Source organism: Pongo pygmaeus, chromosome 7, assembly GCF_028885625.2.
Source record: "Pongo pygmaeus isolate AG05252 chromosome 7, NHGRI_mPonPyg2-v2.0_pri, whole genome shotgun sequence".
Taxonomy (NCBI): domain Eukaryota; kingdom Metazoa; phylum Chordata; class Mammalia; order Primates; family Hominidae; genus Pongo; species Pongo pygmaeus.
Window position 1 is genome coordinate 55351036 of NC_072380.2, and position 144179 is coordinate 55495214.

Sequence of the window (144179 nt, forward strand, 5' to 3'; positions counted from 1 at the left end):
GGAGAGATGGGTTTTCACCATGTTGGCCAGGCTGGTCTCGAACTCCAAAAATTCTACTTCAACTATTTATTGGATACAAATATTTATGTGTGAGAAACAAGATTTTCAAGAGTGAAAGATTTAAAAACGACTTAATTGTACATCAGTAAGAGGCTGGCTAACTAAATCAGAGTACGTTCATCCTTACAGGAGAATACTATGCAGCTAGAACAAAACCAAATGGAGGAAACTCTTCCAAATGGTAACTTGGAATGATGTTCAAGACTTATTGTAAAATAAGTTTACAGTAAGGTGTAAGGTACCTTATGGCAAAATTCTCTCAGAAATGTGTGTGTGGATTTCAAGTCATCCCAGTCCTAGAACATTGTGCTCTTTAGAGATGCCATACCTGTCTTTCCCTTTGTAATATCAAAGCAGTAATATCTTCTCTGGAGGCTTGTTGGGTGAATTGAATGGAAGAAAGTTAAGGAGGTAGCAGAACCATTGCTGTTTCCCCTCCATAGCCCTGCCACCCACTAAAGAAAGTTGGATGAGATTACTTAATGATTTCCCATTAAGTTGTATTTCCAAATATCATGATTACCATTTGAATGTAGTTGGTATGGAGCTTCGTGAGTGTGTGCTTCGTTTATTATGCATCACGTTCAGCTCCTTGTTATTTGCCTCCTAGTTATCATAGTAAAACTCTACTCCTCTACTCCGAGGAGCCCCTACCATCCGTATCGTCACTTTCCGGCCCAGCACTCTTCATGCTCGTTCGTTTAAAGTATTCTACATTGGGCAAATGAATCTTGGAAGGCAAAAGCTACTGAATTTAGCGAGTTTGTGGAGGCGTTCCCACCGATCAGCAAGGTGGAGTTCCACACACCCGATGACTGCACAACTCCTATAAGGCAGCAATATGCTGCAAACCCAGACGGCCACTCTTCTCACCCCTCGTCCCTTTGCTGTTCTGGATAATGAGGTCAATAGTCACCTAGGCAACTTGCAAAACTAACTGAAATGGAGAAAGGCCTTCCGGCTGGTGACTAGCCGAGGTCCACCTGGCCCCAATAAGCTGCTGAACAAGAAGGGCTGCCAGAAATTTCCCCCTAGGGAATTTGGTGGAGACGAAGACCTGCTCACTGGACAACGGTTCCTCCCAGGATACCCCCAAGCTGAAGAAGCGGGCTCTGAGCCACCCCCTTTCACCCTCCTTTTCCCCACCCTGGCCTGCTGAAGGTGCGCGTCAGGATGTGGACTACTGAGCCCTAAAGAAACAAGTCCTTCCACTTTGACCCCACGGAGGATTGCCTGTGCGGATCTTCAACGAGTCTACCAGTGTCTAGACACGGGAGCAGTTCTGTCTGGCACAGCAGCTCCCTCAAGGAAGACAAGAGTGAGGAGAAAGGAAACTCAAGTCTGACCATTCTGTCCTGGGAGACAAGAGGAGGATCTCATCTCTCATCTTTCCAAGCAAGGCAACGAGACTTTCTCTCATCTTTCCAAGCAAGGCAAGGAGACTTTTTCTCATGAGGAAACAAAAAGAAGTTGGAAGGAACGAAACCAGCCTGGAAGGTGAACTCCTAAGGATTGCCCATTGAAACTGACAAAATGGCCCTTGTTTGACGAGAGGAATGAGCAGAGCATTGATGTGGTCAAAAAGGACTCGAGTGAGACTTTCCCAGCATGTTTCTACCAAAGCTTTGTCTAAGTTTCGCAAAACACTCTCCTAATAAGCAGATGTTTGGCTCTTCAGAAAGTCAACATGCAAAATGCCTTGAGCGTCCCATAACACTGATGCCATGATGTTGCCTTTGGTCTGCCCTCCTTTTCCTTTGACTGGACCACTGCCATCTCTTGGTAGCCATCGCTTTGATGACGCTTTGTCTTCAGGATCATATTGGCAAAGCCATGTTCCAAATTCCGGTTACAATTTGTCAAAGAGGTGCCCCAGGATCGTGATCCCTCCTGTTGAAAATTTCCACTGATAGCTCTCGTCGTCACTGCAGCTGATCTGGGCACAATGGTTTTCACAGCCACTGCAGGATTCATCTTCCACATCTTCTCATCTCTTCTTGAAACAAGCCATACCTCCGTAAAGAGTTGATTTCTTTGGGCTAGTGTCCTTAGAAGCTTTTCTTCAAACATCAATGATTTCTTCATTCTTCCACCCAAGCTTCACCGTCAGTTGGATGTTTCCTCTTGCTGCAATTTTAGCGGAATTCAAGTTGCACTGATAGGAGGCCTTTTCAGTGGATGTCTCATCCTTCTTAGTGCCTCCAATGAGATCCAGTTCAGAAAGGTTGTAAGAAGTTAGTACATGTTTATTTTAGTGAAAACGAATTGAAATCCATGCATAGATTTCTCACCATGTACATTTTCTATGAACTTTCGGAAGACCCCCTGTACTGAATATTGCCCAAATCCTGGGAGAGAAGTGGATGCGGTCCACTTCCTGTCTTCAGTTTGCCCACAGTGGAGGAGTGCACAGAGCAGGGAAAGGCAGCCCCAGAGAGAGGCATGCCCTCCAGCATGCAGCAGACTGCTGGCCCAGTCCTGGCTCCATGGGTTGCTGTGTGGGCCCAGCAAGCTGACCAACCTCCCTGAACCTTAATTTAATCCTAGGTAGCCCAATTCCACTCGCTATTATAGGACTGCTGTGCAGGGACAGTCAATTAACTTAAGAAAAGGAACCTAGCTCCAAGGTTGGCAACCGGGAATTCCAGTTGATTCCATGGGCGGACCCCCTGAGGAATTCCCAAGCTGAAGTCTCGTGGAAGATGAGGTTCAGTGTGACTAGACTGAAGCACCAATCCAATGAAGGGGAAGTCCCACCCACTCTGCCCTGTGCCTGTATAAAGGTGAGGCGGGGCGGCCGCGCCACTCATTGAAGCCGCCAGTTGGGAGAGGAGCAGAGCCAGGCCGGTGCTCCCGAAGGCAGCAAGATGTTGCGAGCCACAGCTCCCTGCTGGTTCCCACCTGCATACCCAGAAGCTAAGAAGGTGGCCGAGGAGGCGGCCCACGAGGCAAGCCGCCATTTGGGAGAGGAGCAGAGCCAGGTCGGTGTTCCCGAAGGCAGCAAGATGTTGCGAGCCACAGCTCCCTGCTGGTTCCCACCTGCATGCCCAGAAGCCAAGAAGGTGGCCGAGGAGGCGGCCCTCGAGGCAAGCCGCCAGTTGGGAGAGGAGCAGAGCCAGGCCGGTGCTCCCGAAGGCAGCAAGATGTTGCGAGCCACAGCTCCCTGCTGGTTCCCACCTGCATACCCATAAGCTAAGAAGGTGGCCGAGGAGGCGCCCCACGAGGCAAGCCGCCATTTGGGAGTGGAGCAGAGCCAGGTCGGTGTTCCCGAAGGCAGCAAGATGTTGCGAGCCACAGCTCCCTGCTGGTTCCCTCCTGCATACCCAGAAGCCAAGAAGGTGGCCGAGGAGGCGGCCCTCGAGGCTCCAGAATTCCCACTGCCCTCTCATCAGCCTGCCCAGAGCTTCGGGCTCTGCGTGCCCCAGATGCACAACCAGGCCTCAGCACTCGTGGACATCCGGGCGGAGCCCCAGAATAGGGGTCCGGCGGTGCCCCCAGCGTGGCCCAAGATGGCGACGGAGGCGTGGTACTTCCCCGCGCAGAGGGGGTCGGCCTGCTGCTTGCCAGCTGCCCCAAGGCTGACAGAGAGGCCCTGTGGAGTCCGCATCTCAGCCCCCAGGGAGAGGAAGAGGATCGCCCACTTTCCCAGCCCCTGCTTGGTCGCAGGTCGCACCGATGCCAAGAGAACCCGGGTGGCCGGCAGCAGCCAACGCTCCAATGGCTCCAGGGTCGGCACACAGCCACGGAAGACTGGTCGCAACAGACGGGGGAGGGCATGCAAGACCTCCACCACACTCAGCTCTAAGCGAATCGTCCGTCGTCCATCCTTACCGACTTGGAAGAAACCCATTATCCTCCGAAGGTCTCGCTGCCAAGTCCCCACCGTCATCCGCCGAGGCTATCTCCAACTCTTCACCAAAGAGTGTCTCAAGTTCTGCGCCTCCAAGCAGGAGGCCGGGGAGAAGGCGCTGAACGAGGAGAAGGTGGCCTACGACTGCAGCCCCAACAAGAACATGTACCTGAATGTGGTACTGAACACCCTCAAGAGACTGAAGGGCCTGACCCCCAGCTCCATGCCGGGCCTCAGCAGGGCCGCCCTGTACAGCCGCCTCCAGGAGTTCCTGCTCACCCAGGACCAGCTCAAGGAGAACGGCTACCCCTTCCCGCACCCCGAGCGGCCCGGAGGCGCCGTCCTCTTCACTGGCCAGGGGAAGGGGCCCGGCGACTCCTCCTGCAGGGTCTGCTGCCGTTGTGGCACCGACTACCTGGTGTCCTCCTCGGGCCGCTGTCTACGCGACCAGTTTTGTTATTATCACTGGGGGCGGGTCCGCTCCAGCCAAGTGGCTGGAGGCCGGGTTAGCCAGTACACCTGCTGTGCAGCTGCTCCTGGCTCAGTGGGCTGCCAGGTGGCGAAGCAGCACGTGCGGGACGGCCGCAAGGAGAGCCTCCATGGCTTCGTGAAGACCTTCAAGAAAGAGTTTTCCACAGACGCTTATCCAGGAATCTACGCCTTGGACTGTGAGATGTGCTACACCACGCATGGCCTGGAGCTGACCCGCGTCACCGTGGTGGACGCCGACATGCAAGTGGTGTACGACACCTTCGTCAAGCCCGACAACGAGATCGTGGACTACAACACCAGGTTTTCCGGAGTGACCGAGGCCGACGTCGCCAAGACGAGCGTCACGTTGCCCGAAGTCCAAGCCATCCTGCTGAGCTTTTTCAGCGCCCAAACCATCCTCATCGGGCACAGCCTGGAGAGCGATCTGCTGGCCCTCAAGCTGATCCACAGCACCGTGGTGGACACGGCCGTGCTCTTCCCGCACTACCTGGGTTTCCCCTACAAGCGTTCCCTCAGGAATCTCGCGGCCGACTACCTGGGACAGATCATCCAGGACAGCCAGGACGGCCACAACTCCAGCGAGGACGCAAACGCCTGCCTGCAGCTGGCGATGTGGAAGGTTCGACAGCGCGCCCAGATCCAGCCACGCCACCGGTCCGCCTCTCCCGCCGCCCTGGCCTGTCCTGAGCCCCAGGCCTCTTCCCAAACTGCCATCGATCCCGAGAGCTAGCCCTGTCCACCTCGCCGCAAAGCGAAAGAAACTGGAGCAGCCGGCGGCAGGAGAGGGCCAAAAGCCAAGACTAACCCCGACCCCGGACTCCCAGTCCCCCGCAGTCCCTGCCGCGGGCCGTCGTCCCTGTCCCCATCCCTCTGCCCCTCCCAGACCTCTGTCCTTCCACCAATGGGCTCCCCGAGGCCCCAGCCGCCACTCCCAGTCCCCGGAGACCCTGCCGCCGCCTCTGGCGCCTGTGCCCATCCCTCTGCCCCTCCCAGACTTCTGGCCTTCCACCACTAGCCTCCCCCAGCCCACCTGGACTTCCCCGGCCTCTGACAACAAGGCCAGCCCCCAGGCCCACCAGCCTCCTGATCGTCTTCGTTCTTGGGCCTCTTCCCCTTCTGTGGGGCTGTCTGAACCTCCCCTACCCCACCCGATTTTTCCCCCGCCCCCGGGGCAGGCGCAGAATAAATGTCTGTATGAAGTTAAAAATTAAAAATAAAAAAAAGCTAAAAACAACTGAAAGTCCTTTGCTTTTGAATGTGCGCTTACCTGGTTTTCTCTAGAGGCACCACTGTGAGGTGGCTCAAGCCCTTAGGCTCTGGAGTTAGACATCTGGGTTCCCATTCCAATTCCACCACTTACTAGCTTTGTCATATTGGACGCATAACTTTTTTGCGCTTCTACTTCTTGATCTTTCAAGTGTCATCAGAAGATAATTAGACACCCACACAATAGCAATGGGAGATTTTAACACCCCACCGTCAACATGAAACAGATCAACGAGACAGAAAGTTGAAAAGGATATCCAGGAACTGAACTTAGCTCTGCACCAAGCAGACCGAATAGACATCTACATTAACTCTCCACCCCAAATCAACAGAATATACATTCTTCTCAGCACCACATCACACTTATTCCAAAACTGACCACATAGTTGGAAGGAAAGCACTCCTCCGCAAATGCAAAAGAACAGAAATTACAACCAACTGTCTGTCAGACCACAGGGCAGTCAAACTGGACCTCAGGATGAAGAAACTCACTCAAAACCGCTCAACTACACGGAAACGGAGCAATCTGCTCCTGAGTGACTACTGGGTACATAGCGAAATGAAGACAGAATAAAGATGTTCTTTGAAACCAATGAGAACAAAGACACAACATACCAGAATCTCTGGGATACATTGAAAGCAGTGTGTAGAGGGAAACGTAGCATTAAATGCCCACAAGAGAAAGCAGGAAAGATCTAAAATGGACACCCTCACGTCCCAATTCAAAGAATCAGGGAAGCAAGAGCAAACACCATGCCTGAATCAGTCAGTCAACTTCCAACAGGGCTCCAAGAGAGAATGAACCACCATGCCTCTTTAAATCCACGTTTCTATTTGGAATCTTCAATGAGAGATGAGACACTAAGCAGCTAGTTTTGGTGGAATGGCTGATTTTGTCAATGTTTTCGGTGTGTGAGTGTGTGTGTGTGTGTATGTATAGATAACTAAATTAAACTGATAATCTGGATGCTTACATTTCCATTCATTTAATTTGTGTATGTGAGCCCACGCACACGTATATACACACACACTAACACTTCCAGAACACTGACTTAGTGAAGAACTGGATTTCCAGTGTGTCAGACAAATTTCAGAAAGCGCTGAAGAAGGGCATTTCTGATGGATTTCACCGTTCCTGGAATTTTACTTTCCTTTATAACTTAGAGTTCTTCTCTGGAGATTTAATAGATAAAAGTCTTTTGCAGTGTACGTTATTTCATTTTATTTTTATAATTTATTTAAATTGTCATTTTAAATTGACAAATAAAAATGATATATATTTATGGTGTACAACATGATGTTTCATATATGTATACATTGTGGAATGACACAAAAATCAAGCTAATTAACACATTCGTTTCCTCACATACTGATTTTATGGTGATGAGAACATGTTTCAAATCTACTCTGATAGCACATTTCAAGTATACAGTACATAGTTACCCACTGTCGTTGCCGTGCTGTTCAACATATCTCTAGAACTATTCGTATCTGAAATTTTGTATCATTAGACTAACATCTCCCAATCCCTCCCCGGCCCCTGCCTCGGGTAAGCAGCGTTCTGCTCTCTACGACTCTGAGTTCCACTTTTTTACATTGCACATAGAAGTGAGATCGTGCAGTATTTGTATTTCTGTGTTTGCTTTTTAAAACTTTATGATGTATTGATGTATTTTTTCAGACAGTGTCGGAGTCTGTCACCAAGGCTGGAGTACAGTGACACAAACACGGCTCACCACGGCCTCCACCTCCCGGGGTCAAGAGATCCTCCCACTTCAGCCTCCTGAGTAGCTAGGACTACAGGCGTCCAACACCACACCTGGCTAATTTTTGTATTTTTTGTAGAGATGGTTGATCTCCAACTCCGGGGCTCAACTCTTCCTCCTCCCTTCTCCTCCCAAAGTCCTGGGATTACAGGCCTGAGCCACTGTGTCTGGCCTTTGCTTTATTTCACACAGTAGAACATCCTCTAAGCTCATTCATGTTGCTAATGATAAGATTTCTTTCTTTTTCAAGGCTGAATAGGATTCTATTGGATATATGTACCTATATAGATAGATAGATAGATAGATATACATTTATTATTATTGTTTTGGGGGGGATATGGTTTCGCTCGTGTTCCCCAGGCTGGAGTGCAGTGGCATGATTTCGGCTCACTACAACCTCTGCCTCCCAGGCTGAAGTGATTCTCCTGCCTCAGCTGAGATTAAAGGCATGTCCCATCATGTGCGGCCAATTTTGTGTTTCTAGGAGAGATGGGTTTTCACCATGTTGGCCAGGCTGGTCTCGAACTCCAAAAATTCTACTTCAACTATTTATTGGATACAAATATTTATGTGTGAGAAACAAGATTTTCAAGAGTGAAAGATTTAAAAACGACTTAATTGTACATCAGTAAGAGGCTGGCTAACTAAATCAGAGTACGTTCATCCTTACAGGAGAATACTATGCAGCTAGAACAAAACCAAATGGAGGAAACTCTTCCAAATGGTAACTTGGAATGATGTTCAAGACTTATTGTAAAATAAGTTTACAGTAAGGTGTAAGGTACCTTATGGCAAAATTCTCTCAGAAATGTGTGTGTGGATTTCAAGTCATCCCAGTCCTAGAACATTGTGCTCTTTAGAGATGCCATACCTGTCTTTCCCTTTGTAATATCAAAGCAGTAATATCTTCTCTGGAGGCTTGTTGGGTGAATTGAATGGAAGAAAGTTAAGGAGGTAGCAGAACCATTGCTGTTTCCCCTCCATAGCCCTGCCACCCACTAAAGAAAGTTGGATGAGATTACTTAATGATTTCCCATTAAGTTGTATTTCCAAATATCATGATTACCATTTGAATGTAGTTGGTATGGAGCTTCGTGAGTGTGTGCTTCGTTTATTATGCATCACGTTCAGCTCCTTGTTATTTGCCTCCTAGTTATCATAGTAAAACTCTACTCCTCTACTCCGAGGAGCCCCTACCATCCGTATCGTCACTTTCCGGCCCAGCACTCTTCATGCTCGTTCGTTTAAAGTATTCTACATTGGGCAAATGAATCTTGGAAGGCAAAAGCTACTGAATTTAGCGAGTTTGTGGAGGCGTTCCCACCGATCAGCAAGGTGGAGTTCCACACACCCGATGACTGCACAACTCCTATAAGGCAGCAATATGCTGCAAACCCAGACGGCCACTCTTCTCACCCCTCGTCCCTTTGCTGTTCTGGATAATGAGGTCAATAGTCACCTAGGCAACTTGCAAAACTAACTGAAATGGAGAAAGGCCTTCCGGCTGGTGACTAGCCGAGGTCCACCTGGCCCCAATAAGCTGCTGAACAAGAAGGGCTGCCAGAAATTTCCCCCTAGGGAATTTGGTGGAGACGAAGACCTGCTCACTGGACAACGGTTCCTCCCAGGATACCCCCAAGCTGAAGAAGCGGGCTCTGAGCCACCCCCTTTCACCCTCCTTTTCCCCACCCTGGCCTGCTGAAGGTGCGCGTCAGGATGTGGACTACTGAGCCCTAAAGAAACAAGTCCTTCCACTTTGACCCCACGGAGGATTGCCTGTGCGGATCTTCAACGAGTCTACCAGTGTCTAGACACGGGAGCAGTTCTGTCTGGCACAGCAGCTCCCTCAAGGAAGACAAGAGTGAGGAGAAAGGAAACTCAAGTCTGACCATTCTGTCCTGGGAGACAAGAGGAGGATCTCATCTCTCATCTTTCCAAGCAAGGCAACGAGACTTTCTCTCATCTTTCCAAGCAAGGCAAGGAGACTTTTTCTCATGAGGAAACAAAAAGAAGTTGGAAGGAACGAAACCAGCCTGGAAGGTGAATTCCTAAGGATTGCCCATTGAAACTGACAAAATGGCCCTTGTTTGACGAGAGGAATGAGCAGAGCATTGATGTGGTCAAAAAGGACTCGAGTGAGACTTTCCCAGCACGTTTCTACCAAAGCTTTGTCTAAGTTTCGCAAAACACTCTCCTAATAAGCAGATGTTTGGCTCTTCAGAAAGTCAACATGCAAAATGCCTTGAGCGTCCCATAACACTGATGCCATGATGTTGCCTTTGGTCTGCCCTCCTTTTCCTTTGACTGGACCACTGCCATCTCTTGGTAGCCATCGCTTTGATGACGCTTTGTCTTCAGGATCATATTGGCAAAGCCATGTTCCAAATTCCGGTTACAATTTGTCAAAGAGGTGCCCCAGGATCGTGATCCCTCCTGTTGAAAATTTCCACTGATAGCTCTCGTCGTCACTGCAGCTGATCTGGGCACAATGGTTTTCACAGCCACTGCAGGATTCATCTTCCACATCTTCTCATCTCTTCTTGAAACAAGCCATACCTCCGTAAAGAGTTGATTTCTTTGGGCTAGTGTCCTTAGAAGCTTTTCTTCAAACATCAATGATTTCTTCATTCTTCCACCCAAGCTTCACCGTCAGTTGGATGTTTCCTCTTGCTGCAATTTTAGCGGAATTCAAGTTGCACTGATAGGAGGCCTTTTCAGTGGATGTCTCATCCTTCTTAGTGCCTCCAATGAGATCCAGTTCAGAAAGGTTGTAAGAAGTTAGTACATGTTTATTTTAGTGAAAACGAATTGAAATCCATGCATAGATTTCTCACCATGTACATTTTCTATGAACTTTCGGAAGACCCCCTGTACTGAATATTGCCCAAATCCTGGGAGAGAAGTGGATGCGGTCCACTTCCTGTCTTCAGTTTGCCCACAGTGGAGGAGTGCACAGAGCAGGGAAAGGCAGCCCCAGAGAGAGGCATGCCCTCCAGCATGCAGCAGACTGCTGGCCCAGTCCTGGCTCCATGGGTTGCTGTGTGGGCCCAGCAAGCTGACCAACCTCCCTGAACCTTAATTTAATCCTAGGTAGCCCAATTCCACTCGCTATTATAGGACTGCTGTGCAGGGACAGTCAATTAACTTAAGAAAAGGAACCTAGCTCCAAGGTTGGCAACCGGGAATTCCAGTTGATTCCATGGGCGGACCCCCTGAGGAATTCCCAAGCTGAAGTCTCGTGGAAGATGAGGTTCAGTGTGACTAGACTGAAGCACCAATCCAATGAAGGGGAAGTCCCACCCACTCTGCCCTGTGCCTGTATAAAGGTGAGGCGGGGCGGCCGCGCCACTCATTGAAGCCGCCAGTTGGGAGAGGAGCAGAGCCAGGCCGGTGCTCCCGAAGGCAGCAAGATGTTGCGAGCCACAGCTCCCTGCTGGTTCCCACCTGCATACCCAGAAGCTAAGAAGGTGGCCGAGGAGGCGGCCCACGAGGCAAGCCGCCATTTGGGAGAGGAGCAGAGCCAGGTCGGTGTTCCCGAAGGCAGCAAGATGTTGCGAGCCACAGCTCCCTGCTGGTTCCCACCTGCATGCCCAGAAGCCAAGAAGGTGGCCGAGGAGGCGGCCCTCGAGGCAAGCCGCCAGTTGGGAGAGGAGCAGAGCCAGGCCGGTGCTCCCGAAGGCAGCAAGATGTTGCGAGCCACAGCTCCCTGCTGGTTCCCACCTGCATACCCATAAGCTAAGAAGGTGGCCGAGGAGGCGCCCCACGAGGCAAGCCGCCATTTGGGAGTGGAGCAGAGCCAGGTCGGTGTTCCCGAAGGCAGCAAGATGTTGCGAGCCACAGCTCCCTGCTGGTTCCCTCCTGCATACCCAGAAGCCAAGAAGGTGGCCGAGGAGGCGGCCCTCGAGGCTCCAGAATTCCCACTGCCCTCTCATCAGCCTGCCCAGAGCTTCGGGCTCTGCGTGCCCCAGATGCACAACCAGGCCTCAGCACTCGTGGACATCCGGGCGGAGCCCCAGAATAGGGGTCCGGCGGTGCCCCCAGCGTGGCCCAAGATGGCGACGGAGGCGTGGTACTTCCCCGCGCAGAGGGGGTCGGCCTGCTGCTTGCCAGCTGCCCCAAGGCTGACAGAGAGGCCCTGTGGAGTCCGCATCTCAGCCCCCAGGGAGAGGAAGAGGATCGCCCACTTTCCCAGCCCCTGCTTGGTCGCAGGTCGCACCGATGCCAAGAGAACCCGGGTGGCCGGCAGCAGCCAACGCTCCAATGGCTCCAGGGTCGGCACACAGCCACGGAAGACTGGTCGCAACAGACGGGGGAGGGCATGCAAGACCTCCACCACACTCAGCTCTAAGCGAATCGTCCGTCGTCCATCCTTACCGACTTGGAAGAAACCCATTATCCTCCGAAGGTCTCGCTGCCAAGTCCCCACCGTCATCCGCCGAGGCTATCTCCAACTCTTCACCAAAGAGTGTCTCAAGTTCTGCGCCTCCAAGCAGGAGGCCGGGGAGAAGGCGCTGAACGAGGAGAAGGTGGCCTACGACTGCAGCCCCAACAAGAACATGTACCTGAATGTGGTACTGAACACCCTCAAGAGACTGAAGGGCCTGACCCCCAGCTCCATGCCGGGCCTCAGCAGGGCCGCCCTGTACAGCCGCCTCCAGGAGTTCCTGCTCACCCAGGACCAGCTCAAGGAGAACGGCTACCCCTTCCCGCACCCCGAGCGGCCCGGAGGCGCCGTCCTCTTCACTGGCCAGGGGAAGGGGCCCGGCGACTCCTCCTGCAGGGTCTGCTGCCGTTGTGGCACCGACTACCTGGTGTCCTCCTCGGGCCGCTGTCTACGCGACCAGTTTTGTTATTATCACTGGGGGCGGGTCCGCTCCAGCCAAGTGGCTGGAGGCCGGGTTAGCCAGTACACCTGCTGTGCAGCTGCTCCTGGCTCAGTGGGCTGCCAGGTGGCGAAGCAGCACGTGCGGGACGGCCGCAAGGAGAGCCTCCATGGCTTCGTGAAGACCTTCAAGAAAGAGTTTTCCACAGACGCTTATCCAGGAATCTACGCCTTGGACTGTGAGATGTGCTACACCACGCATGGCCTGGAGCTGACCCGCGTCACCGTGGTGGACGCCGACATGCAAGTGGTGTACGACACCTTCGTCAAGCCCGACAACGAGATCGTGGACTACAACACCAGGTTTTCCGGAGTGACCGAGGCCGACGTCGCCAAGACGAGCGTCACGTTGCCCGAAGTCCAAGCCATCCTGCTGAGCTTTTTCAGCGCCCAAACCATCCTCATCGGGCACAGCCTGGAGAGCGATCTGCTGGCCCTCAAGCTGATCCACAGCACCGTGGTGGACACGGCCGTGCTCTTCCCGCACTACCTGGGTTTCCCCTACAAGCGTTCCCTCAGGAATCTCGCGGCCGACTACCTGGGACAGATCATCCAGGACAGCCAGGACGGCCACAACTCCAGCGAGGACGCAAACGCCTGCCTGCAGCTGGCGATGTGGAAGGTTCAACAGCGCGCCCAGATCCAGCCACGCCACCGGTCCGCCTCTCCCGCCGCCCTGGCCTGTCCTGAGCCCCAGGCCTCTTCCCAAACTGCCATCGATCCCGAGAGCTAGCCCTGTCCACCTCGCCGCAAAGCGAAAGAAACTGGAGCAGCCGGCGGCAGGAGAGGGCCAAAAGCCAAGACTAACCCCGACCCCGGACTCCCAGTCCCCCGGAGTCCCTGCCGCGGGCCGTCGTCCCTGTCCCCATCCCTCTGCCCCTCCCAGACCTCTGTCCTTCCACCAATGGGCTCCCCGAGGCCCCAGCCGCCACTCCCAGTCCCCGGAGACCCTGCCGCCGCCTCTGGCGCCTGTGCCCATCCCTCTGCCCCTCCCAGACTTCTGGCCTTCCACCACTAGCCTCCCCCAGCCCACCTGGACTTCCCCGGCCTCTGACAACAAGGCCAGCCCCCAGGCCCACCAGCCTCCTGATCGTCTTCGTTCTTGGGCCTCTTCCCCTTCTGTGGGGCTGTCTGAACCTCCCCTACCCCACCCGATTTTTCCCCCGCCCCCGGGGCAGGTGCAGAATAAATGTCTGTATGAAGTTAAAAATTAAAAATAAAAAAAAGCTAAAAACAACTGAAAGTCCTTTGCTTTTGAATGTGCGCTTACCTGGTTTTCTCTAGAGGCACCACTGTGAGGTGGCTCAAGCCCTTAGGCTCTGGAGTTAGACATCTGGGTTCCCATTCCAATTCCACCACTTACTAGCTTTGTCATATTGGACGCATAACTTTTTTGCGCTTCTACTTCTTGATCTTTCAAGTGTCATCAGAAGATAATTAGACACCCACACAATAGCAATGGGAGATTTTAACACCCCACCGTCAACATGAAACAGATCAACGAGACAGAAAGTTGAAAAGGATATCCAGGAACTGAACTTAGCTCTGCACCAAGCAGACCGAATAGACATCTACATTAACTCTCCACCCCAAATCAACAGAATATACATTCTTCTCAGCACCACATCACACTTATTCCAAAACTGACCACATAGTTGGAAGGAAAGCACTCCTCCGCAAATGCAAAAGAACAGAAATTACAACCAACTGTCTGTCAGACCACAGGGCAGTCAAACTGGACCTCAGGATGAAGAAACTCACTCAAAACCGCTCAACTACACGGAAACGGAGCAATCTGCTCCTGAGTGACTACTGGGTACATAGCGAAATGAAGACAGAATAAAGATGTTCTTTGAAACCAATGAGAACAAAGACACAACATACCAGAATCTCTGGGATACATTGAAAGCAGTGTGTAGAGGGAAACGTAGCATTAAATGCCCACAAGAGAAAGCAGGAAAGATCTAAAATGGACACCCTCACGTCCCAATTCAAAGAATCAGGGAAGCAAGAGCAAACACCATGCCTGAATCAGTCAGTCAACTTCCAACAGGGCTCCAAGAGAGAATGAACCACCATGCCTCTTTAAATCCACGTTTCTATTTGGAATCTTCAATGAGAGATGAGACACTAAGCAGCTAGTTTTGGTGGAATGGCTGATTTTGTCAATGTTTTCGGTGTGTGAGTGTGTGTGTGTGTGTATGTATAGATAACTAAATTAAACTGATAATCTGGATGCTTACATTTCCATTCATTTAATTTGTGTATGTGAGCCCACGCACACGTATATACACACACACTAACACTTCCAGAACACTGACTTAGTGAAGAACTGGATTTCCAGTGTGTCAGACAAATTTCAGAAAGCGCTGAAGAAGGGCATTTCTGATGGATTTCACCGTTCCTGGAATTTTACTTTCCTTTATAACTTAGAGTTCTTCTCTGGAGATTTAATAGATAAAAGTCTTTTGCAGTGTACGTTATTTCATTTTATTTTTATAATTTATTTAAATTGTCATTTTAAATTGACAAATAAAAATGATATATATTTATGGTGTACAACATGATGTTTCATATATGTATACATTGTGGAATGACACAAAAATCAAGCTAATTAACACATTCGTTTCCTCACATACTGATTTTATGGTGATGAGAACATGTTTCAAATCTACTCTGATAGCACATTTCAAGTATACAGTACATAGTTACCCACTGTCGTTGCCGTGCTGTTCAACATATCTCTAGAACTATTCGTATCTGAAATTTTGTATCATTAGACTAACATCTCCCAATCCCTCCCCGGCCCCTGCCTCGGGTAAGCAGCGTTCTGCTCTCTACGACTCTGAGTTCCACTTTTTTACATTGCACATAGAAGTGAGATCGTGCAGTATTTGTATTTCTGTGTTTGCTTTTTAAAACTTTATGATGTATTGATGTATTTTTTCAGACAGTGTCGGAGTCTGTCACCAAGGCTGGAGTACAGTGACACAAACACGGCTCACCACGGCCTCCACCTCCCGGGGTCAAGAGATCCTCCCACTTCAGCCTCCTGAGTAGCTAGGACTACAGGCGTCCAACACCACACCTGGCTAATTTTTGTATTTTTTGTAGAGATGGTTGATCTCCAACTCCGGGGCTCAACTCTTCCTCCTCCCTTCTCCTCCCAAAGTCCTGGGATTACAGGCCTGAGCCACTGTGTCTGGCCTTTGCTTTATTTCACACAGTAGAACATCCTCTAAGCTCATTCATGTTGCTAATGATAAGATTTCTTTCTTTTTCAAGGCTGAATAGGATTCTATTGGATATATGTACCTATATAGATAGATAGATAGATAGATATACATTTATTATTATTGTTTTGGGGGGGATATGGTTTCGCTCGTGTTCCCCAGGCTGGAGTGCAGTGGCATGATTTCGGCTCACTACAACCTCTGCCTCCCAGGCTGAAGTGATTCTCCTGCCTCAGCTGAGATTAAAGGCATGTCCCATCATGTGCGGCCAATTTTGTGTTTCTAGGAGAGATGGGTTTTCACCATGTTGGCCAGGCTGGTCTCGAACTCCAAAAATTCTACTTCAACTATTTATTGGATACAAATATTTATGTGTGAGAAACAAGATTTTCAAGAGTGAAAGATTTAAAAACGACTTAATTGTACATCAGTAAGAGGCTGGCTAACTAAATCAGAGTACGTTCATCCTTACAGGAGAATACTATGCAGCTAGAACAAAACCAAATGGAGGAAACTCTTCCAAATGGTAACTTGGAATGATGTTCAAGACTTATTGTAAAATAAGTTTACAGTAAGGTGTAAGGTACCTTATGGCAAAATTCTCTCAGAAATGTGTGTGTGGATTTCAAGTCATCCCAGTCCTAGAACATTGTGCTCTTTAGAGATGCCATACCTGTCTTTCCCTTTGTAATATCAAAGCAGTAATATCTTCTCTGGAGGCTTGTTGGGTGAATTGAATGGAAGAAAGTTAAGGAGGTAGCAGAACCATTGCTGTTTCCCCTCCATAGCCCTGCCACCCACTAAAGAAAGTTGGATGAGATTACTTAATGATTTCCCATTAAGTTGTATTTCCAAATATCATGATTACCATTTGAATGTAGTTGGTATGGAGCTTCGTGAGTGTGTGCTTCGTTTATTATGCATCACGTTCAGCTCCTTGTTATTTGCCTCCTAGTTATCATAGTAAAACTCTACTCCTCTACTCCGAGGAGCCCCTACCATCCGTATCGTCACTTTCCGGCCCAGCACTCTTCATGCTCGTTCGTTTAAAGTATTCTACATTGGGCAAATGAATCTTGGAAGGCAAAAGCTACTGAATTTAGCGAGTTTGTGGAGGCGTTCCCACCGATCAGCAAGGTGGAGTTCCACACACCCGATGACTGCACAACTCCTATAAGGCAGCAATATGCTGCAAACCCAGACGGCCACTCTTCTCACCCCTCGTCCCTTTGCTGTTCTGGATAATGAGGTCAATAGTCACCTAGGCAACTTGCAAAACTAACTGAAATGGAGAAAGGCCTTCCGGCTGGTGACTAGCCGAGGTCCACCTGGCCCCAATAAGCTGCTGAACAAGAAGGGCTGCCAGAAATTTCCCCCTAGGGAATTTGGTGGAGACGAAGACCTGCTCACTGGACAACGGTTCCTCCCAGGATACCCCCAAGCTGAAGAAGCGGGCTCTGAGCCACCCCCTTTCACCCTCCTTTTCCCCACCCTGGCCTGCTGAAGGTGCGCGTCAGGATGTGGACTACTGAGCCCTAAAGAAACAAGTCCTTCCACTTTGACCCCACGGAGGATTGCCTGTGCGGATCTTCAACGAGTCTACCAGTGTCTAGACACGGGAGCAGTTCTGTCTGGCACAGCAGCTCCCTCAAGGAAGACAAGAGTGAGGAGAAAGGAAACTCAAGTCTGACCATTCTGTCCTGGGAGACAAGAGGAGGATCTCATCTCTCATCTTTCCAAGCAAGGCAACGAGACTTTCTCTCATCTTTCCAAGCAAGGCAAGGAGACTTTTTCTCATGAGGAAACAAAAAGAAGTTGGAAGGAACGAAACCAGCCTGGAAGGTGAATTCCTAAGGATTGCCCATTGAAACTGACAAAATGGCCCTTGTTTGACGAGAGGAATGAGCAGAGCATTGATGTGGTCAAAAAGGACTCGAGTGAGACTTTCCCAGCACGTTTCTACCAAAGCTTTGTCTAAGTTTCGCAAAACACTCTCCTAATAAGCAGATGTTTGGCTCTTCAGAAAGTCAACATGCAAAATGCCTTGAGCGTCCCATAACACTGATGCCATGATGTTGCCTTTGGTCTGCCCTCCTTTTCCTTTGACTGGACCACTGCCATCTCTTGGTAGCCATCGCTTTGATGACGCTTTGTCTTCAGGATCATATTGGCAAAGCCATGTTCCAAATTCCGGTTACAATTTGTCAAACAGGTGCCCCAGGATCGTGATCCCTCCTGTTGAAAATTTCCACTGATAGCTCTCGTCGTCACTGCAGCTGATCTGGGCACAATGGTTTTCACAGCCACTGCAGGATTCATCTTCCACATCTTCTCATCTCTTCTTGAAACAAGCCATACCTCCGTAAAGAGTTGATTTCTTTGGGCTAGTGTCCTTAGAAGCTTTTCTTCAAACATTAATGATTTCTTCATTCTTCCACCCAAGCTTCACCGTCTATTGGATGTTTGCTCTTGCTGCAATTTTAGCGGAATTCAAGTTGCACTGATAGGAGGCCTTTTCAGTGGATGTCTCATCCTTCTTAGTGCCTCCAATGAGATCCAGTTCAGAAAGGTTGTAAGAAGTTAGTACATGTTTATTTTAGTGAAAACGAATTGAAATCCATGCATAGATTTCTCACCATGTACATTTTCTATGAACTTTCGGAAGACCCCCTGTACTGAATATTGCCCAAATCCTGGGAGAGAAGTGGATGCGGTCCACTTCCTGTCTTCAGTTTGCCCACAGTGGAGGAGTGCACAGAGCAGGGAAAGGCAGCCCCAGAGAGAGGCATGCCCTCCAGCATGCAGCAGACTGCTGGCCCAGTCCTGGCTCCATGGGTTGCTGTGTGGGCCCAGCAAGCTGACCAACCTCCCTGAACCTTAATTTAATCCTAGGTAGCCCAATTCCACTCGCTATTATAGGACTGCTGTGCAGGGACAGTCAATTAACTTAAGAAAAGGAACCTAGCTCCAAGGTTGGCAACCGGGAATTCCAGTTGATTCCATGGGCGGACCCCCTGAGGAATTCCCAAGCTGAAGTCTCGTGGAAGATGAGGTTCAGTGTGACTAGACTGAAGCACCAATCCAATGAAGGGGAAGTCCCACCCACTCTGCCCTGTGCCTGTATAAAGGTGAGGCGGGGCGGCCGCGCCACTCATTGAAGCCGCCAGTTGGGAGAGGAGCAGAGCCAGGCCGGTGCTCCCGAAGGCAGCAAGATGTTGCGAGCCACAGCTCCCTGCTGGTTCCCACCTGCATACCCAGAAGCTAAGAAGGTGGCCGATGAGGCGCCCCACGAGGCAAGCCGCCATTTGGGAGTGGAGCAGAGCCAGGTCGGTGTTCCCGAAGGCAGCAATATGCTGCGAGCCACAGCTCCCTGCTGGTTCCCTCCTGCATACCCAGAAGCCAAGAAGGTTGCCGAGGAGGCGGCCCTCGAGGCTCCAGAATTCCCACTGCCCTCTCATCTGCCTGCCCAGAGCTTCGGGCTCTGCGTGCCCCAGATGCACAACCAGGCCTCAGCACTCGTGGACATCCGGGCGGAGCCCCAGAATAGGGGTCCGGCGGTGCCCCCAGCGTGGCCCAAGATGGCGACGGAGGCGTGGTACTTCCCCGCGCAGAGGGGGTCGGCCTGCTGCTTGCCAGCCGCCCCAAGGCTGACAGAGAGGCCCTGTGGAGTCCGCATCTCAGCCCCCAGGGAGAGGAAGAGGATCGCCCACTTTCCCAGCCCCTGCTTGGTCGCAGGTCGCACCGATGCCAAGAGAACCCGGGTGGCCGGCAGCAGCCAACGCTCCAATGGCTCCAGGGTCGGCACACAGCCACGAAGACTGGTCGCAACAGACGGGGGAGGGCATGCAAGACCTCCACTACACTCAGCTCTAAGCGAATCGTCCGTGGTCCATCCTTACCGACTTGGAAGAAACCCATTATCCTCCGAAGGTCTCGCTGCCAAGTCCCCACCGTCATCCGCCAAGGCTATCTCCAACTGTTCACCAAAGAGTGTCTCAAGTTCTGCGCCTCCAAGCAGGAGGCCGGGGAGAAGGCGCTGAACGAGGAGAAGGTGGCCTACGACTGCAGCGCCAACAAGAACATGTACCTGAATGTGGTCCTGAACACCCTCAAGAGACTGAAGGGCCTGACCCCCAGCTCCATGCCGGGCCTCAGCAGGGCCGCCCTGTACAGCCGCCTCCAGGAGTTCCTGCTCACCCAGGACCAGCTCAAGGAGAACGGCTACACCTTCCCGCACCCCGAGCGGCCCGGAGGCGCCGTCCTCTTCACTGGCCAGGGGAAGGGGCCCGGCGACTCCTCCTGCAGGGTCTGCTGCCGTTGTGGCACCGACTACCTGGTGTCCTCCTCGGGCCGCTGTCTACGCGACCAGTTGTGTTATTATCACTGGGGGCGGGTCCGCTCCAGCCAAGTGGCTGGAGGCCGGGTTAGCCAGTACACCTGCTGTGCAGCTGCTCCTGGCTCGGTGGGCTGCCAGGTGGCAAAGCAGCACGTGCGGGACGGCCGCAAGGAGAGCCTCCATGGCTTCGTGAAGACCTTCAAGAAAGAGTTTTCCACAGACGCTTATCCAGGAATCTACGCCTTGGACTGTGAGATGTGCTACACCACGCATGGCCTGGAGCTGACCCGCGTCACCGTGGTGGACGCCGACATGCAAGTGGTGTACGACACCTTCGTCAAGCCCGACAACGAGATCGTGGACTACAACACCAGGTTTTCCGGAGTGACCGAGGCCGACGTCGCCAAGACGAGCGTCACGTTGCCCGAAGTCCAAGCCATCCTGCTGAGCTTTTTCAGCGCCCAAACCATCCTCATCGGGCACAGCCTGGAGAGCGATCTGCTGGCCCTCAAGCTGATCCACAGCACCGTGGTGGACACGGCCGTGCTCTTCCCGCACTACCTGGGTTTCCCCTACAAGCGTTCCCTCAGGAATCTCGCGGCCGACTACCTGGGACAGATCATCCAGGACAGCCAGGACGGCCACAACTCCAGCGAGGACGCAAACGCCTGCTTGCAGCTGGCGATGTGGAAGGTTCGACAGCGCGCCCAGATCCAGCCACGCCACCGGTCCGCCTCTCCCGCCGCCCTGGCCTGTCCTGAGCCCCAGGCCTCTTCCCAAACTGCCATCGATCCCGAGAGCTAGCCCTGTCCAGCTCGCCGCAAAGCGAAAGAAACTGGAGCAGCCGGCGGCAGGAGAGGGCCAAAAGCCAAGACTAACCCCGACCCCGGACTCCCAGTCCCCCGGAGTCCCTGCCGCGGGCCGTCGTCCCTGTCCCCATCCCTCTGCCCCTCCCAGACCTCTGTCCTTCCACCAATGGGCTCCCCGAGGCCCCAGCCGCCACTCCCAGTCCCCGGAGACCCTGCCGCCGCCCCTGGCGCCTGTGCCCATCCCTCTGCCCCTCCCAGACCTCTGGCCTTCCACCACTAGCCTCCCCCAGCCAACCTGAACTTCCCCGGCCTCTGACAACAAGGCCAGCCCCCAGGCCCACCAGCCTCCTGATCGTCTTCGTTCTTGGGCCTCTTCCCCTTCTGTGGGGCTGTCTGTACCTCCCTTCCCCCACCCGATTTTTCCCCTGCCCCCGGGGCAGGCGCAGAATAAATGTCTGTATGAAGTTAAAAATTAAAAATAAAAAAAAAGCTAAAAACAACTGAAAGTCCTTTGCTTTTGAATGTGCGCTTACCTGGTTTTCTCTAGAGGCACCACTGTGAGGTGGCTCAAGCGCTTAGGCTCTGGAGTTAGACATCTGGGTTCCCATTCCAATTCCACCACTTACTAGCTTTGTCATATTGGACGCATAACTTTTTTGCGCTTCTACTTCTTGATCTTTCAAGTGTCATCAGAAGATAATTAGACACCCACACAATAGCAATGGGAGATTTTAACACCCCACCGTCAACATGAAACAGATCAACGAGACAGAAAGTTGAAAAGGATATCCAGGAACTGAACTTAGCTCTGCACCAAGCAGACCGAATAGACATCTACATTAACTCTCCACCCCAAATCAACAGAATATACATTCTTCTCAGCACCACATCACACTTATTCCAAAACTGACCACACAGTTGGAAGGAAAGCACTCCTCCGCAAATGCAAAAGAACAGAAATTACAACCAACTGTCTCTCAGACCACAGGGCAGTCAAACTGGACCTCAGGATGAAGAAACTCACTCAAAACCGCTCAACTACACGGAAACGGAGCAATCTGCTCCTGAGTGACTACTGGGTACATAGCGAAATGAAGACAGAATAAAGATGTTCTTTGAAACCAATGAGAACAAAGACACAACATACCAGAATCTCTGGGATACATTGAAAGCAGTGTGTAGAGGGAAACGTAGCATTAAATGCCCACAAGAGAAAGCAGGAAAGATCTAAAATGGACACCCTCACGTCCCAATTCAAAGAATCAGGGAAGCAAGAGCAAACACCATGCCTGAATCAGTCAGTCAACTTCCAACAGGGCTCCAAGAGAGAATGAACCACCATGCCTCTTTAAATCCACGTTTCTATTTGGAATCTTCAATGAGAGATGAGACACTAAGCAGCTAGTTTTGGTGGAATGGCTGATTTTGTCAATGTTTTCGGTGTGTGAGTGTGTGTGTGTGTGTATGTATAGATAACTAAATTAAACTGATAATCTGGATGCTTACATTTCCATTCATTTAATTTGTGTATGTGAGCCCACGCACATGTATATACACACACACTAACACTTCCAGAACACTGACTTAGTGAAGAACTGGATTTCCAGTGTGTCAGACAAATTTCAGAAAGCGCTGAAGAAGGGCATTTCTGATGGATTTCACCGTTCCTGGAATTTTACTTTCCTTTATAACTTAGAGTTCTTCTCTGGAGATTTAATAGATAAAAGTCTTTTGCAGTGTACGTTATTTCATTTTATTTTTATAATTTATTTAAATTGTCATTTTAAATTGACAAATAAAAATGATATATATTTATGGTGTACAACATGATGTTTTATATATGTATACATTGTGGAATGACACAAAAATCAAGCTAATTAACACATTCGTTTCCTCACATACTGATTTTATGGTGATGAGAACATGTTTCAAATCTACTCTGATAGCACATTTCAAGTATACAGTACATAGTTACCCACTGTCGTTGCCGTGCTGTTCAACATATCTCTAGAACTATTCGTATCTGAAATTTTGTATCATTAGACTAACATCTCCCAATCCCTCCCCGGCCCCTGCCTCGGGTAAGCAGCGTTCTGCTCTCTACGACTCTGAGTTCCACTTTTTTACATTGCACATAGAAGTGAGATCGTGCAGTATTTGTATTTCTGTGTTTGCTTTTTAAAACTTTATGATGTATTGATGTATTTTTTCAGACAGTGTCGGAGTCTGTCACCAAGGCTGGAGTACAGTGACACAAACACGGCTCACCACGGCCTCCACCTCCCGGGGTCAAGAGATCCCCCCACTTCAGCCTCCTGAGTAGCTAGGACTACAGGCGTCCAACACCACACCTGGCTAATTTTTGTATTTTTTGTAGAGATGGTTGATCTCCAACTCCTGGGCTCAACTCTTCCTCCTCCCTTCTCCTCCCAAAGTCCTGGGATTACAGGCCTGAGCCACTGTGTCTGGCCTTTGCTTTATTTCACACAGTAGAACATCCTCTAAGCTCATTCATGTTGCTAATGATAAGATTTCTTTCTTTTTCAAGGCTGAATAGGATTCTATTGGATATATGTACCTATATAGATAGATAGATAGATAGATATACATTTATTATTATTGTTTTGGGGGGGATATGGTTTCGCTCGTGTTCCCCAGGCTGGAGTGCAGTGGCATGATTTCGGCTCACTACAACCTCTGCCTCCCAGGCTGAAGTGATTCTCCTGCCTCAGCTGAGATTAAAGGCATGTCCCATCATGTGCGGCCAATTTTGTGTTTCTAGGAGAGATGGGTTTTCACCATGTTGGCCAGGCTGGTCTCGAACTCCAACAATTCTACTTCAACTATTTATTGGATACAAATATTTATGTGTGAGAAACAAGATTTTCAAGAGTGAAAGATTTAAAAACGACTTAATTGTACATCAGTAAGAGGCTGGCTAACTAAATCAGAGTACGTTCATCCTTACAGAAGAATACTATGCAGCTAGAACAAAACCAAATGGAGGAAACTCTTCCAAATGGTAACTTGGAATGATGTTCAAGACTTATTGTAAAATAAGTTTACAGTAAGGTGTAAGGTACCTTATGGCAAAATTCTCTCAGAAATGTGTGTGTGGATTTCAAGTCATCCCAGTCCTAGAACATTGTGCTCTTTAGAGATGCCATACCTGTCTTTCCCTTTGTAATATCAAAGCAGTAATATCTTCTCTGGAGGCTTGTTGGGTGAATTGAATGGAAGAAAGTTAAGGAGGTAGCAGAACCATTGCTGTTTCCCCTCCATAGCCCTGCCACCCACTAAAGAAAGTTGGATGAGATTACTTAATGATTTCCCATTAAGTTGTATTTCCAAATATCATGATTACCATTTGAATGTAGTTGGTATGGAGCTTCGTGAGTGTGTGCTTCGTTTATTATGCATCACGTTCAGCTCCTTGTTATTTGCCTCCTAGTTATCATAGTAAAACTCTACTCCTCTACTCCGAGGAGCCCCTACCATCCGTATCGTCACTTTCCGGCCCAGCACTCTTCATGCTCGTTCGTTTAAAGTATTCTACATTGGGGAAATGAATCTTGGAAGGCAAAAGCTACTGAATTTAGCGAGTTTGTGGAGGCGTTCCCACCGATCAGCAAGGTGGAGTTCCACACACCCGATGACTGCACAACTCCTCTAAGGCAGCAATATGCTGCAAACCCAGACGGCCACTCTTCTCACCCCTCGTCCCTTTGCTGTTCTGGATAATGAGGTCAATAGTCACCTAGGCAACTTGCAAAACTAACTGAAATGGAGAAAGGCCTTCCGGCTGGTGACTAGCCGAGGTCCACCTGGCCCCAATAAGCTGCTGAACAAGAAGGGCTGCCAGAAATTTCCCCCTAGGGAATTTGGTGGAGACGAAGACCTGCTCACTGGACAACGGTTCCTCCCAGGATACCCCCAAGCTGAAGAAGCGGGCTCTGAGCCACCCCCTTTCACCCTCCTTTTCCCCACCCTGGCCTGCTGAAGGTGCGCGTCAGGATGTGGACTACTGAGCCCTAAAGAAACAAGTCCTTCCACTTTGACCCCACGGAGGATTGCCTGTGTGGATCTTCAACGAGTCTACCAGTGTCTAGACACGGGAGCAGTTCTGTCTGGCACAGCAGCTCCCTCAAGGAAGACAAGAGTGAGGAGAAAGGAAACTCAAGTCTGACCATTCTGTCCTGGGAGACAAGAGGAGGATCTCATCTCTCATCTTTCCAAGCAAGGCAACGAGACTTTCTCTCATCTTTCCAAGCAAGGCAAGGAGACTTTTTCTCATGAGGAAACAAAAAGAAGTTGGAAGGAACGAAACCAGCCTGGAAGGTGAACTCCTAAGGATTGCCCATTGAAACTGACAAAATGGCCCTTGTTTGACGAGAGGAATGAGCAGAGCATTGATGTGGTCAAAAAGGACTCGAGTGAGACTTTCCCAGCATGTTTCTACCAAAGCTTTGTCTAAGTTTCGCAAAACACTCTCCTAATAAGCAGATGTTTGGCTCTTCAGAAAGTCAACATGCAAAATGCCTTGAGCGTCCCATAACACTGATGCCATGATGTTGCCTTTGGTCTGCCCTCCTTTTCCTTTGACTGGACCACTGCCATCTCTTGGTAGCCATCGCTTTGATGACGCTTTGTCTTCAGGATCATATTGGCAAAGCCATGTTCCAAATTCCGGTTACAATTTGTCAAAGAGGTGCCCCAGGATCGTGATCCCTCCTGTTGAAAATTTCCACTGATAGCTCTCGTCGTCACTGCAGCTGATCTGGGCACAATGGTTTTCACAGCCACTGCAGGATTCATCTTCCACATCTTCTCATCTCTTCTTGAAACAAGCCATACCTCCGTAAAGAGTTGATTTCTTTGGGCTAGTGTCCTTAGAAGCTTTTCTTCAAACATCAATGATTTCTTCATTCTTCCACCCAAGCTTCACCGTCAGTTGGATGTTTCCTCTTGCTGCAATTTTAGCGGAATTCAAGTTGCACTGATAGGAGGCCTTTTCAGTGGATGTCTCATCCTTCTTAGTGCCTCCAATGAGATCCAGTTCAGAAAGGTTGTAAGAAGTTAGTACATGTTTATTTTAGTGAAAACGAATTGAAATCCATGCATAGATTTCTCACCATGTACATTTTCTATGAACTTTCGGAAGACCCCCTGTACTGAATATTGCCCAAATCCTGGGAGAGAAGTGGATGCGGTCCACTTCCTGTCTTCAGTTTGCCCACAGTGGAGGAGTGCACAGAGCAGGGAAAGGCAGCCCCAGAGAGAGGCATGCCCTCCAGCATGCAGCAGACTGCTGGCCCAGTCCTGGCTCCATGGGTTGCTGTGTGGGCCCAGCAAGCTGACCAACCTCCCTGAACCTTAATTTAATTCTAGGTAGCCCAATTCCACTCGCTATTATAGGACTGCTGTGCAGGGACAGTCAATTAACTTAAGTAAAGGAACCTAGCTCCAAGGTTGGCAACCGGGAATTCCAGTTGATTCCATGGGCGGACCCCCTGAGGAATTCCCAAGCTGAAGTCTCGTGGAAGATGAGGTTCAGTGTGACTAGACTGAAGCACCAATCCAATGAAGGGGAAGTCCCACCCACTCTGCCCTGTGCCTGTATAAAGGTGAGGCGGGGCGGCCGCGCCACTCATTGAAGCCGCCAGTTGGGAGAGGAGCAGAGCCAGGCCGGTGCTCCCGAAGGCAGCAAGATGTTGCGAGCCACAGCTCCCTGCTGGTTCCCACCTGCATACCCAGAAGCTAAGAAGGTGGCCGAGGAGGCGGCCCACGAGGCAAGCCACCATTTGGGAGAGGAGCAGAGCCAGGTCGGTGTTCCCGAAGGCAGCAAGATGTTGCGAGCCACAGCTCCCTGCTGGTTCCCACCTGCATGCCCAGAAGCCAAGAAGGTGGCCGAGGAGGCGGCCCTCGAGGCAAGCCGCCAGTTGGGAGAGGAGCAGAGCCAGGCCGGTGCTCCCGAAGGCAGCAAGATGTTGCGAGCCACAGCTCCCTGCTGGTTCCCACCTGCATACCCAGAAGCTAAGAAGGTGGCCGAGGAGGCGCCCCACGAGGCAAGCCGCCATTTGGGGGTGGAGCAGAGCCAGGTCGGTGTTCCCGAAGGCAGCAATATGCTGCGAGCCACAGCTCCCTGCTGGTTCCCTCCTGCATACCCAGAAGCCAAGAAGGTGGCCGAGGAGGCGGCCCTCGAGGCTCCAGAATTCCCACTGCCCTCTCATCAGCCTGCCCAGAGCTTCGGGCTCTGCGTGCCCCAGATGCACAACCAGGCCTCAGCACTCGTGGACATCCGGGCGGAGCCCCAGAATAGGGGTCCGGCGGTGCCCCCAGCGTGGCCCAAGATGGCGACGGAGGCGTGGTACTTCCCCGCGCAGAGGGGGTCGGCCTGCTGCTTGCCAGCCGCCCCAAGGCTGACAGAGAGGCCCTGTGGAGTCCGCATCTCAGCTCCCAGGGAGAGGAAGAGGATCGCCCACTTTCCCAGCCCCTGCTTGGTCGCAGGTCGCACCGATGCCAAGAGAACCCGGGTGGCCGGCAGCAGCCAACGCTCCAATGGCTCCAGGGTCGGCACACAGCCACGGAAGACTGGTCGCAACAGACGGGGGAGGGCATGCAAGACCTCCACTACACTCAGCTCTAAGCGAATCGTCCGTGGTCCATCCTTACCGACTTGGAAGAAACCCATTATCCTCCGAAGGTCTCGCTGCCAAGTCCCCACCGTCATCCGCCGAGGCTATCTCCAACTGTTCACCAAAGAGTGTCTCAAGTTCTGCGCCTCCAAGCAGGAGGCCGGGGAGAAGGCGCTGAACGAGGAGAAGGTGGCCTACGACTGCAGCCCCAACAAGAACATGTACCTGAATGTGGTCCTGAACACCCTCAAGAGACTGAAGGGCCTGACCCCCAGCTCCATGCCGGGCCTCAGCAGGGCCGCCCTGTACAGCCGCCTCCAGGAGTTCCTGCTCACCCAGGACCAGCTCAAGGAGAACGGCTACCCCTTCCCGCACCCCGAGCGGCCCGGAGGCGCCGTCCTCTTCACTGGCCAGGGGAAGGGGCCCGGCGACTCCTCCTGCAGGGTCTGCTGCCGTTGTGGCACCGACTACCTGGTGTCCTCCTCGGGCCGCTGTCTACGCGACCAGTTGTGTTATTATCACTGGGGGCGGGTCCGCTCCAGCCAAGTGGCTGCAGGCCGGGTTAGCCAGTACACCTGCTGTGCAGCTGCTCCTGGCTCAGTGGGCTGCCAGGTGGCAAAGCAGCACGTGCGGGACGGCCGCAAGGAGAGCCTCCATGGCTTCGTGAAGACCTTCAAGAAAGAGTTTTCCACAGACGCTTATCCAGGAATCTACGCCTTGGACTGTGAGATGTGCTACACCACGCATGGCCTGGAGCTGACCCGCGTCACCGTGGTGGACGCCGACATGCAAGTGGTGTACGACACCTTCGTCAAGCCCGACAACGAGATCGTGGACTACAACACCAGGTTTTCCGGAGTGACCGAGGCCGACGTCGCCAAGACGAGCGTCACGTTGCCCGAAGTCCAAGCCATCCTGCTGACCTTTTTCAGCGCCCAAACCATCCTCATCGGGCACAGCCTGGAGAGCGATCTGCTGGCCCTCAAGCTGATCCACAGCACCGTGGTGGACACGGCCGTGCTCTTCCCGCACTACCTGGGTTTCCCCTACAAGCGTTCCCTCAGGAATCTCGCGGCCGACTACCTGGGACAGATCATCCAGGACAGCCAGGACGGCCACAACTCCAGCGAGGACGCAAACGCCTGCCTGCAGCTGGCGATGTGGAAGGTTCGACAGCGCGCCCAGATCCAGCCACGCCACCGGTCCGCCTCTCCCGCCGCCCTGGCCTGTCCTGAGCCCCAGGCCTCTTCCCAAACTGCCATCGATCCCGAGAGCTAGCCCTGTCCACCTCGCCGCAAAGCGAAAGAAACTGGAGCAGCCGGCGGCAGGAGAGGGCCAAAAGCCAAGACTAACCCCGACCCCGGACTCCCAGTCCCCCAGAGTCCCTGCCGCGGGCCGTCGTCCCTGTCCCCATCCCTCTGCCCCTCCCAGACCTCTGTCCTTCCACCAATGGGCTCCCCGAGGCCCCAGCCGCCACTCCCAGTCCCCGGAGACCCTGCCGCCGCCCCTGGCGCCTGTGCCCATCCCTCTGCCCCTCCCAGACCTCTGGCCTTCCACCACTAGCCTCCCCCAGCCCACCTGAACTTCCCCGGCCTCTGACAACAAGGCCAGCCCCCAGGCCCACCAGCCTCCTGATCGTCTTCGTTCTTGGGCCTCTTCCCCTTCTGTGGGGCTGTCTGAACCTCCCTTCCCCCACCCGATTTTTCCCCTGCCCCCGGGGCAGGCGCAGAATAAATGTCTGTATGAAGTTAAAAATTAAAAATAAAAAAAAAGCTAAAAACAACTGAAAGTCCTTTGCTTTTGAATGTGCGCTTACCTGGTTTTCTCTAGAGGCACCACTGTGAGGTGGCTCAAGCGCTTAGGCTCTGGAGTTAGACATCTGGGTTCCCATTCCAATTCCACCACTTACTAGCTTTGTCATATTGGACGCATAACTTTTTTGCGCTTCTACTTCTTGATCTTTCAAGTGTCATCAGAAGATAATTAGACACCCACACAATAGCAATGGGAGATTTTAACACCCCACCGTCAACATGAAACAGATCAACGAGACAGAAAGTTGAAAAGGATATCCAGGAACTGAACTTAGCTCTGCACCAAGCAGACCGAATAGACATCTACATTAACTCTCCACCCCAAATCAACAGAATATACATTCTTCTCAGCACCACATCACACTTATTCCAAAACTGACCACATAGTTGGAAGGAAAGCACTCCTCCGCAAATGCAAAAGAACAGAAATTACAACCAACTGTCTCTCAGACCACAGGGCAGTCAAACTGGACCTCAGGATGAAGAAACTCACTCAAAACCGCTCAACTACACGGAAACGGAGCAATCTGCTCCTGAGTGACTACTGGGTACATAGCGAAATGAAGACAGAATAAAGATGTTCTTTGAAACCAATGAGAACAAAGACACAACATACCAGAATCTCTGGGATACATTGAAAGCAGTGTGTAGAGGGAAACGTAGCATTAAATGCCCACAAGAGAAAGCAGGAAAGATCTAAAATGGACACCCTCACGTCCCAATTCAAAGAATCAGGGAAGCAAGAGCAAACACCATGCCTGAATCAGTCAGTCAACTTCCAACAGGGCTCCAAGAGAGAATGAACCACCATGCCTCTTTAAATCCACGTTTCTATTTGGAATCTTCAATGAGAGATGAGACACTAAGCAGCTAGTTTTGGTGGAATGGCTGATTTTGTCAATGTTTTCGGTGTGTGAGTGTGTGTGTGTGTGTATGTATAGATAACTAAATTAAACAGATAATCTGGATGCTTACATTTCCATTCATTTAATTTGTGTATGTGAGCCCACGCACACGTATATACACACACACTAACACTTCCAGAACACTGACTTAGTGAAGAACTGGATTTCCAGTGTGTCAGACAAATTTCAGAAAGCGCTGAAGAAGGGCATTTCTGATGGATTTCACCGTTCCTGGAATTTTACTTTCCTTTATAACTTAGAGTTCTTCTCTGGAGATTTAATAGATAAAAGTCTTTTGCAGTGTACGTTATTTCATTGTATTTTTATAATTTATTTCAATTGTCATTTTAAATTGACAAATAAAAATGATATATATTTATGGTGTACAACATGATGTTTCATATATGTATACATTGTGGAATGACACAAAAATCAAGCTAATTAACACATTCGTTTCCTCACATACTGATTTTATGGTGATGAGAACATGTTTCAAATCTACTCTGATAGCACATTTCAAGTATACAGTACATAGTTACCCACTGTCGTTGCCGTGCTGTTCAACATATCTCTAGAACTATTCGTATCTGAAATTTTGTATCATTAGACTAACATCTCCCAATCCCTCCCCGGCCCCTGCCTCGGGTAAGCAGCATTCTGCTCTCTACGACTCTGAGTTCCACTTTTTTACATTGCACATAGAAGTGAGATCGTGCAGTATTTGTATTTCTGTGTTTGCTTTTTAAAACTTTATGATGTATTGATGTATTTTTTCAGACAGTGTCGGAGTCTGTCACCAAGGCTGGAGTACAGTGACACAAACACGGCTCACCACGGCCTCCACCTCCCGGGGTCAAGAGATCCTCCCACTTCAGCCTCCTGAGTAGCTAGGACTACAGGCGTCCAACACCACACCTGGCTAATTTTTGTATTTTTTGTAGAGATGGTTGATCTCCAACTCCTGGGCTCAACTCTTCCTCCTCCCTTCTCCTCCCAAAGTCCTGGGATTACAGGCCTGAGCCACTGTGTCTGGCCTTTGCTTTATTTCACACAGTAGAACATCCTCTAAGCTCATTCATGTTGCTAATGATAAGATTTCTTTCTTTTTCAAGGCTGAATAGGATTCTATTGGATATATGTACCTATATAGATAGATAGATAGATAGATATACATTTATTATTATTGTTTTGGGGGGGATATGGTTTCGCTCGTGTTCCCCAGGCTGGAGTACAGTGGCATGATTTCGGCTCACTACAACCTCTGCCTCCCAGGCTGAAGTGATTCTCCTGCCTCAGCTGAGATTAAAGGCATGTCCCATCATGTGCGGCCAATTTTGTGTTTCTAGGAGAGATGGGTTTTCACCATGTTGGCCAGGCTGGTCTCGAACTCCAACAATTCTACTTCAACTATTTATTGGATACAAATATTTATGTGTGAGAAACAAGATTTTCAAGAGTGAAAGATTTAAAAACGACTTAATTGTACATCAGTAAGAGGCTGGCTAACTAAATCAGAGTACGTTCATCCTTACAGAAGAATACTATGCAGCTAGAACAAAACCAAATGGAGGAAACTCTTCCAAATGGTAACTTGGAATGATGTTCAAGACTTATTGTAAAATAAGTTTACAGTAAGGTGTAAGGTCCCTTATGGCAAAATTCTCTCAGAAATGTGTGTGTGGATTTCAAGTCATCCCAGTCCTAGAACATTGTGCTCTTTAGAGATGCCATACCTGTCTTTCCCTTTGTAATATCAAAGCAGTAATATCTTCTCTGGAGGCTTGTTGGGTGAATTGAATGGAAGAAAGTTAAGGAGGTAGCAGAACCATTGCTGTTTCCCCTCCATAGCCCTGCCACCCACTAAAGAAAGTTGGATGAGATTACTTAATGATTTCCCATTAAGTTGTATTTCCAAATATCATGATTACCATTTGAATGTAGTTGGTATGGAGCTTCGTGAGTGTGTGCTTCGTTTATTATGCATCACGTTCAGCTCCTTGTTATTTGCCTCCTAGTTATCATAGTAAAACTCTACTCCTCTACTCCGAGGAGCCCCTACCATCCGTATCGTCACTTTCCGGCCCAGCACTCTTCATGCTCGTTCGTTTAAAGTATTCTACATTGGGCAAATGAATCTTGGAAGGCAAAAGCTACTGAATTTAGCGAGTTTGTGGAGGCGTTCCCACCGATCAGCAAGGTGGAGTTCCACACACCCGATGACTGCACAACTCCTATAAGGCAGCAATATGCTGCAAACCCAGACGGCCACTCTTCTCACCCCTCGTCCCTTTGCTGTTCTGGATAATGAGGTCAATAGTCACCTAGGCAACTTGCAAAACTAACTGAAATGGAGAAAGGCCTTCCGGCTGGTGACTAGCCGAGGTCCACCTGGCCCCAATAAGCTGCTGAACAAGAAGGGCTGCCAGAAATTTCCCCCTAGGGAATTTGGTGGAGACGAAGACCTGCTCACTGGACAACGGTTCCTCCCAGGATACCCCCAAGCTGAAGAAGCGGGCTCTGAGCCACCCCCTTTCACCCTCCTTTTCCCCACCCTGGCCTGGTGAAGGTGCGCGTCAGGATGTGGACTACTGAGCCCTAAAGAAACAAGTCCTTCCACTTTGACCCCACGGAGGATTGCCTGTGCGGATCTTCAACGAGTCTACCAGTGTCTGGACACGGGAGCAGTTCTGTCTGGCACAGCAGCTCCCTCAAGGAAGACAAGAGTGAGGAGAAAGGAAACTCAAGTCTGACCATTCTGTCCTGGGAGACAAGAGGAGGATCTCATCTCTCATCTTTCCAAACAAGGCAACGAGACTTTCTCTCATCTTTCCAAGCAAGGCAAGGAGACTTTTTCTCATGAGGAAACAAAAAGAAGTTGGAAGGAACGAAACCAGCCTGGAAGGTGAATTCCTAAGGATTGCCCATTGAAACTGACAAAATGGCCCTTGTTTGACGAGAGGAATGAGCAGAGTATTGATGTGGTCAAAAAGGACTCGAGTGAGACTTTCCCAGCACGTTTCTACCAAAGCTTTGTCTAAGTTTCGCAAAACACTCTCCTAATAAGCAGATGTTTGGCTCTTCAGAAAGTCAACATGCAAAATGCCTTGAGCGTCCCATAACACTGATGCCATGATGTTGCCTTTGGTCTGCCCTCCTTTTCCTTTGACTGGACCACTGCCATCTCTTGGTAGCCATCGCTTTGATGACGCTTTGTCTTCAGGATCATATTGGCAAAGCCATGTTCCAAATTCCGGTTACAATTTGTCAAAGAGGTGCCCCAGGATCGTGATCCCTCCTGTTGAAAATTTCCACTGATAGCTCTCGTCGTCACTGCAGCTGATCTGGGCACAATGGTTTTCACAGCCACTGCAGGATTCATCTTCCACATCTTCTCATCTCTTCTTGAAACAAGCCATACCTCCGTAAAGAGTTGATTTCTTTGGGCTAGTGTCCTTAGAAGCTTTTCTTCAAACATCAATGATTTCTTCATTCTTCCACCCAAGCTTCACCGTCAATTGGATGTTTGCTCTTGCTGCAATTTTAGCGGAATTCAAGTTGCACTGATAGGAGGCCTTTTCAGTGGATGTCTCATCCTTCTTAGTGCCTCCAATGAGATCCAGTTCAGAAAGGTTGTAAGAAGTTAGTACATGTTTATTTTAGTGAAAACGAATTGAAATCCATGCATAGATTTCTCACCATGTACATTTTCTATGAACTTTCGGAAGACCCCCTGTACTGAATATTGCCCAAATCCTGGGAGAGAAGTGGATGCGGTCCACTTCCTGTCTTCAGTTTGCCCACAGTGGAGGAGTGCACAGAGCAGGGAAAGGCAGCCCCAGAGAGAGGCATGCCCTCCAGCATGCAGCAGACTGCTGGCCCAGTCCTGGCTCCATGGGTTGCTGTGTGGGCCCAGCAAGCTGACCAACCTCCCTGAACCTTAATTTAATCCTAGGTAGCCCAATTCCACTCGCTATTATAGGACTGCTGTGCAGGGACAGTCAATTAACTTAAGAAAAGGAACCTAGCTCCAAGGTTGGCAACCGGGAATTCCAGTTGATTCCATGGGCGGACCCCCTGAGGAATTCCCAAGCTGAAGTCTCGTGGAAGATGAGGTTCAGTGTGACTAGACTGAAGCACCAATCCAATGAAGGGGAAGTCCCACCCACTCTGCCCTGTGCCTGTATAAAGGTGAGGCGGGGCGGCCGCGCCACTCATTGAAGCCGCCAGTTGGGAGAGGAGCAGAGCCAGGTCGGTGCTCCCGAAGGCAGCAAGATGTTGCGAGCCACAGCTCCCTGCTGGTTCCCACCTGCATACCCAGAAGCTAAGAAGGTGGCCGAGGAGGCGCCCCACGAGGCAAGCCGCCATTTGGGGGTGGAGCAGAGCCAGGTCGGTGTTCCCGAAGGCAGCAAGATGCTGCGAGCCACAGCTCCCTGCTGGTTCCCTCCTGCATACCCAGAAGCCAAGAAGGTGGCCGAGGAGGCGGCCCTCGAGGCTCCAGAATTCCCACTGCCCTCTCATCAGCCTGCCCAGAGCTTCGGGCTCTGCGTGCCCCAGATGCACAACCAGGCCTCAGCACTCGTGGACATCCGGGCGGAGCCCCAGAATAGGGGTCCGGCGGTGCCCCCAGCGTGGCCCAAGATGGCGACGGAGGCGTGGTACTTCCCCGCGCAGAGGGGGTCGGCCTGCTGCTTGCCAGCCGCCCCAAGGCTGACAGAGAGGCCCTGTGGAGTCCGCATCTCAGCCCCCAGGGAGAGGAAGAGGATCGCCCACTTTCCCAGCCCCTGCTTGGTCGCAGGTCGCACCGATGCCAAGAGAACCCGGGTGGCCGGCAGCAGCCAACGCTCCAATGGCTCCAGGGTCGGCACACAGCCACGGAAGACTGGTCGCAACAGACGGGGGAGGGCATGCAAGACCTCCACCACACTCAGCTCTAAGCGAATCGTCCGTCGTCCATCCTTACCGACTTGGAAGAAACCCATTATCCTCCGAAGGTCTCGCTGCCAAGTCCCCACCGTCATCCGCCGAGGCTATCTCCAACTGTTCACCAAAGAGTGTCTCAAGTTCTGCGCCTCCAAGCAGGAGGCCGAGGAGAAGGCGCTGAACGAGGAGAAGGTGGCCTACGACTGCAGCCCCAACAAGAACATGTACCTGAATGTGGTCCTGAACACCCTCAAGAGACTGAAGGGCCTGACCCCCAGCTCCATGCCGGGCCTCAGCAGGGCCGCCCTGTACAGCCGCCTCCAGGAATTCCTGCTCACCCAGGACCAGCTCAAGGAGAACGGCTACCCCTTCCCGCACCCCGAGCGGCCCGGGGGCGCCGTCCTCTTCACTGGCCAGGGGAAGGGGCCCGGCGACTCCTCCTGCAGGGTCTGCTGCCGTTGTGGCACCGACTACCTGGTGTCCTCCTCGGGCCGCTGTCTACGCGACCAGTTGTGTTATTATCACTGGGGGCGGGTCCGCTCCAGCCAAGTGGCTGGAGGCCGGGTTAGCCAGTACACCTGCTGTGCAGCTGCTCCTGGCTCAGTGGGCTGCCAGGTGGCAAAGCAGCACGTGCGGGACGGCCGCAAGGGGAGCCTCCATGGCTTCGTGAAGACCTTCAAGAAAGAGTTTTCCACAGACGCTTATCCAGGAATCTACGCCTTGGACTGTGAGATGTGCTACACCACGCATGGCCTGGAGCTGACCCGCGTCACCGTGGTGGACGCCGACATGCAAGTGGTGTACGACACCTTCGTCAAGCCCGACAACGAGATCGTGGACTACAACACCAGGTTTTCCGGAGTGACCGAGGCCGACGTCGCCAAGACGAGCGTCACGTTGCCCGAAGTCCAAGCCATCCTGCTGAGCTTTTTCAGTGCCCAAACCATGCTCATCGGGCACAGCCTGGAGAGCGATCTGCTGGCCCTCAAGCTGATCCACAGCACCGTGGTGGACACGGCCGTGCTCTTCCCGCACTACCTGGGTTTCCCCTACAAGCGTTCCCTCAGGAATCTCGCGGCCGACTACCTGGGACAGATCATCCAGGACAGCCAGGACGGCCACAACTCCAGCGAGGACGCAAACGCCTGCCTGCAGCTGGCGATGTGGAAGGTTCGACAGCGCGCCCAGATCCAGCCACGCCACCGGTCCGCCTCTCCCGCCGCCCTGGCCTGTCCTGAGCCCCAGGCCTCTTCCCAAACTGCCATCGATCCCGAGAGCTAGCCCTGTCCACCTCGCCGCAAAGCGAAAGAAACTGGAGCAGCCGGCGGCAGGAGAGGGCCAAAAGCCAAGACTAACCCCGACCCCGGACTCCCAGTCCCCCGGAGTCCCTGCCGCGGGCCGTCGTCCCTGTCCCCATCCCTCTGCCCCTCCCAGACCTCTGTCCTTCCACCAATGGGCTCCCCGAGGCCCCAGCCGCCACTCCCAGTCCCCGGAGACCCTGCCGCCGCCCCTGGCGCCTGTGCCCATCCCTCTGCCCCTCCCAGACCTCTGGCCTTCCACCACTAGCCTCCCCCAGCCCACCTGGACTTCCCCGGCCTCTGACAACAAGGCCAGCCCCCAGGCCCACCAGCCTCCTGATCGTCTTCGTTCTTGGGCCTCTTCCCCTTCTGTGGGGCTGTCTGAACCTCCCCTACCACACCGGATTTTTCCCCCGCCCCCGGGGCAGGCGCAGAATAAATGTCTGTATGAAGTTAAAAATTAAAAATAAAAAAAAAGCTAAAAACAACTCAAAGTCCTTTGCTTTTGAATGTGCGCTTACCTGGTTTTCTCTAGAGGCACCACTGTGAGGTGGCTCAAGCGCTTAGGCTCTGGAGTTAGACATCTGGGTTCCCATTCCAATTCCACCACTTACTAGCTTTGTCATATTGGACGCATAACTTTTTTGCGCTTCTACTTCTTGATCTTTCAAGTGTCATCAGAAGATAATTAGACACCCACACAATAGCAATGGGAGATTTTAACACCCCACCGTCAACATGAAACAGATCAACGAGACAGAAAGTTGAAAAGGATATCCAGGAACTGAACTTAGCTCTGCACCAAGCAGACCGAATAGACATCTACATTAACTCTCCACCCCAAATCAACAGAATATACATTCTTCTCAGCACCACATCACACTTATTCCAAAACTGACCACATAGTTGGAAGGAAAGCACTCCTCCGCAAATGCAAAAGAACAGAAATTACAACCAACTGTCTCTCAGACCACAGGGCAGCCAAACTGGACCTCAGGATGAAGAAACTCACTCAAAACCGCTCAACTACACGGAAACGGAGCAATCTGCTCCTGAGTGACTACTGGGTACATAGCGAAATGAAGACAGAATAAAGATGTTCTTTGAAACCAATGAGAACAAAGACACAACATACCAGAATCTCTGGGATACATTGAAAGCAGTGTGTAGAGGGAAACGTAGCATTAAATGCCCACAAGAGAAAGCAGGAAAGATCTAAAATGGACACCCTCACGTCCCAATTCAAAGAACCAGGGAAGCAAGAGCAAACACCATGCCTGAATCAGTCAGTCAACTTCCAACAGGGCTCCAAGAGAGAATGAACCACCATGCCTCTTTAAATCCACGTTTCTATTTGGAATCTTCAATGAGAGATGAGACACTAAGCAGCTAGTTTTGGTGGAATGGCTGATTTTGTCAATGTTTTCGGTGTGTGAGTGTGTGTGTGTGTGTATGTATAGATAACTAAATTAAACTGATAATCTGGATGCTTACATTTCCATTCATTTAATTTGTGTATGTGAGCCCACGCACACGTATATACACACACACTAACACTTCCAGAACACTGACTTAGTGAAGAACTGGATTTCCAGTGTGTCAGACAAATTTCAGAAAGCGCTGAAGAAGGGCATTTCTGATGGATTTCACCGTTCCTGGAATTTTACTTTCCTTTATAACTTAGAGTTCTTCTCTGGAGATTTAATAGATAAAAGTCTTTTGCAGTGTACGTTATTTCATTTTATTTTTATAATTTATTTCAATTGTCATTTTAAATTGACAAATAAAAATGATATATATTTATGGTGTACAACATGATGTTTCATATATGTATACATTGTGGAATGACACAAAAATCAAGCTAATTAACACATTCGTTTCCTCACATACTGATTTTATGGTGATGAGAACATGTTTCAAATCTACTCTGATAGCACATTTCAAGTATACAGTACATAGTTACCCACTGTCGTTGCCGTGCTGTTCAACATATCTCTAGAACTATTCGTATCTGAAATTTTGTATCATTAGACTAACATCTCCCAATCCCTCCCTGGCCCCTGCCTCGGGTAAGCAGCGTTCTGCTCTCTACGACTCTGAGTTCCACTTTTTTACATTGCACATAGAAGTGAGATCGTGCAGTATTTGTATTTCTGTGTTTGCTTTTTAAAACTTTATGATGTATTGATGTATTTTTTCAGACAGTGTCGGAGTCTGTCACCAAGGCTGGAGTACAGTGACACAAACACGGCTCACGATGGCCTCCACCTACCGGGGTCAAGAGATCCTCCCACTTCAGCCTCCTGAGTAGCTAGGACTACAGGCGTCCAACACCACACCTGGCTAATTTTTGTATTTTTTGTAGAGATGGTTGATCTCCAACTCCTGGGCTCAACTCTTCCTCCTCCCTTCTCCTCCCAAAGTCCTGGGATTACAGGCCTGAGCCACTGTGTCTGGCCTTTGCTTTATTTCACACAGTAGAACATCCTCTAGGCTCATTCATGTTGCTAATGATAAGATTTCTTTCTTTTTCAAGGCTGAATAGGATTCTATTGGATATATGTACCTATATAGATAGATAGATGGATAGATATACTTTTATTATTATTGTTTTGGGGGGGATATGGTTTCGCTCGTGTTCCCCAGGCTGGAGTGCAGTGGCATGATTTCTGCTCACTACAACCTCTGCCTCCCAGGCTGAAGTGATTCTCCTGCCTCAGCTGAGATTAAAGGCATGTCCCATCATGTGCGGCCAATTTTGTGTTTCTAGGAGAGATGGGTTTTCACCATGTTGGCCAGGCTGGTCTCGAACTCCAACAATTCTACTTCAACTATTTGTTGGATACAAATATTTATGTGTGAGAAACAAGATTTTCAAGAGTGAAAGATTTAAAAACGACTTAATTGTACATCAGTAAGAGGCTGGCTAACTAAATCAGAGTACGTTCATCCTTACAGAAGAATACTATGCAGCTAGAACAAAACCAAATGGAGGAAACTCTTCCAAATGGTAACTTGGAATGATGTTCAAGACTTATTGTAAAATAAGTTTACAGTAAGGTGTAAGGTACCTTATGGCAAAATTCTCTCAGAAATGTGTGTGTGGATTTCAAGTCATCCCAGTCCTAGAACATTGTGCTCTTTAGAGATGCCATACCTGTCTTTCCCTTTGTAATATCAAAGCAGTAATATCTTCTCTGGAGGCTTGTTGGGTGAATTGAATGGAAGAAAGTTAAGGAGGTAGCAGAACCATTGCTGTTTCCCCTCCATAGCCCTGCCACCCACTAAAGAAAGTTGGATGAGATTACTTAATGATTTCCCATTAAGTTGTATTTCCAAATATCATGATTACCATTTGAATGTAGTTGGTATGGAGCTTCGTGAGTGTGTGCTTCGTTTATTATGCATCACGTTCAGCTCCTTGTTATTTGCCTCCTAGTTATCATAGTAAAACTCTACTCCTCTACTCCGAGGAGCCCCTACCATCCGTATCGTCACTTTCCGGCCCAGCACTCTTCATGCTCGTTCGTTTAAAGTATTCTACATTGGGCAAATGAATCTTGGAAGGCAAAAGCTACTGAATTTAGCGAGTTTGTGGAGGCGTTCCCACCGATCAGCAAGGTGGAGTTCCACACACCCGATGACTGCACAACTCCTATAAGGCACCAATATGCTGCAAACCCAGACGGCCACTCTTCTCACCCCTTGTCCCGTTGCTGTTCTGGATAATGAGGTCAATAGTCACCAAGGCAACTTGCAAAACTAACTGAAATGGAGAAAGGCCTTCCGGCTGGTGACTAGCCGAGGTCCACCTGGCCCCAATAAGCTGCTGAACAAGAAGGGCTGCCAGAAATTTCCCCCTAGGGAATTTGGTGGAGACGAAGACCTGCTCACTGGACAACGGTTCCTCCCAGGATACCGCCAAGCTGAAGAAGCGGGCTCTGAGCCACCCCCTTTCACCCTCCTTTTCCCCACCCTGGCCTGGTGAAGGTGCGCGTCAGGATGTGGACTACTGAGCCCTAAAGAAACAAGTCCTTCCACTTTGACCCCACGGAGGATTGCCTGTGCGGATCTTCAACGAGTCTACCAGTGTCTAGACACGGGAGCAGTTCTGTCTGGCACAGCAGCTCCCTCAAGGAAGACAAGAGTGAGGAGAAAGGAAACTCAAGTCTGACCATTCTGTCCTGGGAGACAAGAGGAGGATCTCATCTCTCATCTTTCCAAGCAAGGCAACGAGACTTTCTCTCATCTTTCCAAGCAAGGCAAGGAGACTTTTTCTCATGAGGAAACAAAAAGAAGTTGGAAGGAACGAAACCAGCCTGGAAGGTGAATTCCTAAGGATTGCCCATTGAAACTGACAAAATGGCCCTTGTTTGACGAGAGGAATGAGCAGAGCATTGATGTGGTCAAAAAGGACTCGAGTGAGACTTTCCCAGCACGTTTCTACCAAAGCTTTGTCTAAGTTTCGCAAAACACTCTCCTAATAAGCAGATGTTTGGCTCTTCAGAAAGTCAACATGCAAAATGCCTTGAGCGTCCCATAACACTGATGCCATGATGTTGCCTTTGGTCTGCCCTCCTTTTCCTTTGACTGGACCACTGCCATCTCTTGGTAGCCATCGCTTTGATGACGCTTTGTCTTCAGGATCATATTGGCAAAGCCATGTTCCAAATTCCGGTTACAATTTGTCAAAGAGGTGCCCCAGGATCGTGATCCCTCCTGTTGAAAATTTCCACTGATAGCTCTCGTCGTCACTGCAGCTGATCTGGGCACAATAGTTTTCACAGCCACTGCAGGATTCATCTTCCACATCTTCTCATCTCTTCTTGAAACAAGCCATACCTCCGTAAAGAGTTGATTTCTTTGGGCTAGTGTCCTTAGAAGCTTTTCTTCAAACATCAATGATTTCTTCATTCTTCCACCCAAGCTTCACCGTCAATTGGATGTTTGCTCTTGCTGCAATTTTAGCGGAATTCAAGTTGCACTGATAGGAGGCCTTTTCAGTGGATGTCTCATCCTTCTTAGTGCCTCCAATGAGATCCAGTTCAGAAAGGTTGTAAGAAGTTAGTACATGTTTATTTTAGTGAAAACGAATTGAAATCCATGCATAGATTTCTCACCATGTACATTTTCTATGAACTTTCGGAAGACCCCCTGTACTGAATATTGCCCAAATCCTGGGAGAGAAGTGGATGCGGTCCACTTCCTGTCTTCAGTTTGCCCACAGTGGAGGAGTGCACAGAGCAGGGAAAGGCAGCCCCAGAGAGAGGCATGCCCTCCAGCATGCAGCAGACTGCTGGCCCAGTCCTGGCTCCATGGGTTGCTGTGTGGGCCCAGCAAGCTGACCAACTTCCCCGAACCTTAATTTAATCCTAGGTAGCCCAATTCCACTCGCTATTATAGGACTGCTGTGCAGGGACAGTCAATTAACTTGAGAAAAGGAACCTAGCTCCAAGGTTGGCAACCGGGAATCCCAGTTGATTCCATGGGCGGACCCCCTGAGGAATTCCCAAGCTGAAGTCTCGTGGAAGATGAGGTTCAGTGTGACTAGACTGAAGCACCAATCCAATGAAGGGGAAGTCCCACCCACTCTGCCCTGTGCCTGTATAAAGGTGAGGCGGGGCGGCCGCGCCACTCATTGAAGCCGCCAGTTGGGAGAGGAGCAGAGCCAGGCCGGTGCTCCCGAAGGCAGCAAGATGTTGCGAGCCACAGCTCCCTGCTGGTTCCCACCTGCATACCCAGAAGCTAAGAAGGTGGCCGAGGAGGCGGCCCACGAGGCAAGCCGCCATTTGGGAGAGGAGCAGAGCCAGGTCGGTGTTCCCGAAGGCAGCAAGATGTTGCGAGCCACAGCTCCCTGCTGGTTCCCACCTGCATGCCCAGAAGCCAAGAAGGTGGCCGAGGAGGCGGCCCTCGAGGCAAGCCGCCAGTTGGGAGAGGAGCAGAGCCAGGCCGGTGCTCCCGAAGGCAGCAAGATGTTGCGAGCCACAGCTCCCTGCTGGTTCCCACCTGCATACCCAGAAGCTAAGAAGGTGGCCGAGGAGGCGCCCCACGAGGCAAGCCGCCATTTGGGGGTGGAGCAGAGCCAGGTCGGTGTTCCCGAAGGCAGCAAGATGCTGCGAGCCACAGCTCCCTGCTGGTTCCCTCCTGCATACCCAGAAGCCAAGAAGGTGGCCGAGGAGGCGGCCCTCGAGGCTCCAGAATTCCCACTGCCCTCTCATCAGCCTGCCCAGAGCTTCGGGCTCTGCGTGCCCCAGATGCACAACCAGGCCTCAGCACTCGTGGACATCCGGGCGGAGCCCCAGAATAGGGGTCCGGCGGTGCCCCCAGCGTGGCCCAAGATGGCGACGGAGGCGTGGTACTTCCCCGCGCAGAGGGGGTCGGCCTGCTGCTTGCCAGCCGCCCCAAGGCTGACAGAGAGGCCCTGTGGAGTCCGCATCTCAGCCCCCAGGGAGAGGAAGAGGATCGCCCACTTTCCCAGCCCCTGCTTGGTCGCAGGTCGCACCGATGCCAAGAGAACCCGGGTGGCCGGCAGCAGCCAACGCTCCAATGGCTCCAGGGTCGGCACACAGCCACGGAAGACTGGTCGCAACAGACGGGGGAGGGCATGCAAGACCTCCACCACACTCAGCTCTAAGCGAATCGTCCGTCGTCCATCCTTACCGACTTGGAAGAAACCCATTATCCTCCGAAGGTCTCGCTGCCAAGTCCCCACCGTCATCCGCCGAGGCTATCTCCAACTGTTCACCAAAGAGTGTCTCAAGTTCTGCGCCTCCAAGCAGGAGGCCGAGGAGAAGGCGCTGAACGAGGAGAAGGTGGCCTACGACTGCAGCCCCAACAAGAACATGTACCTGAATGTGGTCCTGAACACCCTCAAGAGACTGAAGGGCCTGACCCCCAGCTCCATGCCGGGCCTCAGCAGGGCCGCCCTGTACAGCCGCCTCCAGGAGTTCCTGCTCACCCAGGACCAGCTCAAGGAGAACGGCTACCCCTTCCCGCACCCCGAGCGGCCCGGAGGCGCCGTCCTCTTCACTGGCCAGGGGAAGGGGCCCGGCGACTCCTCCTGCAGGGTCTGCTGCCGTTGTGGCACCGACTACCTGGTGTCCTCCTCGGGCCGCTGTCTACGCGACCAGTTGTGTTATTATCACTGGGGGCGGGTCCGCTCCAGCCAAGTGGCTGGAGGCCGGGTTAGCCAGTACACCTGCTGTGCAGCTGCTCCTGGCTCAGTGGGCTGCCAGGTGGCAAAGCAGCACGTGCGGGACGGCCGCAAGGAGAGCCTCCATGGCTTCGTGAAGACCTTCAAGAAAGAGTTTTCCACAGACGCTTATCCAGGAATCTACGCCTTGGACTGTGAGATGTGCTACACCACGCATGGCCTGGAGCTGACCCGCGTCACCGTGGTGGACGCCGACATGCAAGTGGTGTACGACACCTTCGTCAAGCCCGACAACGAGATCGTGGACTACAACACCAGGTTTTCCGGAGTGACCGAGGCCGACGTCGCCAAGACGAGCGTCACGTTGCCCGAAGTCCAAGCCATCCTGCTGAGCTTTTTCAGCGCCCAAACCATCCTCATCGGGCACAGCCTGGAGAGCGATCTGCTGGCCCTCAAGCTGATCCACAGCACCGTGGTGGACACGGCCGTGCTCTTCCCGCACTACCTGGGTTTCCCCTACAAGCGTTCCCTCAGGAATCTCGCGGCCGACTACCTGGGACAGATCATCCAGGACAGCCAGGACGGCCACAACTCCAGCGAGGACGCAAACGCCTGCCTGCAGCTGGCGATGTGGAAGGTTCGACAGCGCGCCCAGATCCAGCCACGCCACCGGTCCGCCTCTCCCGCCGCCCTGGCCTGTCCTGAGCCCCAGGCCTCTTCCCAAACTGACATCGATCCCGAGAGCTAGCCCTGTCCACCTCGCCGCAAAGCGAAAGAAACTGGAGCAGCCGGCGGCAGGAGAGGGCCAAAAGCCAAGACTAACCCCGACCCCGGACTCCCAGTCCCCCGGAGTCCCTGCCGCGGGCCGTCGTCCCTGTCCCCATCCCTCTGCCCCTCCCAGACCTCTGTCCTTCCACCAATGGGCTCCCCGAGGCCCCAGCCGCCACTCCCAGTCCCCGGAGACCCTGCCGCCGCCCCTGGCGCCTGTGCCCATCCCTCTGCCCCTCCCAGACCTCTGGCCTTCCACCACTAGCCTCCCCCAGCCCACCTGGACTTCCCCGGCCTCTGACAACAAGGCCAGCCCCCAGGCCCACCAGCCTCCTGATCGTCTTCGTTCTTGGGCCTCTTCCCCTTCTGTGGGGCTGTCTGAACCTCCCCTACCACACCGGATTTTTCCCCCGCCCCCGGGGCAGGCGCAGAATAAATGTCTGTATGAAGTTAAAAATTAAAAATAAAAAAAAAGCTAAAAACAACTGAAAGTCCTTTGCTTTTGAATGTGCGCTTACCTGGTTTTCTCTAGAGGCACCACTGTGAGGTGGCTCAAGCGCTTAGGCTCTGGAGTTAGACATCTGGGTTCCCATTCCAATTCCACCACTTACTAGCTTTGTCATATTGGACGCATAACTTTTTTGCGCTTCTACTTCTTGATCTTTCAAGTGTCATCAGAAGATAATTAGACACCCACACAATAGCAATGGGAGATTTTAACACCCCACCGTCAACATGAAACAGATCAATGAGACAGAAAGTTGAAAAGGATATCCAGGAACTGAACTTAGCTCTGCACCAAGCAGACCGAATAGACATCTACATTAACTCTCCACCCCAAATCAACAGAATATACATTCTTCTCAGCACCACATCACACTTATTCCAAAACTGACCACATAGTTGGAAGGAAAGCACTCCTCCGCAAATGCAAAAGAACAGAAATTACAACCAACTGTCTCTCAGACCACAGGGCAGTCAAACTGGACCTCAGGATGAAGAAACTCACTCAAAACCGCTCAACTACACGGAAACGGAGCAATCTGCTCCTGAGTGACTACTGGGTACATAGCGAAATGAAGACAGAATAAAGATGTTCTTTGAAACCAATGAGAACAAAGACACAACATACCAGAATCTCTGGGATACATTGAAAGCAGTGTGTAGAGGGAAACGTAGCATTAAATGCCCACAAGAGAAAGCAGGAAAGATCTAAAATGGACACCCTCACGTCCCAATTCAAAGAACCAGGGAAGCAAGAGCAAACACCATGCCTGAATCAGTCAGTCAACTTCCAACAGGGCTCCAAGAGAGAATGAACCACCATGCCTCTTTAAATCCACGTTTCTATTTGGAATCTTCAATGAGAGATGAGACACTAAGCAGCTAGTTTTGGTGGAATGGCTGATTTTGTCAATGTTTTCGGTGTGTGAGTGTGTGTGTGTGTGTATGTATAGATAACTAAATTAAACTGATAATCTGGATGCTTACATTTCCATTTATTTAATTTGTGTATGTGAGCCCACGCATACGTATATACACACACACTAACACTTCCAGAACACTCACTTAGTGAAGAACTGGATTTCCAGTGTGTCAGACAAATTTCAGAAAGCGCTGAAGAAGGGCATTTCTGATGGATTTCACCGTTCCTGGAATTTTACTTTCCTTTATAACTTACAGTTCTTCTCTGGAGATTTAATAGATAAAAGTCTTTTGCAGTGTACGTTATTTCATTGTATTTTTATAATTTATTTCAATTGTCATTTTAAATTGACAAATAAAAATGATATATATTTATGGTGTACAACATGATGTTTCATATATGTATACATTGTGGAATGACACAAAAATCAAGCTAATTAACACATTCGTTTCCTCACATACTGATTTTATGGTGATGAGAACATGTTTCAAATCTACTCTGATAGCACATTTCAAGTATACAGTACATAGTTACCCACTGTCGTTGCCGTGCTGTTCAACATATCTCTAGAACTATTCGTATCTGAAATTTTGTATCATTAGACTAACATCTCCCAATCCCTCCCCGGCCCCTGCCTCGGGTAAGCAGCGTTCTGCTCTCTACGACTCTGAGTTCCACTTTTTTACATTGCACATAGAAGTGAGATCGTGCAGTATTTGTATTTCTGTGTTTGCTTTTTAAAACTTTATGATGTATTGATGTATTTTTTCAGACAGTGTCGGAGTCTGTCACCAAGGCTGGAGTACAGTGACACAAACACGGCTCACGATGGCCTCCACCTACCGGGGTCAAGAGATCCTCCCACTTCAGCCTCCTGAGTAGCTAGGACTACAGGCGTCCAACACCACACCTGGCTAATTTTTGTATTTTTTGTAGAGATGGTTGATCTCCAACTCCTGGGCTCAACTCTTCCTCCTCCCTTCTCCTCCCAAAGTCCTGGGATTACAGGCCTGAGCCACTGTGTCTGGCCTTTGCTTTATTTCACACAGTAGAACATCCTCTAGGCTCATTCATGTTGCTAATGATAAGATTTCTTACTTTTTCAAGGCTGAATAGGATTCTATTGGATATATGTACCTATATAGATAGATAGATGGATAGATATACTTTTATTATTATTGTTTTGGGGGGGATATGGTTTCGCTCGTGTTCCCCAGGCTGGAGTGCAGTGGCATGATTTCGGCTCACTACAACCTCTGCCTCCCAGGCTGAAGTGATTCTCCTGCCTCAGCTGAGATTAAAGGCATGTCCCATCATGTGCGGCCAATTTTGTGTTTCTAGGAGAGATGGGTTTTCACCATGTTGGCCAGGCTGGTCTCGAACTCCAACAATTCTACTTCAACTATTTATTGGATACAAATATTTATGTGTGAGAAACAAGATTTTCAAGAGTGAAAGATTTAAAAACGACTTAATTGTACATCAGTAAGAGGCTGGCTAACTAAATCAGAGTACGTTCATCCTTACAGAAGAATACTATGCAGCTAGAACAAAACCAAATGGAGGAAACTCTTCCAAATGGTAACTTGGAATGATGTTCAAGACTTATTGTAAAATAAGTTTACAGTAAGGTGTAAGGTACCTTATGGCAAAATTCTCTCAGAAATGTGTGTGTGGATTTCAAGTCATCCCAGTCCTAGAACATTGTGCTCTTTAGAGATGCCATACCTGTCTTTCCCTTTGTAATATCAAAGCAGTAATATCTTCTCTGGAGGCTTGTTGGGTGAATTTAATGGAAGAAAGTTAAGGAGGTAGCAGAACCATTGCTGTTTCCCCTCCATAGCCCTGCCACCCACTAAAGAAAGTTGGATGAGATTACTTAATGATTTCCCATTAAGTTGTATTTCCAAATATCATGATTACCATTTGAATGTAGTTGGTATGGAGCTTCGTGAGTGTGTGCTTCGTTTATTATGCATCACGTTCAGCTCCTTGTTATTTGCCTCCTAGTTATCATAGTAAAACTCTACTCCTCTACTCCGAGGAGCCCCTACCATCCATATCGTCACTTTCCGGCCCAGCACTCTTCATGCTCCTTCGTTTAAAGTATTCTACATTGGGCAAATGAATCTTGGAAGGCAAAAGCTACTGAATTTAGCGAGTTTGTGGAGGCGTTCCCACCGATCAGCAAGGTGGAGTTCCACACACCCGATGACTGCACAACTCCTATAAGGCAGCAATATGCTGCAAACCCAGACGGCCACTCTTCTCACCCCTCGTCCCTTTGCTGTTCTGGATAATGAGGTCAATAGTCACCTAGGCAACTTGCAAAACTAACTGAAATGGAGAAAGGCCTTCCGGCTGGTGACTAGCCGAGGTCCACCTGGCCCCAATAAGCTGCTGAACAAGAAGGGCTGCCAGAAATTTCCCCCTAGGGAATTTGGTGGAGACGAAGACCTGCTCACTGGACAACGGTTCCTCCCAGGATACCCCCAAGCTGAAGAAGCGGGCTCTGAGCCACCCCCTTTCACCCTCCTTTTCCCCACCCTGGCCTGGTGAAGGTGCGCGTCAGGATGTGGACTACTGAGCCCTAAAGAAACAAGTCCTTCCACTTTGACCCCACGGAGGATTGCCTGTGCGGATCTTCAACGAGTCTACCAGTGTCTAGACACGGGAGCAGTTCTGTCTGGCACAGCAGCTCCCTCAAGGAAGACAAGAGTGAGGAGAAAGGAAACTCAAGTCTGACCATTCTGTCCTGGGAGACAAGAGGAGGATCTCATCTCTCATCTTTCCAAGCAAGGCAACGAGACTTTCTCTCATCTTTCCAAGCAAGGCAAGGAGACTTTTTCTCATGAGGAAACAAAAAGAAGTTGGAAGGAACGAAACCAGCCTGGAAGGTGAATTCCTAAGGATTGCCCATTGAAACTGACAAAATGGCCCTTGTTTGACGAGAGGAATGAGCAGAGCATTGATGTGGTCAAAAAGGACTCGAGTGAGACTTTCCCAGCATGTTTCTACCAAAGCTTTGTCTAAGTTTCGCAAAACACTCTCCTAATAAGCAGATGTTTGGCTCTTCAGAAAGTCAACATGCAAAATGCCTTGAGCGTCCCATAACACTGATGCCATGATGTTGCCTTTGGTCTGCCCTCCTTTTCCTTTGACTGGACCACTGCCATCTCTTGGTAGCCATCGCTTTGATGACGCTTTGTCTTCAGGATCATATTGGCAAAGCCATGTTCCAAATTCCGGTTACAATTTGTCAAAGAGGTGCCCCAGGATCGTGATCCCTCCTGTTGAAAATTTCCACTGATAGCTCTCGTCGTCACTGCAGCTGATCTGGGCACAATGGTTTTCACAGCCACTGCAGGATTCATCTTCCACATCTTCTCATCTCTTCTTGAAACAAGCCATACCTCCGTAAAGAGTTGATTTCTTTGGGCTAGTGTCCTTAGAAGCTTTTCTTCAAACATCAATGATTTCTTCATTCTTCCACCCAAGCTTCACCGTCAATTGGATGTTTGCTCTTGCTGCAATTTTAGCGGAATTCAAGTTGCACTGATAGGAGGCCTTTTCAGTGGATGTCTCATCCTTCTTAGTGCCTCCAATGAGATCCAGTTCAGAAAGGTTGTAAGAAGTTAGTACATGTTTATTTTAGTGAAAACGAATTGAAATCCATGCATAGATTTCTCACCATGTACATTTTCTATGAACTTTCGGAAGACCCCCTGTACTGAATATTGCCCAAATCCTGGGAGAGAAGTGGATGCGGTCCACTTCCTGTCTTCAGTTTGCCCACAGTGGAGGAGTGCACAGAGCAGGGAAAGGCAGCCCCAGAGAGAGGCATGCCCTCCAGCATGCAGCAGACTGCTGGCCCAGTCCTGGCTCCATGGGTTGCTGTGTGGGCCCAGCAAGCTGACCAACCTCCCTGAACCTTAATTTAATCCTAGGTAGCCCAATTCCACTCGCTATTATAGGACTGCTGTGCAGGGACAGTCAATTAACTTAAGAAAAGGAACCTAGCTCCAAGGTTGGCAACCGGGAATTCCAGTTGATTCCATGGGCGGACCCCCTGAGGAATTCCCAAGCTGAAGTCTCGTGGAAGATGAGGTTCAGTGTGACTAGACTGAAGCACCAATCCAATGAAGGGGAAGTCCCACCCACTCTGCCCTGTGCCTGTATAAAGGTGAGGCGGGGTGGCCGCGCCACTCATTGAAGCCGCCAGTTGGGAGAAGAGCAGAGCCAGGCCGGTGCTCCCGAAGGCAGCAAGATGTTGCGAGCCACAGCTCCCTGCTGGTTCCCACCTGCATACCCAGAAGCTAAGAAGGTGGCCGAGGAGGCGGCCCACGAGGCAAGCCGCCATTTGGGAGAGGAGCAGAGCCAGGTCGGTGTTCCCGAAGGCAGCAAGATGTTGCGAGCCACAGCTCCCTGCTGGTTCCCACCTGCTTGCCCAGAAGCCAAGAAGGTGGCCGAGGAGGCGGCCCTCGAGGCAAGCCGCCAGTTGGGAGAGGAGCAGAGCCAGGCCGGTGCTCCCGAAGGCAGCAAGATGTTGCGAGCCACAGCTCCCTGCTGGTTCCCACCTGCATACCCAGAAGCTAAGAAGGTGGCCGAGGAGGCGCCCCACGAGGCAAGCCGCCATTTGGGAGTGGAGCAGAGCCAGGTCGGTGTTCCCGAAGGCAGCAAGATGCTGCGAGCCACAGCTCCCTGCTGGTTCCCTCCTGCATACCCTGAAGCCAAGAAGGCGGCCGAGGAGGCGGCCCTCGAGGCTCCAGAATTCCCACTGCCCTCTCATCAGCCTGCCCAGAGCTTCGGGCTCTGCGTGCCCCAGATGCACAACCAGGCCTCAGCACTCGTGGACATCCGGGCGGAGCCCCAGAATAGGGGTCCGGCGGTGCCCCCAGCGTGGCCCAAGATGGCGACGGAGTCGTGGTACTTCCCCGCGCAGAGGGGGTCGGCCTGCTGCTTGCCAGCCGCCCCATGGCTGACAGAGAGGCCCTGTGGAGTCCGCATCTCAGCCCCCAGGGAGAGGAAGAGGATCGCCCACTTTCCCAGCCCCTGCTTGGTCGCAGGTCGCACCGATGCCAAGAGAACCCGGGTGGCCGGCAGCAGCCAACGCTCCAATGGCTCCAGGGTCGGCACACAGCCACGGAAGACTGGTCGCAACAGACGGGGGAGGGCATGCAAGACCTCCACCACACTCAGCTCTAAGCGAATCGTCCGTCGTCCATCCTTACCGACTTGGAAGAAACCCATTATCCTCCGAAGGTCTCGCTGCCAAGTCCCCACCGTCATCCGCCGAGGCTATCTCCAACTGTTCACCAAAGAGTGTCTCAAGTTCTGCGCCTCCCAGCAGGAGGCCGGGGAGAAGGCGCTGAACGAGGAGAAGGTGGCCTACGACTGCAGCCCCAACAAGAACATGTACCTGCATGTGGTCCTGAACACCCTCAAGAGACTGAAGGGCCTGACCCCCAGCTCCATGCCGGGCCTCAGCAGGGCCGCCCTGTACAGCCGCCTCCAGGAGTTCCTGCTCACCCAGGACCAGCTCAAGGAGAACGGCTACCCCTTCCCGCACCCCGAGCGGCCCGGAGGCGCCGTCCTCTTCACTGGCCAGGGGAAGGGGCCCGGCGACTCCTCCTGCAGGGTCTGCTGCCGTTGTGGCACCGACTACCTGGTGTCCTCCTCGGGCCGCTGTCTACGCGACCAGTTGTGTTATTATCACTGGGGGCGGGTCCGCTCCAGCCAAGTGGCTGGAGGCCGGGTTAGCCAGTACACCTGCTGTGCAGCTGCTCCTGGCTCAGTGGGCTGCCAGGTGGCAAAGCAGCACGTGCGGGACGGCCGCAAGGAGAGCCTCCATGGCTTCGTGAAGACCTTCAAGAAAGAGTTTTCCACAGACGCTTATCCAGGAATCTACGCCTTGGACTGTGAGATGTGCTACACAACGCATGGCCTGGAGCTGACCCGCGTCACCGTGGTGGACGCCGACATGCAAGTGGTGTACGACACCTTCGTCAAGCCCGACAACGAGATCGTGGACTACAACACCAGGTTTTCCGGAGTGACCGAGGCCGACGTCGCCAAGACGAGCGTCACGTTGCCCGAAGTCCAAGCCATCCTGCTGAGCTTTTTCAGCGCCCAAACCATCCTCATCGGGCACAGCCTGGAGAGCGATCTGCTGGCCCTCAAGCTGATCCACAGCACCGTGGTGGACACGGCCGTGCTCTTCCCGCACTACCTGGGTTTCCCCTACAAGCGTTCCCTCAGGAATCTCGCGGCCGACTACCTGGGACAGATCATCCAGGACAGCCAGGACGGCCACAACTCCAGCGAGGACGCAAACGCCTGCCTGCAGCTGGCGATGTGGAAGGTTCGACAGCGCGCCCAGATCCAGCCACGCCACCGGTCCGCCTCTCCCGCCGCCCTGGCCTGTCCTGAGCCCCAGGCCTCTTCCCAAACTGCCATCGATCCCGAGAGCTAGCCCTGTCCACCTCGCCACAAAGCGAAAGAAACTGGAGCAGCCGGCGGCAGGAGAGGGCCAAAAGCCAAGACTAACCCCGACCCCGGACTCCCAGTCCCCCGGAGTCCCTGCCGCGGGCCGTCGTCCCTGTCCCCATCCCTCTGCCCCTCCCAGACCTCTGTCCTTCCACCAATGGGCTCCCCGAGGCCCCAGCCGCCACTCCCAGTCCCCGGAGACCCTGCCGCCGCCCCTGGCGCCTGTGCCCATCCCTCTGCCCCTCCCAGACCTCTGGCCTTCCACCACTAGCCTCCCCCAGCCCACCTGGACTTCCCCGGCCTCTGACAACAAGGCCAGCCCCCAGGCCCACCAGCCTCCTGATCGTCTTCGTTCTTGGGCCTCTTCCCCTTCTGTGGGGCTGTCTGAACCTCCCCTCCCCCACCCGATTTTTCCCCCGCCCCCGGGGCAGGCGCAGAATAAATGTCTGTATGAAGTTAAAAATTAAAAATAAAAAAAAAGCTAAAAACAACTCAAAGTCCTTTGCTTTTGAATGTGCGCTTACCTGGTTTTCTCTAGAGGCACCACTGTGAGGTGGCTCAAGCCCTTAGGCTCTGGAGTTAGACATCTGGGTTCCCATTCCAATTCCACCACTTACTAGCTTTGTCATATTGGACGCATAACTTTTTTGCGCTTCTACTTCTTGATCTTTCAAGTGTCATCAGAAGATAATTAGACACCCACACAATAGCAATGGGAGATTTTAACACCCCACCGTCAACATGAAACAGATCAACGAGACAGAAAGTTGAAAAGGATATCCAGGAACTGAACTTAGCTCTGCACCAAGCAGACCGAATAGACATCTACATTAACTCTCCACCCCAAATCAACAGAATATACATTCTTCTCAGCACCACATCACACTTATTCCAAAACTGACCACATAGTTGGAAGGAAAGCACTCCTCCGCAAATGCAAAAGAACAGAAATTACAACCAACTGTCTCTCAGACCACAGGGCAGTCAAACTGGACCTCAGGATGAAGAAACTCACTCAAAACCGCTCAACTACACGGAAACGGAGCAATCTGCTCCTGAGTGACTACTGGGTACATAGCGAAATGAAGACAGAATAAAGATGTTCTTTGAAACCAATGAGAACAAAGACACAACATACCAGAATCTCTGGGATACATTGAAAGCAGTGTGTAGAGGGAAACGTAGCATTAAATGCCCACAAGAGAAAGCAGGAAAGATCTAAAATGGACACCCTCACGTCCCAATTCAAAGAATCAGGGAAGCAAGAGCAAACACCATGCCTGAATCAGTCAGTCAACTTCCAACAGGGCTCCAAGAGAGAATGAACCACCATGCCTCTTTAAATCCACGTTACTATTTGGAATCTTCAATGAGAGATGAGACACTAAGCAGCTAGTTTTGGTGGAATGGCTGATTTTGTCAATGTTTTCGGTGTGTGAGTGTGTGTGTGTGTGTATGTATAGATAACTAAATTAAACTGATAATCTGGATGCTTACATTTCCATTCATTTAATTTGTGTATGTGAGCCCATGCACACGTATATACACACACACTAACACTTCCAGAACACTCACTTAGTGAAGAACTGGATTTCCAGTGTGTCAGACAAATTTCAGAAAGCGCTGAAGAAGGGCATTTCTGATGGATTTCACCGTTCCTGGAATTTTACTTTCCTTTATAACTTACAGTTCTTCTCTGGAGATTTAATAGATAAAAGTCTTTTGCAGTGTACGTTATTTCATTGTATTTTTATAATTTATTTCAATTGTCATTTTAAATTGACAAATAAAAATGATATATATTTATGGTGTACAACATGATGTTTCATATATGTATACATTGTGGAATGACACAAAAATCAAGCTAATTAACACATTCGTTTCCTCACATACTGATTTTATGGTGATGAGAACATGTTTCAAATCTACTCTGATAACACATTTCAAGTATACAGTACATAGTTACCCACTGTCGTTGCCGTGCTGTTCAACATATCTCTAGAACTATTCGTATCTGAAATTTTGTATCATTAGACTAACATCTCCCAATCCCTCCCCGGCCCCTGCCTCGGGTAAGCAGCGTTCTGCTCTCTACGACTCTGAGTTCCACTTTTTTACATTGCACATAGAAGTGAGATCGTGCAGTATTTGTATTTCTGTGTTTGCTTTTTAAAACTTTATGATGTATTGATGTATTTTTTCAGACAGTGTCGGAGTCTGTCACCAAGGCTGGAGTACAGTGACACAAACACGGCTCACCACGGCCTCCACCTCCCGGGGTCAAGAGATCCTCCCACTTCAGCCTCCTGAGTAGCTAGGACTACAGGCGTCCAACACCACACCTGGCTAATTTTTGTATTTTTTGTAGAGATGGTTGATCTCCAACTCCTGGGCTCAACTCTTCCTCCTCCCTTCTCCTCCCAAAGTCCTGGGATTACAGGCCTGAGCCACTGTGTCTGGCCTTTGCTTTATTTCACACAGTAGAACATCCTCTAGGCTCATTCATGTTGCTAATGATAAGATTTCTTTCTTTTTCAAGGCTGAATAGGATTCTATTGGATATATGTACCTATATAGATAGATAGATAGATAGATATACATTTATTATTATTGTTTTGGGGGGGATATGGTTTCGCTCGTGTTCCCCAGGCTGGAGTGCAGTGGCATGATTTCGGCTCACTACAACCTCTGCCTCCCAGGCTGAAGTGATTCTCCTGCCTCAGCTGAGATTAAAGGCATGTCCCATCATGTGCGGCCAATTTTGTGTTTCTAGGAGAGATGGGTTTTCACCATGTTGGCCAGGCTGGTCTCGAACTCCAACAATTCTACTTCAACTATTTATTGGATACAAATATTTATGTGTGAGAAACAAGATTTTCAAGAGTGAAAGATTTAAAAACGACTTAATTGTACATCAGTAAGAGGCTGGCTAACTAAATCAGAGTACGTTCATCCTTACAGAAGAATACTATGCAGCTAGAACAAAACCAAATGGAGGAAACTCTTCCAAATGGTAACTTGGAATGATGTTCAAGACTTATTGTAAAATAAGTTTACAGTAAGGTGTAAGGTACCTTATGGCAAAATTCTCTCAGAAATGTGTGTGTGGATTTCAAGTCATCCCAGTCCTAGAACATTGTGCTCTTTAGAGATGCCATACCTGTCTTTCCCTTTGTAATATCAAAGCAGTAATATCTTCTCTGGAGGCTTGTTGGGTGAATTTAATGGAAGAAAGTTAAGGAGGTAGCAGAACCATTGCTGTTTCCCCTCCATAGCCCTGCCACCCACTAAAGAAAGTTGGATGAGATTACTTAATGATTTCCCATTAAGTTGTATTTCCAAATATCATGATTACCATTTGAATGTAGTTGGTATGGAGCTTCGTGAGTGTGTGCTTCGTTTATTATGCATCACGTTCAGCTCCTTGTTATTTGCCTCCTAGTTATCATAGTAAAACTCTACTCCTCTACTCCGAGGAGCCCCTACCATCCGTATCGTCACTTTCCGGCCCAGCACTCTTCATGCTCGTTCGTTTAAAGTATTCTACATTGGGCAAATGAATCTTGGAAGGCAAAAGCTACTGAATTTAGCGAGTTTGTGGAGGCGTTCCCACCGATCAGCAAGGTGGAGTTCCACACACCCGATGACTGCACAACTCCTATAAGGCAGCAATATGCTGCAAACCCAGACGGCCACTCTTCTCACCCCTCGTCCCTTTGCTGTTCTGGATAATGAGGTCAATAGTCACCTAGGCAACTTGCAAAACTAACTGAAATGGAGAAAGGCCTTCCGGCTGGTGACTAGCCGAGGTCCACCTGGCCCCAATAAGCTGCTGAACAAGAAGGGCTGCCAGAAATTTCCCCCTAGGGAATTTGGTGGAGACGAAGACCTGCTCACTGGACAACGGTTCCTCCCAGGATACCGCCAAGCTGAAGAAGCGGGCTCTGAGCCACCCCCTTTCACCCTCCTTTTCCCCACCCTGGCCTGGTGAAGGTGCGCGTCAGGATGTGGACTACTGAGCCCTAAAGAAACAAGTCCTTCCACTTTGACCCCACGGAGGATTGCCTGTGCGGATCTTCAACGAGTCTACCAGTGTCTAGACACGGGAGCAGTTCTGTCTGGCACAGCAGCTCCCTCAAGGAAGACAAGAGTGAGGAGAAAGGAAACTCAAGTCTGACCATTCTGTCCTGGGAGACAAGAGGAGGATCTCATCTCTCATCTTTCCAAGCAAGGCAACGAGACTTTCTCTCATCTTTCCAAGCAAGGCAAGGAGACTTTTTCTCATGAGGAAACAAAAAGAAGTTGGAAGGAACGAAACCAGCCTGGAAGGTGAATTCCTAAGGATTGCCCATTGAAACTGACAAAATGGCCCTTGTTTGACGAGAGGAATCAGCAGAGCATTGATGTGGTCAAAAAGGACTCGAGTGAGACTTTCCCAGCACGTTTCTACCAAAGCTTTGTCTAAGTTTCGCAAAACACTCTCCTAATAAGCAGATGTTTGGCTCTTCAGAAAGTCAACATGCAAAATGCCTTGAGCGTCCCATAACACTGATGCCATGATGTTGCCTTTGGTCTGCCCTCCTTTTCCTTTGACTGGACCACTGCCATCTCTTGGTAGCCATCGCTTTGATGACGCTTTGTCTTCAGGATCATATTGGCAAAGCCATGTTCCAAATTCCGGTTACAATTTGTCAAAGAGGTGCCCCAGGATCGTGATCCCTCCTGTTGAAAATTTCCACTGATAGCTCTCGTCGTCACTGCAGCTGATCTGGGCACAATGGTTTTCACAGCCACTGCAGGATTCATCTTCCACATCTTCTCATCTCTTCTTGAAACAAGCCATACCTCCATAAAGAGTTGATTTCTTTGGGCTAGTGTCCTTAGAAGCTTTTCTTCAAACATCAATGATTTCTTCATTCTTCCACCCAAGCTTCACCGTCAATTGGATGTTTGCTCTTGCTGCAATTTTAGCGGAATTCAAGTTGCACTGATAGGAGGCCTTTTCAGTGGATGTCTCATCCTTCTTAGTGCCTCCAATGAGATCCAGTTCAGAAAGGTTGTAAGAAGTTAGTACATGTTTATTTTAGTGAAAACGAATTGAAATCCATGCATAGATTTCTCACCATGTACATTTTCTATGAACTTTCGGAAGACCCCCTGTACTGAATATTGCCCAAATCCTGGGAGAGAAGTGGATGCGGTCCACTTCCTGTCTTCAGTTTGCCCACAGCGGAGGAGTGCACAGAGCAGGGAAAGGCAGCCCCAGAGAGAGGCATGCCCTCCAGCATGCAGCAGACTGCTGGCCCAGTCCTGGCTCCATGGGTTGCTGTGTGGGCCCAGCAAGCTGACCAACCTCCCTGAACCTTAATTTAATCCTAGGTAGCCCAATTCCACTCGCTATTATAGGACTGCTGTGCAGGGACAGTCAATTAACTTAAGAAAAGGAACCTAGCTCCAAGGTTGGCAACCGGGAATTCCAGTTGATTCCATGGGCGGACCCCCTGAGGAATTCCCAAGCTGAAGTCTCGTGGAAGATGAGGTTCAGTGTGACTAGACTGAAGCACCAATCCAATGAAGGGGAAGTCCCACCCACTCTGCCCTGTGCCTGTATAAAGGTGAGGCGGGGCGGCCGCGCCACTCATTGAAGCCGCCAGTTGGGAGAAGAGCAGAGCCAGGCCGGTGCTCCCGAAGGCAGCAAGATGTTGCGAGCCACAGCTCCCTGCTGGTTCCCACCTGCATACCCAGAAGCTAAGAAGGTGGCCGAGGAGGCGGCCCACGAGGCAAGCCGCCATTTGGGAGAGGAGCAGAGCCAGGTCGGTGTTCCCGAAGGCAGCAAGATGTTGCGAGCCACAGCTCCCTGCTGGTTCCCACCTGCTTGCCCAGAAGCCAAGAAGGTGGCCGAGGAGGCGGCCCTCGAGGCAAGCCGCCAGTTGGGAGAGGAGCAGAGCCAGGCCGGTGCTCCCGAAGGCAGCAAGATGTTGCGAGCCACAGCTCCCTGCTGGTTCCCACCTGCATACCCAGAAGCTAAGAAGGTGGCCGAGGAGGCGCCCCACGAGGCAAGCCGCCATTTGGGAGTGGAGCAGAGCCAGGTCGGTGTTCCCGAAGGCAGCAAGATGCTGCGAGCCACAGCTCCCTGCTGGTTCCCTCCTGCATACCCTGAAGCCAAGAAGGCGGCCGAGGAGGCGGCCCTCGAGGCTCCAGAATTCCCACTGCCCTCTCATCAGCCTGCCCAGAGCTTCGGGCTCTGCGTGCCCCAGATGCACAACCAGGCCTCAGCACTCGTGGACATCCGGGCGGAGCCCCAGAATAGGGGTCCGGCGGTGCCCCCAGCGTGGCCCAAGATGGCGACGGAGTCGTGGTACTTCCCCGCGCAGAGGGGGTCGGCCTGCTGCTTGCCAGCCGCCCCATGGCTGACAGAGAGGCCCTGTGGAGTCCGCATCTCAGCCCCCAGGGAGAGGAAGAGGATCGCCCACTTTCCCAGCCCCTGCTTGGTCGCAGGTCGCACCGATGCCAAGAGAACCCGGGTGGCCGGCAGCGGCCAACGCTCCAATGGCTCCAGGGTCGGCACACAGCCACGGAAGACTGGTCGCAACAGACGGGGGAGGGCATGCAAGACCTCCACCACACTCAGCTCTAAGCGAATCGTCCGTCGTCCATCCTTACCGACTTGGAAGAAACCCATTATCCTCCGAAGGTCTCGCTGCCAAGTCCCCACCGTCATCCGCCGAGGCTATCTCCAACTGTTCACCAAAGAGTGTCTCAAGTTCTGCGCCTCCCAGCAGGAGGCCGGGGAGAAGGCGCTGAACGAGGAGAAGGTGGCCTACGACTGCAGCCCCAACAAGAACATGTACCTCCATGTGGTCCTGAACACCCTCAAGAGACTGAAGGGCCTGACCCCCAGCTCCATGCCGGGCCTCAGCAGGGCCGCCCTGTACAGCCGCCTCCAGGAGTTCCTGCTCACCCAGGACCAGCTCAAGGAGAACGGCTACCCCTTCCCGCACCCCGAGCGGCCCGGAGGCGCCGTCCTCTTCACTGGCCAGGGGAAGGGGCCCGGCGACTCCTCCTGCAGGGTCTGCTGCCGTTGTGGCACCGACTACCTGGTGTCCTCCTCGGGCCGCTGTCTACGCGACCAGTTGTGTTATTATCACTGGGGGCGGGTCCGCTCCAGCCAAGTGGCTGGAGGCCGGGTTAGCCAGTACACCTGCTGTGCAGCTGCTCCTGGCTCAGTGGGCTGCCAGGTGGCAAAGCAGCACGTGCGGGACGGCCGCAAGGAGAGCCTCCATGGCTTCGTGAAGACCTTCAAGAAAGAGTTTTCCACAGACGCTTATCCAGGAATCTACGCCTTGGACTGTGAGATGTGCTACACAACGCATGGCCTGGAGTTGACCCGCGTCACCGTGGTGGACGCCGACATGCAAGTGGTGTACGACACCTTCGTCAAGCCCGACAACGAGATCGTGGACTACAACACCAGGTTTTCCGGAGTGACCGAGGCCGACGTCGCCAAGACGAGCGTCACGTTGCCCGAAGTCCAAGCCATCCTGCTGAGCTTTTTCAGCGCCCAAACCATCCTCATCGGGCACAGCCTGGAGAGCGATCTGCTGGCCCTCAAGCTGATCCACAGCACCGTGGTGGACACGGCCGTGCTCTTCCCGCACTACCTGGGTTTCCCCTACAAGCGTTCCCTCAGGAATCTCGCGGCCGACTACCTGGGACAGATCATCCAGGACAGCCAGGACGGCCACAACTCCAGCGAGGACGCAAACGCCTGCCTGCAGCTGGCGATGTGGAAGGTTCGACAGCGCGCCCAGATCCAGCCACGCCACCGGTCCGCCTCTCCCGCCGCCCTGGCCTGTCCTGAGCCCCAGGCCTCTTCCCAAACTGCCATCGATCCCGAGAGCTAGCCCTGTCCACCTCGCCACAAAGCGAAAGAAACTGGAGCAGCCGGCGGCAGGAGAGGGCCAAAAGCCAAGACTAACCCCGACCCCGGACTCCCAGTCCCCCGGAGTCCCTGCCGCGGGCCGTCGTCCCTGTCCCCATCCCTCTGCCCCTCCCAGACCTCTGTCCTTCCACCAATGGGCTCCCCGAGGCCCCAGCCGCCACTCCCAGTCCCCGGAGACCCTGCCGCCGCCCCTGGCGCCTGTGCCCATCCCTCTGCCCCTCCCAGACCTCTGGCCTTCCACCACTAGCCTCCCCCAGCCCACCTGGACTTCCCCGGCCTCTGACAACAAGGCCAGCCCCCAGGCCCACCAGCCTCCTGATCGTCTTCGTTCTTGGGCCTCTTCCCCTTCTGTGGGGCTGTCTGAACCTCCCCTCCCCCACCCGATTTTTCCCCCGCCCCCGGGGCAGGCGCAGAATAAATGTCTGTATGAAGTTAAAAATTAAAAATAAAAAAAAAGCTAAAAACAACTCAAAGTCCTTTGCTTTTGAATGTGCGCTTACCTGGTTTTCTCTAGAGGCACCACTGTGAGGTGGCTCAAGCCCTTAGGCTCTGGAGTTAGACATCTGGGTTCCCATTCCAATTCCACCACTTACTAGCTTTGTCATATTGGACGCATAACTTTTTTGCGCTTCTACTTCTTGATCTTTCAAGTGTCATCAGAAGATAATTAGACACCCACACAATAGCAATGGGAGATTTTAACACCCCACCGTCAACATGAAACAGATCAACGAGACAGAAAGTTGAAAAGGATATCCAGGAACTGAACTTAGCTCTGCACCAAGCAGACCGAATAGACATCTACATTAACTCTCCACCCCAAATCAACAGAATATACATTCTTCTCAGCACCACATCACACTTATTCCAAAACTGACCACATAGTTGGAAGGAAAGCACTCCTCCGCAAATGCAAAAGAACAGAAATTACAACCAACTGTCTCTCAGACCACAGGGCAGTCAAACTGGACCTCAGGATGAAGAAACTCACTCAAAACCGCTCAACTACACGGAAACGGAGCAATCTGCTCCTGAGTGACTACTGGGTACATAGCGAAATGAAGACAGAATAAAGATGTTCTTTGAAACCAATGAGAACAAAGACACAACATACCAGAATCTCTGGGATACATTGAAAGCAGTGTGTAGAGGGAAACGTAGCATTAAATGCCCACAAGAGAAAGCAGGAAAGATCTAAAATGGACACCCTCACGTCCCAATTCAAAGAATCAGGGAAGCAAGAGCAAACACCATGCCTGAATCAGTCAGTCAACTTCCAACAGGGCTCCAAGAGAGAATGAACCACCATGCCTCTTTAAATCCACGTTTCTATTTGGAATCTTCAATGAGAGATGAGACACTAAGCAGCTAGTTTTGGTGGAATGGCTGATTTTGTCAATGTTTTCGGTGTGTGAGTGTGTGTGTGTGTGTATGTATAGATAACTAAATTAAACTGATAATCTGGATGCTTACATTTCCATTCATTTAATTTGTGTATGTGAGCCCATGCACACGTATATACACACACACTAACACTTCCAGAACACTCACTTAGTGAAGAACTGGATTTCCAGTGTGTCAGACAAATTTCAGAAAGCGCTGAAGAAGGGCATTTCTGATGGATTTCACCGTTCCTGGAATTTTACTTTCCTTTATAACTTACAGTTCTTCTCTGGAGATTTAATAGATAAAAGTCTTTTGCAGTGTACGTTATTTCATTGTATTTTTATAATTTATTTCAATTGTCATTTTAAATTGACAAATAAAAATGATATATATTTATGGTGTACAACATGATGTTTCATATATGTATACATTGTGGAATGACACAAAAATCAAGCTAATTAACACATTCGTTTCCTCACATACTGATTTTATGGTGATGAGAACATGTTTCAAATCTACTCTGATAACACATTTCAAGTATACAGTACATAGTTACCCACTGTCGTTGCCGTGCTGTTCAACATATCTCTAGAACTATTCGTATCTGAAATTTTGTATCATTAGACTAACATCTCCCAATCCCTCCCCGGCCCCTGCCTCGGGTAAGCAGCGTTCTGCTCTCTACGACTCTGAGTTCCACTTTTTTACATTGCACATAGAAGTGAGATCGTGCAGTATTTGTATTTCTGTGTTTGCTTTTTAAAACTTTATGATGTATTGATGTATTTTTTCAGACAGTGTCGGAGTCTGTCACCAAGGCTGGAGTACAGTGACACAAACACGGCTCACCACGGCCTCCACCTCCCGGGGTCAAGAGATCCTCCCACTTCAGCCTCCTGAGTAGCTAGGACTACAGGCGTCCAACACCACACCTGGCTAATTTTTGTATTTTTTGTAGAGATGGTTGATCTCCAACTCCTGGGCTCAACTCTTCCTCCTCCCTTCTCCTCCCAAAGTCCTGGGATTACAGGCCTGAGCCACTGTGTCTGGCCTTTGCTTTATTTCACACAGTAGAACATCCTCTAGGCTCATTCATGTTGCTAATGATAAGATTTCTTTCTTTTTCAAGGCTGAATAGGATTCTATTGGATATATGTACCTATATAGATAGATAGATAGATAGATATACATTTATTATTATTGTTTTGGGGGGGATATGGTTTCGCTCGTGTTCCCCAGGCTGGAGTGCAGTGGCATGATTTCGGCTCACTACAACCTCTGCCTCCCAGGCTGAAGTGATTCTCCTGCCTCAGCTGAGATTAAAGGCATGTCCCATCATGTGCGGCCAATTTTGTGTTTCTAGGAGAGATGGGTTTTCACCATGTTGGCCAGGCTGGTCTCGAACTCCAACAATTCTACTTCAACTATTTATTGGATACAAATATTTATGTGTGAGAAACAAGATTTTCAAGAGTGAAAGATTTAAAAACGACTTAATTGTACATCAGTAAGAGGCTGGCTAACTAAATCAGAGTACGTTCATCCTTACAGAAGAATACTATGCAGCTAGAACAAAACCAAATGGAGGAAACTCTTCCAAATGGTAACTTGGAATGATGTTCAAGACTTATTGTAAAATAAGTTTACAGTAAGGTGTAAGGTACCTTATGGCAAAATTCTCTCAGAAATGTGTGTGTGGATTTCAAGTCATCCCAGTCCTAGAACATTGTGCTCTTTAGAGATGCCATACCTGTCTTTCCCTTTGTAATATCAAAGCAGTAATATCTTCTCTGGAGGCTTGTTGGGTGAATTTAATGGAAGAAAGTTAAGGAGGTAGCAGAACCATTGCTGTTTCCCCTCCATAGCCCTGCCACCCACTAAAGAAAGTTGGATGAGATTACTTAATGATTTCCCATTAAGTTGTATTTCCAAATATCATGATTACCATTTGAATGTAGTTGGTATGGAGCTTCGTGAGTGTGTGCTTCGTTTATTATGCATCACGTTCAGCTCCTTGTTATTTGCCTCCTAGTTATCATAGTAAAACTCTACTCCTCTACTCCGAGGAGCCCCTACCATCCGTATCGTCACTTTCCGGCCCAGCACTCTTCATGCTCGTTCGTTTAAAGTATTCTACATTGGGCAAATGAATCTTGGAAGGCAAAAGCTACTGAATTTAGCGAGTTTGTGGAGGCGTTCCCACCGATCAGCAAGGTGGAGTTCCACACACCCGATGACTGCACAACTCCTATAAGGCAGCAATATGCTGCAAACCCAGACGGCCACTCTTCTCACCCCTCGTCCCTTTGCTGTTCTGGATAATGAGGTCAATAGTCACCTAGGCAACTTGCAAAACTAACTGAAATGGAGAAAGGCCTTCCGGCTGGTGACTAGCCGAGGTCCACCTGGCCCCAATAAGCTGCTGAACAAGAAGGGCTGCCAGAAATTTCCCCCTAGGGAATTTGGTGGAGACGAAGACCTGCTCACTGGACAACGGTTCCTCCCAGGATACCGCCAAGCTGAAGAAGCGGGCTCTGAGCCACCCCCTTTCACCCTCCTTTTCCCCACCCTGGCCTGGTGAAGGTGCGCGTCAGGATGTGGACTACTGAGCCCTAAAGAAACAAGTCCTTCCACTTTGACCCCACGGAGGATTGCCTGTGCGGATCTTCAACGAGTCTACCAGTGTCTAGACACGGGAGCAGTTCTGTCTGGCACAGCAGCTCCCTCAAGGAAGACAAGAGTGAGGAGAAAGGAAACTCAAGTCTGACCATTCTGTCCTGGGAGACAAGAGGAGGATCTCATCTCTCATCTTTCCAAGCAAGGCAACGAGACTTTCTCTCATCTTTCCAAGCAAGGCAAGGAGACTTTTTCTCATGAGGAAACAAAAAGAAGTTGGAAGGAACGAAACCAGCCTGGAAGGTGAATTCCTAAGGATTGCCCATTGAAACTGACAAAATGGCCCTTGTTTGACGAGAGGAATCAGCAGAGCATTGATGTGGTCAAAAAGGACTCGAGTGAGACTTTCCCAGCACGTTTCTACCAAAGCTTTGTCTAAGTTTCGCAAAACACTCTCCTAATAAGCAGATGTTTGGCTCTTCAGAAAGTCAACATGCAAAATGCCTTGAGCGTCCCATAACACTGATGCCATGATGTTGCCTTTGGTCTGCCCTCCTTTTCCTTTGACTGGACCACTGCCATCTCTTGGTAGCCATCGCTTTGATGACGCTTTGTCTTCAGGATCATATTGGCAAAGCCATGTTCCAAATTCCGGTTACAATTTGTCAAAGAGGTGCCCCAGGATCGTGATCCCTCCTGTTGAAAATTTCCACTGATAGCTCTCGTCGTCACTGCAGCTGATCTGGGCACAATGGTTTTCACAGCCACTGCAGGATTCATCTTCCACATCTTCTCATCTCTTCTTGAAACAAGCCATACCTCCATAAAGAGTTGATTTCTTTGGGCTAGTGTCCTTAGAAGCTTTTCTTCAAACATCAATGATTTCTTCATTCTTCCACCCAAGCTTCACCGTCAATTGGATGTTTGCTCTTGCTGCAATTTTAGCGGAATTCAAGTTGCACTGATAGGAGGCCTTTTCAGTGGATGTCTCATCCTTCTTAGTGCCTCCAATGAGATCCAGTTCAGAAAGGTTGTAAGAAGTTAGTACATGTTTATTTTAGTGAAAACGAATTGAAATCCATGCATAGATTTCTCACCATGTACATTTTCTATGAACTTTCGGAAGACCCCCTGTACTGAATATTGCCCAAATCCTGGGAGAGAAGTGGATGCGGTCCACTTCCTGTCTTCAGTTTGCCCACAGCGGAGGAGTGCACAGAGCAGGGAAAGGCAGCCCCAGAGAGAGGCATGCCCTCCAGCATGCAGCAGACTGCTGGCCCAGTCCTGGCTCCATGGGTTGCTGTGTGGGCCCAGCAAGCTGACCAACCTCCCTGAACCTTAATTTAATCCTAGGTAGCCCAATTCCACTCGCTATTATAGGACTGCTGTGCAGGGACAGTCAATTAACTTAAGAAAAGGAACCTAGCTCCAAGGTTGGCAACCGGGAATTCCAGTTGATTCCATGGGCGGACCCCCTGAGGAATTCCCAAGCTGAAGTCTCGTGGAAGATGAGGTTCAGTGTGACTAGACTGAAGCACCAATCCAATGAAGGGGAAGTCCCACCCACTCTGCCCTGTGCCTGTATAAAGGTGAGGCGGGGCGGCCGCGCCACTCATTGAAGCCGCCAGTTGGGAGAAGAGCAGAGCCAGGCCGGTGCTCCCGAAGGCAGCAAGATGTTGCGAGCCACAGCTCCCTGCTGGTTCCCACCTGCATACCCAGAAGCTAAGAAGGTGGCCGAGGAGGCGGCCCACGAGGCAAGCCGCCATTTGGGAGAGGAGCAGAGCCAGGTCGGTGTTCCCGAAGGCAGCAAGATGTTGCGAGCCACAGCTCCCTGCTGGTTCCCACCTGCTTGCCCAGAAGCCAAGAAGGTGGCCGAGGAGGCGGCCCTCGAGGCAAGCCGCCAGTTGGGAGAGGAGCAGAGCCAGGCCGGTGCTCCCGAAGGCAGCAAGATGTTGCGAGCCACAGCTCCCTGCTGGTTCCCACCTGCATACCCAGAAGCTAAGAAGGTGGCCGAGGAGGCGCCCCACGAGGCAAGCCGCCATTTGGGAGTGGAGCAGAGCCAGGTCGGTGTTCCCGAAGGCAGCAAGATGCTGCGAGCCACAGCTCCCTGCTGGTTCCCTCCTGCATACCCTGAAGCCAAGAAGGCGGCCGAGGAGGCGGCCCTCGAGGCTCCAGAATTCCCACTGCCCTCTCATCAGCCTGCCCAGAGCTTCGGGCTCTGCGTGCCCCAGATGCACAACCAGGCCTCAGCACTCGTGGACATCCGGGCGGAGCCCCAGAATAGGGGTCCGGCGGTGCCCCCAGCGTGGCCCAAGATGGCGACGGAGTCGTGGTACTTCCCCGCGCAGAGGGGGTCGGCCTGCTGCTTGCCAGCCGCCCCATGGCTGACAGAGAGGCCCTGTGGAGTCCGCATCTCAGCCCCCAGGGAGAGGAAGAGGATCGCCCACTTTCCCAGCCCCTGCTTGGTCGCAGGTCGCACCGATGCCAAGAGAACCCGGGTGGCCGGCAGCGGCCAACGCTCCAATGGCTCCAGGGTCGGCACACAGCCACGGAAGACTGGTCGCAACAGACGGGGGAGGGCATGCAAGACCTCCACCACACTCAGCTCTAAGCGAATCGTCCGTCGTCCATCCTTACCGACTTGGAAGAAACCCATTATCCTCCGAAGGTCTCGCTGCCAAGTCCCCACCGTCATCCGCCGAGGCTATCTCCAACTGTTCACCAAAGAGTGTCTCAAGTTCTGCGCCTCCCAGCAGGAGGCCGGGGAGAAGGCGCTGAACGAGGAGAAGGTGGCCTACGACTGCAGCCCCAAGAAGAACATGTACCTCCATGTGGTCCTGAACACCCTCAAGAGACTGAAGGGCCTGACCCCCAGCTCCATGCCGGGCCTCAGCAGGGCCGCCCTGTACAGCCGCCTCCAGGAGTTCCTGCTCACCCAGGACCAGCTCAAGGAGAACGGCTACCCCTTCCCGCACCCCGAGCGGCCCGGAGGCGCCGTCCTCTTCACTGGCCAGGGGAAGGGGCCCGGCGACTCCTCCTGCAGGGTCTGCTGCCGTTGTGGCACCGACTACCTGGTGTCCTCCTCGGGCCGCTGTCTACGCGACCAGTTGTGTTATTATCACTGGGGGCGGGTCCGCTCCAGCCAAGTGGCTGGAGGCCGGGTTAGCCAGTACACCTGCTGTGCAGCTGCTCCTGGCTCAGTGGGCTGCCAGGTGGCAAAGCAGCACGTGCGGGACGGCCGCAAGGAGAGCCTCCATGGCTTCGTGAAGACCTTCAAGAAAGAGTTTTCCACAGACGCTTATCCAGGAATCTACGCCTTGGACTGTGAGATGTGCTACACAACGCATGGCCTGGAGTTGACCCGCGTCACCGTGGTGGACGCCGACATGCAAGTGGTGTACGACACCTTCGTCAAGCCCGACAACGAGATCGTGGACTACAACACCAGGTTTTCCGGAGTGACCGAGGCCGACGTCGCCAAGACGAGCGTCACGTTGCCCGAAGTCCAAGCCATCCTGCTGAGCTTTTTCAGCGCCCAAACCATCCTCATCGGGCACAGCCTGGAGAGCGATCTGCTGGCCCTCAAGCTGATCCACAGCACCGTGGTGGACACGGCCGTGCTCTTCCCGCACTACCTGGGTTTCCCCTACAAGCGTTCCCTCAGGAATCTCGCGGCCGACTACCTGGGACAGATCATCCAGGACAGCCAGGACGGCCACAACTCCAGCGAGGACGCAAACGCCTGCCTGCAGCTGGCGATGTGGAAGGTTCGACAGCGCGCCCAGATCCAGCCACGCCACCGGTCCGCCTCTCCCGCCGCCCTGGCCTGTCCTGAGCCCCAGGCCTCTTCCCAAACTGCCATCGATCCCGAGAGCTAGCCCTGTCCACCTCGCCACAAAGCGAAAGAAACTGGAGCAGCCGGCGGCAGGAGAGGGCCAAAAGCCAAGACTAACCCCGACCCCGGACTCCCAGTCCCCCGGAGTCCCTGCCGCGGGCCGTCGTCCCTGTCCCCATCCCTCTGCCCCTCCCAGACCTCTGTCCTTCCACCAATGGGCTCCCCGAGGCCCCAGCCGCCACTCCCAGTCCCCGGAGACCCTGCCGCCGCCCCTGGCGCCTGTGCCCATCCCTCTGCCCCTCCCAGACCTCTGGCCTTCCACCACTAGCCTCCCCCAGCCCACCTGGACTTCCCCGGCCTCTGACAACAAGGCCAGCCCCCAGGCCCACCAGCCTCCTGATCGTCTTCGTTCTTGGGCCTCTTCCCCTTCTGTGGGGCTGTCTGAACCTCCCCTCCCCCACCCGATTTTTCCCCCGCCCCCGGGGCAGGCGCAGAATAAATGTCTGTATGAAGTTAAAAATTAAAAATAAAAAAAAAGCTAAAAACAACTCAAAGTCCTTTGCTTTTGAATGTGCGCTTACCTGGTTTTCTCTAGAGGCACCACTGTGAGGTGGCTCAAGCCCTTAGGCTCTGGAGTTAGACATCTGGGTTCCCATTCCAATTCCACCACTTACTAGCTTTGTCATATTGGACGCATAACTTTTTTGCGCTTCTACTTCTTGATCTTTCAAGTGTCATCAGAAGATAATTAGACACCCACACAATAGCAATGGGAGATTTTAACACCCCACCGTCAACATGAAACAGATCAACGAGACAGAAAGTTGAAAAGGATATCCAGGAACTGAACTTAGCTCTGCACCAAGCAGACCGAATAGACATCTACATTAACTCTCCACCCCAAATCAACAGAATATACATTCTTCTCAGCACCACATCACACTTATTCCAAAACTGACCACATAGTTGGAAGGAAAGCACTCCTCCGCAAATGCAAAAGAACAGAAATTACAACCAACTGTCTCTCAGACCACAGGGCAGTCAAACTGGACCTCAGGATGAAGAAACTCACTCAAAACCGCTCAACTACACGGAAACGGAGCAATCTGCTCCTGAGTGACTACTGGGTACATAGCGAAATGAAGACAGAATAAAGATGTTCTTTGAAACCAATGAGAACAAAGACACAACATACCAGAATCTCTGGGATACATTGAAAGCAGTGTGTAGAGGGAAACGTAGCATTAAATGCCCACAAGAGAAAGCAGGAAAGATCTAAAATGGACACCCTCACGTCCCAATTCAAAGAATCAGGGAAGCAAGAGCAAACACCATGCCTGAATCAGTCAGTCAACTTCCAACAGGGCTCCAAGAGAGAATGAACCACCATGCCTCTTTAAATCCACGTTTCTATTTGGAATCTTCAATGAGAGATGAGACACTAAGCAGCTAGTTTTGGTGGAATGGCTGATTTTGTCAATGTTTTCGGTGTGTGAGTGTGTGTGTGTGTGTATGTATAGATAACTAAATTAAACTGATAATCTGGATGCTTACATTTCCATTCATTTAATTTGTGTATGTGAGCCCACGCACACGTATATACACACACACTAACACTTCCAGAACACTGACTTAGTGAAGAACTGGATTTCCAGTGTGTCAGACAAATTTCAGAAAGCGCTGAAGAAGGGCATTTCTGATGGATTTCACCGTTCCTGGAATTTTACTTTCCTTTATAACTTACAGTTCTTCTCTGGAGATTTAATAGATAAAAGTCTTTTGCAGTGTACGTTATTTCATTTTATTTTTATAATTTATTTCAATTGTCATTTTAAATTGACAAATAAAAATGATATATATTTATGGTGTACAACATGATGTTTCATATATGTATACATTGTGGAATGACACAAAAATCAAGCTAATTAACACATTCGTTTCCTCACATACTGATTTTATGGTGATGAGAACATGTTTCAAATCTACTCTGATAACACATTTCAAGTATACAGTACATAGTTACCCACTGTCGTTGCCGTGCTGTTCAACATATCTCTAGAACTATTCGTATCTGAAATTTTGTATCATTAGACTAACATCTCCCAATCCCTCCCCGGCCCCTGCCTCGGGTAAGCAGCGTTCTGCTCTCTACGACTCTGAGTTCCACTTTTTTACATTGCACATAGAAGTGAGATCGTGCAGTATTTGTATTTCTGTGTTTGCTTTTTAAAACTTTATGATGTATTGATGTATTTTTTCAGACAGTGTCGGAGTCTGTCACCAAGGCTGGAGTACAGTGACACAAACACGGCTCACCACGGCCTCCACCTCCCGGGGTCAAGAGATCCTCCCACTTCAGCCTCCTGAGTAGCTAGGACTACAGGCGTCCAACACCACACCTGGCTAATTTTTGTATTTTTTGTAGAGATGGTTGATCTCCAACTCCTGGGCTCAACTCTTCCTCCTCCCTTCTCCTCCCAAAGTCCTGGGATTACAGGCCTGAGCCACTGTGTCTGGCCTTTGCTTTATTTCACACAGTAGAACATCCTCTAGGCTCATTCATGTTGCTAATGATAAGATTTCTTTCTTTTTCAAGGCTGAATAGGATTCTATTGGATATATGTACCTATATAGATAGATAGATAGATAGATATACATTTATTATTATTGTTTTGGGGGGGATATGGTTTCGCTCGTGTTCCCCAGGCTGGAGTGCAGTGGCATGATTTCGGCTCACTACAACCTCTGCCTCCCAGGCTGAAGTGATTCTCCTGCCTCAGCTGAGATTAAAGGCATGTCCCATCATGTGCGGCCAATTTTGTGTTTCTAATAGAGATGGGTTTTCACCATGTTGGCCAGGCTGGTCTCGAACTCCAACAATTCTACTTCAACTATTTATTGGATACAAATATTTATGTGTGAGAAACAAGATTTTCAAGAGTGAAAGATTTAAAAACGACTTAATTGTACATCAGTAAGAGGCTGGCTAACTAAATCAGAGTACGTTCATCCTTACAGAAGAATACTATGCAGCTAGAACAAAACCAAATGGAGGAAACTCTTCCAAATGGTAACTTGGAATGATGTTCAAGACTTATTGTAAAATAAGTTTACAGTAAGGTGTAAGGTACCTTATGGCAAAATTCTCTCAGAAATGTGTGTGTGGATTTCAAGTCATCCCAGTCCTAGAACATTGTGCTCTTTAGAGATGCCATACCTGTCTTTCCGTTTGTAATATCAAAGCAGTAATATCTTCTCTGGAGGCTTGTTGGGTGAATTGAATGGAAGAAAGTTAAGGAGGTAGCAGAACCATTGCTGTTTCCCCTCCATAGCCCTGCCACCCACTAAAGAAAGTTGGATGAGATTACTTAATGATTTCCCATTAAGTTGTATTTCCAAATATCATGATTACCATTTGAATGTAGTTGGTATGGAGCTTCGTGAGTGTGTGCTTCGTTTATTATGCATCACGTTCAGCTCCTTGTTATTTGCCTCCTAGTTATCATAGTAAAACTCTACTCCTCTACTCCGAGGAGCCCCTACCATCCGTATCGTCACTTTCCGGCCCAGCACTCTTCATGCTCGTTCGTTTAAAGTATTCTACATTGGGCAAATGAATCTTGGAATGCAAAAGCTACTGAATTTAGCGAGTTTGTGGAGGCGTTCCCACCGATCAGCAAGGTGGAGTTCCACACACCCGATGACTGCACAACTCCTATAAGGCAGCAATATGCTGCAAACCCAGACGGCCACTCTTCTCACCCCTCGTCCCTTTGCTGTTCTGGATAATGAGGTCAATAGTCACCTAGGCAACTTGCAAAACTAACTGAAATGGAGAAAGGCCTTCCGGCTGGTGACTAGCCGAGGTCCACCTGGCCCCAATAAGCTGCTGAACAAGAAGGGCTGCCAGAAATTTCCCCCTAGGGAATTTGGTGGAGACGAAGACCTGCTCACTGGACAACGGTTCCTCCCAGGATACCGCCAAGCTGAAGAAGCGGGCTCTGAGCCACCCCCTTTCACCCTCCTTTTCCCCACCCTGGCCTGGTGAAGGTGCGCGTCAGGATGTGGACTACTGAGCCCTAAAGAAACAAGTCCTTCCACTTTGACCCCACGGAGGATTGCCTGTGCGGATCTTCAACGAGTCTACCAGTGTCTAGACACGGGAGCAGTTCTGTCTGGCACAGCAGCTCCCTCAAGGAAGACAAGAGTGAGGAGAAAGGAAACTCAAGTCTGACCATTCTGTCCTGGGAGACAAGAGGAGGATCTCATCTCTCATCTTTCCAAGCAAGGCAACGAGACTTTCTCTCATCTTTCCAAGCAAGGCAAGGAGACTTTTTCTCATGAGGAAACAAAAAGAAGTTGGAAGGAACGAAACCAGCCTGGAAGGTGAATTCCTAAGGATTGCCCATTGAAACTGACAAAATGGCCCTTGTTTGACGAGAGGAATCAGCAGAGCATTGATGTGGTCAAAAAGGACTCGAGTGAGACTTTCCCAGCACGTTTCTACCAAAGCTTTGTCTAAGTTTCGCAAAACACTCTCCTAATAAGCAGATGTTTGGCTCTTCAGAAAGTCAACATGCAAAATGCCTTGAGCGTCCCATAACACTGATGCCATGATGTTGCCTTTGGTCTGCCCTCCTTTTCCTTTGACTGGACCACTGCCATCTCTTGGTAGCCATCGCTTTGATGACGCTTTGTCTTCAGGATCATATTGGCAAAGCCATGTTCCAAATTCCGGTTACAATTTGTCAAAGAGGTGCCCCAGGATCGTGATCCCTCCTGTTGAAAATTTCCACTGATAGCTCTCGTCGTCACTGCAGCTGATCTGGGCACAATGGTTTTCACAGCCACTGCAGGATTCATCTTCCACATCTTCTCATCTCTTCTTGAAACAAGCCATACCTCCGTAAAGAGTTGATTTCTTTGGGCTAGTGTCCTTAGAAGCTTTTCTTCAAACATCAATGATTTCTTCATTCTTCCACCCAAGCTTCACCGTCAGTTGGATGTTTCCTCTTGCTGCAATTTTAGCGGAATTCAAGTTGCACTGATAGGAGGCCTTTTCAGTGGATGTCTCATCCTTCTTAGTGCCTCCAATGAGATCCAGTTCAGAAAGGTTGTAAGAAGTTAGTACATGTTTATTTTAGTGAAAACGAATTGAAATCCATGCATAGATTTCTCACCATGTACATTTTCTATGAACTTTCGGAAGACCCCCTGTACTGAATATTGCCCAAATCCTGGGAGAGAAGTGGATGCGGTCCACTTCCTGTCTTCAGTTTGCCCACAGTGGAGGAGTGCACAGAGCAGGGAAAGGCAGCCCCAGAGAGAGGCATGCCCTCCAGCATGCAGCAGACTGCTGGCCCAGTCCTGGCTCCATGGGCTGCTGTGTGGGCCCAGCAAGCTGACCAACCTCCCTGAACCTTAATTTAATCCTAGGTAGCCCAATTCCACTCGCTATTATAGGACTGCTGTGCAGGGACAGTCAATTAACTTAAGAAAAGGAACCTAGCTCCAAGGTTGGCAACCGGGAATTCCAGTTGATTCCATGGGCGGACCCCCTGAGGAATTCCCAAGCTGAAGTCTCGTGGAAGATGAGGTTCAGTGTGACTAGACTGAAGCACCAATCCAATGAAGGGGAAGTCCCACCCACTCTGCCCTGTGCCTGTATAAAGGTGAGGCGGGGCGGCCGCGCCACTCATTGAAGCCGCCAGTTGGGAGAGGAGCAGAGCCAGGCCGGTGCTCCCGAAGGCAGCAAGATGTTGCGAGCCACAGCTCCCTGCTGGTTCCCACCTGCATACCCAGAAGCTAAGAAGGTGGCCGAGGAGGCGGCCCACGAGGCAAGCCGCCATTTGGGAGAGGAGCAGAGCCAGGTCGGTGTTCCCGAAGGCAGCAAGATGTTGCGAGCCACAGCTCCCTGCTGGTTCCCACTTGCATGCCCAGAAGCCAAGAAGGTGGCCGAGGAGGCGGCCCACGAGGCAAGCCGCCATTTGGGAGAGGAGCAGAGCCAGGTCGGTGTTCCCGAACGCAGCAAGATGTTGCGAGCCACAGCTCCCTGCTGGTTCCCACCTGCATGCCCAGAAGCCAAGAAGGTGGCCGAGGAGGCGGCCCTCGAGGCAAGCCGCCAGTTGGGAGAGGAGCAGAGCCAGGCCGATGCTCCCGAAGGCAGCAAGATGTTGCGAGCCACAGCTCCCTGCTGGTTCCCACCTGCATACCCAGAAGCTAAGAAGGTGGCCGAGGAGGCGCCCCACGAGGCAAGCCGCCATTTGGGGGTGGAGCAGAGCCAGGTCGGTGTTCCCGAAGGCAGCAAGATGCTGCGAGCCACAGCTCCCTGCTGGTTCCCTCCTGCATACCCAGAAGCCAAGAAGGTGGCCGAGGAGGCGGCCCTTGAGGCTCCAGAATTCCCACTGCCCTCTCATCAGCCTGCCCAGAGCTTCGGGCTCTGCGTGCCCCAGATGCACAACCAGGCCTCAGCACTCGTGGACATCCGGGCGGAGCCCCAGAATAGGGGTCCGGCGGTGCCCCCAGCGTGGCCCAAGATGGCGACGGAGGCGTGGTACTTCCCCGCGCAGAGGGGGTCGGCCTGCTGCTTGCCAGCCGCCCCAAGGCTGACAGAGAGGCCCTGTGGAGTCCGCATCTCAGCCCCCAGGGAGAGGAAGAGGATCGCCCACTTTCCCAGCCCCTGCTTGGTCGCAGGTCGCACCGATGCCAAGAGAACCCGGGTGGCCGGCAGCAGCCAACGCTCCAATGGCTCCAGGGTCGGCACACAGCCACGGAAGACTGGTCGCAACAGACGGGGGAGGGCATGCGAGACCTCCACCACACTCAGCTCTAAGCGAATCGTCCGTCGTCCATCCTTACCGACTTGGAAGAAACCCATTATCCTCCGAAGGTCTCGCTGCCAAGTCCCCACCGTCATCCGCCGAGGCTATCTCCAACTGTTCACCAAAGAGTGTCTCAAGTTCTGCGCCTCCCAGCAGGAGGCCGAGGAGAAGGCGCTGAACGAGGAGAAGGTGGCCTACGACTGCAGCCCCAACAAGAACATGTACCTGAATGTGGTCCTGAACACCCTCAAGAGACTGAAGGGCCTGACCCCCAGCTCCATGCCGGGCCTCAGCAGGGCCGCCCTGTACAGCCGCCTCCAGGAGTTCCTGCTCACCCAGGACCAGCTCAAGGAGAACGGCTACCCCTTCCCGCACCCCGAGCGGCCCGGAGGCGCCGTCCTCTTCACTGGCCAGGGGAAGGGGCCCGGCGACTCCTCCTGCAGGGTCTGCTGCCGTTGTGGCACCGACTACCTGGTGTCCTCCTCGGGCCGCTGTCTACGCGACCAGTTGTGTTATTATCACTGGGGGCGGGTCCGCTCCAGCCAAGTGGCTGGAGGCCGGGTTAGCCAGTACACCTGCTGTGCAGCTGCTCCTGGCTCAGTGGGCTGCCAGGTGGCAAAGCAGCACGTGCGGGACGGCCGCAAGGAGAGCCTCCATGGCTTCGTGAAGACCTTCAAGAAAGAGTTTTCCACAGACGCTTATCCAGGAATCTACGCCTTGGACTGTGAGATGTGCTACACCACGCATGGCCTGGAGCTGACCCGCGTCACCGTGGTGGACGCCGACATGCAAGTGGTGTACGACACCTTCGTCAAGCCCGACAACGAGATCGTGGACTACAACACCAGGTTTTCCGGAGTGACCGAGGCCGACGTCGCCAAGACGAGCGTCACGTTGCCCGAAGTCCAAGCCATCCTGCTGAGCTTTTTCAGCGCCCAAACCATCCTCATCGGGCACAGCCTGGAGAGCGATCTGCTGGCCCTCAAGCTGATCCACAGCACCGTGGTGGACACGGCCGTGCTCTTCCCGCACTACCTGGGTTTCCCCTACAAGCGTTCCCTCAGGAATCTCGCGGCCGACTACCTGGGACAGATCATCCAGGACAGCCAGGACGGCCACAACTCCAGCGAGGACGCAAACGCCTGCCTGCAGCTGGCGATGTGGAAGGTTCGACAGCGCGCCCAGATCCAGCCACGCCACCGGTCCGCCTCTCCCGCCGCCCTGGCCTGTCCTGAGCCCCAGGCCTCTTCCCAAACTGCCATCGATCCCGAGAGCTAGCCCTGTCCACCTCGCCACAAAGCGAAAGAAACTGGAGCAGCCGGCGGCAGGAGAGGGCCAAAAGCCAAGACTAACCCCGACCCCGGACTCCCAGTCCCCCGGAGTCCCTGCCGCGGGCCGTCGTCCCTGTCCCCATCCCTCTGCCCCTCCCAGACCTCTGTCCTTCCACCAATGGGCTCCCCGAGGCCCCAGCCGCCACTCCCAGTCCCCGGAGACCCTGCCGCCGCCCCTGGCGCCTGTGCCCATCCCTCTGCCCCTCCCAGACCTCTGGCCTTCCACCACTAGCCTCCCCCAGCCCACCTGGACTTCCCCGGCCTCTGACAACAAGGCCAGCCCCCAGGCCCACCAGCCTCCTGATCGTCTTCGTTCTTGGGCCTCTTCCCCTTCTGTGGGGCTGTCTGAACCTCCCTTCCCCCACCCGATTTTTCCCCCGCCCCCGGGGCAGGCGCAGAATAAATGTCTGTATGAAGTTAAAAATTAAAAATAAAAAAAAAGCTAAAAACCACTGAAAGTCCTTTGCTTTTGAATGTGCGCTTACCTGGTTTTCTCTAGAGGCACCACTGTGAGGTGGCTCAAGCGCTTAGGCTCTGGAGTTAGACATCTGGGTTCCCATTCCAATTCCACCACTTACTAGCTTTGTCATATTGGACGCATAACTTTTTTGCGCTTCTACTTCTTGATCTTTCAAGTGTCATCAGAAGATAATTAGACACCCACACAATAGCAATGGGAGATTTTAACACCCCACCGTCAACATGAAACAGATCAACGAGACAGAAAGTTGAAAAGGATATCCAGGAACTGAACTTAGCTCTGCACCAAGCAGACCGAATAGACATCTACATTAACTCTCCACCCCAAATCAACAGAATATACATTCTTCTCAGCACCACATCACACTTATTCCAAAACTGACCACATAGTTGGAAGGAAAGCACTCCTCCGCAAATGCAAAAGAACAGAAATTACAACCAACTGTCTCTCAGACCACAGGGCAGTCAAACTGGACCTCAGGATGAAGAAACTCACTCAAAACCGCTCAACTACACGGAAACGGAGCAATCTGCTCCTGAGTGACTACTGGGTACATAGCGAAATGAAGACAGAATAAAGATGTTCTTTGAAACCAATGAGAACAAAGACACAACATACCAGAATCTCTGGGATACATTGAAAGCAGTGTGTAGAGGGAAACGTAGCATTAAATGCCCACAAGAGAAAGCAGGAAAGATCTAAAATGGACACCCTCACGTCCCAATTCAAAGAATCAGGGAAGCAAGAGCAAACACCATGCCTGAATCAGTCAGTCAACTTCCAACAGGGCTCCAAGAGAGAATGAACCACCATGCCTCTTTAAATCCACGTTTCTATTTGGAATCTTCAATGAGAGATGAGACACTAAGCAGCTAGTTTTGGTGGAATGGCTGATTTTGTCAATGTTTTCGGTGTGTGAGTGTGTGTGTGTGTGTGTATGTATAGATAACTAAATTAAACTGATAATCTGGATGCTTACATTTCCATTCATTTAATTTGTGTATGTGAGCCCACGCACACGTATATACACACACACTAACACTTCCAGAACACTGACTTAGTGAAGAACTGGATTTCCAGTGTGTCAGACAAATTTCAGAAAGCGCTGAAGAAGGGCATTTCTGATGGATTTCACCGTTCCTGGAATTTTACTTTCCTTTATAACTTACAGTTCTTCTCTGGAGATTTAATAGATAAAAGTCTTTTGCAGTGTACGTTATTTCATTTTATTTTTATAATTTATTTAAATTGTCATTTTAAATTGACAAATAAAAATGATATATATTTATGGTGTACAACATGATGTTTCATATATGTATACATTGTGGAATGACACAAAAATCAAGCTAATTAACACATTCGTTTCCTCACATACTGATTTTATGGTGATGAGAACATGTTTCAAATCTACTCTGATAGCACATTTCAAGTATACAGTACATAGTTACCCACTGTCGTTGCCGTGCTGTTCAACATATCTCTAGAACTATTCGTATCTGAAATTTTGTATCATTAGACTAACATCTCCCAATCCCTCCCCGGCCCCTGCCTCGGGTAAGCAGCGTTCTGCTCTCTACGACTCTGAGTTCCACTTTTTTACATTGCACATAGAAGTGAGATCGTGCAGTATTTGTATTTCTGTGTTTGCTTTTTAAAACTTTATGATGTATTGATGTATTTTTTCAGACAGTGTCGGAGTCTGTCACCAAGGCTGGAGTACAGTGACACAAACACGGCTCACCACGGCCTCCACCTCCCGGGGTCAAGAGATCCTCCCACTTCAGCCTCCTGAGTAGCTAGGACTACAGGCGTCCAACACCACACCTGGCTAATTTTTGTATATTTTGTAGAGATGGTTGATCTCCAACTCCTGGGCTCAACTCTTCCTCCTCCCTTCTCCTCCCAAAGTCCTGGGATTACAGGCCTGAGCCACTGTGTCTGGCCTTTGCTTTATTTCACACAGTAGAACATCCTCTAGGCTCATTCATGTTGCTAATGATAAGATTTCTTTCTTTTTCAAGGCTGAATAGGATTCTATTGGATATATGTACCTATATAGATAGATAGATAGATAGATATACATTTATTATTATTGTTTTGGGGGGGATATGGTTTCGCTCGTGTTCCCCAGGCTGGAGTGCAGTGGCATGATTTCTGCTCACTACAACCTCTGCCTCCCAGGCTGAAGTGATTCTCCTGCCTCAGCTGAGATTAAAGGCATGTCCCATCATGTGCGGCCAATTTTGTGTTTCTAGGAGAGATGGGTTTTCACCATGTTGGCCAGGCTGGTCTCGAACTCCAACAATTCTACTTCAACTATTTATTGGATACAAATATTTATGTGTGAGAAACAAGATTTTCAAGAGTGAAAGATTTAAAAACGACTTAATTGTACATCAGTAAGAGGCTGGCTAACTAAATCAGAGTACGTTCATCCTTACAGAAGAATACTATGCAGCTAGAACAAAACCAAATGGAGGAAACTCTTCCAAATGGTAACTTGGAATGATGTTCAAGACTTATTGTAAAATAAGTTTACAGTAAGGTGTAAGGTACCTTATGGCAAAATTCTCTCAGAAATGTGTGTGTGGATTTCAAGTCATCCCAGTCCTAGAACATTGTGCTCTTTAGAGATGCCATACCTGTCTTTCCCTTTGTAATATCAAAGCAGTAATATCTTCTCTGGAGGCTTGTTGGGTGAATTTAATGGAAGAAAGTTAAGGAGGTAGCAGAACCATTGCTGTTTCCCCTCCATAGCCCTGCCACCCACTAAAGAAAGTTGGATGAGATTACTTAATGATTTCCCATTAAGTTGTATTTCCAAATATCATGATTACCATTTGAATGTAGTTGGTATGGAGCTTCGTGAGTGTGTGCTTCGTTTATTATGCATCACGTTCAGCTCCTTGTTATTTGCCTCCTAGTTATCATAGTAAAACTCTACTCCTCTACTCCGAGGAGCCCCTACCATCCGTATCGTCACTTTCCGGCCCAGCACTCTTCATGCTCGTTCGTTTAAAGTATTCTACATTGGGCAAATGAATCTTGGAAGGCAAAAGCTACTGAATTTAGCGAGTTTGTGGAGGCGTTCCCACCGATCAGCAAGGTGGAGTTCCACACACCCGATGACTGCACAACTCCTATAAGGCAGCAATATGCTGCAAACCCAGACGGCCACTCTTCTCACCCCTCGTCCCTTTGCTGTTCTGGATAATGAGGTCAATAGTCACCTAGGCAACTTGCAAAACTAACTGAAATGGAGAAAGGCCTTCCGGCTGGTGACTAGCCGAGGTCCACCTGGCCCCAATAAGCTGCTGAACAAGAAGGGCTGCCAGAAATTTCCCCCTAGGGAATTTGGTGGAGACGAAGACCTGCTCACTGGACAACGGTTCCTCCCAGGATACCGCCAAGCTGAAGAAGCGGGCTCTGAGCCACCCCCTTTCACCCTCCTTTTCCCCACCCTGGCCTGGTGAAGGTGCGCGTCAGGATGTGGACTACTGAGCCCTAAAGAAACAAGTCCTTCCACTTTGACCCCACGGAGGATTGCCTGTGCGGATCTTCAACGAGTCTACCAGTGTCTAGACACGGGAGCAGTTCTGTCTGGCACAGCAGCTCCCTCAAGGAAGACAAGAGTGAGGAGAAAGGAAACTCAAGTCTGACCATTCTGTCCTGGGAGACAAGAGGAGGATCTCATCTCTCATCTTTCCAAGCAAGGCAACGAGACTTTCTCTCATCTTTCCAAGCAAGGCAAGGAGACTTTTTCTCATGAGGAAACAAAAAGAAGTTGGAAGGAACGAAACCAGCCTGGAAGGTGAATTCCTAAGGATTGCCCATTGAAACTGACAAAATGGCCCTTGTTTGACGAGAGGAATGAGCAGAGCATTGATGTGGTCAAAAAGGACTCGAGTGAGACTTTCCCAGCACGTTTCTACCAAAGCTTTGTCTAAGTTTCGCAAAACACTCTCCTAATAAGCAGATGTTTGGCTCTTCAGAAAGTCAACATGCAAAATGCCTTGAGCGTCCCATAACACTGATGCCATGATGTTGCCTTTGGTCTGCCCTCCTTTTCCTTTGACTGGACCACTGCCATCTCTTGGTAGCCATCGCTTTGATGACGCTTTGTCTTCAGGATCATATTGGCAAAGCCATGTTCCAAATTCCGGTTACAATTTGTCAAACAGGTGCCCCAGGATCGTGATCCCTCCTGTTGAAAATTTCCACTGATAGCTCTCGTCGTCACTGCAGCTGATCTGGGCACAATGGTTTTCACAGCCACTGCAGGATTCATCTTCCACATCTTCTCATCTCTTCTTGAAACAAGCCATACCTCCGTAAAGAGTTGATTTCTTTGGGCTAGTGTCCTTAGAAGCTTTTCTTCAAACATCAATGATTTCTTCATTCTTCCACCCAAGCTTCACCGTCAGTTGGATGTTTCCTCTTGCTGCAATTTTAGCGGAATTCAAGTTGCACTGATAGGAGGCCTTTTCAGTGGATGTCTCATCCTTCTTAGTGCCTCCAATGAGATCCAGTTCAGAAAGGTTGTAAGAAGTTAGTACATGTTTATTTTAGTGAAAACGAATTGAAATCCATGCATAGATTTCTCACCATGTACATTTTCTATGAACTTTCGGAAGACCCCCTGTACTGAATATTGCCCAAATCCTGGGAGAGAAGTGGATGCGGTCCACTTTCTGTCTTCAGTTTGCCCACAGTGGAGGAGTGCACAGAGCAGGGAAAGGCAGCCCCAGAGAGAGGCATGCCCTCCAGCATGCAGCAGTCTGCTGGCCCAGTCCTGGCTCCATGGGTTGCTGTGTGGGCCCAGCAAGCTGACCAACCTCCCTGAACCTTAATTTAATCCTAGGTAGCCCAATTCCACTCGCTATTATAGGACTGCTGTGCAGGGACAGTCAATTAACTTCAGAAAAGGAACCTAGCTCCAAGGTTGGCAACCGGGAATTCCAGTTGATTCCATGGGCGGACCCCGTGAGGAATTCCCAAGCTGAAGTCTCGTGAAAGATGAGGTTCAGTGTGACTAGACTGAAGCACCAATCCAATGAAGGGGAAGTCCCACCCACTCTGCCCTGTGCCTGTATAAAGGTGAGGCGGGGCGGCCGCGCCACTCATTGAAGCCGCCAGTTGGGAGAGGAGCAGAGCCAGGCCGGTGCTCCCGAAGGCAGCAAGATGTTGCGAGCCACAGCTCCCTGCTGGTTCCCACCTGCATACCCAGAAGCTAAGAAGGTGGCCGAGGAGGCGGCCCACGAGGCAAGCCGCCATTTGGGAGAGGAGCAGAGCCAGGTCGGTGTTCCCCAAGGCAGCAAGATGTTGCGAGCCACAGCTCCCTGCTGGTTCCCACCTGCATGCCCAGAAGCTAAGAAGGTGGCCGAGGAGGCGGCCCTCGAGGCAAGCCGCCAGTTGGGAGAGGAGCAGAGCCAGGCCGGTGCTCCCGAAGGCAGCAAGTTGCTGCGAGCCACAGCTCCCTGCTGGTTCCCTCCTGCATACCCAGAAGCCAAGAAGGTGGCCGAGGAGGCGGCCCTCGAGGCTCCAGAATTCCCACTGCCCTCTCATCAGCCTGCCCAGAGCTTCGGGCTCTGCGTGCCCCAGATGCACAACCAGGCCTCAGCACTCGTGGACATCCGGGCGGAGCCCCAGAATAGGGGTCCGGCGGTGCCCCCAGCGTGGCCCAAGATGGCGACGGAGGCGTGGTACTTCCCCGCGCAGAGGGGGTCGGCCTGCTGCTTGCCAGCCGCCCCAAGGCTGACAGAGAGGCCCTGTGGAGTCCGCATCTCAGCCCCCAGGGAGAGGAAGAGGATCGCCCACTTTCCCAGCCCCTGCTTGGTCTCAGGTCGCACCGATGCCAAGAGAACCCGGGTGGCCGGCAGCAGCCAACGCTCCAATGGCTCCAGGGTCGGCACACAGCCACGGAAGACTGGTCGCAACAGACGGGGGAGGGCATGCAAGACCTCCACCACACTCAGCTCTAAGCGAATCGTCCGTCGTCCATCCTTACCGACTTGGAAGAAACCCATTATCCTCCGAAGGTCTCGCTGCCAAGTCCCCACCGTCATCCGCCGAGGCTATCTCCAACTGTTCACCAAAGAGTGTCTCAAGTTCTGCGCCTCCCAGCAGGAGGCCGAGGAGAAGGCGCTGAACGAGGAGAAGGTGGCCTACGACTGCAGCCCCAACAAGAACATGTACCTGAATGTGGTCCTGAACACCCTCAAGAGACTGAAGGGCCTGACCCCCAGCTCCATGCCGGGCCTCAGCAGGGCCGCCCTGTACAGCCGCCTCCAGGAGTTCCTGCTCACCCAGGACCAGCTCAAGGAGAACGGCTACCCCTTCCCGCACCCCGAGCGGCCCGGAGGCGCCGTCCTCTTCACTGGCCAGGGGAAGGGGCCCGGCGACTCCTCCTGCAGGGTCTGCTGCCGTTGTGGCACCGACTACCTGGTGTCCTCCTCGGGCCGCTGTCTACGCGACCAGTTGTGTTATTATCACTGGGGGCGGGTCCGCTCCAGCCAAGTGGCTGGAGGCCGGGTTAGCCAGTACACCTGCTGTGCAGCTGCTCCTGGCTCAGTGGGCTGCCAGGTGGCGAAGCAGCACGTGCGGGACGGCCGCAAGGAGAGCCTCCATGGCTTCGTGAAGACCTTCAAGAAAGAGTTTTCCACAGACGCTTATCCAGGAATCTACGCCTTGGACTGTGAGATGTGCTACACCACGCATGGCCTGGAGCTGACCCGCGTCACCGTGGTGGACGCCGACATGCAAGTGGTGTACGACACCTTCGTCAAGCCCGACAACGAGATCGTGGACTACAACACCAGGTTTTCCGGAGTGACCGAGGCCGACGTCGCCAAGACGAGCGTCACGTTGCCCGAAGTCCAAGCCATCCTGCTGAGCTTTTTCAGCGCCCAAACCATCCTCATCGGGCACAGCCTGGAGAGCGATCTGCTGGCCCTCAAGCTGATCCACAGCACCGTGGTGGACACGGCCGTGCTCTTCCCGCACTACCTGGGTTTCCCCTACAAGCGTTCCCTCAGGAATCTCGCGGCCGACTACCTGGGACAGATCATCCAGGACAGCCAGGACGGCCACAACTCCAGCGAGGACGCAAACGCCTGCCTGCAGCTGGCGATGTGGAAGGTTCGACAGCGCGCCCAGATCCAGCCACGCCACCGGTCCGCCTCTCCCGCCGCCCTGGCCTGTCCTGAGCCCCAGGCCTCTTCCCAAACTGCCATCGATCCCGAGAGCTAGCCCTGTCCACCTCGCCACAAAGCGAAAGAAACTGGAGCAGCCGGCGGCAGGAGAGGGCCAAAAGCCAAGACTAACCCCGACCCCGGACTCCCAGTCCCCCGGAGTCCCTGCCGCGGGCCGTCGTCCCTGTCCCCATCCCTCTGCCCCTCCCAGACCTCTGTCCTTCCACCAATGGGCTCCCCGAGGCCCCAGCCGCCACTCCCAGTCCCCGGAGACCCTGCCGCCGCCCCTGGCGCCTGTGCCCATCCCTCTGCCCCTCCCAGACCTCTGGCCTTCCACCACTAGCCTCCCCCAGCCCACCTGGACTTCCCCGGCCTCTGACAACAAGGCCAGCCCCCAGGCCCACCAGCCTCCTGATCGTCTTCGTTCTTGGGCCTCTTCCCCTTCTGTGGGGCTGTCTGAACCTCCCCTCCCCCACCCGATTTTTCCCCCGCCCCCGGGGCAGGCGCAGAATAAATGTCTGTATGAAGTTAAAAATTAAAAATAAAAAAAAAGCTAAAAACAACTCAAAGTCCTTTGCTTTTGAATGTGCGCTTACCTGGTTTTCTCTAGAGGCACCACTGTGAGGTGGCTCAAGCGCTTAGGCTCTGGAGTTAGACATCTGGGTTCCCATTCCAATTCCACCACTGACTAGCTTTGTCATATTGGACGCATAACTTTTTTGCGCTTCTACTTCTTGATCTTTCAAGTGTCATCAGAAGATAATTAGACACCCACACAATAGCAATGGGAGATTTTAACACCCCACCGTCAACATGAAACAGATCAACGAGACAGAAAGTTGAAAAGGATATCCAGGAACTGAACTTAGCTCTGCACCAAGCAGACCGAATAGACATCTACATTAACTCTCCACCCCAAATCAACAGAATATACATTCTTCTCAGCACCACATCACACTTATTCCAAAACTGACCACATAGTTGGAAGGAAAGCACTCCTCCGCAAATGCAAAAGAACAGAAATTACAACCAACTGTCTCTCAGACCACAGGGCAGTCAAACTGGACCTCAGGATGAAGAAACTCACTCAAAACCGCTCAACTACACGGAAACGGAGCAATCTGCTCCTGAGTGACTACTGGGTACATAGCGAAATGAAGACAGAATAAAGATGTTCTTTGAAACCAATGAGAACAAAGACACAACATACCAGAATCTCTGGGATACATTGAAAGCAGTGTGTAGAGGGAAACGTAGCATTAAATGCCCACAAGAGAAAGCAGGAAAGATCTAAAATGGACACCCTCACGTCCCAATTCAAAGAATCAGGGAAGCAAGAGCAAACACCATGCCTGAATCAGTCAGTCAACTTCCAACAGGGCTCCAAGAGAGAATGAACCACCATGCCTCTTTAAATCCACGTTTCTATTTGGAATCTTCAATGAGAGATGAGACACTAAGCAGCTAGTTTTGGTGGAATGGCTGATTTTGTCAATGTTTTCGGTGTGTGAGTGTGTGTGTGTGTGTATGTATAGATAACTAAATTAAACTGATAATCTGGATGCTTACATTTCCATTCATTTAATTTGTGTATGTGAGCCCACGCACACGTATATACACACACACTAACACTTCCAGAACACTGACTTAGTGAAGAACTGGATTTCCAGTGTGTCAGACAAATTTCAGAAAGCACTGAAGAAGGGCATTTCTGATGGATTTCACCGTTCCTGGAATTTTACTTTCCTTTATAACTTACAGTTCTTCTCTGGAGATTTAATAGATAAAAGTCTTTTGCAGTGTACGTTATTTCATTGTATTTTTATAATTTATTTCAATTGTCATTTTAAATTGACAAATAAAAATGATATATATTTATGGTGTACAACATGATGTTTCATATATGTATACATTGTGGAATGACACAAAAATCAAGCTAATTAACACATTCGTTTCCTCACATACTGATTTTATGGTGATGAGAACATGTTTCAAATCTACTCTGTTAGCACATTTCAAGTATACAGTACATAGTTACCCACTGTAGTTGCCGTGCTGTTCAACATATCTCTAGAACTATTCGTATCTGAAATTTTGTATCATTAGACTAACATCTCCCAATCCCTCCCCGGCCCCTGCCTCGGGTAAGCAGCGTTCTGCTCTCTACGACTCTGAGTTCCACTTTTTTACATTGCACATAGAAGTGAGATCGTGCAGTATTTGTATTTCTGTGTTTGCTTTTTAAAACTTTATGATGTATTGATGTATTTTTTCAGACAGTGTCGGAGTCTGTCACCAAGGCTGGAGTACAGTGACACAAACACGGCTCACCACGGCCTCCACCTCCCGGGGTCAAGAGATCCTCCCACTTCAGCCTCCTGAGTAGCTAGGACTACAGGCGTCCAACACCACACCTGGCTAATTTTTGTATTTTTTGTAGAGATGGTTGATCTCCAACTCCTGGGCTCAACTCTTCCTCCTCCCTTCTCCTCCCAAAGTCCTGGGATTACAGGCCTGAGCCACTGTGTCTGGCCTTTGCTTTATTTCACACACTAGAACATCCTCTAAGCTCATTCATGTTGCTAATGATAAGATTTCTTTCTTTTTCAAGGCTGAATAGGATTCTATTGGATATATGTACCTATATAGATAGATAGATAGATAGATATACATTTATTATTATTGTTTTGGGGGGGATATGGTTTCGCTCGTGTTCCCCAGGCTGGAGTACAGTGGCATGATTTCGGCTCACTACAACCTCTGCCTCCCAGGCTGAAGTGATTCTCCTGCCTCAGCTGAGATTAAAGGCATGTCCCATCATGTGCGGCCAATTTTGTGTTTCTAGGAGAGATGGGTTTTCACCATGTTGGCCAGGCTGGTCTCGAACTCCAACAATTCTACTTCAACTATTTATTGGATACAAATATTTATGTGTGAGAAACAAGATTTTCAAGAGTGAAAGATTTAAAAACGACTTAATTGTACATCAGTAAGAGGCTGGCTAACTAAATCAGAGTACGTTCATCCTTACAGAAGAATACTATGCAGCTAGAACAAAACCAAATGGAGGAAACTCTTCCAAATGGTAACTTGGAATGATGTTCAAGACTTATTGTAAAATAAGTTTACAGTAAGGTGTAAGGTACCTTATGGCAAAATTCTCTCAGAAATGTGTGTGTGGATTTCAAGTCATCCCAGTCCTAGAACATTGTGCTCTTTAGAGATGCCATACCTGTCTTTCCCTTTGTAATATCAAAGCAGTAATATCTTCTCTGGAGGCTTGTTGGGTGAATTGAATGGAAGAAAGTTAAGGAGGTAGCAGAACCATTGCTGTTTCCCCTCCATAGCCCTGCCACCCACTAAAGAAAGTTGGATGAGATTACTTAATGATTTCCCATTAAGTTGTATTTCCAAATATCATGATTACCATTTGAATGTAGTTGGTATGGAGCTTCGTGAGTGTGTGCTTCGTTTATTATGCATCACGTTCAGCTCCTTGTTATTTGCCTCCTAGTTATCATAGTAAAACTCTACTCCTCTACTCCGAGGAGCCCCTACCATCCGTATCGTCACTTTCCGGCCCAGCACTCTTCATGCTCGTTCGTTTAAAGTATTCTACATTGGGCAAATGAATCTTGGAAGGCAAAAGCTACTGAATTTAGCGAGTTTGTGGAGGCGTTCCCACCGATCAGCAAGGTGGAGTTCCACACACCCGATGACTGCACAACTCCTATAAGGCAGCAATATGCTGCAAACCCAGACGGCCACTCTTCTCACCCCTCGTCCCTTTGCTGTTCTGGATAATGAGGTCAATAGTCACCTAGGCAACTTGCAAAACTAACTGAAATGGAGAAAGGCCTTCCGGCTGGTGACTAGCCGAGGTCCACCTGGCCCCAATAAGCTGCTGAACAAGAAGGGCTGCCAGAAATTTCCCCCTAGGGAATTTGGTGGAGACGAAGACCTGCTCACTGGACAACGGTTCCTCCCAGGATACCCCCAAGCTGAAGAAGCGGGCTCTGAGCCATCCCCTTTCACCCTCCTTTTCCCCACCCTGGCCTGGTGAAGGTGCGCGTCAGGATGTGGACTACTGAGCCCTAAAGAAACAAGTCCTTCCACTTTGACCCCACGGAGGATTGCCTGTGCGGATCTTCAACGAGTCTACCAGTGTCTAGACACGGGAGCAGTTCTGTCTGGCACAGCAGCTCCCTCAAGGAAGACAAGAGTGAGGAGAAAGGAAACTCAAGTCTGACCATTCTGTCCTGGGAGACAAGAGGAGGATCTCATCTCTCATCTTTCCAAGCAAGGCAACGAGACTTTCTCTCATCTTCCCAAGCAAGGCAAGGAGACTTTTTCTCATGAGGAAACAAAAAGAAGTTGGAAGGAACGAAACCAGCCTGGAAGGTGAATTCCTAAGGATTGCCCATTGAAACTGACAAAATGGCCCTTGTTTGACGAGAGGAAGGAGCAGAGCATTGATGTGGCCAAAAAGGACTCGAGTGAGACTTTCCCAGCACGTTTCTACCAAAGCTTTGTCTAAGTTTCGCAAAACACTCTCCTAATAAGCAGATGTTTGGCTCTTCAGAAAGTCAACATGCAAAATGCCTTGAGCGTCCCATAACACTGATGCCATGATGTTGCCTTTGGTCTGCCCTCCTTTTCCTTTGACTGGACCACTGCCATCTCTTGGTAGCCATCGCTTTGATGACGCTTTGTCTTCAGGATCATATTGGCAAAGCCATGTTCCAAATTCCGGTTACAATTTGTCAAACAGGTGCCCCAGGATCGTGATCCCTCCTGTTGAAAATTTCCACTGATAGCTCTCGTCGTCACTGCAGCTGATCTGGGCACAATGGTTTTCACAGCCACTGCAGGATTCATCTTCCACATCTTCTCATCTCTTCTTGAAACAAGCCATACCTCCGTAAAGAGTTGATTTCTTTGGGCTAGTGTCCTTAGAAGCTTTTCTTCAAACATCAATGATTTCTTCATTCTTCCACCCAAGCTTCACCGTCAATTGGATGTTTGCTCTTGCTGCAATTTTAGCGGAATTCAAGTTGCACTGATAGGAGGCCTTTTCAGTGGATGTCCCATCCTTCTTAGTGCCTCCAATGAGATCCAGTTCAGAAAGGTTGTAAGAAGTTAGTACATGTTTATTTTAGTGAAAACGAATTGAAATCCATGCATAGATTTCTCACCATGTACATTTTCTATGAACTTTCGGAAGACCCCCTGTACTGAATATTGCCCAAATCCTGGGAGAGAAGTGGATGCGGTCCACTTCCTGTCTTCAGTTTGCCCACAGTGGAGGAGTGCACAGAGCAGGGAAAGGCAGCCCCAGAGAGAGGCATGCCCTCCAGCATGCAGCAGACTGCTGGCCCAGTCCTGGCTCCATGGGCTGCTGTGTGGGCCCAGCAAGCTGACCAACCTCCCTGAACCTTAATTTAATCCTAGGTAGCCCAATTCCACTCGCTATTATAGGACTGCTGTGCAGGGACAGTCAATTAACTTAAGAAAAGGAACCTAGCTCCAAGGTTGGCAACCGGGAATTCCAGTTGATTCCATGGGCGGACCCCCTGAGGAATTCCCAAGCTGAAGTCTCGTGGAAGATGAGGTTCAGTGTGACTAGACTGAAGCACCAATCCAATGAAGGGGAAGTCCCACCCACTCTGCCCTGTGCCTGTATAAAGGTGAGGCGGGGCGGCCGCGCCACTCATTGAAGCCGCCAGTTGGGAGAGGAGCAGAGCCAGGCCGGTGCTCCCGAAGGCAGCAAGATGTTGCGAGCCACAGCTCCCTGCTGGTTCCCACCTGCATACCCAGAAGCTAAGAAGGTGGCCGAGGAGGCGGCCCACGAGGCAAGCCGCCATTTGGGAGAGGAGCAGAGCCAGGTCGGTGTTCCCGAAGGCAGCAAGATGTTGCGAGCCACAGCTCCCTGCTGGTTCCCACCTGCATGCCCAGAAGCCAAGAAGGTGGCCGAGGAGGCGGCCCACGAGGCAAGCCGCCATTTGGGAGAGGAGCAGAGCCAGGTCGGTGTTCCCAAAGGCAGCAAGATGTTGCGAGCCACAGCTCCCTGCTGGTTCCCACCTGCATGCCCAGAAGCCAAGAAGGTGGCCGAGGAGGCGGCCCTCGAGGCAAGCCGCCAGTTGGGAGAGGAGCAGAGCCAGGCCGGTGCTCCCGAAGGCAGCAAGATGTTGCGAGCCACAGCTCCCTGCTGGTTCCCACCTGCATACCCAGAAGCTAAGAAGGTGGCCGAGGAGGCGCCCCACGAGGCAAGCCGCCATTTGGGGGTGGAGCAGAGCCAGGTCGGTGTTCCCGAAGGCAGCAAGATGCTGCGAGCCACAGCTCCCTGCTGGTTCCCTCCTGCATACCCAGAAGCCAAGAAGGTGGCCGAGGAGGCGGCCCTCGAGGCTCCAGAATTCCCACTGCCCTCTCATCAGCCTGCCCAGAGCTTCGGGCTCTGCGTGCCCCAGATGCACAACCAGGCCTCAGCACTCGTGGACATCCGGGCGGAGCCCCAGAATAGGGGTCCGGCGGTGCCCCCAGCGTGGCCCAAGATGGCGACGGAGGCGTGGTACTTCCCCGCGCAGAGGGGGTCGGCCTGCTGCTTGCCAGCCGCCCCAAGGCTGACAGAGAGGCCCTGTGGAGTCCGCATCTCAGCCCCCAGGGAGAGGAAGAGGATCGCCCACTTTCCCAGCCCCTGCTTGGTCGCAGGTCGCACCGATGCCAAGAGAACCCGGGTGGCCGGCAGCAGCCAACGCTCCAATGGCTCCAGGGTCGGCACACAGCCACGGAAGACTGGTCGCAACAGACGGGGGAGGGCATGCAAGACCTCCACCACACTCAGCTCTAAGCGAATCGTCCGTCGTCCATCCTTACCGACTTGGAAGAAACCCATTATCCTCCGAAGGTCTCGCTGCCAAGTCCCCACCGTCATCCGCCGAGGCTATCTCCAACTGTTCACCAAAGTGTCTCAAGTTCTGCGCCTCCCAGCAGGAGGCCGAGGAGAAGGCGCTGAACGAGGAGAAGGTGGCCTACGACTGCAGCCCCAACAAGAACATGTACCTGAATGTGGTCCTGAACACCCTCAAGAGACTGAAGGGCCTGACCCCCAGCTCCATGCCGGGCCTCAGCAGGGCCGCCCTGTACAGCCGCCTCCAGGAGTTCCTGCTCACCCAGGACCAGCTCAAGGAGAACGGCTACCCCTTCCCGCACCCCGAGCGGCCCGGAGGCGCCGTCCTCTTCACTGGCCAGGGGAAGGGGCCCGGCGACTCCTCCTGCAGGGTCTGCTGCCGTTGTGGCACCGACTACCTGGTGTCCTCCTCGGGCCGCTGTCTACGCGACCAGTTGTGTTATTATCACTGGGGGCGGGTCCGCTCCAGCCAAGTGGCTGCAGGCCGGGTTAGCCAGTACACCTGCTGTGCAGCTGCTCCTGGCTCAGTGGGCTGCCAGGTGGCAAAGCAGCACGTGCGGGACGGCCGCAAGGAGAGCCTCCATGGCTTCGTGAAGACCTTCAAGAAAGAGTTTTCCACAGACGCTTATCCAGGAATCTACGCCTTGGACTGTGAGATGTGCTACACCACGCATGGCCTGGAGCTGACCCGCGTCACCGTGGTGGACGCCGACATGCAAGTGGTGTACGACACCTTCGTCAAGCCCGACAACGAGATCGTGGACTACAACACCAGGTTTTCCGGAGTGACCGAGGCCGACGTCGCCAAGACGAGCGTCACGTTGCCCGAAGTCCAAGCCATCCTGCTGAGCTTTTTCAGCGCCCAAACCATCCTCATCGGGCACAGCCTGGAGAGCGATCTGCTGGCCCTCAAGCTGATCCACAGCACCGTGGTGGACACGGCCGTGCTCTTCCCGCACTACCTGGGTTTCCCCTACAAGCGTTCCCTCAGGAATCTCGCGGCCGACTACCTGGGACAGATCATCCAGGACAGCCAGGACGGCCACAACTCCAGCGAGGACGCAAACGCCTGCCTGCAGCTGGCGATGTGGAAGGTTCGACAGCGCGCCCAGATCCAGCCACGCCACCGGTCCGCCTCTCCCGCCGCCCTGGCCTGTCCTGAGCCCCAGGCCTCTTCCCAAACTGCCATCGATCCCGAGAGCTAGCCCTGTCCACCTCGCCGCAAAGCGAAAGAAACTGGAGCAGCCGGCGGCAGGAGAGGGCCAAAAGCCAAGACTAACCCCGACCCCGGACTCCCAGTCCCCCGGAGTCCCTGCCGCGGGCCGTGGTCCCTGTCCCCATCCCTCTGCCCCTCCCAGACCTCTGTCCTTCCACCAATGGGCTCCCCGAGGCCCCAGCCGCCACTCCCAGTCCCCGGAGACCCTGCCGCCGCCCCTGGCGCCTGTGCCCATCCCTCTGCCCCTCCCAGACCTCTGGCCTTCCACCACTAGCCTCCCCCAGCCCACCTGGACTTCCCCGGCCTCTGACAACAAGGCCAGCCCCCAGGCCCACCAGCCTCCTGATCGTCTTCGTTCTTGGGCCTCTTCCCCTTCTGTGGGGCTGTCTGAACCTCCCCTCCCCCACCCGATTTTTCCCCCGCCCCCGGGGCAGGCGCAGAATAAATGTCTGTATGAAGTTAAAAATTAAAAATAAAAAAAAAGCTAAAAACAACTGAAAGTCCTTTGCTTTTGAATGTGCGCTTACCTGGTTTTCTCTAGAGGCACCACTGTGAGGTGGCTCAAGCCCTTAGGCTCTGGAGTTAGACATCTGGGTTCCCATTCCAATTCCACCACTTACTAGCTTTGTCATATTGGACGCATAACTTTTTTGCGCTTCTACTTCTTGATCTTTCAAGTGTCATCAGAAGATAATTAGACACCCACACAATAGCAATGGGAGATTTTAACACCCCACCGTCAACATGAAACAGATCAACGAGACAGAAAGTTGAAAAGGATATCCAGGAACTGAACTTAGCTCTGCACCAAGCAGACCGAATAGACATCTACATTAACTCTCCACCCCAAATCAACAGAATATACATTCTTCTCAGCACCACATCACACTTATTCCAAAACTGACCACATAGTTGGAAGGAAAGCACTCCTCCGCAAATGCAAAAGAACAGAAATTACAACCAACTGTCTCTCAGACCACAGGGCAGTCAAACTGGACCTCAGGATGAAGAAACTCACTCAAAACCGCTCAACTACACGGAAACGGAGCAATCTGCTCCTGAGTGACTCCTGGGTACATAGCGAAATGAAGACAGAATAAAGATGTTCTTTGAAACCAATGAGAACAAAGACACAACATACCAGAATCTCTGGGATACATTGAAAGCAGTGTGTAGAGGGAAACGTAGCATTAAATGCCCACAAGAGAAAGCAGGAAAGATCTAAAATGGACACCCTCACGTCCCAATTCAAAGAATCAGGGAAGCAAGAGCAAACTCCATGCCTGAATCAGTCAGTCAACTTCCAACAGGGCTCCAAGAGAGAATGAACCACCATGCCTCTTTAAATCCACGTTTCTATTTGGAATCTTCAATGAGAGATGAGACACTAAGCAGCTAGTTTTGGTGGAATGGCTGATTTTGTCAATGTTTTCGGTGTGTGAGTGTGTGTGTGTGTGTATGTATAGATAACTAAATTAAACTGATAATCTGGATGCTTACATTTCCATTCATTTAATTTGTGTATGTGAGCCCACGCACACGTATATACACACACACTAACACTTCCAGAACACTGACTTAGTGAAGAACTGGATTTCCAGTGTGTCAGACAAATTTCAGAAAGCGCTGAAGAAGGGCATTTCTGATGGATTTCACCGTTCCTGGAATTTTACTTTCCTTTATAACTTAGAGTTCTTCTCTGGAGATTTAATAGATAAAAGTCTTTTGCAGTGTACGTTATTTCATTTTATTTTTATAATTTATTTAAATTGTCATTTTAAATTGACAAATAAAAATGATATATATTTATGGTGTACAACATGATGTTTCATATATGTATACATTGTGGAATGACACAAAAATCAAGCTAATTAACACATTCGTTTCCTCACATACTGATTTTATGGTGATGAGAACATGTTTCAAATCTACTCTGATAGCACATTTCAAGTATACAGTACATAGTTACCCACTGTCGTTGCCGTGCTGTTCAACATATCTCTAGAACTATTCGTATCTGAAATTTTGTATCATTAGACTAACATCTCCCAATCCCTCCCCGGCCCCTGCCTCGGGTAAGCAGCGTTCTGCTCTCTACGACTCTGAGTTCCACTTTTTTACATTGCACATAGAAGTGAGATCGTGCAGTATTTGTATTTCTGTGTTTGCTTTTTAAAACTTTATGATGTATTGATGTATTTTTTCAGACAGTGTCGGAGTCTGTCACCAAGGCTGGAGTACAGTGACACAAACACGGCTCACCACGGCCTCCACCTCCCGGGGTCAAGAGATCCTCCCACTTCAGCCTCCTGAGTAGCTAGGACTACAGGCGTCCAACACCACACCTGGCTAATTTTTGTATTTTTTGTAGAGATGGTTGATCTCCAACTCCTGGGCTCAACTCTTCCTCCTCCCTTCTCCTCCCAAAGTCCTGGGATTACAGGCCTGAGCCACTGTGTCTGGCCTTTGCTTTATTTCACACACTAGAACATCCTCTAAGCTCATTCATGTTGCTAATGATAAGATTTCTTTCTTTTTCAAGGCTGAATAGGATTCTATTGGATATATGTACCTATATAGATAGATAGATAGATAGATATACATTTATTATTATTGTTTTGGGGGGGATATGGTTTCGCTCGTGTTCCCCAGGCTGGAGTGCAGTGGCATGATTTCGGCTCACTACAACCTCTGCCTCCCAGGCTGAAGTGATTCTCCTGCCTCAGCTGAGATTAAAGGCATGTCCCATCATGTGCGGCCAATTTTGTGTTTCTAGGAGAGATGGGTTTTCACCATGTTGGCCAGGCTGGTCTCGAACTCCAACAATTCTACTTCAACTATTTATTGGATACAAATATTTATGTGTGAGAAACAAGATTTTCAAGAGTGAAAGATTTAAAAACGACTTAATTGTACATCAGTAAGAGGCTGGCTAACTAAATCAGAGTACGTTCATCCTTACAGAAGAATACTATGCAGCTAGAACAAAACCAAATGGAGGAAACTCTTCCAAATGGTAACTTGGAATGATGTTCAAGACTTATTGTAAAATAAGTTTACAGTAAGGTGTAAGGTACCTTATGGCAAAATTCTCTCAGAAATGTGTGTGTGGATTTCAAGTCATCCCAGTCCTAGAACATTGTGCTCTTTAGAGATGCCATACCTGTCTTTCCCTTTGTAATATCAAAGCAGTAATATCTTCTCTGGAGGCTTGTTGGGTGAATTGAATGGAAGAAAGTTAAGGAGGTAGCAGAACCATTGCTGTTTCCCCTCCATAGCCCTGCCACCCACTAAAGAAAGTTGGATGAGATTACTTAATGATTTCCCATTAAGTTGTATTTCCAAATATCATGATTACCATTTGAATGTAGTTGGTATGGAGCTTCGTGAGTGTGTGCTTCGTTTATTATGCATCACGTTCAGCTCCTTGTTATTTGCCTCCTAGTTATCATAGTAAAACTCTACTCCTCTACTCCGAGGAGCCCCTACCATCCGTATCGTCACTTTCCGGCCCAGCACTCTTCATGCTCGTTCGTTTAAAGTATTCTACATTGGGCAAATGAATCTTGGAAGGCAAAAGCTACTGAATTTAGCGAGTTTGTGGAGGCGTTCCCACCGATCAGCAAGGTGGAGTTCCACACACCCGATGACTGCACAACTCCTATAAGGCAGCAATATGCTGCAAACCCAGACGGCCACTCTTCTCACCCCTCGTCCCTTTGCTGTTCTGGATAATGAGGTCAATAGTCACCTAGGCAACTTGCAAAACTAACTGAAATGGAGAAAGGCCTTCCGGCTGGTGACTAGCCGAGGTCCACCTGGCCCCAATAAGCTGCTGAACAAGAAGGGCTGCCAGAAATTTCCCCCTAGGGAATTTGGTGGAGACGAAGACCTGCTCACTGGACAACGGTTCCTCCCAGGATACCCCCAAGCTGAAGAAGCGGGCTCTGAGCCACCCCCTTTCACCCTCCTTTTCCCCACCCTGGCCTGCTGAAGGTGCGCGTCAGGATGTGGACTACTGAGCCCTAAAGAAACAAGTCCTTCCACTTTGACCCCACGGAGGATTGCCTGTGCGGATCTTCAACGAGTCTACCAGTGTCTAGACACGGGAGCAGTTCTGTCTGGCACAGCAGCTCCCTCAAGGAAGACAAGAGTGAGGAGAAAGGAAACTCAAGTCTGACCATTCTGTCCTGGGAGACAAGAGGAGGATCTCATCTCTCATCTTTCCAAGCAAGGCAACGAGACTTTCTCTCATCTTTCCAAGCAAGGCAAGGAGACTTTTTCTCATGAGGAAACAAAAAGAAGTTGGAAGGAACGAAACCAGCCTGGAAGGTGAATTCCTAAGGATTGCCCATTGAAACTGACAAAATGGCCCTTGTTTGACGAGAGGAATGAGCAGAGCATTGATGTGGTCAAAAAGGACTCGAGTGAGACTTTCCCAGCATGTTTCTACCAAAGCTTTGTCTAAGTTTCGCAAAACACTCTCCTAATAAGCAGATGTTTGGCTCTTCAGAAAGTCAACATGCAAAATGCCTTGAGCGTTCCATAACACTGATGCCATGATGTTGCCTTTGGTCTGCCCTCCTTTTCCTTTGACTGGACCACTGCCATCTCTTGGTAGCCATCGCTTTGATGACGCTTTGTCTTCAGGATCATATTGGCAAAGCCATGTTCCAAATTCCGGTTACAATTTGTCAAATAGGTGCCCCAGGATCGTGATCCCTCCTGTTGAAAATTTCCACTGATAGCTCTCGTCGTCACTGCAGCTGATCTGGGCACAATGGTTTTCACAGCCACTGCAGGATTCATCTTCCACATCTTCTCATCTCTTCTTGAAACAAGCCATACCTCCGTAAAGAGTTGATTTCTTTGGGCTAGTGTCCTTAGAAGCTTTTCTTCAAACATCAATGATTTCTTCATTCTTCCACCCAAGCTTCACCGTCAGTTGGATGTTTCCTCTTGCTGCAATTTTAGCGGAATTCAAGTTGCACTGATAGGAGGCCTTTTCAGTGGATGTCTCATCCTTCTTAGTGCCTCCAATGAGATCCAGTTCAGAAAGGTTGTAAGAAGTTAGTACATGTTTATTTTAGTGAAAACGAATTGAAATCCATGCATAGATTTCTCACCATGTACATTTTCTATGAACTTTCGGAAGACCCCCTGTACTGAATATTGCCCAAATCCTGGGAGAGAAGTGGATGTGGTCCACTTCCTGTCTTCAGTTTGCCCACAGTGGAGGAGTGCACAGAGCAGGGAAAGGCAGCCCCAGAGAGAGGCATGCCCTCCAGCATGCAGCAGACTGCTGGCCCAGTCCTGGCTCCATGGGTTGCTGTGTGGGCCCAGCAAGCTGACCAACCTCCCTGAACCTTAATTTAATCCTAGGTAGCCCAATTCCACTCGCTATTATAGGACTGCTGTGCAGGGACAGTCAATTAACTTCAGAAAAGGAACCTAGCTCCAAGGTTGGCAACCGGGAATTCCAGTTGATTCCATGGGCGGACCCCCTGAGGAATTCCCAAGCTGAAGTCTCGTGGAAGATGAGGTTCAGTGTGACTAGACTGAAGCACCAATCCAATGAAGGGGAAGTCCCACCCACTCTGCCCTGTGCCTGTATAAAGGTGAGGCGGGGCGGCCGCGCCACTCATTGAAGCCGCCAGTTGGGAGAGGAGCAGAGCCAGGCCGGTGCTCCCGAAGGCAGCAAGATGTTGCGAGCCACAGCTCCCTGCTGGTTCCCACCTGCATACCCAGAAGCTAAGAAGGTGGCCGAGGAGGCGGCCCACGAGGCAAGCCGCCATTTGGGAGAGGAGCAGAGCCAGGTCGGTGTTCCCGAAGGCAGCAAGATGTTGCGAGCCACAGCTCCCTGCTGGTTCCCACCTGCATGCCCAGAAGCCAAGAAGGTGGCCGAGGAGGCGGCCCTCAAGGCAAGCCGCCAGTTGGGAGAGGAGCAGAGCCAGGCCGGTGCTCCCGAAGGCAGCAAGATGTTGCGAGCCACAGCTCCCTGCTGGTTCCCACCTGCATACCCAGAAGCTAAGAAGGTGGCCGAGGAGGCGCCCCACGAGGCAAGCCGCCATTTGGGGGTGGAGCAGAGCCAGGTCGGTGTTCCCGAAGGCAGCAAGATGCTGCGAGCCACAGCTCCCTGCTGGTTCCCTCCTGCATACCCAGAAGCCAAGAAGGTGGCCGAGGAGGCGGCCCTCGAGGCTCCAGAATTCCCACTGCCCTCTCATCAGCCTGCCCAGAGCTTCGAGCTCTGCGTGCCCCAGATGCACAACCAGGCCTCAGCACTCGTGGACATCCGGGCAGAGCCCCAGAATAGGGGTCCGGCGGTGCCCCCAGCGTGGCCCAAGATGGCGACGGAGGCGTGGTACTTCTCCGCGCAGAGGGGGTCGGCCTGCTGCTTGCCAGCCGCCCCAAGGCTGACAGAGAGGCCCTGTGGAGTCCGCATCTCAGCCCCCAGGGAGAGGAAGAGGATCGCCCACTTTCCCAGCCCCTGCTTGGTCGCAGGTCGCACCGATGCCAAGAGAACCCGGGTGGCCGGCAGCAGCCAACGCTCCAATGGCTCCAGGGTCGGCACACAGCCACGGAAGACTGGTCGCAACAGACGGGGGAGGGCATGCAAGACCTCCACCACACTCAGCTCTAAGCGAATCGTCCGTCGTCCATCCTTACCGACTTGGAAGAAACCCATTATCCTCCGAAGGTCTCGCTGCCAAGTCCCCACCGTCATCCGCCGAGGCTATCTCCAACTGTTCACCAAAGAGTGTCTCAAGTTCTGCGCCTCCAAGCAGGAGGCCGAGGAGAAGGAGCTGAACGAGGAGAAGGTGGCCTACGACTGCAGCCCCAACAAGAACATGTACCTGAATGTGGTCCTGAACACCCTCAAGAGACTGAAGGGCCTGACCCCCAGCTCCATGCCGGGCCTCAGCAGGGCCGCCCTGTACAGCCGCCTCCAGGAGTTCCTGCTCACCCAGGACCAGCTCAAGGAGAACGGCTACCCCTTCCCGCACCCCGAGCGGCCCGGAGGCGCCGTCCTCTTCACTGGCCAGGGGAAGGGGCCCGGCGACTCCTCCTGCAGGGTCTGCTGCCGTTGTGGCACCGACTACCTGGTGTCCTCCTCGGGCCGCTGTCTACGCGACCAGTTGTGTTATTATCACTGGGGGCGGGTCCGCTCCAGCCAAGTGGCTGGAGGCCGGGTTAGCCAGAACACCTGCTGTGCAGCTGCTCCTGGCTCAGTGGGCTGCCAGGTGGCAAAGCAGCACGTGCGGGACGGCCGCAAGGAGAGCCTCCATGGCTTCGTGAAGACCTTCAAGAAAGAGTTTTCCACAGACGCTTATCCAGGAATCTACGCCTTGGACTGTGAGATGTGCTACACCACGCATGGCCTGGAGCTGACCCGCGTCACCGTGGTGGACGCCGACATGCAAGTGGTGTACGGCACCTTCGTCAAGCCCGACAACGAGATCGTGGACTACAACACCAGGTTTTCCGGAGTGACCGAGGCCAACGTCGCCAAGACGAGCGTCACGTTGCCCGAAGTCCAAGCCATCCTGCTGAGCTTTTTCAGCGCCCAAACCATCCTCATCGGGCACAGCCTGGAGAGCGATCTGCTGGCCCTCAAGCTGATCCACAGCACCGTGGTGGACACGGCCGTGCTCTTCCCGCACTACCTGGGTTTCCCCTACAAGCGTTCCCTCAGGAATCTCGCGGCCGACTACCTGGGACAGATCATCCAGGACAGCCAGGACGGCCACAACTCCAGCGAGGACACAAACGCCTGCCTGCAGCTGGCGATGTGGAAGGTTCGACAGCGCGCCCAGATCCAGCCACGCCACCGGTCCGCCTCTCCCGCCGCCCTGGCCTGTCCTGAGCCCCAGGCCTCTTCCCAAACTGCCATCGATCCCGAGAGCTAGCCCTGTCCACCTCGCCGCAAAGCGAAAGAAACTGGAGCAGCCGGCGGCAGGAGAGGGCCAAAAGCCAAGACTAACCCCGACCCCGGACTCCCAGTCCCCCGGAGTCCCTGCCGCGGGCCGTCGTCCCTGTCCCCATCCCTCTGCCCCTCCCAGACCTCTCTCCTTCCACCAATGGGCTCCCCGAGGCCCCAGCCGCCACTCCCAGTCCCCGGAGACCCTGCCGCCGCCCCTGGCGCCTGTGCCCATCCCTCTGCCCCTCCCAGACCTCTGGCCTTCCACCACTAGCCTCCCCCAGCCCACCTGGACTTCCCCGGCCTCTGACAACAAGGCCAGCCCCCAGGCCCACCAGCCTCCTGATCGTCTTCGTTCTTGGGCCTCTTCCCCTTCTGTGGGGCTGTCTGAACCTCCCCTCCCCCACCCGATTTTTCCCCCGCCCCCGGGGCAGGCGCAGAATAAATGTCTGTATGAAGTTAAAAATTAAAAATAAAAAAAAAGCTAAAAACAACGGAAAGTCCTTTGCTTTTGAATGTGCGCTTACCTGGTTTTCTCTAGAGGCACCACTGTGAGGTGGCTCAAGCCCTTAGGCTCTGGAGTTAGACATCTGGGTTCCCATTCCAATTCCACCACTTACTAGCTTTGTCATATTGGACGCATAACTTTTTTGCGCTTCTACTTCTTGATCTTTCAAGTGTCATCAGAAGATAATTAGACACCCACGCAATAGCAATGGGAGATTTTAACACCCCACCGTCAACATGAAACAGATCAACGAGACAGAAAGTTGAAAAGGATATCCAGGAACTGAACTTAGCTCTGCACCAAGCAGACCGAATAGACATCTACATTAACTCTCCACCCCAAATCAACAGAATATACATTCTTCTCAGCACCACATCACACTTATTCCAAAACTGACCACATAGTTGGAAGGAAAGCACTCCTCCGCAAATGCAAAAGAACAGAAATTACAACCAACTGTCTCTCAGACCACAGGGCAGTCAAACTGGACCTCAGGATGAAGAAACTCACTCAAAACCGCTCAACTACACGGAGACGGAGCAATCTGCTCCTGAGTGACTACTGGGTACATAGCGAAATGAAGACAGAATAAAGATGTTCTTTGAAACCAATGAGAACAAAGACACAACATACCAGAATCTCTGGGATACATTGAAAGCAGTGTGTAGAGGGAAACGTAGCATTAAATGCCCACAAGAGAAAGCAGGAAAGATCTAAAATGGACACCCTCACGTCCCAATTCAAAGAACCAGGGAAGCAAGAGCAAACACAATGTCTGAATCAGTCAGTCAACTTCCAACAGGGCTCCAAGAGAGAATGAACCACCATGCCTCTTTAAATCCACGTTTCTATTTGGAATCTTCAATGAGAGATGAGACACTAAGCAGCTAGTTTTGGTGGAATGGCTGATTTTGTCAATGTTTTCGGTGTGTGAGTGTGTGTGTGCGTGTATGTATAGATAACTAAATTAAACTGATAATCTGGATGCTTACATTTCCATTCATTTAATTTGTGTATGTGAGCCCACGCACACGTATATACACACACACTAACACTTCCAGAACACTGACTTAGTCAAGAACTGGATTTCCAGTGTGTCAGACAAATTTCAGAAAGCGCTGAAGAAGGGCATTTCTGATGGATTTCACCGTTCCTGGAATTTTATTTTCCTTTATAACTTAGAGTTCTTCTCTGGAGATTTAATAGATAAAAGTCTTTTGCAGTGTACGTTATTTCATTTTATTTTTATAATTTATTTAAATTGTCATTTTAAATTGACAAATAAAAATGATATATATTTATGGTGTACAACATGATGTTTCATATATGTATACATTGTGGAATGACACAAAAATCAAGCTAATTAACACATTCGTTTCCTCACATACTGATTTTATGGTGATGAGAACATGTTTCAAATCTACTCTGATAGCACATTTCAAGTATACAGTACATAGTTACCCACTGTAGTTGCCGTGCTGTTCAACATATCTCTAGAACTATTCGTATCTGAAATTTTGTATCATTAGACTAACATCTCCCAATCCCTCCCCGGCCCCTGCCTCGGGTAAGCAGCGTTCTGCTCTCTACGACTCTGAGTTCCACTTTTTTACATTGCACATAGAAGTGAGATCGTGCAGTATTTGTATTTCTGTGTTTGCTTTTTAAAACTTTATGATGTATTGATGTATTTTTTCAGACAGTGTCGGAGTCTGTCACCAAGGCTGGAGTACAGTGACACAAACACGGCTCACCACGGCCTCCACCTCCCGGGGTCAAGAGATCCTCCCACTTCAGCCTCCTGAGTAGCTAGGACTACAGGCGTCCAACACCACACCTGGCTAATTTTTGTATTTTTGGTAGAGATGGTTGATCTCCAACTCCTGGGCTCAACTCTTCCTCCTCCCTTCTCCTCCCAAAGTCCTGGGATTACAGGCCTGAGCCACTGTGTCTGGCCTTTGCTTTATTTCACACAGTAGAACATCCTCTAGGCTCATTCATGTTGCTAATGATAAGATTTCTTTCTTTTTCAAGGCTGAATAGGATTCTATTGGATATATGTACCTATATAGATAGAGAGATAGATAGATATACATTTATTATTATTGTTTTGGGGGGGATATGGTTTCGCTCGTGTTCCCCAGGCTGGAGTGCAGTGGCATGATTTCGGCTCACTACAACCTCTGCCTCCCAGGCTGAAGTGATTCTCCTGCCTCAGCTGAGATTAAAGGCATGTCCCATCATGTGCGGCCAATTTTGTGTTTCTAGGAGAGATGGGTTTTCACCATGTTGGCCAGGCTGGTCTCGAACTCCAACAATTCTACTTCAACTCTTTATTGGATACAAATATTTAAGTGTGAGAAACAAGATTTTCAAGAGTGAAAGATTTAAAAACGACTTAATTGTACATCAGTAAGAGGCTGGCTAACTAAATCAGAGTACGTTCATCCTTACAGAAGAATACTATGCAGCTAGAACAAAACCAAATGGAGGAAACTCTTCCAAATGGTAACTTGGAATGATGTTCAAGACTTATTGTAAAATAAGTTTACAGTAAGGTGTAAGGTACCTTATGGCAAAATTCTCTCAGAAATGTGTGTGTGTGGATTTCAAGTCATCCCAGTCCTAGAACATTGTGCTCTTTAGAGATGCCATACCTGTCTTTCCCTTTGTAATATCAAAGCAGTAATATCTTCTCTGGAGGCTTGTTGGGTGAATTTAATGGAAGAAAGTTAAGGAGGTACCAGAACCATTGCTGTTTCCCCTCCATAGCCCTGCCACCCACTAAAGAAAGTTGGATGAGATTACTTAATGATTTCCCATTAAGTTGTATTTCCAAATATCATGATTACCATTTGAATGTAGTTGGTATGGAGCTTCGTGAGTGTGTGCTTCGTTTATTATGCATCACGTTCAGCTCCTTGTTATTTGCCTCCTACTTATCATAGTAAAACTCTACTCCTCTACTCCGAGGAGCCCCCACCATCCGTATCGTCACTTTCCGGCCCAGCACTCTTCATGCTCGTTCGTTTAAAGCATTCTACATTGGGCAAATGAATCTTGGAAGGCAAAAGCTACTGAATTTAGCGAGTTTGTGGAGGCGTTCCCACCGATCAGCCAGGTGGAGTTCCACACACCCGATGACTGCACAACTCCTATAAGGCAGCAATAAGCTGCAAACCCAGACGGCCACTCTTCTCACCCCTCGTCCCTTTGCTGTTCTGGATAATGAGGTCAATAGTCAACTAGGCAACTTGCAAAACTAACTGAAATTGGGAAAGGCCTTCCGGCTCGTGACTAGCCGAGGTCCACCTGGCCCCAATAAGCTGCTGAACAAGAAGGGCTGCCAGAAATTTCCCCCTAGGGAATTTGGTGGAGACGAAGACCTGCTCACTGGACAACGGTTCCTCCCAGGATACCCCCAAGCTGAAGAAGCGGGCTCTGAGCCACCCCCTTTCACCCTCCTTTTCCCCACCCTGGCCTGGTGAAGGTGCGCGTCAGGATGCGGACTACTGAGCTCTAAAGAAATAAATCCTTCCACTTTGACCCCACGGAGGATTGCCTGTGCGGATCTTCAACGAGTCTACCAGTGTCTAGACACGGGAGCAGTTCTGTCTGGCACAGCAGCTCCCTCAAGGAAGACAAGAGTGAGGAGAAAGGAAACTCAAGTCTGACCATTCTGTCCTGGGAGACAAGAGGAGGATCTCATCTCTCATCTTTCCAAGCAAGGCAACGAGACTTTCTCTCATCTTTCCAAGCAAGGCAAGGAGACTTTTTTTCATGAGGAAACAAAAAGAAGTTGGAAGGAACGAAACCAGCCTGGAAGGTGAATTCCTAAGGATTGCCCATTGAAACTGACAAAATGGCCCTTGTTTGACGAGAGGAATGAGCAGAGCATTGATGTGGTCAAAAAGGACTCGAGTGAGACTTTCCCAGCATGTTTCTACCAAAGCTTTGTCTAAGTTTCGCAAAACACTCTCCTAATAAGCAGATGTTTGGCTCTTCAGAAAGTCAACATGCAAAATGCCTTGAGCGTCCCATAACACTGATGCCATGATGTTGCCTTTGGTCTGCCCTCCTTTTCCTTTGACTGGACCACTGCCATCTCTTGGTAGCCATCGCTTTGATGACGCTTTGTCTTCAGGATCATATTGGCAAAGCCATGTTCCAAATTCCGGTTACAATTTGTCAAACAGGTGCCCCAGGATCGTGATCCCTCCTGTTGAAAATTTCCACTGATAGCTCTCGTCGTCACTGCGGCTGATCTGGGCACAATGATTTTCACAGCCACTGCAGGATTCATCTTCCACATCTTCTCATCTCTTCTTGAAACAAGCCATACCTCCGTAAAGAGTTGATTTCTTTGGGCTAGTGTCCTTAGAAGCTTTTCTTCAAACATCAATGATTTCTTCATTCTTCCACCCAAGCTTCACCGTCAATTGGATGTTTGCTCTTGCTGCAATTTTAGCGGAATTCAAGTTGCACTGATAGGAGGCCTTTTCAGTGGATGTCTCATCCTTCTTAGTGCCTCCAATGAGATCCAGTTCAGAAAGGTTGTAAGAAGTTAGTACATGTTTATTTTAGTGAAAACGAATTGAAATCCATGCATAGATTTCTCACCATGTACATTTTCTATGAACTTTCGGAAGACCCCCTGTACTGAATATTGCCCAAATCCTGGGAAAGAAGTGGATGCGGTCCACTTCCTGTCTTCAGTTTGCCCACAGTGGAGGAGTGCACAGAGCAGGGAAAGGCAGCCCCAGAGAGAGGCATGCCCTCCAGCATGCAGCAGACTGCTGGCCCAGTCCTGGCTCCATGGGTTGCTGTGTGGGCCCAGCAAGCTGACCAACCTCCCTGAACCTTAATTTAATCCTAGGTAGCCCAATTCCACTCGCTATTATAGGACTGCTGTGCAGGGACAGTCAATTAACTTAAGAAAAGGAACCTAGCTCCAAGGTTGGCAACCGGGAATTCCAGTTGATTCCATGGGCGGACCCCCTGAGGAATTCCCAAGCTGAAGTCTCGTGGAAGATGAGGTTCAGTGTGACTAGACTGAAGCACCAATCCAATGAAGGGGAAGTCCCACCCACTCTGCCCTCTGCCTGTATAAAGGTGAGGCGGGGCGGCCGCGCCACTCATTGAAGCCGCCAGTTGGGAGAGGAGCAGAGCCAGGCCGGTGCTCCCGAAGGCAGCAAGATGTTGCGAGCCACAGCTCCCTGCTGGTTCCCACCTGCATACCCAGAAGCTAAGAAGGTGGCCGAGGAGGCGGCCCACGAGGCAAGCCGCCATTTGGGAGAGGAGCAGAGCCAGGTCAGTGTTCCCGAAGGCAGCAAGATGTTGCGAGCCACAGCTCCCTGCTGGTTCCCACCTGCATGCCCAGAAGCCAAGAAGGTGGCCGAGGAGGCGGCCCTCGAGGCAAGCCGCCAGTTGGGAGAGGAGCAGAGCCAGGCCGGTGCTCCCGAAGGCAGCAAGATGTTGCGAGCCACAGCTCCCTGCTGGTTCCCACCTGCATACCCAGAAGCTAAGAAGGTGGCCGAGGAGGCGCCCCACGAGGCAAGCCGCCATTTGGGAGTGGAGCAGAGCCAGGTCGGTGTTCCCGAAGGCAGCAAGATGTTGCGAGCCACAGCTCCCTGCTGGTTCCCTCCTGCATACCCAGAAGCCAAGAAGGTGGCCGAAGAGGCGGCCCTCGAGGCTCCAGAATTCCCACTGCCCTCTCATCAGCCTGCCCAGAGCTTCGGGCTCTGCGTGCCCCAGATGCACAACCAGGCCTCAGCACTCGTGGACATCCGGGCGGAGCCCCAGAATAGGGGTCCGGCGGTGCCCCCAGCGTGGCCCAAGATGGCGACGGAGGCGTGGTACTTCCCCGCGCAGAGGGGGTCGGCCTGCTGCTTGCCAGCCGCCCCAAGGCTGACAGAGAGGCCCTGTGGAGTCCGCATCTCAGCCCCCAGGGAGAGGAAGAGGATCGCCCACTTTCCCAGCCCCTGCTTGGTCGCAGGTCGCACCGATGCCAAGAGAACCCGGGTGGCCGGCAGCAGCCAACGCTCCAATGGCTCCAGGGTCGGCACACAGCCACGGAAGACTGGTCGCAACAGACGGGGGAGGGCATGCAAGACCTCCACCACACTCAGCTCTAAGCGAATCGTCCGTCGTCCATCCTTACCGACTTGGAAGAAACCCATTATCCTCCGAAGGTCTCGCTGCCAAGTCCCCACCGTCATCCGCCGAGGCTATCTCCAACTGTTCACCAAAGAGTGTCTCAAGTTCTGCGCCTCCAAGCAGGAGGCCGAGGAGAAGGCGCTGAACGAGGAGAAGGTGGCCTACGACTGCAGCCCCAAGAAGAACATGTACCTGAATGTGGTCCTGAACACCCTCAAGAGACTGAAGGGCCTGACCCCCAGCTCCATGCCGGGCCTCAGCAGGGCCGCCCTGTACAGCCGCCTCCAGGAGTTCCTGCTCACCCAGGACCAGCTCAAGGAGAACGGCTACCCCTTCCCGCACCCCGAGCGGCCCGGAGGCGCCGTCCTCTTCACTGGCCAGGGGAAGGGGCCCGGCGACTCCTCCTGCAGGGTCTGCTGCCGTTGTGGCACCGACTACCTGGTGTCCTCCTCGGGCCGCTGTCTACGCGACCAGTTGTGTTATTATCACTGGGGGCGGGTCCGCTCCAGCCAAGTGGCTGGAGGCCGGGTTCGCCAGTACACCTGCTGTGCAGCTGCTCCTGGCTCAGTGGGCTGCCAGGTGGCAAAGCAGCACGTGCGGGACGGCCGCAAGGAGAGCCTCCATGGCTTCGTGAAGACCTTCAAGAAAGAGTTTTCCACAGACGCTTATCCAGGAATCTACGCCTTGGACTGTGAGATGTGCTACACCACGCATGGCCTGGAGCTGACCCGCGTCACCGTGGTGGACGCCGACATGCAAGTGGTGTACGACACCTTCGTCAAGCCCGACAACGAGATCGTGGACTACAACACCAGGTTTTCCGGAGTGACCGAGGCCGACGTCGCCAAGACGAGCGTCACGTTGCCCGAAGTCCAAGCCATCCTGCTGAGCTTTTTCAGCGCCCAAACCATCCTCATCGGGCACAGCCTGGAGAGCGATCTGCTGGCCCTCAAGCTGATCCACAGCACCGTGGTGGACACGGCCGTGCTCTTCCCGCACTACCTGGGTTTCCCCTACAAGCGTTCCCTCAGGAATCTCGCGGCCGACTACCTGGGACAGATCATCCAGGACAGCCAGGACGGCCACAACTCCAGCGAGGACGCAAACGCCTGCCTGCAGCTGGCGATGTGGAAGGTTCGACAGCGCGCCCAGATCCAGCCACGCCACCGGTCCGCCTCTCCCGCCGCCCTGGCCTGTCCTGAGCCCCAGGCCTCTTCCCAAACTGCCATCGATCCCGAGAGCTAGCCCTGTCCACCTCGCCGCAAAGCGAAAGAAACTGGAGCAGCCGGCGGCAGGAGAGGGCCAAAAGCCAAGACTAACCCCGACCCCGGACTCCCAGTCCCCCGGAGTCCCTGCCGCGGGCCGTCGTCCCTGTCCCCATCCCTCTGCCCCTCCCAGACCTCTGTCCTTCCACCAATGGGCTCCCCGAGGCCCCAGCCGCCACTCCCAGTCCCCGGAGACCCTGCCGCCGCCCCTGGCGCCTGTGCCCATCCCTCTGCCCCTCCCAGACCTCTGGCCTTCCACCACTAGCCTCCCCCAGCCCACCTGGACTACCGCGGCCTCTGACAACAAGGCCAGCCCCCAGGCCCACCAGCCTCCTGATCGTCTTCGTTCTTGGGCCTCTTCCCCTTCTGTGGGGCTGTCTGAACCTCCCCTCCCCCACCCGATTTTTCCCCCGCCCCCGGGGCAGGCGCAGAATAAATGTCTGTATGAAGTTAAAAATTAAAAATAAAAAAAAAGCTAAAAACAACTGAAAGTCCTTTGCTTTTGAATGTGCGCTTACCTGGTTTTCTCTAGAGGCACCACTGTGAGGTGGCTCAAGCGCTTAGGCTCTGGAGTTAGACATCTGGGTTCCCATTCCAATTCCACCACTTACTAGCTTTGTCATATTGGACGCATAACTTATTTGCGCTTCTACTTCTTGACCTTTCAAGTGTCATCAGAAGATAATTAGACACCCACGCAATAGCAATGGGAGATTTTAACACCCCACCGTCAACATGAAACAGATCAACGAGACAGAAAGTTGAAAAGGATATCCAGGAACAGAACTTAGCTCTGCACCAAGCAGACCGAATAGACATCTACATTAACTCTCCACCCCAAATCAACAGAATATACATTCTTCTCAGCACCACATCACACTTATTCCAAAACTGACCACATAGTTGGAAGGAAAGCACTCCTCCGCAAATGCAAAAGAACAGAAATTACAACCAACTGTCTCTCAGACCACAGGGCAGTCAAACTGGACCTCAGGATGAAGAAACTCACTCAAAACCGCTCAACTACACGGAAACGGAGCAATCTGCTCCTGAGTGACTACTGGGTACATAGCGAAATGAAGACAGAATAAAGATCTTCTTTGAAACCAATGAGAACAAAGACACAACATACCAGAATCTCTGGGATACATTGAAAGCAGTGTGTAGAGGGAAACATAGCATTAAATGCCCACAAGAGAAAGCAGGAAAGATCTAAAATGGACACCCTCACGTCCCAATTCAAAGAACCAGGGAAGCAAGAGCAAACACAATGTCTGAATCAGTCAGTCAACTTCCAACAGGGCTCCAAGAGAGAATGAACCACCATGCCTCTTTAAATCCACGTTTCTATTTGGAATCTTCAATGAGAGATGAGACACTAAGCAGCTAGTTTTGGTGGAATGGCTGATTTTGTCAATGTTTTCGGTGTGTGAGTGTGTGTGTGTGTGTATGTATAGATAACTAAATTAAACTGATAATCTGGATGCTTACATTTCCATTCATTTAATTTGTGTATGTGAGCCCACACACACGTATATACACACACACTAACACTTCCAGAACACTGACTTAGTGAAGAACTGGATTTCCAGTGTGTCAGACAAATTTCAGAAAGCGCTGAAGAAGGGCATTTCTGATGGATTTCACCGTTCCTGGAATTTTACTTTCCTTTATAACTTAGAGTTCTTCTCTGGAGATTTAATAGATAAAAGTCTTTTGCAGTGTACGTTATTTCATTTTATTTTTATAATTTATTTAAATTGTCATTTTAAATTGACAAATAAAAATGATATATATTTATGGTGTACAACATGATGTTTCATATATGTATACATTGTGGAATGACACAAAAATCAAGCTAATTAACACATTCGTTTCCTCACATACTGATTTTATGGTGATGAGAACATGTTTCAAATCTACTCTGATAGCACATTTCAAGTATACAGTACATAGTTACCCACTGTTGTTGCCGTGCTGTTCAACATATCTCTAGAACTATTCGTATCTGAAATTTTGTATCATTAGACTAACATCTCCCAATCCCTCCCCGGCCCCTGCCTCGGGTAAGCAGCGTTCTGCTCTCTACGACTCTGAGTTCCACTTTTTTACATTGCACATAGAAGTGAGATCGTGCAGTATTTGTATTTCTGTGTTTGCTTTTTAAAACTTTATGATGTATTGATGTATTTTTTCAGACAGTGTCGGAGTCTGTCACCAAGGCTGGAGTACAGTGACACAAACACGGCTCACCACGGCCTCCACCTCCCGGGGTCAAGAGATCCTCCCACTTCAGCCTCCTGAGTAGCTAGGACTACAGGCGTCCAACACCACACCTGGCTAATTTTTGTATTTTTTGTAGAGATGGTTGATCTCCAACTCCTGGGCTCAACTCTTCCTCCTCCCTTCTCCTCCCAAAGTCCTGGGATTACAGGCCTGAGCCACTGTGTCTGGCCTTTGCTTTATTTCACACAGTAGAACATCCTCTAGGCTCATTCATGTTGCTAATGATAAGATTTCTTTCTTTTTCAAGGCTGAATAGGATTCTATTGGATATATGTACCTATATAGATAGAGAGATAGATAGATATACATTTATTATTATTGTTTTGGGGGGGATATGGTTTCGCTCGTGTTCCCCAGGCTGGAGTGCAGTGGCATGATTTCGGCTCACTACAACCTCTGCCTCCCAGGCTGAAGTGATTCTCCTGCCTCAGCTGAGATTAAAGGCATGTCCCATCATGTGCGGCCAATTTTGTGTTTCTAGGAGAGATGGGTTTTCACCATGTTGGCCAGGCTGGTCTCGAACTCCAACAATTCTACTTCCACTCTTTATTGGATACAAATATTTATGTGTGAGAAACAAGATTTTCAAGAGTGAAAGATTTAAAAACGACTTAATTGTACATCAGTAAGAGGCTGGCTAACTAAATCAGAGTACGTTCATCCTTACAGAAGAATACTATGCAGCTAGAACAAAACCAAATGGAGGAAACTCTTCCAAATGGTAACTTGGAATGATGTTCAAGACTTATTGTAAAATAAGTTTACAGTAAGGTGTAAGGTACCTTATGGCAAAATTCTCTCAGAAATGTGTGTGTGTGGATTTCAAGTCATCCCAGTCCTAGAACATTGTGCTCTTTAGAGATGCCATACCTGTCTTTCCCTTTGTAATATCAAAGCAGTAATATCTTCTCTGGAGGCTTGTTGGGTGAATTTAATGGAAGAAAGTTAAGGAGGTACCAGAACCATTGCTGTTTCCCCTCCATAGCCCTGCCACCCACTAAAGAAAGTTGGATGAGATTACTTAATGATTTCCCATTAAGTTGTATTTCCAAATATCATGATTACCATTTGAATGTAGTTGGTATGGAGCTTCGTGAGTGTGTGCTTCGTTTATTATGCATCACGTTCAGCTCCTTGTTATTTGCCTCCTAGTTATCATAGTAAAACTCTACTCCTCTACTCCTAGGAGCCCCTACCATCCGTATCGTCACTTTCCGGCCCAGCACTCTTCATGCTCGTTCGTTTAAAGCATTCTACATTGTGTAAATGAATCTTGGAAGGCAAAAGCTACTGAATTTAGCGAGTTTGTGGAGGCGTTCCCACCGATCAGCAAGGTGGAGTTCCACACACCCGATGACTGCACAACTCCTATAAGGCAGCAATATGCTGCAAACCCAGACGGCCACTCTTCTCACCCCTCGTCCCTTTGCTGTTCTGGATAATGAGGTCAATAGTCACCTAGGCAACTTGCAAAACTAACTGAAATGGAGAAAGGCCTTCCGGCTGGTGACTAGCCGAGGTCCACCTGGCCCCAATAAGCTGCTGAACAAGAAGGGCTGCCAGAAATTTCCCCCTAGGGAATTTGGTGGAGTCGAAGACCTGCTCACTGGACAACGGTTCCTCCCAGGATACCCCAAAGCTGAAGAAGCGGGCTCTGAGCCACCCCCTTTCACCCTCCTTTTCCCCACCCTGGCCTGCTGAAGGTGCGCATCAGGATGTGGACTACTGAGCCCTAAAGAAACAAGTCCTTCCACTTTGACCCCACGGAGGATTGCCTGTGCGGATCTTCAACGAGTCTACCAGTGTCTAGACACGGGAGCAGTTCTGTCTGGCACAGCAGCTCCCTGAAGGAAGACAAGAGTGAGGAGAAAGGAAACTCAAGTCTGACCATTCTGTCCTGGGAGACAAGAGGAGGATCTCATCTCTCATCTTTCCAAGCAAGGCAACGAGACTTTCTCTCATCTTTCCAAGCAAGGCAAGGAGACTTTTTCTCATGAGGAAACAAAAAGAAGTTGGAAGGAACGAAACCAGCTTGGAAGGTGAACTCCTAAGGATTGCCCATTGAAACTGACAAAATGGCCCTTGTTTGACGAGAGGAATGAGCAGAGCATTGATGTGGTCAAAAAGGACTCGAGTGAGACTTTCCCAGCATGTTTCTACCAAAGCTTTGTCTAAGTTTCGCAAAACACTCTCCTAATAAGCAGATGTTTGGCTCTTCAGAAAGTCAACATGCAAAATGCCTTGAGCGTCCCATAACACTGATGCCATGATGTTGCCTTTGGTCTGCCCTCCTTTTCCTTTGACTGGACCACTGCCATCTCTTGGTAGCCATCGCTTTGATGACGCTTTGTCTTCAGGATCATATTGGCAAAGCCATGTTCCAAATTCCGGTTACAATTTGTCAAACAGGTGCCCCAGGATCGTGATCCCTCCTGTTGAAAATTTCCACTGATAGCTCTCGTCGTCACTGCAGCCGATCTGGGCACAATGGTTTTCACAGCCACTGCAGGATTCATCTTCCACATCTTCTCTTCTCTTCTTGAAACAAGCCATACCTCCGTAAAGAGTTGATTTCTTTGGGCTAGTGTCCTTAGAAGCTTTTCTTCAAACATCAATGATTTCTTCATTCTTCCACCCAAGCTTCACCGTCAATTGGATGTTTGCTCTTGCTGCAATTTTAGCGGAATTCAAGTTGCACTGATAGGAGGCCTTTTCAGTGGATGTCTCATCCTTCTTAGTGCCTTCAATGAGATCCAGTTCAGAAAGGTTGTAAGAAGTTAGTACATGTTTATTTTAGTGAAAACGAATTGAAATCCATGCATAGATTTCTCACCATGTACATTTTCTATGAACTTTCGGAAGACCCCCTGTACTGAATATTGCCCAAATCCTGGGAGAGAATTGGATGCGGTCCACTTCCTGTCTTCAGTTTGCCCACAGTGGAGGAGTGCACAGAGCAGGGAAAGGCAGCCCCAGAGAGAGGCATGCCCTCCAGCATGCAGCAGACTGCTGGCCCAGTCCTGGCTCCATGGGTTGCTGTGTGGGCCCAGCAAGCTGACCAACCTCCCTGAACCTTAATTTAATCCTAGGTAGCCCAATTCCACTCGCTATTATAGGACTGCTGTGCAGGGACAGTCAATTAACTTAAGAAAAGGAACCTAGCTCCAAGGTTGGCAACCGGGAATTCCAGTTGATTCCATGGGCGGACCCCCTGAGGAATTCCCAAGCTGAAGTCTCGTGGAAGATGAGGTTCAGTGGGACTAGACTGAAGCACCAATCCAATGAAGGGGAAGTCCCACCCACTCTGCCCTGTGCCTGTATAAAGGTGAGGCGGGGCGGCCGCGCCACTCATTGAAGCCGCCAGTTGGGAGAGGAGCAGAGCCAGGCCGGTGCTCCCGAAGGCAGCATGATGTTGCGAGCCGCAGCTCCCTGCTGGTTCCCACCTGCATATCCAGAAGCTAAGAAGGTGGCCGAGGAGGCGGCCCACGAGGCAAGCCGCCATTTGGGAGAGGAGCAGAGCCAGGTCGGTGTTCCCGAAGGCAGCAAGATGTTGCGAGCCACAGCTCCCTGCTGGTTCCCACCTGCATGCCCTGAAGCCATGAAGGTGGCCGAGGAGGAGGCCCTCGAGGCAAGCCGCCAGTTGGGAGAGGAGCAGAGCCAGGCCGGTGCTCCCGAAGGCAGCAAGATGTTGCGAGCCACAGCTCCCTGCTGGTTCCCACCTGCATACCCAGAAGCTAAGAAGGTGGCCGAGGAGGCGCCCCACGAGGCAAGCCGCCATTTGGGAGTGGAGCAGAGCCAGGTCGGTGTTCCCGAAGGCAGCAAGATGTTGCGAGTCACAGCTCCCTGCTGGTTCCCTCCTGCATACCCAGAGGCTAAGAATGTGGCCGAGGAGGCGGCCCTCGAGGCTCCAGAATTCCCACTGCCCTCTCATCAGCCTGCCCACAGCTTCGGGCTCTGCGTGCCCCAGATGCACAACCAGGCCTCAGCACTCGTGGACATCCGGGCGGAGCCCCAGAATAGGGGTCCGGCGGTGCCCCCAGCGTGGCCCAAGATGGCGACGGAGGCGTGGTACTTCCCCGCGCAGAGGGGGTCGGCCTGCTGCTTGCCAGCCGCCCCAAGGCTGACAGAGAGGCCCTGTGGAGTCCGCATCTCAGCCCCCAGGGAGAGGAAGAGGATCGCCCGCTTTCCCAGCCCCTGCTTGGTCGCAGGTCGCACCGATGCCAAGAGAACCCGGGTGGCCGGCAGCAGCCAACGCTCCAATGGCTCCAGGGTCGGCACACAGCCACGGAAGACTGGTCGCAACAGACGGGGGAGGGCATGCAAGACCTCAACCACACTCAGCTCTAAGCAAATCGTCCGTCGTCCATCCTTACCGACTTGGAAGAAACCCATTATCCTCCGAAGGTCTCGCTGCCAAGTCCCCACCGTCATCCGCCGAGGCTATCTCCAACTGTTCACCAAAGAGTGTCTCAAGTTCTGCGCCTCCAAGGAAGAGGCCGAGGAGAAGGCGCTGAACGAGGAGAAGGTGGCCTACGACTGCAGCCCCAACAAGAACATGTACCTGAATGTGGTCCTGAACACCCCCAAGAGACTGAAGGGCCTGACCCCCTGCTCCATGCCGGGCCTCAGCAGGGCCGCCCTGTACAGCCGCCTCCAGGAGTTCCTGCTCACCCAGGACCAGCTCAAGGAGAACGGCTACCCCTTCCCGCACCCCGAGCGGCCCGGAGGCGCCGTCCTCTTCACTGGCCAGGGGAAGGGGCCCGGCGACTCCTCCTGCAGGGTCTGCTGCCGTTGTGGCACCGACTACCTGGTGTCCTCCTCGGGCCGCTGTCTACGCGACCAGTTGTGTTATTATCACTGGGGGCGGGTCCGCTCCAGCCAAGTGGCTGCAGGCCGGGTTAGCCAGTACACCTGCTGTGCAGCTGCTCCTGGCTCAGTGGGCTGCCAGGTGGCAAAGCAGCACGTGCGGGACGGCCGCAAGGAGAGCCTCCATGGCTTCGTGAAGACCTTCAAGAAAGAGTTTTCCACAGACGCTTATCCAGGAATCTGCGCCTTGGACTGTGAGATGTGCTACACCACGCATGGCCTGGAGCTGACCCGCGTCACCGTGGTGGACGCCGACATGCAAGTGGTGTACGACACCTTCGTCAAGCCCGACAACGAGATCGTGGACTACAACACCAGGTTTTCCGGAGTGACCGAGGCCGACGTCGCCAAGACGAGCGTCACGTTGCCCGAAGTCCAAGCCATCCTGCTGAGCTTTTTCAGCGCCCAAACCATCCTCATCGGGCACAGCCTGGAGAGCGATCTGCTGGCCCTCAAGCTGATCCACAGCACCGTGGTGGACACGGCCGTGCTCTTCCCGCACTACCTGGGTTTCCCCTACAAGCGTTCCCTCAGGAATCTCGCGGCCGACTACCTGGGACAGATCATCCAGGACAGCCAGGACGGCCACAACTCCAGCGAGGACGCAAACGCCTGCCTGCAGCTGGCGATGTGGAAGGTTCGACAGCGCGCCCAGATCCAGCCACGCCACCGGTCCGCCTCTCCCGCCGCCCTGGCCTGTCCTGAGCCCCAGGCCTCTTCCCAAACTGCCATCGATCCCGAGAGCTAGCCCTGTCCACCTCGCCGCAAAGCGAAAGAAACTGGAGCAGCCGGCGGCAGGAGAGGGCCAAAAGCCAAGACTAACCCCGACCCCGGACTCCCAGTCCCCCGGAGTCCCTGCCGCGGGCCGTCGTCCCTGTCCCCATCCCTCTGCCCCTCCCAGACCTCTGTCCTTCCACCAATGGGCTCCCCGAGGCCCCAGCCGCCACTCCCAGTCCCCGGAGACCCTGCCGCCGCCCCTGGCGCCTGTGCCCATCCCTCTGCCCCTCCCAGACCTCTGGCCTTCCACCACTAGCCTCCCCCAGCCCACCTGGACTTCCCCGGCCTCTGACAACAAGGCCAGCCCCCAGGCCCACCAGCCTCCTGATCGTCTTCGTTCTTGGGCCTCTTCCCCTTCTGTGGGGCTGTCTGAACCTCCCCTCCCCCACCCGATTTTTCCCCCGCCCCCGGGGCAGGCGCAGAATAAATGTCTGTATGAAGTTAAAAATTAAAAATAAAAAAAAAGCTAAAAACAACTGAAAGTGCTTTGCTTTTGAATGTGCGCTTACTGGTTTTCTCTAGAGGCACCACTGTGAGGTGGCTCAAGCGCTTAGGCTCTGGAGTTAGACATCTGGGTTCCCATTCCAATTCCACCACTTACTAGCTTTGTCATATTGGACGCATAACTTTTTTGCGCTTCTACTTCTTGATCTTTCAAGTGTCATCAGAAGATAATTAGACACCCACACAATAGCAATGGGAGATTTTAACACCCCACCGTCAACATGAAACAGATCAACGAGACAGAAAGTTGAAAAGGATATCCAGGAACTGAACTTAGCTCTGCACCAAGCAGACCGAATAGACATCTACATTAACTCTCCACCCCAAATCAACAGAATATACATTCTTCTCAGCACCACATCACACTTATTCCAAAACTGACCACATAGTTGGAAGGAAAGCACTCCTCCGCAAATGCAAAAGAACAGAAATTACAACCAACTGTCTCTCAGACCCCAGGGCAGTCAAACTGGACCTCAGGATGAAGAAACTCACTCAAAACCGCTCAACTACACGGAAACGGAGCAATCTGCTCCTGAGTGACTACTGGGTACATAGCGAAATGAAGACAGAATAAAGATGTTCTTTGAAACCAATGAGAACAAAGACACAACATACCAGAATCTCTGGGATACATTGAAAGCAGTGTGTAGAGGGAAACATAGCATTAAATGCCCACAAGAGAAAGCAGGAAAGATCTAAAATGGACACCCTCACGTCCCAATTCAAAGAACCAGGGAAGCAAGAGCAAACACAATGTCTGAATCAGTCAGTCAACTTCCAAAAGGACTCCAAGAGAGAATGAACCACCATGCCTCTTTAAATCCACGTTTCTATTTGGAATCTTCAATGAGAGATGAGACACTAAGCAGCTAGTTTTGGTGGAATGGCTGATTTTGTCAATGTTTTCGGTGTGTGAGTGTGTGTGTGTGTGTATGTATAGATAACTAAATTAAACTGATAATCTGGATGCTTACATTTCCATTCATTTAATTTGTGTATGTGAGCCCACTCACACATATATACACACACACTAACACTTCCAGAACACTGACTTAGTGAAGAACTGGATTTCCAGTGTGTCAGACAAATTTCAGAAAGCGCTGAAGAAGGGCATTTCTGATGGATTTCACCGTTCCTGGAATTTTACTTTCCTTTATAACTTAGAGTTCTTCTCTGGAGATTTAATAGATAAAAGTCTTTTGCAGTGTACGTTATTTCATTTTATTTTTATAATTTATTTAAATTGTCATTTTAAATTGACAAATAAAAATGATATATATTTATGGTGTACAACATGATGTTTCATATATGTATACATTGTGGAATGACACAAAAATCAAGCTAATTAACACATTCGTTTCCTCACCTACTGATTTTATGGTGATGAGAACATGTTTCAAATCTACTCTGATAGCACATTTCAAGTATACGGTACATAGTTACCACTGTAGTTGCCGTGCTGTTCAACATATCTCTAGAACTATTCGTATCTGAAATTTTGTATCATTAGACTAACATCTCCCAATCCCTCCCCGGCCCCTGCCTCGGGTAAGCAGCGTTCTGCTCTCTACGACTCTGAGTTCCACTTTTTTACATTGCACATAGAAGTGAGATCGCGCAGGATTTGGATTTCTGTGTTTGCTTTTTAAAACTTTGTGATGTATTGATGTATTTTTTCAGACAGTGTCGCAGTCTGTCACCAAGGCTGGAGTACAGTGACACAAACACGGCTCACCACGGCCTCCACCTCCCGGGGTCAAGAGATCCTCCCACTTCAGCCTCCTGAGTAGCTAGGACTACAGGCGTCCAACACCACACCTGGCTAATTTTTGTATTTTTTGTAGAGATGGTTGATCTCCAACTCCTGGGCTCAACTCTTCCTCCTCCCTTCTCCTCCCAAAGTCCTGGGATTAGAGGCCTGAGCCACTGTGTCTGGCCTTTGCTTTATTTCACACAGTAGAACATCCTCTAGGCTCATTCTTGTTGCTTAAGATAAGATTTCTTTCTTTTTCAAGGCTGAATAGGATTCTATTGGATATATGTACCTATATAGATAGATAGATAGATAGATAGACATTTATTATTATTGTTTTGGGGGGGATATGGTTTCGCTCGTGTTCCCCAGGCTGGAGTGCAGTGGCATGATTTCGGCTCACTACAACCTCTGCCTCCCAGGCTGAAGTGATTCTCCTGCCTCAGCTGAGATTAAGGGCATGTCCCATCATGTGCGGCCAATTTTGTGTTTCTAGGAGAGATGGGTTTTCACCATGTTGGCCAGGCTGGTCTCGAACTCCAACAATTCTACTTCAACTATTTATTGGATACAAATATTTATGTGTGAGAAACAAGATTTTCAAGAGTGAAAGATTTAAAAACGACTTAATTGTACATCAGTAAGAGGCTGGCTAACTAAATCAGAGTACGTTCATCCTTACAGAAGAATACTATGCAGCTAGAACAAAACCAAATGGAGGAAACTCTTCCAAATGGTAACTTGGAATGATGTTCAAGACTTATTGTAAAATAAGTTTACAGTAAGGTGTAAGGTACCTTATGGCAAAATTCTCTCAGAAATGTGTGTGTGGATTTCAAGTCATCCCAGTCCTAGAACATTGTGCTCTTTAGAGATGCCATACCTGTCTTTCCCTTTGTAATATCAAAGCAGTAATATCTTCTCTGGAGGCTTGTTGGGGGAATTTAATGGAAGAAAGTTAAGGAGGTACCAGAACCATTGCTGTTTCCCCTCCATAGCCCTGCCACCCACTAAAGAAAGTTGGATGAGATTACTTAATGATTTCCCATTAAGTTGTAATTCCAAATATCATGATTACCATTTGAATGTACTTGGTATGGAGCTTCGTGAGTGTGTGCTTCGTTTATTATGCATCACGTTCAGCTCCTTGTTATTTGCCTCCTAGTTATCATAGTAAAACTCTACTCCTCTACTCCGAGGAGCCCCTACCATCCGTATCGTCACTTTCCGGCCCAGCACTCTTCATGCTCGTTCGTTTAAAGCATTCTACATTGTGTAAATGAATCTTGGAAGGCAAAAGCTACTGAATTTAGCGAGTTTGTGGAGGCGTTCCCACCGGTCAGCCAGGTGGAGTTCCACACAGCCGATGACTGCACAACTCCTATAAGGCAGCAATATGCTGCAAACCCAGACGGCCACTCTTCTCACCCCTCGTCCCTTTGCTGTTCTGGATAATGAGGTCAATAGTCACCTAGGCAACTGCAAAACTAACTGAAATGGAGAAAAGCCTTCCGGCTGGTGACTAGCCGAGGTCCACCTGGCCCCAATAAGCTGCTGAACAAGAAGGGCTGCCAGAAATTTCCCCCTAGGGAATTTGGTGGAGACGAAGACCTGCTCACTGGACAACGGTTCCTCCCAGGATACCCCCAAGCTGAAGAAGCGGGCTCTGAGCCACCCCCTTTCACCCTCCTTTTCCCCACCCTGGCCTGCTGAAGGTGCGCGTCAGGATGTGGACTACTGAGCCCTAAAGAAATAAGTCCTTCCACTTTGACCCCACGGAGGATTGCCTGTGCGGATCTTCAACGAGTCTACCAGTGTCTAGACACGGGAGCAGTTCTGTCTGGCACAGCAGCTCCCTGAAGGAAGACAAGAGTGAGGAGAAAGGAAACTCAAGTCTGACCATTCTGTCCTGGGAGACAAGAGGAGGATCTCATCTCTCATCTTTCCAAGCAAGGCAACGAGACTTTCTCTCATCTTTCCAAGCAAGGCAAGGAGACTTTTTCTCATGAGGAAACAAAAAGAAGTTGGAAGGAACGAAACCAGCCTGGAAGGTGAATTCCTAAGGATTGCCCATTGAAACTGACAAAATGGCCCTTGTTTGATGAGAGGAATGAGCAGAGCATTGATGTGGTCAAAAAGGACTCGAGTGAGACTTTCCCAGCATGTTTCTACCAAAGCTTTGTCTAAGTTTCGCAAAACACTCTCCTAATAAGCAGATGTTTGGCTCTTCAGAAAGTCAACATGCAAAATGCCTTGAGCGTCCCATAACACTGATGCCATGATGTTGCCTTTGGTCTGCCCTCCTTTTCCTTTGACTGGACCACTGCCATCTCTTGGTAGCCATCGCTTTGATGACGCTTGGTCTTCAGGATCATATTGGCAAAGCCATGTTCCAAATTCCGGTTACAATTTGTCAAAGAGATGCCCCAGGATCGTGATCCCTCCTGTTGAAAATTTCCACTGATAGCTCTCGTCGTCACTGCAGCTGATCTGGGCACAATGGTTTTCACAGCCACTGCAGGATTCATCTTCCACATCTTCTCATCTCTTCTTGAAACAAGCCATACCTCCGTAAAGAGTTGATTTCTTTGGGCTAGTGTCCTTAGAAGCTTTTCTTCAAACATCAATGATTTCTTCATTCTTCCACCCAAGCTTCACCGTCAATTGGATGTTTGCTCTTGCTGCAATTTTAGCGGAATTCAAGTTGCACTGATAGGAGGCCTTTTCAGTGGATGTCTCATCCTTCTTAGTGCCTCCAATGAGATCCAGTTCAGAAAGGTTGTAAGAAGTTAGTACATGTTTATTTTAGTGAAAACGAATTGAAATCCATGCATAGATTTCTCACCATGTACATTTTCTATGAACTTTCGGAAGACCCCCTGTACTGAATATTGCCCAAATCCTGGGAGAGAAGTGGATGCGGTCCACATCCTGTCTTCAGTTTGCCCACAGTGGAGGAGTGCACAGAGCAGGGAAAGGCAACCCCAGAGAGAGGCATGCCCTCCAGCATGCAGCAGACTTCTGGCCCAGTCCTGGCTCCATGGGTTGCTGTGTGGGCCCAGCAAGCTGACCAACCTCCCTGAACCTTAATTTAATCCTAGGTAGCCCAATTCCAGTCGCTATTATAGGACTGCTGTGCAGGGACAGTCAATTAACTTAAGAAAAGGAACCTAGCTCCAAGGTTGGCAACCGGGAATTCCAGTTGATTCCATGGGCGGACCCCCTGAGGAATTCCCAAGCTGAAGTCTCGTGGAAGATGAGGTTCAGTGTGACTAGACTGAAGCACCAATCCAATGAAGGGGAGGTCCCACCCACTCTGCCCTGTGCCTGTATAAAGGTGAGGCGGGGCGGCCGCGCCACTCATTGAAGCCACCAGTTGGGAGAGGAGCAGAGCCAGGCCGGTGCTCCCGAAGGCAGCAACAGGTTGCGACCCACAGCTCCCTGCTGGTTCCCACCTGCATACACAGAAGCTAAGAAGGTGGCCGAGGAGGCGGCCCAAGAGGCAAGTCGCCATTTGGGAGAGGAGCAGAGCCAGGTCGGTGCTCCCGAAGGCAGCAAGATGTTGCGAGCCACAGCTCCCTGCTGGTTCCCACCTGCATGCCCAGAAGCCAAGAGGGTGGCCGAGGAGGCGCCCCACGAGGCAAGCCGCCATTTGGGAGAGGAGCAGAGCCAGGCCGGTGCTCCCGAAGGCAGCAAGATGTTGCGAGCCACAGCTCCCTGCTGGTTCCCTCCTGCATACCCAGAAGCTAAGAAGGTGGCCGAGGAGGCGGCCCTCGAGGCTCCAGAATTCCCACTGCCCTCTCATCAGCCTGCCCAGAGCTTCGGGCTCTGCGTGCCCCAGATGCACAACCAGGCCTCAGCACTCGTGGACATCCGGGCGGAGCCCCAGAATAGGGGTCCGGCGGTGCCCCCAGCGTGGCCCAAGATGGCGACGGAGGCGTGGTACTTCCCCGCGCAGAGGGGGTCGGCCTGCTGCTTGCCGGCCGCCCCAAGGCTGACAGAGAGGCCCTGTGGAGTCCGCATCTCAGCCCCCAGGGAGAGGAAGAGGATCGCCCACTTTCCCAGCCCCTGCTTGGTCGCAGGTCGCACCGATGCCAAGAGAACCCGGGTGGCCGGCAGCAGCCAACGCTCCAATGGCTCCAGGGTCGGCACACAGCCACGGAAGACTGGTCGCAACAGACGGGGGAGGGCATGCAAGACCTCCACCACACTCAGCTCTAAGCGAATCGTCCGTCGTCCATCCTTACCGACTTGGAAGAAACCCATTATCCTCCGAAGGTCTGGCTGCCAAGTCCCCACCGTCATCCGCCGAGGCTATCTCCAACTGTTCACCAAAGAGTGTCTCAAGTTCTGCGCCTCCAAGCAGGAGGCCGAGGAGAAGGCGCTGAACGAGGAGAAGGTGGCCTACGACTGCAGCCCCAAGAAGAACATGTACCTGAATGTGGTCCTGAACACCCTCAAGAGACTGAAGGGCCTGACCCCCAGCTCCATGCCGGGCCTCAGCAGGGCCGCCCTGTACAGCCGCCTCCAGGAGTTCCTGCTCACCCAGGACCAGCTCAAGGAGAACGGCTACCCCTTCCCGCACCCCGAGCGGCCCGGAGGCGCCGTCCTCTTCACTGGCCAGGGGAAGGGGCCCGGCGACTCCTCCTGCAGGGTCTGCTGCCGTTGTGGCACCGACTACCTGGTGCCCTCCTCGGGCCGCTGTCTACGCGACCAGTTGTGTTATTATCACTGGGGGCGGGTCCGCTCCAGCCAAGTGGCTGCAGGCCGGGTTAGCCAGTACACCTGCTGTGCAGCTGCTCCTGGCTCAGTGGGCTGCCAGGTGGCAAAGCAGCACGTGCGGGACGGCCGCAAGGAGAGCCTCCATGGCTTCGTGAAGACCTTCAAGAAAGAGTTTTCCACAGACGCTTATCCAGGAATCTACGCCTTGGACTGTGAGATGTGCTACACCACGCATGGCCTGGAGCTGACCCGCGTCACCGTGGTGGACGCCGACATGCAAGTGGTGTACGACACCTTCGTCAAGCCCGACAACGAGATCGTGGACTACAACACCAGGTTTTCCGGAGTGACCGAGGCCGACGTCGCCAAGACGAGCGTCACGTTGCCCGAAGTCCAAGCCATCCTGCTGAGCTTTTTCAGCGCCCAAACCATCCTCATCGGGCACAGCCTGGAGAGCGATCTGCTGGCCCTCAAGCTGATCCACAGCACCGTGGTGGACACGGCCGTGCTCTTCCCGCACTACCTGGGTTTCCCCTACAAGCGTTCCCTCAGGAATCTCGCGGCCGACTACCTGGGACAGATCATCCAGGACAGCCAGGACGGCCACAACTCCAGCGAGGACGCAAACGCCTGCCTGCAGCTGGCGATGTGGAAGGTTCGACAGCGCGCCCAGATCCAGCCACGCCACCGGTCCGCCTCTCCCGCCGCCCTGGCCTGTCCTGAGCCCCAGGCCTCTTCCCAAACTGCCATCGATCCCGAGAGCTAGCCCTGTCCACCTCGCCGCAAAGCGAAAGAAACTGGAGCAGCCGGCGGCAGGAGAGGGCCAAAAGCCAAGACTAACCCCGACCCCGGACTCCCAGTCCCCCGGAGTCCCTGCCGCGGGCCGTCGTCCCTGTCCCCATCCCTCTGCCCCTCCCAGACCTCTGTCCTTCCACCAATGGGCTCCCCGAGGCCCCAGCCGCCACTCCCAGTCCCCGGAGACCCTGCCGCCGCCCCTGGCGCCTGTGCCCATCCCTCTGCCCCTCCCAGACCTCTGGCCTTCCACCACTAGCCTCCCCCAGCCCACCTGGACTTCCCCGGCCTCTGACAACAAGGCCAGCCCCCAGGCCCACCAGCCTCCTGATCGTCTTCGTTCTTGGGCCTCTTCCCCTTCTGTGGGGCTGTCTGAACCTCCCCTCCCCCACCCGATTTTTCCCCCGCCCCCGGGGCAGGCGCAGAATAAATGTCTGTATGAAGTTAAAAATTAAAAATAAAAAAAAAGCTAAAAACAACTGAAAGTGCTTTGCTTTTGAATGTGCGCTTACTGGTTTTCTCTAGAGGCACCACTGTGAGGTGGCTCAAGCGCTTAGGCTCTGGAGTTAGACATCTGGGTTCCCATTCCAATTCCACCACTTACTAGCTTTGTCATATTGGACGCATAACTTTTTTGCGCTTCTACTTCTTGATCTTTCAAGTGTCATCAGAAGATAATTAGACACCCACACAATAGCAATGGGAGATTTTAACACCCCACCGTCAACATGAAACAGATCAACGAGACAGAAAGTTGAAAAGGATATCCAGGAACTGAACTTAGCTCTGCACCAAGCAGACCGAATAGACATCTACATTAACTCTCCACCCCAAATCAACAGAATATACATTCTTCTCAGCACCACATCACACTTATTCCAAAACTGACCACATAGTTGGAAGGAAAGCACTCCTCCGCAAATGCAAAAGAACAGAAATTACAACCAACAGTCTCTCAGACCCCAGGGCAGTCAAACTGGACCTCAGGATGAAGAAACTCACTCAAAACCGCTCAACTACACGGAAACGGAGCAATCTGCTCCTGAGTGACTACTGGGTACATAGCGAAATGAAGACAGAATAAAGATGTTCTTTGAAACCAATGAGAACAAAGACACAACATACCAGAATCTCTGGGATACATTGAAAGCAGTGTGTAGAGGGAAACATAGCATTAAATGCCCACAAGAGAAAGCAGGAAAGATCTAAAATGGACACCCTCACGTCCCAATTCAAAGAACCAGGGAAGCAAGAGCAAACACAATGTCTGAATCAGTCAGTCAACTTCCAAAAGGACTCCAAGAGAGAATGAACCACCATGCCTCTTTAAATCCACGTTTCTATTTGGAATCTTCAATGAGAGATGAGACACTAAGCAGCTAGTTTTGGTGGAATGGCTGATTTTGTCAATGTTTTCGGTGTGTGAGTGTGTGTGTGTGTGTATGTATAGATAACTAAATTAAACTGATAATCTGGATGCTTACATTTCCATTCATTTAATTTGTGTATGTGAGCCCACTCACACATATATACACACACACTAACACTTCCAGAACACTGACTTAGTGAAGAACTGGATTTCCAGTGTGTCAGACAAATTTCAGAAAGCGCTGAAGAAGGGCATTTCTGATGGATTTCACCGTTCCTGGAATTTTACTTTCCTTTATAACTTAGAGTTCTTCTCTGGAGATTTAATAGATAAAAGTCTTTTGCAGTGTACGTTATTTCATTTTATTTTTATAATTTATTTAAATTGTCATTTTAAATTGACAAATAAAAATGATATATATTTATGGTGTACAACATGATGTTTCATATATGTATACATTGTGGAATGACACAAAAATCAAGCTAATTAACACATTCGTTTCCTCACCTACTGATTTTATGGTGATGAGAACATGTTTCAAATCTACTCTGATAGCACATTTCAAGTATACGGTACATAGTTACCACTGTAGTTGCCGTGCTGTTCAACATATCTCTAGAACTATTCGTATCTGAAATTTTGTATCATTAGACTAACATCTCCCAATCCCTCCCCGGCCCCTGCCTCGGGTAAGCAGCGTTCTGCTCTCTACGACTCTGAGTTCCACTTTTTTACATTGCACATAGAAGTGAGATCGCGCAGGATTTGGATTTCTGTGTTTGCTTTTTAAAACTTTGTGATGTATTGATGTATTTTTTCAGACAGTGTCGCAGTCTGTCACCAAGGCTGGAGTACAGTGACACAAACACGGCTCACCACGGCCTCCACCTCCCGGGGTCAAGAGATCCTCCCACTTCAGCCTCCTGAGTAGCTAGGACTACAGGCGTCCAACACCACACCTGGCTAATTTTTGTATTTTTTGTAGAGATGGTTGATCTCCAACTCCTGGGCTCAACTCTTCCTCCTCCCTTCTCCTCCCAAAGTCCTGGGATTAGAGGCCTGAGCCACTGTGTCTGGCCTTTGCTTTATTTCACACAGTAGAACATCCTCTAGGCTCATTCTTGTTGCTTAAGATAAGATTTCTTTCTTTTTCAAGGCTGAATAGGATTCTATTGGATATATGTACCTATATAGATAGATAGATAGATAGATAGACATTTATTATTATTGTTTTGGGGGGGATATGGTTTCGCTCGTGTTCCCCAGGCTGGAGTGCAGTGGCATGATTTCGGCTCACTACAACCTCTGCCTCCCAGGCTGAAGTGATTCTCCTGCCTCAGCTGAGATTAAGGGCATGTCCCATCATGTGCGGCCAATTTTGTGTTTCTAGGAGAGATGGGTTTTCACCATGTTGGCCAGGCTGGTCTCGAACTCCAACAATTCTACTTCAACTATTTATTGGATACAAATATTTATGTGTGAGAAACAAGATTTTCAAGAGTGAAAGATTTAAAAACGACTTAATTGTACATCAGTAAGAGGCTGGCTAACTAAATCAGAGTACGTTCATCCTTACAGAAGAATACTATGCAGCTAGAACAAAACCAAATGGAGGAAACTCTTCCAAATGGTAACTTGGAATGATGTTCAAGACTTATTGTAAAATAAGTTTACAGTAAGGTGTAAGGTACCTTATGGCAAAATTCTCTCAGAAATGTGTGTGTGGATTTCAAGTCATCCCAGTCCTAGAACATTGTGCTCTTTAGAGATGCCATACCTGTCTTTCCCTTTGTAATATCAAAGCAGTAATATCTTCTCTGGAGGCTTGTTGGGGGAATTTAATGGAAGAAAGTTAAGGAGGTACCAGAACCATTGCTGTTTCCCCTCCATAGCCCTGCCACCCACTAAAGAAAGTTGGATGAGATTACTTAATGATTTCCCATTAAGTTGTAATTCCAAATATCATGATTACCATTTGAATGTACTTGGTATGGAGCTTCGTGAGTGTGTGCTTCGTTTATTATGCATCACGTTCAGCTCCTTGTTATTTGCCTCCTAGTTATCATAGTAAAACTCTACTCCTCTACTCCGAGGAGCCCCTACCATCCGTATCGTCACTTTCCGGCCCAGCACTCTTCATGCTCGTTCGTTTAAAGCATTCTACATTGTGTAAATGAATCTTGGAAGGCAAAAGCTACTGAATTTAGCGAGTTTGTGGAGGCGTTCCCACCGGTCAGCCAGGTGGAGTTCCACACAGCCGATGACTGCACAACTCCTATAAGGCAGCAATATGCTGCAAACCCAGACGGCCACTCTTCTCACCCCTCGTCCCTTTGCTGTTCTGGATAATGAGGTCAATAGTCACCTAGGCAACTGCAAAACTAACTGAAATGGAGAAAAGCCTTCCGGCTGGTGACTAGCCGAGGTCCACCTGGCCCCAATAAGCTGCTGAACAAGAAGGGCTGCCAGAAATTTCCCCCTAGGGAATTTGGTGGAGACGAAGACCTGCTCACTGGACAACGGTTCCTCCCAGGATACCCCCAAGCTGAAGAAGCGGGCTCTGAGCCACCCCCTTTCACCCTCCTTTTCCCCACCCTGGCCTGCTGAAGGTGCGCGTCAGGATGTGGACTACTGAGCCCTAAAGAAATAAGTCCTTCCACTTTGACCCCACGGAGGATTGCCTGTGCGGATCTTCAACGAGTCTACCAGTGTCTAGACACGGGAGCAGTTCTGTCTGGCACAGCAGCTCCCTGAAGGAAGACAAGAGTGAGGAGAAAGGAAACTCAAGTCTGACCATTCTGTCCTGGGAGACAAGAGGAGGATCTCATCTCTCATCTTTCCAAGCAAGGCAACGAGACTTTCTCTCATCTTTCCAAGCAAGGCAAGGAGACTTTTTCTCATGAGGAAACAAAAAGAAGTTGGAAGGAACGAAACCAGCCTGGAAGGTGAATTCCTAAGGATTGCCCATTGAAACTGACAAAATGGCCCTTGTTTGATGAGAGGAATGAGCAGAGCATTGATGTGGTCAAAAAGGACTCGAGTGAGACTTTCCCAGCATGTTTCTACCAAAGCTTTGTCTAAGTTTCGCAAAACACTCTCCTAATAAGCAGATGTTTGGCTCTTCAGAAAGTCAACATGCAAAATGCCTTGAGCGTCCCATAACACTGATGCCATGATGTTGCCTTTGGTCTGCCCTCCTTTTCCTTTGACTGGACCACTGCCATCTCTTGGTAGCCATCGCTTTGATGACGCTTGGTCTTCAGGATCATATTGGCAAAGCCATGTTCCAAATTCCGGTTACAATTTGTCAAAGAGATGCCCCAGGATCGTGATCCCTCCTGTTGAAAATTTCCACTGATAGCTCTCGTCGTCACTGCAGCTGATCTGGGCACAATGGTTTTCACAGCCACTGCAGGATTCATCTTCCACATCTTCTCATCTCTTCTTGAAACAAGCCATACCTCCGTAAAGAGTTGATTTCTTTGGGCTAGTGTCCTTAGAAGCTTTTCTTCAAACATCAATGATTTCTTCATTCTTCCACCCAAGCTTCACCGTCAATTGGATGTTTGCTCTTGCTGCAATTTTAGCGGAATTCAAGTTGCACTGATAGGAGGCCTTTTCAGTGGATGTCTCATCCTTCTTAGTGCCTCCAATGAGATCCAGTTCAGAAAGGTTGTAAGAAGTTAGTACATGTTTATTTTAGTGAAAACGAATTGAAATCCATGCATAGATTTCTCACCATGTACATTTTCTATGAACTTTCGGAAGACCCCCTGTACTGAATATTGCCCAAATCCTGGGAGAGAAGTGGATGCGGTCCACATCCTGTCTTCAGTTTGCCCACAGTGGAGGAGTGCACAGAGCAGGGAAAGGCAACCCCAGAGAGAGGCATGCCCTCCAGCATGCAGCAGACTTCTGGCCCAGTCCTGGCTCCATGGGTTGCTGTGTGGGCCCAGCAAGCTGACCAACCTCCCTGAACCTTAATTTAATCCTAGGTAGCCCAATTCCAGTCGCTATTATAGGACTGCTGTGCAGGGACAGTCAATTAACTTAAGAAAAGGAACCTAGCTCCAAGGTTGGCAACCGGGAATTCCAGTTGATTCCATGGGCGGACCCCCTGAGGAATTCCCAAGCTGAAGTCTCGTGGAAGATGAGGTTCAGTGTGACTAGACTGAAGCACCAATCCAATGAAGGGGAGGTCCCACCCACTCTGCCCTGTGCCTGTATAAAGGTGAGGCGGGGCGGCCGCGCCACTCATTGAAGCCACCAGTTGGGAGAGGAGCAGAGCCAGGCCGGTGCTCCCGAAGGCAGCAACAGGTTGCGACCCACAGCTCCCTGCTGGTTCCCACCTGCATACACAGAAGCTAAGAAGGTGGCCGAGGAGGCGGCCCAAGAGGCAAGTCGCCATTTGGGAGAGGAGCAGAGCCAGGTCGGTGCTCCCGAAGGCAGCAAGATGTTGCGAGCCACAGCTCCCTGCTGGTTCCCACCTGCATGCCCAGAAGCCAAGAGGGTGGCCGAGGAGGCGCCCCACGAGGCAAGCCGCCATTTGGGAGAGGAGCAGAGCCAGGCCGGTGCTCCCGAAGGCAGCAAGATGTTGCGAGCCACAGCTCCCTGCTGGTTCCCTCCTGCATACCCAGAAGCTAAGAAGGTGGCCGAGGAGGCGGCCCTCGAGGCTCCAGAATTCCCACTGCCCTCTCATCAGCCTGCCCAGAGCTTCGGGCTCTGCGTGCCCCAGATGCACAACCAGGCCTCAGCACTCGTGGACATCCGGGCGGAGCCCCAGAATAGGGGTCCGGCGGTGCCCCCAGCGTGGCCCAAGATGGCGACGGAGGCGTGGTACTTCCCCGCGCAGAGGGGGTCGGCCTGCTGCTTGCCGGCCGCCCCAAGGCTGACAGAGAGGCCCTGTGGAGTCCGCATCTCAGCCCCCAGGGAGAGGAAGAGGATCGCCCACTTTCCCAGCCCCTGCTTGGTCGCAGGTCGCACCGATGCCAAGAGAACCCGGGTGGCCGGCAGCAGCCAACGCTCCAATGGCTCCAGGGTCGGCACACAGCCACGGAAGACTGGTCGCAACAGACGGGGGAGGGCATGCAAGACCTCCACCACACTCAGCTCTAAGCGAATCGTCCGTCGTCCATCCTTACCGACTTGGAAGAAACCCATTATCCTCCGAAGGTCTGGCTGCCAAGTCCCCACCGTCATCCGCCGAGGCTATCTCCAACTGTTCACCAAAGAGTGTCTCAAGTTCTGCGCCTCCAAGCAGGAGGCCGAGGAGAAGGCGCTGAACGAGGAGAAGGTGGCCTACGACTGCAGCCCCAACAAGAACATGTACCTGAATGTGGTCCTGAACACCCTCAAGAGACTGAAGGGCCTGACCCCCAGCTCCATGCCGGGCCTCAGCAGGGCCGCCCTGTACAGCCGCCTCCAGGAGTTCCTGCTCACCCAGGACCAGCTCAAGGAGAACGGCTACCCCTTCCCGCACCCCGAGCGGCCCGGAGGCGCCGTCCTCTTCACTGGCCAGGGGAAGGGGCCCGGCGACTCCTCCTGCAGGGTCTGCTGCCGTTGTGGCACCGACTACCTGGTGCCCTCCTCGGGCCGCTGTCTACGCGACCAGTTGTGTTATTATCACTGGGGGCGGGTCCGCTCCAGCCAAGTGGCTGCAGGCCGGGTTAGCCAGTACACCTGCTGTGCAGCTGCTCCTGGCTCAGTGGGCTGCCAGGTGGCAAAGCAGCACGTGCGGGACGGCCGCAAGGAGAGCCTCCATGGCTTCGTGAAGACCTTCAAGAAAGAGTTTTCCACAGACGCTTATCCAGGAATCTACGCCTTGGACTGTGAGATGTGCTACACCACGCATGGCCTGGAGCTGACCCGCGTCACCGTGGTGGACGCCGACATGCAAGTGGTGTACGACACCTTCGTCAAGCCCGACAACGAGATCGTGGACTACAACACCAGGTTTTCCGGAGTGACCGAGGCCGACGTCGCCAAGACGAGCGTCACGTTGCCCGAAGTCCAAGCCATCCTGCTGAGCTTTTTCAGCGCCCAAACCATCCTCATCGGGCACAGCCTGGAGAGCGATCTGCTGGCCCTCAAGCTGATCCACAGCACCGTGGTGGACACGGCCGTGCTCTTCCCGCACTACCTGGGTTTCCCCTACAAGCGTTCCCTCAGGAATCTCGCGGCCGACTACCTGGGACAGATCATCCAGGACAGCCAGGACGGCCACAACTCCAGCGAGGACGCAAACGCCTGCCTGCAGCTGGCGATGTGGAAGGTTCGACAGCGCGCCCAGATCCAGCCACGCCACCGGTCCGCCTCTCCCGCCGCCCTGGCCTGTCCTGAGCCCCAGGCCTCTTCCCAAACTGCCATCGATCCCGAGAGCTAGCCCTGTCCACCTCGCCGCAAAGCGAAAGAAACTGGAGCAGCCGGCGGCAGGAGAGGGCCAAAAGCCAAGACTAACCCCGACCCCGGACTCCCAGTCCCCCGGAGTCCCTGCCGCGGGCCGTCGTCCCTGTCCCCATCCCTCTGCCCCTCCCAGACCTCTGTCCTTCCACCAATGGGCTCCCCGAGGCCCCAGCCGCCACTCCCAGTCCCCGGAGACCCTGCCGCCGCCCCTGGCGCCTGTGCCCATCCCTCTGCCCCTCCCAGACCTCTGGCCTTCCACCACTAGCCTCCCCCAGCCCAGCTGGACTTCACCGGCCTCTGACAACAAGGCCAGCCCCCAGGCCCACCAGCCTCCTGATCGTCTTCGTTCTTGGGCCTCTTCCCCTTCTGTGGGGCTGTCTGAACCTCCCCTCCCCCACCCGATTTTTCCCCCGCCCCCGGGGCAGGCGCAGAATAAATGTCTGTATGAAGTTAAAAATTAAAAATAAAAAAAAAGCTAAAAACAACGGAAAGTGCTTTGCTTTTGAATGTGCGCTTACCTGGTTTTCTCTAGAGGCACCACTGTGAGGTGGCTCAAGCGCTTAGGCTCTGGAGTTAGACATCTGGGTTCCCATTCCAATTCCACCACTTACTAGCTTTGTCATATTGGACGCATAACTTTTTTGCGCTTCTACTTCTTGATCTTTCAAGTGTCATCAGAAGATAATTAGACACCCACACAATAGCAATGGGAGATTTTAACACCCCACCGTCAACATGAAACAGATCAACGAGACAGAAAGTTGAAAAGGATATCCAGGAACTGAACTTAGCTCTGCACCAAGCAGACCGAATAGACATCTACATTAACTCTCCACCCCAAATCAACAGAATATACATTCTTCTCAGCACCACATCACACTTATTCCAAAACTGACCACATAGTTGGAAGGAAAGCACTCCTCCGCAAATGCAAAAGAACAGAAATTACAACCAACTGTCTCTCAGACCACAGGGCAGTCAAACTGGACCTCAGGATGAAGAAACTCACTCAAAACCGCTCAACTACACGGAAACGGAGCAATCTGCTCCTGCGTGACTACTGGGTACATAGCGAAATGAAGACAGAATAAAGATGTTCTTTGAAACCAATGAGAACAAAGACACAACATACCAGAATCTCTGGGATACATTGAAAGCAGTGTGTAGAGGGAAACATAGCATTAAATGCCCACAAGAGAAAGCAGGAAAGATCTAAAATGGACACCCTCACGTCCCAATTCAAAGAACCAGGGAAGCAAGAGCAAACACAATGTCTGAATCAGTCAGTCAGTCAACTTCCAACAGGGCTCCAAGAGAGAATGAACCACCATGCCTCTTTAAATCCACGTTTCTATTTGGAATCTTCAATGAGAGATGAGACACTAAGCAGCTAGTTTTGGTGGAATGGCTGATTTTGTCAATGTTTTCGGTGTGTGAGTGTGTGTGTGTGTGTATGTATAGATAACTAAATTAAACTGATAATTTGGATGCTTACATTTCCATTCATTTAATTTGTGTATGTGAGCCCACGCACACGTATATACACACACACTAACACTTCCAGAACACTGACTTAGTGAAGAACTGGATTTCCAGTGTGTCAGACAAATTTCAGAAAGCGCTGAAGAAGGGCATTTCTGATGGATTTCACCGTTCCTGGAATTTTACTTTCCTTTATAACTTAGAGTTCTTCTCTGGAGATTTAATAGATAAAAGTCTTTTGCAGTGTACGTTATTTCATTTTATTTTTAGAATTTATTTAAACTGTCATTTTAAATTGACAAATGAAAATGATATATATTTATGGTGTACAACACGATGTTTCATATATGTATACATTGTGGAATGACACAAAAATCAAGCTAATTAACACATTCGTTTCCTCACCTACTGATTTTATGGTGATGAGAACATGTTTCAAATCTACTCTGATAGCACATTTCAAGTATACGGTACATAGTTACCCACTGTAGTTGCCGTGCTGTTCAACATATCTCTAGAACTATTCGTATCTGAAATTTTGTATCATTAGACTAACATCTCCCAATCCCTCCCCGGCCCCTGCCTCGGGTAAGCAGCGTTCTGCTCTCTACGACTCTGAGTTCCACTTTTTTACATTGCACATAGAAGTGAGATCGCGCAGGATTTGGATTTCTGTGTTTGCTTTTTAAAACTTTGTGATGTATTGATGTATTTTTTCAGACAGTGTCGCAGTCTGTCACCAAGGCTGGAGTACAGTGACACAAACACGGCTCACCACGGCCTCCACCTCCCGGGGTCAAGAGATCCTCCCACTTCAGCCTCCTGAGTAGCTAGGACTACAGGCGTCCAACACCACACCTGGCTAATTTTTGTATTTTTTGTAGAGATGGTTGATCTCCAACTCCTGGGCTCAACTCTTCCTCCTCCCTTCTCCTCCCAAAGTCCTGGGATTAGAGGCCTGAGCCACTGTGTCTGGCCTTTGCTTTATTTCACACAGTAGAACATCCTCTAGGCTCATTCTTGTTGCTTAAGATAAGATTTCTTTCTTTTTCAAGGCTGAATAGGATTCTATTGGATATATGTACCTATATAGATAGATAGATAGATAGATAGACATTTATTATTATTGTTTTGGGGGGGATATGGTTTCGCTCGTGTTCCCCAGGCTGGAGTGCAGTGGCATGATTTCGGCTCACTACAACCTCTGCCTCCCAGGCTGAAGTGATTCTCCTGCCTCAGCTGAGATTAAGGGCATGTCCCATCATGTGCGGCCAATTTTGTGTTTCTAGGAGAGATGGGTTTTCACCATGTTGGCCAGGCTGGTCTCGAACTCCAACAATTCTACTTCAACTCTTTATTGGATACAAATATTTATGTGTGAGAAACAAGATTTTCAAGAGTGAAAGATTTAAAAACGACTTAATTGTACATCAGTAAGAGGCTGGCTAACTAAATCAGAGTACGTTCATCCTTACAGAAGAATACTATGCAGCTAGAACAAAACCAAATGGAGGAAACTCTTCCAAATGGTAACTTGGAATGATGTTCAAGACTTATTGTAAAATAAGTTTACAGTAAGGTGTAAGGTACCTTATGGCAAAATTCTCTCAGAAATGTGTGTGTGGATTTCAAGTCATCCCAGTCCTAGAACATTGTGCTCTTTAGAGATGCCATACCTGTCTTTCCCTTTGTAATATCAAAGCAGTAATATCTTCTCTGGAGGCTTGTTGGGGGAATTTAATGGAAGAAAGTTAAGGAGGTACCAGAACCATTGCTGTTTCCCCTCCATAGCCCTGCCACCCACTAAAGAAAGTTGGATGAGATTACTTAATGATTTCCCATTAAGTTGTAATTCCAAATATCATGATTACCATTTGAATGTACTTGGTATGGAGCTTCGTGAGTGTGTGCTTCGTTTATTATGCATCACGTTCAGCTCCTTGTTATTTGCCTCCTAGTTATCATAGTAAAACTCTACTCCTCTACTCCGAGGAGCCCCTACCATCCGTATCGTCACTTTCCGGCCCAGCACTCTTCATGCTCGTTCGTTTAAAGCATTCTACATTGTGTAAATGAATCTTGGAAGGCAAAAGCTACTGAATTTAGCGAGTTTGTGGAGGCGTTCCCACCGGTCAGCCAGGTGGAGTTCCACACAGCCGATGACTGCACAACTCCTATAAGGCAGCAATATGCTGCAAACCCAGACGGCCACTCTTCTCACCCCTCGTCCCTTTGCTGTTCTGGATAATGAGGTCAATAGTCACCTAGGCAACTGCAAAACTAACTGAAATGGAGAAAAGCCTTCCGGCTGGTGACTAGCCGAGGTCCACCTGGCCCCAATAAGCTGCTGAACAAGAAGGGCTGCCAGAAATTTCCCCCTAGGGAATTTGGTGGAGACGAAGACCTGCTCACTGGACAACGGTTCCTCCCAGGATACCCCCAAGCTGAAGAAGCGGGCTCTGAGCCACCCCCTTTCACCCTCCTTTTCCCCACCCTGGCCTGGTGAAGGTGCGCGTCAGGATGTGGACTACTGAGCCCTAAAGAAATAAGTCCTTCCACTTTGACCCCACGGAGGATTGCCTGTGCGGATCTTCAACGAGTCTACCAGTGTCTAGACACGGGAGCAGTTCTGTCTGGCACAGCAGCTCCCTCAAGGAAGACAAGAGTGAGGAGAAAGGAAACTCAAGTCTGACCATTCTGTCCTGGGAGACAAGTGGAGGATCTCATCTCTCATCTTTCCAAGCAAGGCAACGAGACTTTCTCTCATCTTTCCAAGCAAGGCAAGGAGACTTTTTTTCATGAGGAAACAAAAAGAAGTTGGAAGGAACGAAACCAGCCTGGAAGGTGAATTCCTAAGGATTGCCCATTGAAACTGACAAAATGGCCCTTGTTTGACGAGAGGAATGAGCAGAGCATTGATGTGGTCAAAAAGGACTCGAGTGAGACTTTCCCAGCATGTTTCTACCAAAGCTTTGTCTAAGTTTCGCAAAACACTCTCCTAATAAGCAGATGTTTGGCTCTTCAGAAAGTCAACATGCAAAATGCCTTGAGCGTCCCATAACACTGATGCCATGATGTTGCCTTTGGTCTGCCCTCCTTTTCCTTTGACTGGACCACTGCCATCTCTTGGTAGCCATCGCTTTGATGACGCTTTGTCTTCAGGATCATATTGGCAAAGCCATGTTCCAAATTCCGGTTACAATTTGTCAAACAGGTGCCCCAGGATCGTGATCCCTCCTGTTGAAAATTTCCACTGATAGCTCTCGTGGTCATTGCAGCTGATCTGGGCACAATGGTTTTCACAGCCACTGCAGGATTCTTCTTCCACATCTTCTCATCTCTTCTTGAAACAAGCCATACCTCCGTAAAGAGTTGATTTCTTTGGGCTAGTGTCCTTAGAAGCTTTTCTTCAAACATCAATGATTTCTTCATTCTTCCACCCAAGCTTCACCGTCAATTGGATGTTTGCTCTTGCTGCAATTTTAGCGGAATTCAAGTTGCACTGATAGGAGGCCTTTTCAGTGGATGTCTCATCTTTCTTAGTGCCTCCAATGAGATCCAGTTCAGAAAGGTTGTAAGAAGTTAGTACATGTTTATTTTAGTGAAAACGAATTGAAATCCATGCATAGATTTCTCACCATGTACATTTTCTATGAACTTTCGGAAGACCCCCTGTACTGAATATTGCCCAAATCCTGGGAGAGATGTGGATGCGGTCCACTTCCTGTCTTCAGTTTGCCCACAGTGGAGGAGTGCACAGAGCAGGGAAAGGCAGCCCCAGAGAGAGGCATGCCCTCCAGCATGCAGCAGACTGCTGGCCCAGTCCTGGCTCCATGGGTTGCTGTGTGGGCCCAGCAAGCTGACCAACCTCCCTGAACCTTAATTTAATCCTAGGTAGCCCAATTCCACTCGCTATTATAGGACTGCTGTGCAGGGACAGTCAATTAACTTAAGAAAAGGAACCTAGCTCCAAGGTTGGCAACCGGGAATTCCAGTTGATTCCATGGGCGGACCCCCTGAGGAATTCCCAAGCTGAAGTCTCGTGGAAGATGAGGTTCAGTGTGACTAGACTGAAGCACCAATCCAATGAAGGGGAAGTCCCACCCACTCTGCCCTGTGCCTGTATAAAGGTGAGGCGGGGCGGCCGCGCCACTCATTGAAGCCGCCAGTTGGGAGAGGAGCAGAGCCAGGCCAGTGCTCCCGAAGGCAGCAAGATGTTGCGAGCCACAGCTCCCTGCTGGTTCCCACCTGCATACCCAGAAGCTAAGAAGGTGGCCGAGGAGGCGGCCCACGAGGCAAGCCGCCATTTGGGAGAGGAGCAGAGCCAGGTCGGTGTTCCCGAAGGCAGCAAGATGTTGCGAGCCACAGCTCCCTGCTGGTTCCCACCTGTATGACCAGAAGCCAAGAAGGTGGCCGAGGAGGCGGCCCTCGAGGCAAGCCGCCAGTTGGGAGAGGAGCAGAGCCAGGCCGGTGTTCCCGAAGGCAGCAAGATGTTGCGAGCCACAGCTCCCTGCTGGTTCCCACCTGCATACCCAGAAGCTAAGAAGGTGGCCGAGGAGGCGCCCCACGAGGCAAGCCGCCATTTGGGAGTGGAGCAGAGCCAGGTCAGTGTTCCCGAAGGCAGCAAGATGTTGCGAGCCACAGCTCCCTGCTGGTTCCCTCCTGCATACCCAGAAGCCAAGAAGGTGGCCGAGGAGGCGGCCCTCGAGGCTCCAGAATTCCCACTGCCCTCTCATCAGCCTGCCCAGAGCTTCGGGCTCTGCGTGCCCCAGATGCACAACCAGGCCTCAGCACTCGTGGACATCCGGGCGGAGCCCCAGAATAGGGGTCCGGCGGTGCCCCCAGCGTGGCCCAAGATGGCGACGGAGGCGTGGTACTTCCCCGCGCAGAGGGGGTCGGCCTGCTGCTTGCCAGCCACCCCAAGGCTGACAGAGAGGCCCTGTGGAGTCCGCATCTCAGCCCCCAGGGAGAGGAAGAGGATCGCCCACTTTCCCAGCCCCTGCTTGGTCGCAGGTCGCACCGATGCCAAGAGAACCCGGGTGGCCGGCAGCAGCCAACGCTCCAATGGCTCCAGGGTCGGCACACAGCCACGGAAGACTGGTCGCAACAGACGGGGGAGGGCATGCAAGACCTCCACCACACTCAGCTCTAAGCGAATCGTCCGTTGTCCATCCTTACCGACTTGGAAGAAACCCATTATCCTCCGAAGGTCTCGCTGCCAAGTCCCCACCGTCATCCGCCGAGGCTATCTCCAACTGTTCACCAAAGAGTGTCTCAAGTTCTGCGCCTCCCAGCAGGAGGCCGAGGAGAAGGCGCTGAACGAGGAGAAGGTGGCCTACGACTGCAGCCCCAACAAGAACATGTAAATGAATGTGGTCCTGAACACCCTCAAGAGACTGAAGGGCCTGACCCCCAGCTCCATGCCGGGCCTCAGCAGGGCCGCCCCGTACAGCCGCCTCCAGGAGTTCCTGCTCACCCAGGACCAGCTCAAGGAGAACGGCTACCCCTTCCCGCACCCCGAGCGGCCCGGAGGCGCCGTCCTCTTCACTGGCCAGGGGAAGGGGCCCGGCGACTCCTCCTGCAGGGTCTGCTGCCGTTGTGGCACCGACTACCTGGTGTCCTCCTCGGGCCGCTGTCTACGCGACCAGTTGTGTTATTATCACTGGGGGCGGGTCCGCTCCAGCCAAGTGGCTGGAGGCCGGGTTAGCCAGTACACCTGCTGTGCAGCTGCTCCTGGCTCAGTGGGCTGCCAGGTGGCAAAGCAGCACGTGCGGGACGGCCGCAAGGAGAGCCTCCATGGCTTCGTGAAGACCTTCAAGAAAGAGTTTTCCACAGACGCTTATCCAGGAATCTACGCCTTGGACTGTGAGATGTGCTACACCACGCATGGCCTGGAGCTGACCCGCGTCACCGTGGTGGACGCCGACATGCAAGTGGTGTACGACACCTTCGTCAAGCCCGACAACGAGATCGTGGACTACAACACCAGGTTTTCCGGAGTGACCGAGGCCGACGTCGCCAAGACGAGCGTCACGTTGCCCGAAGTCCAAGCCATCCTGCTGAGCTTTTTCAGCGCCCAAACCATCCTCATCGGGCACAGCCTGGAGAGCGATCTGCTGGCCCTCAAGCTGATCCACAGCACCGTGGTGGACACGGCCGTGCTCTTCCCGCACTACCTGGGTTTCCCCTACAAGCGTTCCCTCAGGAATCTCGCGGCCGACTACCTGGGACAGATCATCCAGGACAGCCAGGACGGCCACAACTCCAGCGAGGATGCAAACGCCTGCCTGCAGCTGGCGATGTGGAAGGTTCGACAGCGTGCCCAGATCCAGCCACGCCACCGGTCCGCCTCTCCCGCCGCCCTGGCCTGTCCTGAGCCCCAGGCCTCTTCCCAAACTGCCATCGATCCCGAGAGCTAGCCCTGTCCACCTCGCCTCAAAGCGAAAGAAACTGGAGCAGCCGGCGGCAGGAGAGGGCCAAAAGCCAAGACTAACCCCGACCCCGGACTCCCAGTCCCCCGGAGTCCCTGCCGCGGGCCGTCGTCCCTGTCCCCATCCCTCTGCCCCTCCCAGACCTCTGTCCTTCCACCAATGGGCTCCCCGAGGCCCCAGCCGCCACTCCCAGTCCCCGGAGACCCTGCCGCCGCCCCTGGCGCCTGTGCCCATCCCTCTGCCCCTCCCAGACCTCTGGCCTTCCACCACTAGCCTCCCCCAGCCCACCTGGACTTCCCCGGCCTCTGACAACAAGGCCAGCCCCCAGGCCCACCAGCCTCCTGATCGTCTTCGTTCTTGGGCCTCTTCCCCTTCTGTGGGGCTGTCTGAACCTCCCCTCCCCCACCCGATTTTTCCCCCGCCCCCGGGGCAGGCGCAGAATAAATGTCTGTATGAAGTTAAAAATTAAAAATAAAAAAAAAGCTAAAAACAACGGAAAGTCCTTTGCTTTTGAATGTGCGCTTACCTGGTTTTCTCTAGAGGCACCACTGTGAGGTGGCTCAAGCCCTTAGGCTCTGGAGTTAGACATCTGGGTTCCCATTCCAATTCCACCACTTACTAGCTTTGTCATATTGGACGCATAACTTTTTTGCGCTTCTACTTCTTGATCTTTCAAGTGTCATCAGAAGATAATTAGACACCCACGCAATAGCAATGGGAGATTTTAACACCCCACCGTCAACATGAAACAGATCAACGAGACAGAAAGTTGAAAAGGATATCCAGGAACTGAACTTAGCTCTGCACCAAGCAGACCGAATAGACATCTACATTAACTCTCCACCCCAAATCAACAGAATATACATTCTTCTCAGCACCACATCACACTTATTCCAAAACTGACCACATAGTTGGAAGGAAAGCACTCCTCCGCAAATGCAAAAGAACAGAAATTACAACCAACTGTCTCTCAGACCACAGGGCAGTCAAACTGGACCTCAGGATGAAGAAACTCACTCAAAACCGCTCAACTACACGGAGACGGAGCAATCTGCTCCTGAGTGACTACTGGGTACATAGCGAAATGAAGACAGAATAAAGATGTTCTTTGAAACCAATGAGAACAAAGACACAACATACCAGAATCTCTGGGATACATTGAAAGCAGTGTGTAGAGGGAAACGTAGCATTAAATGCCCACAAGAGAAAGCAGGAAAGATCTAAAATGGACACCCTCACGTCCCAATTCAAAGAACCAGGGAAGCAAGAGCAAACACAATGTCTGAATCAGTCAGTCAACTTCCAACAGGGCTCCAAGAGAGAATGAACCACCATGCCTCTTTAAATCCACGTTTCTATTTGGAATCTTCAATGAGAGATGAGACACTAAGCAGCTAGTTTTGGTGGAATGGCTGATTTTGTCAATGTTTTCGGTGTGTGAGTGTGTGTGTGCGTGTATGTATAGATAACTAAATTAAACTGATAATCTGGATGCTTACATTTCCATTCATTTAATTTGTGTATGTGAGCCCACGCACACGTATATACACACACACTAACACTTCCAGAACACTGACTTAGTCAAGAACTGGATTTCCAGTGTGTCAGACAAATTTCAGAAAGCGCTGAAGAAGGGCATTTCTGATGGATTTCACCGTTCCTGGAATTTTATTTTCCTTTATAACTTAGAGTTCTTCTCTGGAGATTTAATAGATAAAAGTCTTTTGCAGTGTACGTTATTTCATTTTATTTTTATAATTTATTTAAATTGTCATTTTAAATTGACAAATAAAAATGATATATATTTATGGTGTACAACATGATGTTTCATATATGTATACATTGTGGAATGACACAAAAATCAAGCTAATTAACACATTCGTTTCCTCACATACTGATTTTATGGTGATGAGAACATGTTTCAAATCTACTCTGATAGCACATTTCAAGTATACAGTACATAGTTACCCACTGTAGTTGCCGTGCTGTTCAACATATCTCTAGAACTATTCGTATCTGAAATTTTGTATCATTAGACTAACATCTCCCAATCCCTCCCCGGCCCCTGCCTCGGGTAAGCAGCGTTCTGCTCTCTACGACTCTGAGTTCCACTTTTTTACATTGCACATAGAAGTGAGATCGTGCAGTATTTGTATTTCTGTGTTTGCTTTTTAAAACTTTATGATGTATTGATGTATTTTTTCAGACAGTGTCGGAGTCTGTCACCAAGGCTGGAGTACAGTGACACAAACACGGCTCACCACGGCCTCCACCTCCCGGGGTCAAGAGATCCTCCCACTTCAGCCTCCTGAGTAGCTAGGACTACAGGCGTCCAACACCACACCTGGCTAATTTTTGTATTTTTGGTAGAGATGGTTGATCTCCAACTCCTGGGCTCAACTCTTCCTCCTCCCTTCTCCTCCCAAAGTCCTGGGATTACAGGCCTGAGCCACTGTGTCTGGCCTTTGCTTTATTTCACACAGTAGAACATCCTCTAGGCTCATTCATGTTGCTAATGATAAGATTTCTTTCTTTTTCAAGGCTGAATAGGATTCTATTGGATATATGTACCTATATAGATAGAGAGATAGATAGATATACATTTATTATTATTGTTTTGGGGGGGATATGGTTTCGCTCGTGTTCCCCAGGCTGGAGTGCAGTGGCATGATTTCGGCTCACTACAACCTCTGCCTCCCAGGCTGAAGTGATTCTCCTGCCTCAGCTGAGATTAAAGGCATGTCCCATCATGGGCGGCCAATTTTGTGTTTCTAGGAGAGATGGGTTTTCACCATGTTGGCCAGGCTGGTCTCGAACTCCAACAATTCTACTTCAACTATTTATTGGATACAAATATTTATGTGTGAGAAACAAGATTTTCAAGAGTGAAAGATTTAAAAACGACTTAATTGTACATCAGTAAGAGGCTGGCTAACTAAATCAGAGTACGTTCATCCTTACAGAAGAATACTATGCAGCTAGAACAAAACCAAATGGAGGAAACTCTTCCAAATGGTAACTTGGAATGATGTTCAAGACTTATTGTAAAATAAGTTTACAGTAAGGTGTAAGGTACCTTATGGCAAAATTCTCTCAGAAATGTGTGTGTGTGGATTTCAAGTCATCCCAGTCCTAGAACATTGTGCTCTTTAGAGATGCCATACTTGTCTTTCCCTTTGTAATATCAAAGCAGTAATATCTTCTCTGGAGGCTTGTTGGGTGAATTTAATGGAAGAAAGTTAAGGAGGTACCAGAACCATTGCTGTTTCCCCTCCATAGCCCTGCCACCCACTAAAGAAAGTTGGATGAGATTACTTAATGATTTCCCATTAAGATGTATTTCCAAATATCATGATTACCATTTGAATGTAGTTGGTATGGAGCTTCGTGAGTGTGTGCTTCGTTTATTATGCATCACGTTCAGCTCCTTGTTATTTGCCTCCTAGTTATCATAGTAAAACTCTACTCCTCTACTCCGAGGAGCCCCTACCATCCGTATCGTCACTTTCCGGCCCAGCACTCTTCATGCTCGTTCGTTTAAAGCATTCTACATTGTGTAAATGAATCTTGGAAGGCAAAAGCTACTGAATTTAGCGAGTTTGTGGAGGCGTTCCCACCGGTCAGCCAGGTGGAGTTCCACACACCCGATGACTGCACAACTCCTATAAGGCAGCAATATGCTGCAAACCCAGACGGCCACTCTTCTCACCCCTCGTCCCTTTGCTGTTCTGGATAATGAGGTCAATAGTCACCTAGGCAACTGCAAAACAAACTGAAATGGAGAAAGGCCTTCCGGCTGGTGACTAGCCGAGGTCCACCTGGCCCCAATAAGCTGCTGAACAAGAAGGGCTGCCAGAAATTTCCCCCTAGGGAATTTGGTGGAGACGAAGACCTGCTCACTGGACAACGGTTCCTCCCAGGATACCCCCAAGCTGAAGAAGCGGGCTCTGAGCCACCCCCTTTCACCCTCCTTTTCCCCACCCTGGCCTGGTGAAGGTGCGCGTCAGGATGTGGACTACTGAGCCCTAAAGAAATAAGTCCTTCCACTTTGACCCCACGGAGGATTGCCTGTGCGGATCTTCAACGAGTCTGCCAGTGTCTAGACACGGGAGCAGTTCTGTCTGGCACAGCAGCTCCCTCAAGGAAGACAAGAGTGAGGAGAAAGGAAACTCAAGTCTGACCATTCTGTCCTGGGAGACAAGTGGAGGATCTCATCTCTCATCTTTCCAAGCAAGGCAACGAGACTTTCTCTCATCTTTCCAAGCAAGGCAAGGAGACTTTTTTTCATGAGGAAACAAAAAGAAGTTGGAAGGAACGAAACCAGCCTGGAAGGTGAATTCCTAAGGATTGCCCATTGAAACTGACAAAATGGCCCTTGTTTGACGAGAGGAATGAGCAGAGCATTGATGTGGTCAAAAAGGACTCGAGTGAGACTTTCCCAGCATGTTTCTACCAAAGCTTTGTCTAAGTTTCGCAAAACACTCTCCTAATAAGCAGATGTTTGGCTCTTCAGAAAGTCAACATGCAAAATGCCTTGAGCGTCCCATAACACTGATGCCATGATGTTGCCTTTGGTCTGCCCTCCTTTTCCTTTGACTGGACCACTGCCATCTCTTGGTAGCCATCGCTTTGATGACGCTTTGTCTTCAGGATCATATTGGCAAAGCCATGTTCCAAATTCCGGTTACAATTTGTCAAACAGGTGCCCCAGGATCGTGATCCCTCCTGTTGAAAATTTCCACTGATAGCTCTCGTGGTCATTGCAGCTGATCTGGGCACAATGGTTTTCACAGCCACTGCAGGATTCTTCTTCCACATCTTCTCATCTCTTCTTGAAACAAGCCATACCTCCGTAAAGAGTTGATTTCTTTGGGCTAGTGTCCTTAGAAGCTTTTCTTCAAACATCAATGATTTCTTCATTCTTCCACCCAAGCTTCACCGTCAATTGGATGTTTGCTCTTGCTGCAATTTTAGCGGAATTCAAGTTGCACTGATAGGAGGCCTTTTCAGTGGATGTCTCATCTTTCTTAGTGCCTCCAATGAGATCCAGTTCAGAAAGGTTGTAAGAAGTTAGTACATGTTTATTTTAGTGAAAACGAATTGAAATCCATGCATAGATTT